Below are 144179 nucleotides of genomic sequence, written 5' to 3'. Positions count from 1 at the left end.
AGCTGTGAATACGTCTGATGCTTGATGTTTACCTAGTGAACTTCATTCTGTGTTATTCATTTAAATATTCTTGTTGTTGAAAAAGATTCTGTAAACTTCCATTATGATTTAATCTCCTTTTAGTTTCTAAACTGTAATGGATACAATTTTCTAATCAATCTCACCCATTTATTTGATCTCTGAATCTCCTCCATCTGTTTTCATAGATATCATGTAACCTTAAATGGTAGTTCATTTGTGAAAAGTAACCTTATGCAATATGAGATTTTTGGTTTTTATTTTATTTTTTGTTATAGTATTTTAGTCATCTGTTATAATATCTATGTTGGCAGCATGATATCATGGTTTAGACCAGATGACCTCTTTGTGGTTGATCTAGTGAACTATTAACGAGTCCCTTTTGTAGGTTGGTGAATGGTCAGTCTCTGAAAACATTGTTCCAACTCAGATTTGCTTCTGATCTTCTTGTTAAGTGGATTTGCTACACCATTGTGAAATAGTAATGACTTTAGAAGTCTGATATAGTGTGTGTGTGTGTGTGTGTGTGTGTGTGTCTGTGTGTGAGAGAGAGAGAGAGAGGTTAACCTCCCACCCCAATAATTTATGACTCTTTTCTTTTCTTCTCTCTTTCTCTTGCTCCCTAATTAATAGGGCTAATTAAGAAATCCCTCTTCTATCAATTCCCTCTTTTCAGCATTCTGCAACTCTCTCTTCTCTCTCAATGTAAAGAAACCAAGGTATAAAAACGTCTGAAGTAAATATATATACATGTTATATATGTATATGTATATGTATGGTAGCGATCCATGTATAGTAGAAATCTACCTATATTCTTTCCTTTTAATACAAACCATTATTTCTAGTTTCTAAATTTAATATTTACCAATATCACTAATTGCAACAATAAAAAATAATTACCAAAAAAAAAAATAGAAACCTTTCATCCCTTGAATCACATATCTCTCTGACCAGAAAATTTTCTCCCCCCTCGTACAAACTGAATTTATAAGTTCTCTATCTCCTCGGTATACCTTTAAATCCTAAGCTCTGATTGTTACAAAAGTACACAAACCATTCACTAAGTTTAACAATATACATGTTTATTAATTTCATGACAAATTTTAGTCCTAATTATGCATTCATCAACATATTCACAACAGAAAAATTAAACTAATATACGTGTTTGGCAATTTCATGACAAATTATAGCCCTAATTATACATCCATCAACCTATTGACAGTAGGAAAATTGAACTAATGACATATCATGAAACATCGACTCAAAAAAATAAAAATAAAATTTCTTTTTTCTATATGCTTGATCAACTCAAGTAACTTGTGATTTGCACAACACTTTACCGGCATAAAATTTAATTGATTAATTTTTTTCTTTTTCTTTTATTTTTTCTGTCAAGTAACCTATGAGTTGACAACACCTCAACCGCATAAAATATTAAATTTAGGTGAGTAGATTTTTTTTTTTTTTTTTTTTTATTTAGGTAATTACCTTTTATCATTGTATTGGTAAATATTAAATTTAGAAATTAGAAATAGTAATAGTAATTTTGTATTAAAAGGAAAGAATATTAGTGGGTTTCTATTGTGATCTAATCTCAATAGAAAGTGCCAAAATTTTTCATACTCTACAAAAAAAAGAAGAGATCACTACTCTGTATATATATTCAAAAGAAAATAACTATTTAAGAAAAAAAATGCTACAAACTTTGGGGCCACAAATAATATATGTTATATAACACATGGTATGGTCAATAATTTTCTTTTACTTTTAATTTGTATTATATTTTTTATTTGCTTTTCTTTTTTCACATGTCATACATGTAGTATGAATTTTCAGTTATTTATGCTTAAATCTATCCAAGCATAATTATTAATTATTTATAATTATGACAGCGATTTAGAATTAATGAATAAATCATGTTAAATGGTCTTAAAAAATCAATTGAAATTATTAAAATTGACTACAAATTCATCTTTATTGAATTATATTGTATAGAGTTACAATGCATTTTGGACCCTGTGTAAGGTTTTAAAAAATTCACCGATAATTGATTTCATTATGTATCGCCTAAAACAGACCTCAAGCCTGATTCCATGACATCGTTGTGCACAATGTATGAGCACTTTATGCTTATATAGTTTCCTTAGCCCGGAAGATTCAAATATTACAAGTTTTGTTGATTCAAGCAAACCCCGGGGGGATGAAAAATTATGGTGAGTATGTGCCCGCTTTTGAACTGAAAAATAAATAAATAAATAAAAATTCATAGAAAATTTCGTGACACAAAGTGTAATTTTGACATTTTTCACTTCTTATTCAAATTCGATGTTTCATCGGAATTTGCATGCTGCTCGGGTCACCCTTTGTATTTGAGATGTTCACCAAAACTCCTTTAAGCTGTCGTTTAGAGTGATATGGAATCAGGTGTTGAGTTCTAGATTCTCGCGATGTGACCCAAATTTGAAAACTATAAAGTGATATGGTGATACTAATAGCTTAATTAATAATGTCATATACACTTATTTTATGTCCGGATGTGACGTGACAAGTCACAAAACCACCTCAGCTACCAACACAAAGCCACCTAAGCTACCATAACTTGGCATTACTCCTCCGTCCCAAAAATGTCCTTTCTGAAAATTGATTGTACAAATACTTATCTGCCTGAATTATCTTACACTATCCTTTGAATAAATAACTCGACAAGAGACATTAATTTGGGGACGATGAGGTATTTATTGTTGTCCAACTGATTTAGATGGTTGTGACTGGAAACAGATGAATTAAATCTCACATGAGCTGAGACTCATATCATGCTTCTAAATCTGGTTTTGGATGCATATCGGAGCTATAGAGATGTTGGATACAAAAAACTATCTTCGAAAGGATGAGAGTTTAGGTTCCCATAGAATCTACATGTATTATTTACTCAAAATATATTAAATAAAATAAATCCAATACCAAAAAATGAAATAGCATTAACTTTTTCCCAAAGAAAAGAATTTACTTATAAAATCCAATTCCCAAAAATTGGCAATCTTGTGCTTTTGCTTTTGTTTTGACCCAAAATAAAAACAGCATTTCTATTTTGGAGTGTATTCAATAGTAAGCATGTTTGGCAGCTAGTATTTGTCACAAAAATTTTGGAAGCAAAAACATATTTGGTAAAAAAATATTACAACTTTGAAAAATAAAATAATTAGTCAAATAGGTCATTTTTTTTTTTTTTTTTTTAACCTATACCATTGATCGGTGTGGTAACAACAATTCGGTGCTTCCAATTTTGGCCTAATTTTCGGATACACTTTGATAATATTCAAATCGCAACAATAGTTACCAAACAAGGTTCGTGCTTTTATTTCATTAGAGTACACTGTCCGAAGTAAAAAAAATATGAAACAAAAGCGGTTGCTGAGCCGGCCTTAGGAGGTCCCTACAGTCTATTCCTGTTCTTGAAAGCATTAAAGGCGAAAATAACCTGTGGATACGTACACATTGAATTCGTCTCTCATCTAAATTCTCTCCAAGGAAATGAAATAGTAAGTTTATACTATTGGTTGGAAAGTTTACCAAATTATACAAAATATAATAATAATAATAATAATAATAATAATAATATTTATTTTTTCTTTTTAAGCCCCACTTCTTTATGCCTTGTGGAGTTTATTTTTGAAACAGACCTGCCTTGGGTTCCATTAATAACTTAAAAAATAAAAAAATAAAAAGTACCATATCACCACACAAATGCGTCTAACAGGCTCCAGTGACACACAGGATAAAGAAGACTTCGTGAAGTAAAAAAAATTTCACTCAGTTGGGAACTAAAAACGTACTCATGCTCACTCAACTTTCACAAGAAGTCACAAAATTAAAAATAAAATTAATAGTAAATAATAAATAATTTTAAAAAAAAATGCAAGGCATCCTACTTCATTCTAGCTTATGAAAGATAACCAACCTCCTGACAAAAGGGCACGAATCGTCTCATATTTCTGAGCACCCTGCAGCTTGCACGCCTTACTCAAAACGCGGGCACTATGTTGAATAGTTGCCAATTGCATATGTTCATTAGTTCCCTCACTCACGTTAGCACAAACCAAATGGAACATAAGGAGTAATATTTAAACTAAAACCAAAAATCGTGCAGTCTGTGCACCATAGACTGTATGGAGTAAAACAAAGTCTATCTCACTGGGGATGTTTAGGCTTGTGTTACAGTTTCCAAATCAAAATGTATCAACATAATATTAGAATAATTTAGATCAAAAAAATATGTTATAATACAAAAGATTCCAACAGGGGAAGTATCAAGTGTGCTGGATAAGATATAACCTTGTTTGCCCAACTTCCCTTAATCCACAATTACCTTTTCCCTCGAAAAGGCACTTGCATGATGACGACTCCATTAATCTCCACGAAATGCAAAAAGCTCAGAAATTCAAAATTTTATGAAATGCACCTGCATATGTATCACACCCATGAACATAAATTTTATGTGAGTGCCTCTAATAATTGTTTACAACAAAAGAACTGTTATTTTTTCCTAATTTACCTATCAAGTTAAAGATGCAATATATTCAGACAAGGTAAATCCCAAGTGTTCAGGAGGATACAAAATCTTTTTTGCCCAATTGTTCAGTGATCTAACAAATCTGAAATGAACCTGCATCTGTATCAAATTCATAAACATGCATCCTACTGAATTGTCTTTAATTGTATATCAACAAAAATATATAAATAAAGAACTGTATTTTCTCAATTTATCTACTAATTGGAGATGCAATATATATAGAAAAGGTAAAATCCTGAGTGCTTGGGAGACTACTAACCTTATTTCCCCACTTTCCTTCTGAACTAACAAATGCTACTTCCTCCGAGAAAGATGGTGTCTGGGACTCAAATTTATCCAAGGACCGAGCTTAGCTGTTCAATGTTTTATGAAATGCAACCTGCATAGCATGAAATCACAAATTATGATATAAATATATGTGTGCTTCTCATAAAAATAAACACTGACAATTTCCTTTGTGACAAATGAGAACATGTAATTTAATTTGTCCAACCCTGGCGGATTCATTTAGGATTTCTACAATCAGGTTCATCTAGGGGTTTCAAAGAACTTGAATCAAGTTTGGGGTGACATAGGCTGCTGGTTTTTGTGCAAATATGCATATATCCCTTAGCTATATATGGAAAACATATTATATTTAGCATCCAGCATCAATCCACCTACTGGGATGGTGTTGGAACATATAGCGTCAGGCTTTGGTGGGTTTGCAAGAAGATTCTCAAATTGGTTAATCCCATCTTAAACCCATCCATTGCCATTCCCAAAAAAATAATGGCACTAGTGCATTAGTGCTCCATATTGGATACACATGCTTTCATGTGGACAGAAGATCCATTTTAGCAAAGCTTTTGGCATAGATCATCTTCCATGCGACTTTGGAAATAGACCCTTCTGTATTAAGTAGATTCTATAAAGTCCCTTCTATTATTTTTTGGCCGGCGCAATTGGAAAAGGATTTTTTTACATGAGTTAGGTTTTATCATGTTACATACAGAAGTTGATGTCTTCAGCAGCTCCCTTACGGCCATTGTTGCATAGCAAGAAGCTGGGAGAATAAAGCTTAATTTGAGAGCCATCTGGTCTTCCTGGGCATCTTTGTCTTCATTTCCATCTTTATCTTCATTTCCATTGGCCGAATCCTTTTCTCTGATCATATTTGCAGGTCTTGACTTGGAAATAATGTCCAAATCTGTCTCTGCCAGTGATACAGTTCCATCCGTATATTTGTGTAGTTCCCTGCAGCAAGAGAAAACACTTCTACAATTTATTTGAAATTTTACACTAACAGTGCCAAGTGGAGATTGTTAAAAAAGAAGTGCAGACATACCATTTAAAGTCCTTCAGTTTTTGAAATACTCGCCTATAACCTCCAGTCATATCAGTTATTGAGAACTCCCTGGCAAAAATCACATTTCAGTACCATTCAATTCTTCTGCTGTGTGGAGAAGCATGATTGCTGTTAGAGATTATATCAAGGTTAATTGCAGATATAAAATTGGTGATGGGCACATTATTAAAGTATTTTTGGATCCATGGTGTGAAGGAAAAATTTTAAAAGAAATTTTTAATTATATCTGAGTAGAGATAAGCTGATTTGTATGAAGGAATTCATTACAGGTGGGCAATGGGATGAAGACAAATTGAGTAATACTCTACAGGAACTGATGCAATTGTTTAAAAATCAAGTGATACAGGGTGGGGAAGACAAGTTACAGTGGAGTTCTACCTTCTGTTTTAAAGCAGCATGCGAAGCTGCTAGAGTGAAAATTGGAGAAGTGGATTGGGCTGGTTTATGTTGGAGTGGGGGGAGACCTAGGTGGTCAGTCCACTCAGTCTTAGTAATGCAGAAAGCAATTATTTCTCAGGTATTTTTGCAGAAGCGAGGTTTTGCATTGGCAGCAAGATGTTATTTATGTTATACAGAAATTGAAACTTTGGATCACCTGTTCTCTAGCTGTGTATACACTTGGAAAGTGTGGAGCTCCCTTTCAGATACCTGTGGTTGGAATTTACATACGTCCTTAGGAGTTCAAGATTTGGCAGATCAGTTTAATCAGAATTCTCTAAGAGATATCAAGAAGATGGCCAGAATCAGTTTCACTGCTACACTATATTTTCTATGGTGGGAGAGGAATAACAGATTGCATGATAACATTGCAAGAGAGGCAAAGGATCTAGCTAAATGTATTCTATGGGAGGTTTTAGATGTGTTAGGAGTTAATCTCCAAGACATTTTGTAACTTTCTATTGTGAGCTACTTAGGTTTTTTGAGTGTCCTTTTCTAGGGCTTGGTCTGTGTTGATGAGGGTATGCCCTCATTTGTTTCTTTGTACTATCTTGTTTGTATTCAATATACCCCTTTCATTTAGGAAAAAAAAAAAAGAACCCACCTCTGAGCCGATAGAGAGAGAAGAAGGGGAAGGGGGGAAGGGGCATGTCGTGTCCACTGCAGAAATATGTCTGATGTAAACCATGTTACAGAGAGAAGCCACACGAGGTGAACTGGCATGTTTTCTTTTTCTTTTTCACAAGGTCCCAACCATGACTTGTACAGCTGAACTCTACAATTGTTATCTAGAAGTGACAGGAGATACCACTCTAGCTAGCATCTACTGTTCTAGAGTGAGATGACTCTTGTACCCAAAAAAAAAAAGAAGATATCACCTGGGCCAGCTTCTCTATACAACACAGCTTATTTCATAATGATTACTACAAAAAATCCAGTCTAACAGAGAAGGGAAATGATTTAGTAAGAATTCAAGGAAATAACTCACTTGACACCATGTACACTCTCCGTCAAGCAGATAGAATCCTGGTGAGTTAAAAAGTAACATACTTTAGAGAGAGACTGAAAGATAAGAACATCAGAGACTATAGATAAAAATTAAAATATATATAGACACATATATTGCCCTCTGCCCAAGCTTAATATTCTTTTGAATAACAAATAACAGGCAAGTGGTTCATATTTCACAGTAGTCAGCAAGATGGACTAAAGCAGTGGCGTACAGTAGCATGCCAACAATATAAAAAGGTAAACTCGCATAAAATTTCAAAGACGACAAGAATTCATCAGATATTCCATGTTCTAAACGTCACCACAAAAGTGCTAACTTACCTTTCTCCCTAAAACTCAATAATTAACTGGAGGAATGGACTCGAAGTGTAGCATGAATCACTGAACTAAACCACTTCTGGGATATCGTATCAGTCTGCTTAAAACTATTATTCAGGTATAACATCTCATTGGATGTGATAATAGACCAGATATTACTTGTAAAAGTAGGACTACCGTAATGTTGCAGGAAGAGTTTCATAAATCATATTCCAGAAATGGATTTTTATTATTATTATTATTATTATTATTATTTTTTTTTTTTTTGGGGGGGGGGGGGTGGTTGGGGGAATTGTTCTCTGTTGACTGCCGAACATATTTTAACACAGAGGATGGTGTTATATTACTTGAGTAGACAAACATTCACGGATAGTCCAACCTACAAGCCCTCCACTTCAGTGCCCCACTCCAATATAAATGGGCAATTTCAATGTATCCCTCAGGCATGCTTATCCAATGTCAAGAAAAGGCTCACTCGTGGGTAAGTTTTGTGCGTCAAGATTTACAATTTATTCTAATCATACTTTTGTTACATCATGTTCGCGTAAAATTAATATTGTCAAACTTTATTTGCTCCTAAACCATCTTTCTACAGTTCTAATTTATAATGTACCCCTCTAACAAGCATCCAATTCATATTCAGGTTTGATCCTAGTCTAGATGCCAGAAATCAGGAGTCAGGACAAGCCAAACCTGAAATGCACAGCTAATATCCAGCATATTATCATGATTGAGCGTAATTAGTAATTGCATTCTCCCACGTCTAACCTATGTGGTGTTGAGAGCCAGCAAAATCTATAAATAAATGAGAACTAATTGGTATTGTTACATCAAATATCTCAGGACACAGAATTCAGTTTGCTTTATTTGTGACATCATTAGGGTCTGCTTCCTAAAATAGGAAGGTATTCTAGGAAATTGGGCTTTGTAAGAGTACCTTGCATACACTTTCTGAAGAAAACAAAATTTGATGAATGCATATTTCGAATGCACTTATGAAGATGATTGGAAAATTTTGGCATGCATGTGATAATTTGCAAAATTTCTCTCCCAAGTAACAACTATACAGTGAAAAACAGAAGATCATGACCCGACTGTAATGTTTTTCTTGTTGTTCAATAGCTGAGAGAGCGTAGAGAGCGTTCAAACAATTCAAATTTATAAGACTGGAGGACATGAAACAAAAAAAATACATTCCACGTAAGCAATTATCGACCAAATAAAGCAAACTCCAAAAATATTGAAGAACAAAAGAGTGAAGAGGGGAGGATGAGAAGAAAAGGGAGCAACTACTCATGAAGAAGGTTGCTTAGAGAAGAGGAAAAAAGGAAAGAAATACCGGACAGAGCAAGGGATGAGAAGAGAACCCGAGTAAATGTAAACAAGGGGAAGACAAGGAGGATGAGGATGAGGAACAACTGTCCTTTTTACCTTCTTGCTTTTTTTAAAAAAGAAATGGATTATGCCTTGTAGTTACAATATAGGACAGGTACAATGTGGTATTGACTATTGTTTCAGAGGGTATAATATGATTATGACTCTCTCACATTCTGCCTCCTTGGAAAACCACCTCTCTCATACTTCTACAGCATTAGCTTTTGTACAAACGGGCTTCTCCCAAAGCCCATCTGAGCAAGTTCACCAAACATCCTTCGTGCAAGTACATTGGATCCAGGACATACATCTCACCCTCAAATGTTATGAAAATTATTTGATATGGTTCTTGTATATCATCAGGGGCACACAAGGTGGGACTTGAGTCCTTATGAAAATTACACAGCCTGGCCCGCCTGGCCCACATCTTGCTTAAGTCACTTAGATTTCTAATACGCATGGTAATCCATTTCCAGGTTACATTGGGCCCATTTTAACATATTCTACATCTCCTCATGACGAGCAATGAAGAGGGAAAAAGTGACATGATAATACTAAGAGCTCAGTAATTTCATTTAGAAACAGCTTGCCTTCTTCGCCAGATCATGATAAACTTTGCCAATATCATTCAATGGATAAATTGCCCTCGAACTGCCATAACAACAGTGTTAGATATAAAAGCAAAACAAACTAGATCTCATAAATGATTAATCTAAATGATCAAAATCACAGAAATTGTTCTGGCTTCTCCCTTACCCAGGCAAAGGAAGAATAACATCATCAATTGTATAATCTCCAGAAACCAAATCTTCTTCGCTTACAGCCTGCCCAGAAGGTAAAATAAAAATAAAAAACGTTCAAAAATAAAAAATAATCAGACTAACAGAAAATCAAAATGAGCAGATGGCACTATAATCAAAGATGTCTCCTCAAACTAAAATTCTCAGAGTTAAACAGAAATATGAATATGTATGTATACAAACATATTGGATTCAGATGGAATGGGATGGGTCAGATGTGAATCTGATTCATAAAAATTATCTAAAACCTACCCAATTTGATACCTAGATTCAGTTAACCATATTCACTCAAAAATACATAAAATAGGAAGGAAATTGCCTATACAGCTTAGAATTTGCTAGGTATATTGTGTTCATTCTTTTATATGTGTAACCAGACCCCTTGGGACATCTGTGAGATCATTTTCATTGATGGTTCGGCGACTAATAAATTTATTTTTCTTAACTTGTGCAAGAAATGACAATGCATGGTTCATTAATTGTTTTAGATTTCTCCAGTAAAATCTTGATGCAGAATTGTAGCTTGAAATAGTTTTGTTGTATTCCTAGATAAGGAAGACGTGGATCAATTCAAATATGATGAACTTACAAAACCATACATCTAATATGAATGCAACATAGGCTGCTTAAAGAATTTCACCCAACATAATCCAAATGTAATGCTCTAGAAGGTGCACACTGTTTTTTTTTTTTTTTTCAGGTGCACACTGTTAGAAATTACCAATGATAAAGGGCTATTTATGTTAGTATTATTGGAAACTTTACCCAATTTAATAAGAATTTCACCCAATATTTTATGTTAGTATTATTGGAAATTTTAAATGAGATAATTCAAGCACCTGACCTTCACTGAATCACTTCTTTCTTCAGGAAGATCTGTTTCTGAAATTTCATCAAGTTGGACATCATTACAGTTACTGTCTTCACATTCAGAATTCGAGACCACTGTTACTTTTTCTGAACATGTTCTTTTACAGTATACCAAATCTCCCAACACAACTTGGTCAATTCCTGCCAGATGGTCAAAAAGAATACATTATAGCATTGTCTATCTTATATAGCTTAAGTAAGGATCAGATGATGACAACAGTGTACGCACTTTATGCATCATATAATATGAGCCAAAGAATGACTAATTAAAACCCTGAATACCACATACCATATTTTTTCACTCTCATACTTGCCGCATGGTTCCACAAGTAGCTTTGGTAACCATGTACATACCTGCAGATAAGAGAAGTGGCATCATAAAAATTGAAAACCAAAACCTTATCAAAGTTGCAAAGTCACATAATTCCTTTAGGGTCAAATCCAAGGTACGCTTTGATACAGAGGGAAACATTTGCAAGTATCTATTATATTTACTATGGAGATAGTGCTGATTTCAAACTCCTCCACTATTTAGATCGATTCAATTAGGTTCACAAGTAACGAGTAGTTGATGATCATTATAATCTTTTCATTCACCATAAAAACAAAAAGAAAATGAGAACTATTATTTATTTCTTTTGGTTGGGTTTGGAGGGGCGTGGGTAACATGATGTGGCAGATTCGAAGGAAAGTAAATTAGTTGAACTTGGAGCATCTTATTTATGTTTCATGATAAAGTTGAATTTTTGTCCACATAAAGCTAAGCATAATTTGTGAATAAAGGACTGATGCAGTTTCCACTATTCCACTCTCTAATAACATCCTAAAAATCACAATTAATGTGGTGACAAGCAACCTGGTGGATTAAGCAAATAAGGGATTGCTGACAGGACAAAAATCCAGATGAATCAAGACAATAATATGCAACAACGACCATAGTATGTAACAATATCAGAGAACTAGCACCAATGTACTTTTAACAGATGGCAAATCAAAATGGATTGCTAACTCCTAGCTGGGTAGAGACTGTTGGAATACAGAGTCATTTGGCAAGAGCCGCTGTCAACAAGGAGGGGGCATTAATTTGATTGTGAATGGTCCGTGTCTAGCTTACAGTCCAACCACAATTTTTTATTTTAACTTTTCTAATAAGAAATCTACAAGAGACAGTCCATGTGAAAATCAACATCTTCATGGAAATCCTATTATAGTGACTTCATTTATGGGTGAAATCCTCCGACAGGAAAATTATTCTCATTGCCCTTTTTTGGTTTGTCTGCACCTCTTTTTTATGTAGTATAATGGTTGGATGATGGGACCAAACAAAAGATACCACCAATGCCAAACCATAAATACAGAGAGAACAAAAAAGGCGAAAAAGTATATCGTCTGTGGTAAGTACAGTGCAAATAATTCAAGAGAAGAAAGAGCTAAAACTTTTATTTTAATTATTATTAAACAGCATAAAATGCAAATAAAACCACTAGTTAGGGGAAAAAAAAAACTATGCAGCCTCAACTAGAGAGAGAGACAGAGACAGAAAGCAATGCCATCGGACCTGTTCTCAATAAACCAGGTGATTATTGATTTCGCTGAAGATGATTCTCATATTCAAACAATAAAAATGTCACATTTGTCAAACTTCACACACTAGTTGGCAGAACCTAAGATGAATACCAGAAGACTATAGATAGCATAGTATTTACTGGTGAGATGGTTGAGGTCATTAAGAAAGATAAAAATGTGGCAGAGTTTAACTTAAAACAATTCCTAAATAAAACGGAATGACAAATCAAGATTCATGTCGCTGACTCCAAATACTTCAGCTCAATACACATTTCATATACATCACCATCCAGAACTTACGAGTGAAATATAAGGGGGCTCTTAGAGTTGCAACCTATTCATAAGTTAACGAGAACTGACTCATGGTAATGATGAAAAATTATATGCAACAGAGCCGCAATTCAATAACTATATTTTTAATTAATTTGATTATTTCTGCAGTGAATACTTACATCATTCTAAGAGTCCTAGGTATAGCTTTCAGAGCCTGTAAGTAATTCCCAGGACATTTCTTCAAACACTGGAGCTGGATAAGATCAAAAAGTCAACATAGTCGACAGTCACATTACCAATGTAAAACAAGAAAAAAATCTCATTTTATAAACTTTAAAAAGTATATATGAGCACTCAAATTAAAATGTAAAATTCTAACCAAACAAGGCCACAAAAGCATATAGTAGCAAACATTGAAGAGGACATTCTTCTCCAGAGACATCAGTAAGCATAAGACTGGGATGCTGATCTAGTAATCCCACTCCAGGAAATGTATATAGTCTAGAGAACAAACAAATTGAATGGGATATTTTTTTCGAGTCAAAATGTAGATAATGACCCTAAGGTGGCTATTACATTAGTTCTCCATAAAGTGGCTTTCTCATTGTGAAATGGTCTTAGAGACCTGCTAACCAGATCAAAGAGATTCAATATATTGTGACACGGGGTACAAAGGACTCCTGCATCATTACAAGATATCAAACTATTAGGCCAAAAGTGGGTGTGTGAATATTACCATAAGACAAAAAAATACGGTAACCTTTAAAAAAAATTATTTCCTCCGTTGTTGTTTTAGAGTTGTTTGCAAGTCCTATTGAAGTATCACCGGTTGTAAACTCACAATTAAGTAGAAGCCATGATCCAGTTGTCACTTGACAATTGCATAACTAATAATGTGAATATGCAATGGCGACTGTATTAGTGGAGTACATATTTATTTGTAGCAATGAGGTAATAGATAATGACAAATTACTTAGTTGAAAGCTTTGAAAATGTAGTCTTTTATGATAAACTCACAAGCATCAATGATCAAAAGGAGCCAAAAAAGAAAAATACATATATACAGAAAGTCCATATTTAGAGACTTACTATTGCCCTTTCAGCAACCAAATGGTAAGGCAACTGCCTCAGGGTCCCTTCAATATCATCACTTTCCTTGTAATATTCCCGTACCCTCCTAATGGCATCCTTTTGTGTTCCAAGCTCAATGTTAAGAAAAACAATAATTCATATTCTGATACATCAGAACTGCATGCAACAGCCTGTTCAAACTAGAAGTATAAAATATCAAAACAAATTCTCTTTGCAGATTGAATCAAAGGATATCTCCTTCTCTTGGATCCAAAATCATGCTCACAGCCGTTTTCCATTCTCCTCGAAGTAATGAAGCTCCAATTGAATGTGTTGGTACGGAACCGCTTCCAAATCGCTGATTCCATTTACATAAAATGAACAAGCTTATTTAGCAAATATAGAAAAACAGAGCTAATTGTATATCAATAGGCAGTTAATTTTCATTACCCATGAAAATAAATTCACATGATATTTAATTTAGTAACCACAATTACTCAGGAAAACAAACTTTTTTGTTTCAATTAAACATGGAAATTCTTTTGCGGCCTCAAAACCAACATCAAACCTTGTTGGATTGCAGAAAACAAAAGAGTTTCAATGTGTTTCAGAGAGAGAGGGTTATAAACAGGGTGTCAGAAATCAAACATGTAGTATTTTCCGTTGTCAAAAATTCAGGTTCTACATTCAACATGACAAGTGAAGTATTCAGACCAACAACATTCTCTAGCCTAGTTGGTATCAGTAGCCTATCTGCTCGAGGAATTCCAGTAATCAACTCCTCATAAAGATAGCCCACAGGTGGAGTGGGGTTTAACAGAAAATTGAACAAACCAAAAAGAAGATAATATTGACCAAGAAAGTACTTGTAAACCAAAGTAGTTGATAAATCCACGTCTTCCTAAGGCATCTGCAGATGCTTTTATTGTCTCTTCAGAATCTGCAATAACTCCTCTGCAAATATATGCTAGTCCAGTAAATACAAAGTACAAACCAATACCATGAGATATAAACAATGAAAGAAAAAAAATCATGAAGGTTGCATTAAGCAAGTATTGTTATCTTACCTTAGTGTAACAGTAAAACGATTTCCATAGAGTTGTCCAAGAAGAAGTCCTTCTTTGACATGGCTGAACAACAATGCAGAAATTACATTAACATGCATCATAATATTTGATGGCAGGTAAACTAATAAGTGCTATTCCATCTATCTTACCAAAAGTCACCAACTTTGATACCAATCAATCTTTCATTAAGAGCAGCTAATCTACTTGCATGCTGCTTAAAAACAGTTACCTGTAAAGTAAACAAAGAAAAAGTATACCCGAAGTCACCAACTTTGACACCAATCAATCTTTCCTGAAGAGCAGGAAATATAAATGCGTGCTGCTTGAGAAGAGTTACCAACAATGTGAACGTAAAAAAGACGTACTCTTCTGTGTAGTTCAAGGAAAATCAAGTATACCTACTATACCCGTTAACCAAACATTTCCTGACTTCATCAAGTGACCACTTGTAGTAAATATCCATACTAAAATCTAAATGCAACAATTTAAGTAACAAATCAACTTCTTGATGAATTAAACATCCTTCTCATTTGGAGAATGTATGTGGAGAGTCCCATCTTCCTTATTTAAAATTCTGATGATAATTTGTTTTAACCGAATGCCTAAAATCTGGCTTTTCCACCACCGCCTCAAATCTCTCCTCCAAACTGCACTGGACAGGTCGTTTATTTATTTATTTTTAAATTATTAGAGTAGCTCAATTGTTTAATATAGTTTATATTCATCACATCAACACAATTGTTTTACAAATTAATCAATTATGGCACAGTTTGGTGGAAAATAAAAGGTTAAATTATTATAAAAAGAAAAAATAGCCTTTTACAGGGATAAGCCATCATAAAAGTATCATTATTATGATACAATTGCTATGACTATTTTCAAATAGAGCAACTAGTTCAACTTTCAGTTTTAACTACAAGAACATCCGCTAATAAGGTGGCCCTTCATTATCTTGACAACAGTATGAAGAAAGGTTCCGCATCTTTTGGTTTAAGATAGCTCATACTGAAAACCATAAAGAAGATTTCAAACTTCCTAGAAGAGCAACTAATAATACGAAATTGAAGGATATAATCAGTGAAAAAGGCAAGAAGAATTTACCCTTTGAGTAGATACAGAGCGCTTATCTTTTGTACCCGCAAATCCAAATGACCTTGTCTGTCAGACATATATTATCAAAATAGTTTAACAACAACATGGTGCACAAGTACAACTTTGAAATATGGTTACAAACTATTCAATACTTTAATTCTACATATAATTAAAGCTGTCAAACAAAATAATAATAATAATAATAATAAAATAACTGTTATTATCAGTTTCAAGAAAGCAAGCAAAAAAAAAGAGAGAAATATAAGAACAAAAAGAGAAGGAAAAACTGAATCTTTCTTTCCATTCATTTGTCACATGAGGCAAAAGAACAAACCTAATATGTTCCTGGAAGGGGAAAATAAAAATAAAAATACCTGTAGGCCAAGCATCTTTCCAATCAGCCCTAATGCCTCCTGTGTATCCTTGTTCTCCTTGTAAAGATGAAACCTGAAATAAAATCGACAATGCCTTTACAGATGTATTACAATAGCAACTAACACCACTTTTTTTTTTTTTTTGATAAGTAATAGCAACTAACACCACTTGCACCAAAAAATAAGATTTGGAGGTCAGAGATATGAAAGCCTTTATGACCATATAAGAATTAGACCACCAGTTCCACAATTTCTACCAAAACTGTTTATATTGCATATCCTAGTTCTTTTGAGAGGTAGCAAGGACAAATTGAGCTTCTTTTAGCCCTATCCTAAGTGTGAGTGAATCTATTTATCTTTATCAAGGAGTAAGCTCCATAAAAAACTTCTGATCCTCGGTCCAGAACTTGGGACATTTTATTCGATTGGAATCCTCCACCTTTTTGGTAGTGTTTCATGTCCCACATATGATCTCTGTGCACCCATTTCTATTATGTATTTATCCCACATTGATCACTGAAGTGCATTTGATCATAAAAGTAGTGAGAGATAACCTTTAATGTTATCGGCTACTTAAAATTAAATACAACTTTCAGTATTAACATCAAAGCATTGGTATAAGTTCAAGAAATTTTTAAAATTCATTAAAAATACAATTTATGGGATTTTTGGACTAAAACGTGTATATTAGGATATTTAGCAGGAGATGAGAAGGAAATTATAATGGCTCTAGTAGTCGAATTTGTTACAATACATCTATTACACCCCATGTCCACAACACCACAACCATTACTGTTATGACTTAAAACCTTGCTTGATTCAACCTAAGCAAGATGCTCCGAGACATGCAAAGAATCCTCAAAAGAGAACTAAATAATTTAAGGGTTCGCTCCCCTTTGAGCGCCTTTGTTAATATATGCCTACTTATCAAAAAAAAAAGAGAGAGAGAGAGAACTAAATAATTTTAAACTCTAGTGCACATCTTTAGTTACCTCAATTTTATTTTTCTCCTAAACAGCCTTCTTCTTGTTGATCTAATGATACTCAATACAGGTGATACATGTATGTATATTATTGTAAATAAAATTCATTGGTTTCTTGATATCTTAAAGGCGTCAAGCCTATCTAAACTTTAGAAGTCCTTCATCAGTAATTGGACAAAATAAATCACAGAACAACCTTCCGTCGGCATAAAGGTGGTTAAAATAACACAATAAAAAAAATACCCTTCAACATAGAGAAAGATTGGCAAAAGACAGACAATGCAACCATTACCTAAGGAACTTGCCAAGATGCTCCGGCCAATTATCCCCTCTATTATCGTAAGGCTTATCACCCCTGTCTTTACGTTTCTTGGAGTTTCTTCCACTGCCACTATTCCCTCCTGAAGAATTTAGCCACACCCGGATGCATTTGGATGAGGCATCAGGTCCATCTACAGTGTCGGTAACAAGAAATTTTAATTTTTCCTTGAAAAAATTATGCATGGCCTGAAAAACATAAAAATAAAAAACAAATGAGCAACAGCACAGAGACCACACTTTAAAAAAGAAAATAAAAATAAAAAAAATTGAACAATTAGGTTAAACTCAAACTAACCGTCCGATGGGATTTATTAGAATTTGGGGAAAGAACGAGCGGTGAGACGCTATCTTTAACATCGGAACTAATTTGATCTATAAAAGCTTTGAGATGGTCAGCATCAGTGTCACCAGCAAGAGATCTAAATAATTCAAGTTCAGTATCATAACTCTTATTCAATTGATCAGATAAATCTGTTTTCTTTTCCTCCAAAACCTGAAAGGTAAAAATAAGAGTTACACTATCAATAAACATGCACAAACGTAAATAAAAAGTAAATAACATATTAATCACAGCACAAACTCAAAGTGAAATAAAATACCTCAGGAGGTGCATCTAATGAGGTCAAGTGAACAACATTTCCATCCAAATCTACTTCATTTACAATGAAATCAGAATACCTACGCAAAATCAAACAACTAAAAGATTATCTACAGTGGAAAGATCCGTATAATAATCAGTTTACACGCTTTGAATACAAATCATTGATGCAAAAAAAATTCAAAATTTTTTCTTTTAGAAAGTTCAAGCAAACATGCCACACCCACAATATTGCCCATAGCAGGGCTCAAACTCTCAAACTCCCCAAATCAAAATACCATCCGTGCTAATAACCGTCGGTAAAAAAGATCGAAATTCCATGGCAGCAATATAACATTCAACTAAGAATGTGTAATCTAAAAATATGGGATGATGATGATGCAATCTAAGAATCTAATACAATATAATTAATGTGTACTTGGAAATGAAATGGTACTAATACTATGAATTTTTTTTTTTTTTTTTTTTTTTTTTATCACTACTATGAAGTTAATCATGAAAGAACACCAAAACAAGAATTAGAGTAACACCATGTTTGGTTGCATAGAATACTTGAGCTAAAAAGAAAACACACTAAGATTAAATTTTGTGAAATGCTGTTCGATCACCCAATAGTTATATTCGGTTTGCTATAGTAGACCCTCCCAACCAAAACTATCAAAAGTGTTAAATTCGCAATGAAAACTTCTCTTGTTAAAAAATTTCCTCGTTTCAGACTTATTCTCAGCAACCAAACGGAGAATTATAGAAATGAATTTTGCATGAATTGGAACTACTAATTGAGTCATAAACTGCATTGAATACTACAATTAAACCCACAGTCCACACACACTACATGTATACATATACACATGCACACTCGAACAGGGAGATACATATATGTGTGTGAATGTGTGTTGAAGACCTTTGTTTCAGAACACCGCGAAAGCCGGGAAGCTGAGAAATGTAGCAGAAGATTCCGACGTCTGATTCGTCTACGGAGTTCATGATTTCTAGGGTTTCTGGCTCGGTGGTGACGGAGAGGTAGGGTTTTAGTAAGAGCTTGTAGGGTTGTGTTCGTCGAGACAGGTCATGTAACGGGGCTGAGATGCGTGGTGTGACTATTGGTGACATATTGGAGCAAATTATAGACATGTTTGGACCTGACTCGAACGAGGTTGAACTCCAGCAAATTGTACGCACAATTTCGAATTGCTAAGGTTATGAAGGTAAATTACACTAATCTAACGTGAAGTTTAGACAAATTATATACAAATGCGTCGTTCAATGATTATTATTTTTACAATTAAACAAAAAAAAAATTATAATATTATAAAATGTATTATAATTTATAAGTTATAATTATAATATAAGAACATTATTAACTTTTTACATTTATTTATAGACTACAAACAAACAATTTTTTAAAATATTAAGATAATATACAACGAAATCGACCCCAAATAAAGTAATAATAATATAAATAAATAAAAAAGGACTCAACTCAATTGTTGTGTAATTTTACAAATGCCTCGATAGCTTAGTGGGTTAGTACCTCCGGTAGATTTTGAAGTGCCAAGATTTGAACCTCTGCGTCTACTGATCTCATTTATAACAATTATTGCCTTGTAAAAAAAATAAAAATAAAAATAAAAAATTTTATTGTGTAATCTTTAAATGCATGGGTTTAACCCATGAAAACAAGCTCCTATAAGATATAGGGTAAAAAAAAAGATAAATAAATAAATAAAACCCCTCATAAACTAAGATTTTGTTGCATTTTACCGAAAAAGATAAAAGATAATTTCGCCCTTATTATGAAACTACGTAGTTTTGAATTTTTATATATTAGGGAAAAGTGCAAAAAAAAACCCCTAAACTATTGGCGAATTTGCAACAAACCCTCTAAACTATGAAAATTACAAATAACCCCCTAAACTATATATTTTTATTGCAAATCACTCCATCCGGCAATACGCCAGTCAAATATTACCGTTAAACCTTATATTGCCCTTATACATTTGAAAAGACAATATTGCCCTTTTAACAGTTAAAACCCCCAAACGCCACCCATCCAATTTCCCAAATTCACAAGACTTTGTGAGAGACAAAGCTCGTCAACGAACGCTTCGCCTTTCTGGACCTCAACAACGATGGTGTTTTGTCCTGATCGGAGCTCTGCAAGGCCTTTAAGTCGTTACAGCAAGTTGAGATCCACTTCAGTTTAGACATGCGCGACACCATAGGAGGAATTCGGCTGAAAACCCCAATTCGTGAGCCTGAGCCTGTGTCATAAATTATACCAACCCAACCAGAGCATTATTCTGCAATAACCCAGTTGCTTGTTTTACAAAGTCCAAATCTTCTTTGATCATGACTGTAACGAGCATGGTACACCGGTGGCGGCACTAAAAGAGGAAAATTGTCAGATTCCGCCTGAAGTAGGGTGGTGACAGTGGATTTTTGGGGTTTCATGGTGTGTGATTTTACTATGAGTTGTTTAATTTTTAAAGATAATAGAGAGAATGCGGAGTTATGGTTGGTGAGGTGGGTGATAGTGGTGGCGGGAGTGGGGTGGTGACAGTGGGGTTGTGTATGTGGTTCGATTTGGTTTGATAGTGTAGTTGGGGACGCCATCACCGCCGTTGGTTATATATGTTGCAGCTTTGACCGGCGAGGTTAATAGAGATGGACAGCGGGCAAAAATCGGGCGGCTATGGAGTGTTTAGCTGTTGGCTCGGCCGTGGAGAGCTTAGAGCAATGAGCAGCGGGCTGTGATGGTGAACTCACTGCGGCTAGCACGGCTTTGATGGTGTTGGCTGTGATGGAGGCAGCGGCAAGCTTGGAACGGGGAGGTCGACGAATGAGACGATTTTCGACGGTGAGCTTGCGGCAGTACTGAGAACATGGACGGCAGCGAATCAGCGACTAAAGAAGTCACAATTCCGGTTAGGGATGGCAACGGGGGCGGGTTTGGGCGGGTGTGCCCTCCCCCGCCCCCACAACTGTTTAAAAATCCCGCCCCCGTCCCCGCCCAGAACCACAAAACGGGGGTACTTTCCACCCCATCCCCGTAACCATTTAATATTTTTACCCCCGCGGGTACCCGCCCCGCCCCGTTTAAGACCATAATTTATTTATCGTTGAAATAGATTTGCTCTTTTTTTTTCCCCCTCATCTTCAATTATTCACTATTGCAAATTTCTTTTTAATCAAATTCATTTTTTACGTTAATATTGTTATATAGGGTACTAAATATATAGTTAGAAATATATATACTAATGAAATATGGGAACTTAAGTAATTTGTCTATCTAAACGGGGCGGGGCGGTGCAGGGCGACCTCCCCCCGCCCCCGTACCAAATCCGTGCGGGTTTTTATTACATCAAACCATTTCTGCCTAAATAAGTAAAACGGTCTCCCAAAACTGTCAAAAACGGTGCGGGGTGGGGAGGGTAATCGCGGGGGCGGGTCAAATTGCCATCCCTAATTCCGGTGATGGGCTGTTATGTTGAAGCTCGGCCGTGATTAGGTTTGATGCATGCTGGCGGAACTAAACGGTTGCGAGCTTGGATTCGGATGCTGGCGGTCGACTGTGGAGAGAACGGTGAAGTGAACTCAGCCGCGATAGGGCTTGGCGGTGGAGAGGACAGTTCGCGGCAGATAAGCCGTGAGCAAGAGGCAGAATCTATAAATAGGTTCTATCTCTGTTTCCTTTTGGGGGAGTGTTAGTGAGTCAAAACTACGTAGTTTATGTTTAGGGCAATTTTGTCTTTTCCATTTTTCTGTCATCCACAGGTGACCCATGTCCCTAATTGCAACAAATTGTTAGTTCAAGGGTTTTTTTTTTTTGTAGTTTAGGGGGTTTTTTGTAAAAGGACAATAGTTTAGGGGTTTTTTTTGCACTTTTCCCTATACATTATATATGTGTGTGTGTGTGTGTGTGTGTATTCCCAACCAAATAGAGGGATTGAAACACACCACCACTTCCCACTTCCATGGCTGTCAGTCGCCGGCCATCACCTCTCCATTCCCACCAACAATACCGTCTCTGCCCCTCGGCGTGAAACTTACGCCACCACACAAACCCACTGCCACTACCATCACCCACCATCGCCGACACTTCTCTCTAGAAACTCAAATAATTCAGTATGAACCGGCGAATCCCACCACCCAACTTATGCCACAACCATTGCCTCTACCTTACACATACATACACACAAACACACACATATATATTATGTTGTTGAACCCCAACCACCCTACTGCCTGTCCTCATTCATTGTTGCTGCCAGTATGTCTTTTATGCAAGATACATTCTTGATTTGGGGATTTAATTTTGGGATTTTGTCAAAATAGGTTAGGGTTCTATAGTCATGTCCCAAACACCACATCTCATAACTAAGAATTATAAACACCATATCAGCTTTAAATTCAGAGACCCGGCACATCGGTGAGACCACGGCGAACGTGAATCTTAAATCTACGCCACCTAAATCATAAATCAGAGCAAAAATGCACTAAATTCCTTTAATCTTGCCTTAAATATCTTCACTTTAATGGGGATATACATATATATATATATCGATTGTACGTTCCATTCCATTCCTTGACCAAGATCGCCCTCATTTGATATACTTTAATGGGTTGGATAAACCCTAAGCATGTAACCTAAACTTTCTCTCTTTTCACTTTTTGGGGATTTATTTGTGTAATTTTTGTATAACTTTGAAATATAAATTAATTCTTTCATTTGATTATCTATGTCAACTTCATATTGTCTTATATGTTTTTGATTGATAATTAATCTCTACACTTGATTTTTTTGTGAATTGAATCTTGTGATGGCTATGCATTGTTTTAATTAGATGTAATTGTGTTTTGATTTAATGGAATTTGCTTCTACTAGATGGATTGTACTACACAGTTAATTTAATTTGGTTAAATTCTTGTTGAATTTAGTTAATTTCAGGCTTAATTAGTTTAATTGCACTTTCATTCATAGGTAAGTAAACAATCCATGCTTGTGTTTGAAATCCATGGTTATTGTCACAATTGCATTATCCTCTAGATTAATGTGTGTTGAAATTGCAACTTGAAATGATAAATCATACTTTGAATTGGTGAATTGCACTACACTTAGTTTAATTGTCATTAAGTAGTTGATTCATACTTGAAATTGATGGTTTACACTTTTCATTGCAGTTGTTAGCCACATTTAGATTACACATTATTATTTCCCCAATTAGTTGAAAGTGAGTGAGTTAGGGAATGTGCTTAGTGATGAATCCTATACCCTAAGTCTCTTTCCAATCTTTTAAACTCCATTATTTTATTGCAATCATTTAACTTAAAATTAGTCTAATCACAAAACAGTAATACCCCTAATTTTAAAAGGATAGTCTCGGCATATTAAATTTTCTTTTATTACATTTTATTGGTTTATTTGTTAATTTTGTTTGTTTAAATGATTATTTGCCTTTTTATTATATGATATTGAATTAAATTGATTAATTTTTTTTTTTTATGTGAATTATTTGAATTATTGATAATTGGTTATTTATTATGAGCTATTTTTCTTTACTTGTTAATTTTAGTATTTTTATTGTTATTTGTAATTCATTGTTTTATTATAATTCTTGTAATGGTAAAGTTAGGTTATTAAACTTAAGTTATGTTCATGCAGCCACGTTTATTATAACCTAGATTACACGGTTGGGCCTACTAAGGTTTACATTAGGGCTCTATCTCTAATATTACAAGGATTAAGATTTTAGCATTATGCCTATAAATACAACCATTATTCTGTAGCCTAGGGTTTTACGATCACAACTCATAGCACAAAAACGTGAAGTTAATTCTGAAAAAACTGAGAGATACAGAGTGAGGTTTTGAGAGAACAAAATACGTTCGGTGTGGGATTCGACTGAGGCTTCAAGGTCGGACCTAGGAGAAGGGAAGAGCAGAAGTAAAAGGAGGATAGACAGTAATTCAGTGTCGCCAGAACAGCGGACGTGACACCGAAATTTCAAAACTGAAATCACAGACAAGTTATTTTCTTCCTCTTTTCCTCTGGCTTGTGTTCTGTGCACCTAGATAGTCTATAGGGTTTAATTAATCATTGACTGAGTTTTACATGTATATTAGATGCTATATTTATGATATATATATATATATATATATGTGTGTGTGTGTGTGTGTGTCAAAATCTGTTAAATTATGGTTCGTGCATGCCTGATTTCAGTTGTATTCTTAAAGCATGCTTAGTCTGTAGAACTTATAGCTTTTGTATTTAATTTCAACTGCTGTAAACACTCCATAGGGATTATACTGGACACAATTAAGACCTTTAGGAACAATTTAAAACCAAATAGACATGTTGGGAGCGACCGGAGACGAAATAGAAGGTCATAGAAGTTGCAGCGGTTGAAGACGGCTCTCAGAGGAGGTGAGAGCCGGCTCCATAGAAGTGGGAGCCGGCTCCCACACATGTAGAGCCAACTCCAAGGTCATTGGAGCCGGCTCCAGGCTGATTGGAGCCTGCTCCCAAAGTCTTGGAGCAGGCTCCCTCTCAAATTGCTTCCCAAATGTGTTTTTAACGCATTTTTTTAAGCTGTTGAGTGTCTGAACTGTTTTGAAAAATTATGGGACGCTTTAGCGTGATTAAGAAGTTAATTTTGGGTGTTAATAAGACTTTTAATTGATTAAATTTTACCTCTAAATTAATGAAATAAACCGTATAAAATTATGCACATTGTATACGGCTAATGGGTGGATGAAGACTTAATTGCTTAAGCTTATTTTTGGGCATTCCAGTGGGATCTAATATGTTTATAAAATTGTTTTAAATGCATAATAGGGTCAGGTATTTATTAGTTTTAACCTATGTATGTTTTGAACTTTGGTTGCTAAGCTACTGTTCATAATCCTGTAGTTTACTTGGTTTTCTTTAAACTGGATTATACTTTGGATTTAATTGCTATAATGTTACACACTACTTTGCAATTAACGGGACTTCGGATTTGGACTGGATAATGGTTTTGAAATTTAATTGTTGAGATATTAAAACTTATTTTGCAATTAACTGGAGTATGTTTTTAACTGCACTTGCTGAAATATTATACCATATTCTGCAATTACTTGAGTTATGGTTGGTAACTGGATTATGAATTTGGATTTAAGTTGCTGAACTGTTATCTTGGTTTTGTAATTTATATGGATATGGAGGATTGTATGCACCGGTATGAGATGGTGGCATTCTAGAGATGGTTTAGCTCAAAACGCTAAGACCTAACCTGTCAGATTAAAGGAATGGATTGTAAAATATTGAATCCTAAATTGTGTTAAGTCATATCAACTAAATAAGTTGAGTGACTAATTGGACTGTGTTTTGTATGTCACCTCAATGAATAATTGAATGACATACTCTGAATTTGGACGGACTTTAGATATATGGTTATGGTACCATGAGATGAACTTGAGTCTCAGGCTCGTTGGTTAGGGTGTGTATATACAGTGGATGCGCAACTGGATATAGTAGGTAGGTGTACCATGTTAGGTCTAGGTACTCATGCCCACCTTTGGGTGTGTTTCTTCCAGTTGTTTTTAATTCAGTTTAGATTATTATTAGGGCCCACCAGAGATTGATTCCCGAGTTGTTTAATCTTTTGGAGGTTTTGGATTATTGGGGTTTAAGGATTTATTTTAAAGGATTTTATTTTAGTTTCTTTCAGCTTTTAATATTTATTCTTATTTCATTTTGTTATCTGTATTCGTTTTAAAATATTAATTGTTTGATATTTCCTCGGGTTTGGGCCTGAGCCTGATCAACCCGTGTCTCGGATCCGAAGGGTATCTTAAAAACCAAACTTTTTTTAGCTATCACATAAGCACTAAAGTATAATTCAATTATGGAAAGCCTATAATTGTTTAGATCTCTTAGGACGATCCCTGCTCACTTCATATTCCATAGTATAAGTGTTTAGTGGTTTTATAAATTTTAAAATATGGTGCCCACTTGACATTATTTATAAACCTAAAGTGTTGTGCATTATTTTGTGCACACGCTCGGTCGCACCAAGAGTCTCACGTGACAAACATGTGCTATATTAATTACCGGACAGTGGCCGAATGGGGCAATCTGTAACAAATTTTAATAGTTCAGGGAGTTAATTGCAACTTTTAAAGTTTAAGGGGTTTTTTATATATTTACCATTAGTTCAGGGGTTTATTGCATATTACCCGTATATTTTTAAATTAGGGTAATGTACAGCAACACTCCTTGAGGTTTGATAAAATGACACTCAGATGAAACTTGGCCTGTTTTAGGACAATGACACCCCCGAATGATATTTGCAAACCAAACAGAACCTTAAAACATGTGAAAAGTCAACATTGCCCTTCACTATTTTATTAATTTTAATTATAAAATATTAAAATAATTAAAGACCAAATTACCCTCGACAAAAAACGGACCGTGAAATGAGACCCAATACATAGTAAGCATCGAGAATTGAGATTCAACAAAAATGGCAGCAACAATAACTTCGGGGGGAAAAAAAAAATGGCAGCAGCAACAATGGGTACTCTGCTACCAAACTACCAACAAAACAAAGCCCTAACTGTTTTATCACCGCCCTTGACCCCAAGTCTCTGATTCTCCCACAATTTTTCGATTATGAAAAACCCAATCTTCTGTAACTCAAAATAGAGAGCTTCGTCATGGAGAGAGGACCCAGATACAAAAGCGTACGCCGATTTGAGAGAATCGAAGCTTAGAATGAAGAACTTAAGACAACAACAGCCTCAGGAACAGGAATTCAATCTTTCACCACCAAAGAAATAGGTGAGATTTCAGAAGAATTTTTTGGCGACCCCGATTGGGCGAAAAGGGTCATATATTCTCACGCAATCGGTGCCCTAATTATGGTGATTCCGACGACGAACTACCAAAAATGGACTGGCGAAGAGAGACCCAGTTCGGTGAGCTTAACCAATGCCGGAGTACACAAGTCACTCGTTGGGCTTAACGACGGTGGTGGCAATAGTTATTCGACGAGGGTGGCGGTGAGTGCTCTCGCTGCTCGGTTGATTCTCTCTGTTTCCGGCAACGACATCAAGACGGCGCTCAAAATTGGAGCCATCAGTCCGACGAAGCTTCAAACTACAAAACCTAATTCTGTCCAGCGAGCCCCAAATTTGGTGAAGCCCAGTTCAGATCGACGGACCTCAAGCATGAACAGTTGCCGCGACCCAGAAGCTTACCCATCATCTACGGCGAAACTCATCTGTGTATACATATATGCTCACCAAAAGTTGAAAATAACAGTGCCTGCATGTTCTTTTCTATTTTTTATTTTCATACATGGTTACCTAATTTTTTATTTTCAAAACTCATTGATATCATTGATATGAGTGACGCACTTGTTCTACTTTGGAGGGTATCACAAACAGTTCACCATCACGGCATCGTCGACCGTATATATACATATATGTACATATATGTATTTGTGGGGATGGGTTTCTGAAGATAGAAATGTCATTTCAAGGTCAATATAAAAGTTAAAGGGTAAAAATATCAATTCATTATTATTGTATCAAACTTGAGAGGGTCTATTTGTCGCAAAATAATCTATATAGATGTATATATAGATGAATATGACAATGGCTACAAGATTGATTCGTTTTTCAGATTCGAATATAATTCAGATTAAACTGACGGGTGTAGAAACTGTGTGACCGGTTAAATAATGGGACAATATTTACTATTTTTTATTTTTTATTTTTTAAAAAAGAATATTCTAAACCTATTAGTAATTTCACAAAACTGTACGTTATTAATAAAAATCATCTTATGATTTATATTGGAGTCTCCGCTGGATCGCAGTGATCAGCCGACGAGAAGTGCCTTGCTAAGTCGATATCCTCTATCTCCTCCACAGATCCATACACACAGGCCACTAGAGAGAGAAAGCAAATATACGTAGTATTTGTAGGGAGAGAGTGGAATACTGTGAATCATTGAGAAGATGGTGAGTGAAACAGAGGAAGCACAGGTGAACAGGCTCGAGAACCAGGTGGACAATGGAGGAGGAGGGGCTTGGGAGTACCTGTCCCTCGTTCGGAAGCTCAAGCTTCGACGCTCTGACAAGGTTTTGAAGCATGGTTTGTCGATCTTGAACGACCCCAAGAAGCGATCTAGTCTCGGCCCTGACGGTACTCACACGTTGTTAATCTTTTTGCTTAATTCTTATACCTAGAAGATTGATTCGAATTTAGCCTGAAAAAGCTCAAAACTTGGATTATCGAATTGAGTGTGTTAGATCTTTGATTGAATTGTTGGGTTTTGTTTGCTATGCCTGCAGTATTTGTTTACTCTTGAATTACACGCCCAATTCGAGAGCATGGGTGCACAAAACTTGTGTTGGCTTCATACTTCAGTTCATTTCATATATATATATATATATATATTTTGAATACATAGAAGCTTGGTCTGAATTTAGCTTGAAAAAGCGCAAAACATTGGATTTTCGAATTGGATGTTTAGATCTTTGATTGAATTGTTGGGTTTTGTTTTCCATGTCCGAAATATTTGTTTACTCTTGAATTACACACCCAATTCCAGAGCATGGGTACACAGAAGTTGCGTTGGCTTCATACTTTAGTTCATGTTTTTTGTTTTGATACCTAGGAGCTTGGTCTGATCCGGGCCTGAAAAAGTACAAAACTTTGGATTCACGTTTTGGATGCGTCAATAATTTGATTGATTTGTTGGGTTTTGTTTACTGTGGCTGTAATATTTGTCTGCTCTCTAATTGCACACTCAATTCCAGAATCAGTTACAAATCTTGTTTTGGCTTTTTCACTTCAATTTTTATCTTTTTTGCTTAATTCTTTCATACTTATAAGATAGCTTTTGAATTTTAATGCAAGGTAAAAAAGTTTTTGTGAAATTGTGTGGCATGTTCTCAGGACTTTGTTGGTGAATGTTTTAGTTATCTGATGCTCTAGTCCAACCTTCTTCCCCTCCCACAACTTTTTAGTTGGCAATAATGATATAATATTTGACTAATGATCATGACATTAAAACCAACTACATTTCTTACATCATTGCATTAAATGGGCGAAGTTTAATGATGTTTTATTTAATTTAAAGTGTTTGGAAATATTATTGAGAAAAAAAAAGTGTCTAGGAATATCTAGACGGTCCATATTTTTAATGACGTTCTATAACTTTGTTTGAGGTGGTTTATGATGCACCATATTTTTCTCATTTTCCACGTGATTATAATTATAATAAAGTAGAATTCTAAGTGAACGATTGAAATTATAGTGCAGCAATTAGTGATCAATCCCTTGGCCTTCACCATTTCACACAATACTTTTTTTGGAAGTCACATATTTTCTTAATATATGACGATTGACGAACATTATTGTACAATTTAGGGCTGCCGTCCAGCCGGAGAAAGAAGTTTCTCCAAAGGTGACTAAGGTGATCTTATTTATTCTCACCCCTTGCAGTTAGGAAGCCTGCCAGACCAAATACAGTTCCGTAACTAGTTTGTCACTGAAAAAAGAAACTACTCTTTATCTATATAGTATGATTAAATGAGAAACCGTATAACAAGTCATCTTCTCGAAGGTTGCTTTTGAAGGTTTCATTTCAGAAGATCGTTTGATGACTTATTCAGCCATCTGGTTCTTGTCATGGGTTACCGTGTGCAATTCATGATACAAGTTGGAAAAACCCATTACCACTAGGGGCATACATAACATTGCCCAACTCAAAATGTAATATCTAGCGGCTCTAGCCCCACATTTGAGTTTACACCTCATAGTTGATACATTTCTAAGCAAGAAGCTTCTCTCAGAAGAACTTCCTCTAGATTGTGAGCCCATACTTGTTCATCTCACACTTGTAAGGTATGGTAAATACGCATGGTCTGATTGTACAACATTAAGTGCTAAGATTTTTAAAAACATTTTCCTGTTATGCTTGATGGAATCGCTATACTGTTTTGGTAGACGGCGACTCCAACCTCAACACTTATATTAAATTCTCATAACTATGATTCTACTTATATAAATTATAAATGAAATTGTTTCTCTGTCTACCTTGGCATGCCCTTAATTACCTGTCAGGTTGTCAATCACGCTAATAAGAGAATGAATGGATCTTATAGGATTTCCAAGAAATTCTTTGATTTTTCCCGGAAGCAGATAATAATTGTTTGCTTATTACGTTCCATGAATAGGCAGGACATTGAGGAATATACGGAAAAGATTTTCGAGTATCACTCTGATTTTATCTCTATTTGTTTCATTTAGCAAGGAAGGATTCCAAAGAATTGATCTTTCTTTTAGTCGCTGAGAGTCTCCTTTTTCGACCCCTGGAGTACTGAACAGAGACGAAATAAGTACTATACTGTTCAACAAACTCTTTATTATAGTTAACTTCTGTGACGGCCCGAATTACTAGAACCCGGTGCGTCAACGAGTAACCCGAAACCTGACTTGTTATTGAGTCCGAAATGCGGAATCGAAAACAATAGAAGAGTTCACTAGAGGCAAATGCCGAATTACTACAATGCAATACAATGCACCAATGTATGTACTCGACACTCACGTAGCACATACTCATATAGCATAACACATGACCCAAATAATACTCCATAAGTATGTCATATAGCCCACATAAGGCAACCAAATAGACCACATATCCCATCGGGATCTAAACAAACGAAAACATGCTACACATCAACAATGATACTAACACGATAAACAAATACAACATGTGAGAAATGCATCATTTCTATCATCACATAAACTAATACATAGTCACATATCTTAAACATGTTTCTAAGGCTTGCTCAAAAATAATAAAGCATATACACATGCAAGGGCGACTACATAGAACGATGTCACAAAATTACAAATAAAATGGAATGCCTCTCAAAAGGACTATCTCACAGAGACCATGCCCCAAAACGCAAATGAGTCGTACCTCTCACTGCAGAGAGAGAAATTATCTCCCAAAACGACCACTAAGGTCTCCGAAACATAGGGTCAACAAGCCCTTCCCAAACTAGCTTTTACTGAAGGTGAAACCTCTGCACCCGCATAAAAACAAGGCAACGAATGTAATGGATAGTTCCACACTAACCATCACAAGACATCAACAAGGAGGACATATCTCAAGATGCTAATGAGTCCGATGGGGACTCTATAGGATTATATTGGAACCCTAACACACAACCCTAAGCCTCCAACGTCAAGGAAGAGTAATTAATCAAACATCCCAACCGTAGCTCACAAGAGCTGTCCAAAGCAAAGGCAAGAAGAACCCTAGGTCAACACACCTATCAAGTCCCTAAACTATCACTCCAAGAAGACAAGACATGAGGATCTCGGCGTTGAGGCTCACAAAAACAAATCTCTCACCTTCCCCAAGGAAGAACCTAAGCCAGTCCTGACTCATCGTCCCGTGACGCTAGAAACAAGACCTCAAATGATATCCCCACATCAAGGTCACCACAAAGCCCCAAGAGGTGATACCAACACCTCTAACACGCCCACGACCTACGAAAGAAAATGAGATGAAATGGTGCCTCTATGGCCCACTTGTCATTCCGCCAAACAAAGACTACAACCTTATGCTCACATGAGCCTCACTCAAATCAACCGTCAATCCAAAGTCTCGAAACTACTAAGCCGTCAAAATAGACAAAAAGGCTCCCACCGCGGAGACCTTGCAAAACAAACCCCTCCTACCCGAGGAAGAAATCCTAAGTGGCTAAAAACTTATCTAAGGATATTATGGACTCTTAAAGACAATGCTCTAGCATCAATCTCACCCAACCAAGCATGGACAATGCACAAGCCAAGATGACATATCAATAAACATTTAGTACTCCGAGGTCATATGCATCATATAACAAAATCTCATGTAGTAAGTACGAAAAAAAATCGAAACGAGTAACAAACGGTAGCAAGTATGTTCATCACATAGCACAAAGCCAACATAAACACTTAACACATAATCATGCTAAACACACAGCATACATACAAACATGGCAACTAGCATGCTCCAAAGAAAAAATGTGCACTTAACAATGCATGAAACCCGAAGTGAGAAGCTCCTTGTCCCCTCAAACATCCTATTAGCCGTCATAAGTCCAAAACACGATGTGTGACGAAGAAGGATGGTTAATCACTTCCAAGCACTCGCGACAACATGCAATTCATCTAATGAATGCATAGAATAAAACACATCGTAGGATACAATAATACATGTGTCACATAAGAGATACTTTTTAAACACATAAGCACATAAATGCTATGAAGATGTGAAACATGAAGGAAACCCAAATATCAAAGATATTATCACAAGTGGACCCCGCCACCACCATCCTTTCTTCCTTATCATTTCCTTTATCCTTATCTTCCATCATCACAATTCCCTTTTTCATTACCCACTTCGGCTGACAGCTCCCTTCTTATCTCTATCTTCTCTTTTTATTTTTATTTCCTTCTTATCTCTATCCTTCCACTACATGCATCAGCACCAATTAAACATTACATATATATATATATATATATATATATAATATGTAACAAAAAACCACTTCCAACCCATTCCTCTCCTCGTGGGTCTCGCCAAATATCATTACCATTTCATTCTTTCCCTTTTCTTTCTAATTTCGGTACCTGCTCTCGTTTTTCATCAGACATAAACCTCACAACAGCTCTCCATACAGACAAATATCAAGTCAATGACAAACTATCACTAGTGGACCCCACCACCACCTTCTTTACTTTATCTTTTCCTTATCTTCTTCCATCATCACTAACACTACAATATCTATCCACAATAGTAGACACGTACATAGCCAAACACAAGGACTTTGGCAATATAATCACCTAGTGGGCCCCGCCAACATCCTTACCATCTTTCTTTTTTTTTTTTTTCTTCTTCTTCGTTTCTTTCCACTAAATTCGTCCACCTGCCCACTTTCCCTTTATCTCCATCTCACATTGCATATATATATGCAACGTCTGAAGGTTATGAGAAGGTGGTCAGCCGAATTGGGAAGAGAAATGGAATAAAAATTGTGATGATGTTTTGGCAGGTCCCACTAGGAGATGTTTAGTTGGTTTGATTTAGTTTTGTTACATTTATATATATGATATATATATATATATATATATATATATATATATATATATATATATATATATATGCAACATCTGAAGGTTATAAGAAGGTGGTCAACCGAATTGGGAAGAGAAATGGAATAAAAATTGTGATGATGTTTCGGCTGGTCCCTCTAGAAGATGTTTAGTGGGTTTGATTTAGTTTTCCACTATGAGATGTTTTGATGATGTTTCGGCAAGTCCCACTAGGAGATGTTTAGTGGTTTTGATTTAGTTTTGTTGTATTTGTATATATGATATATATATATATATATATCATATATACAAATGCAACAAAACTAAATCAAACCCACTATGAGATGTTTTGATGATGTTTCGGCAAGTCCCACTAGGAGATATCATATATACAAATGCAACAAAACTAAATCAAACCCACTATGAGATGTTTTGATGATGTTTCGGCAAGTCCCACTAGGAGATGTTTAGTTGGTTTGATTTAGTTTTGTTGCATTTGTATATATGATATATATATATATATATATATATATATATATATATATATATATATGCAATGTCAGATGGAGTTAAAGGGAAGGGCAGGTGGACGAATTTAGTGGAAAGAAAAGAGGGGAAAAAAAAAAAAAGAGATGGTAAGGATGTTGGTTGGGCCCACTAGGTGATTATATTGCCAAAGTCTTTGTGTTTGGCTATGCACGTGGCTGTTATTGTGGATAGATATTGTGGTGTTAGGTGATGATGGAAGAAGATAAGGAAAAGATAAAGTAAGGAAGGTGGTGGCGGGGTCCACTAGTGATATTTTGTCATTGTCTTGATATTTGTTTGTATGGTGAGCTGTTGTGAGATTTGTGTCTGATGGAAAAAGAGAGTAGGTGCCGAAATTAGAAAGAAAAAGGAAGGAATGAAATGGTAATGATATTTGGCGGGACCCACGAGGAGAGTAATGGGTTGGAAGTGATTTTTTGTTACATATCATATATATATATATATATATATATATATATATATGTAATGGTTAATTGGTGCTGATGCATGTAGTGGAAAGATAGAAATAGAGATAAGAAGGAGATAAAAATAAAAAGAGAAGATAGAGATAAGAAGGGAGCTGTCAGCTGAAGCGGGTAATGAAAAAGGGAATTGTGATGATGGAAGATAAGGATAAAGGAAATGATAAGAAAGAAAGGATGGTGGTGGCGGGGTCCACTTGTGATAATTACTTTGGTATTTGATATTTGTTGGTGAGCTGTTGTGAGTTAGAGTGTTAGTGCATTTTCCTATATAAATATTTGTCTTATGAGTTTAGTAAGGAAACAAATAAGGGAAATAGAGGAAATACAATGAGGAGGCCGAGATTGTAGGACAGAGGGGGTCGGACTTGTGGCTTTGATGATTCAGTGAGGATAATAGTTTTACAGTGTAGGGTTCTTTATACCTTGAATTGCTTGGGGTGATTTTATCTCAAATATTTTGTGACTGTTATTTTGCTAAATTGCATATATGTATTTTTGTCAAAAGCATATCTATATTTTGTGAAGCTAATTTTCATGAAACCTCCTTGAAATTCTTGTTATGGTTTTTCCTACTGGGACCTCCCGTCTCACTACCCTCCAGTTTCAGGTACTGAGGATGAACGTGGATTGCTAGTTTCGGGCTTAGGTGGAAGAGTTGGTGTTGCGGATTTATTTTAATTATTTGGAGATTCTTGTATATATATTTGAGGAAATTTAATTTTTGTATCAATAAAGGGTATTTCTTTTTATGATCCTGGGTGAATACTGATGTATTTGTAATTTGAAAGAATTGAGGAATTTTATTAGAATTTTCGGGTCGTTACAACTTCCCCACTTTATAGGTTTCATTTTCCCTAGGTCCCAGCCTGCCCTAAGACCCATTTCATCAATAGGACCTATTGCTAATTGAACAAAGAAATGCTTACTAAGTCCGCCGGGGGGGGGGGGGGGGGGGGAGGGGGGGGGGGACTTTAATTTGTGAAAAAATTAAAGCACCAAAACAACTAAAAGAGAAGCGTGGATGTCCAACTCATATGGACGTTGGCAAGATCAACACCTCCATTTTCTTTTGTTAAGTAATGTGAATACCTCCAAAATGAGGTATGCAAGACAACTTGAAAGGCCATCAAATTCTCGATGCAAGTTTCTACACTCTCTAATTGTTGACAGTCTCCGAAAGGTCCTTACATGTCTTCCCTTTTGAAAGGATTCGAATTATTGACAAGGGATTTATCCGGGTTGTGCAGTTGATGATCCCTTTTCCATTGGAATTTCAAATATCTACTATGGGAAAATGAAATAGCCGTAACCCAGCATGGGAGAAATTTACGAGACTGAAAGGATGCAAAAGTGAATATTGAGTTGTCAACTGACTCAACTGTACTTCCATTCATTTACAAGCCTGTGAATGTTAACTTCTTCCACCTAGAATGGTGTTGTCAGTGGCTTATTTGTTATTACTTATTTAATGTAGGGTGCTTATTTAATTTCTGAGACTTCGTAGTATAATGTGGTGGAAGGATGAACGTATTCTTTCAGTCTCTCTCTCTTTCCCCATCTCTCTCCCTCTTTTCTCTCCTCGTCTTCCTTCTCTTCTTCTTCATTTTCTTCTACTTTACTCTTGTTTTGATAATCTCTTAATGTCAACAAATGGTTCCTTTATACTGAAGGTGATGGTTATTTTTATATTTTTGTTATTTTTTAGTCTGTACAAGGTACAATTTTGTGATTTTGTGAATGAGAATTAGTACAAGCACTCTTTGAAATTTTGAAAGTGGGCTTTTTTAGTAAAAAAAAAACACCAACTACATTAAGTTTCATTATGTATGATGCTTATTAAAAAAACGTTTTGTTCATGTTTGATATTTGACAATTATGAATGCTAAAGTCAGTTGTGCATTTACTCTGGTTCTCCTTTTGTATACATTTTTTTTTTCCCTAACTGAATTGTATACATTTTATCTTGCTCGTGGTAGTAACTACAAGAGCTAATATTGCAAGCACTCCTTTATTTAAGACAGCATTAATCTATCTGTATCTCACATGTTTACCTGTATAAATTTTTTTAGTAAATATGCAAGTGTACTATGATGTTTATATTTACAACACCATATCCCCATGGAGGCCAATTTCATCAGCACCAATTACACCGGCAGATGAACTTCAGTTAACTGTATAATGAATTATATTGCTCCCTGGGTCAGTTTCCATTATTTTCATTGTTACTGGATGTGTCGAATAGTATTTTTGATGTTAGAATTTATTGGTTAATTTTTACACGTCTGTCGTTATTATATTTAGATGCTAAAAATTACTTCCTTCAAGTTGCACAGTCTAGCCCCACTTCTTCTATTGGCAGAGATTTAGACTAACTAGTATTTTTTTACTTAATTAATGTAGAATGGACTCTATATGAGCAGGTCGCAGTTGCAGCGATGGACTGCCAATGCCTTGATGTTGCAAAGGTAGAATTCTTTTCTTCTTGGTTACATCTTCTGGAACATTTAATATGTTTAAAATTTGTCACTCTAATATAGTGCAAGGATATGAACATCTTCATGGTTCTCACTTCTCAGATACTTAATCATTTAGCCCTGCAAAATATGCGATAATTTTCTGCGAGTGAAATCGTTATGCTGAAAAACTGTTATATTTTTTTAGGCTTGTACTGACTTTGTAGAAAAATGAGTGTTTGCTAGGTTATGTTATGGTATGTCTCAGAGCATTCCTTACCTCAAATGTGAGTTAACTCATTTGGTTACCCAGATAATGTTTGCTAACATAGTGAAGATAGAGATCAATGTGGTTACAACATACATCACATCTTTAGTAGCATTCTATTTGCCCCTACTTTTTTTCCACCCGTCAAAAATTTGTAAGCAAAAAGAGTACACCATGGGCTGCTTCGTATCAAAGGGGTTGAACATCCTTTCCGCTCAACTAAAGCCAAGGTTGTTAGAATCAGGATTCTATGTAGGATCGTTGGGGGTTTCGTAGAACCACAATCGTAGAAATGGATCGAGAATCATAAGATTCTACCAAACTAGTAAAAAACAATTCAGACTAACTTCTTAAACAATAATATCTGTAAAATATAGCAAGAAGTCCAAAACACAAAAAAAAAAAAAAGTATGAATTATTGAATTATGAAGTATGAACATAAACATTATGCACGGAGCAAAATTAACAAATTTATATTAGGAGACCCCAAAGCACCCAAAAAGCAAAATTTAGGAAATAGGAATTGTGTAGTGTGTACCACTGTACCTATTATTCAAATCAAGAACATATTTAAAAGTTACAAAACAAGAAGTAACAACTGAACAAGCCCAGAAAATAAAAAATTTAAAACCAAGAACATAAACAAAACAATGAGGAATAACTGAACAAGAAACAACCGAACAAGCCCGAAAAATTAAAATAGAGAGCCAAAAAGCAAAATATAGGAGTATTAGGAGTCAAAAACCAAGAAAAAAATCAATTAATAAAATACCCATGCATGATGCATATCAAAACTCTAATAAATCAATTAATCAAATACCCAAAAAGAAAAAAAAAAGAAGAAAAAAAGTTAATTAAAAAAATAATAATAATAATAAGTTGAGTGATGTGAGAACTGAGGAGTGAAGGATGTCGTGAGGAGTTTGGAGACTGTAGAGAGAAGCTGTTCGAGAAGTAAAAGAGAAGCTATCGAAGAAGGATTGATATTCGTGACTGTAAATTAGGGCTATGAAGGTTGTTGTGAGAAGCTGTCGAAGAGCCTGTTGTCTAATATCGAAGCTATTAAGAATGTTCAAGAAGTTGTCGAAGAGTGTTTGTCTGAATTTGGAGTCTATCGAAGCGGCTTGATGTTCGCAACTATGAATTAGGGCTATTTATCGAAGAGAAGTGGTCTGAATTAGGGCTTTAAGTTTTTTTTGCCCCTATTTTTCCATCTTTATATTTATGCTATGTTTGGTTGGAGGGGAGGATTGAGGAGGGATGGATAAGAGGGGGGCATAAACAAACTTTTTCGTGTTGGTTGGAGGGAAGGGAAAAGAGGAAGGAAGCATCCCTCCTTGCTTTGTATTTTTCTATCCGCCCAAAATTGGGAGGAAGAGGAGAGAGAAAAAGTAATAACTAACACAAATATGGATTTTTCATTTCTAACCTTCCTTAAAATTTGGGATAGATATAGAACTTTTTAAATTTTAAAATAATGAGGGCGTATTAGTAAAAAGAATAAAAAACCCTCTTTTCCTTCCTTCCAACCAAACAAAAAAAATGTGTCACCTCATCCATCCTTTCTACTATCTATTCCATTCAACCAAACAAAGAGTGAGAGAGGCACCTTCCCTTCCCTAGGGATGCCTCATCTATCCCTTCTCCTATCCATTCCATCTATTTTTCGATCCCTCCAACCAAACGGAGCATTAGTGTTTTGCGGCCCAAGACTGTTGGTCATTCTTATTAGGCCAACCCCTCAAAATTGTGTATCAGCCAAAAAAAAAAAAAAAAAAATAGAGTCAAACAAGGTGTACAATAGAATCGGTAGAATAAGTCACCAATTTTATCGATTCTACCCCGATTCCACCCAAAGGAACAATTTTCATGCGTTTCAATTCGTTTTGGGGGTTTAGGATCGTAGAATCGTGCAATTCTAAGAACTAGAATCCTGATTTTTACCTTGACTAAAGCATAATTAATCTGCCTTAGAAGAATACATAGACTCCTTGGATGACTATGCCCAGAAAGATTCTAGCCAATTGATGATAAATGAGAAATAAAACTTGGTAAATAAACCGAAATAGAGTAGATGAGAAGAATGAGAAATCCTTCTAGTTCAAGAAAGAGTGCTGAATAAGAGGCACTCAAACAAAAAGGAAGAGAGAATGTGCAGAGAGACAAAGTACATTTTAATTAAAGCTAGGGGGAAAAAAGGCAAATGTCTGTTCTCATAAAAATAAGGTTGAAAAAGGCAATGATCTGACAAACATTTTCCTGAAGCTACCCACCTACTTTATAGGGATATATACGTGTGTGCGTGTGCGTGCGCGCCTACACATGATTGGCCTTTTAAATGGAAAGAGATCACGTGTCTATAACTTTTTCATTTAATACGGTGACATGGCATGAGACAGACACACATTTATATATATTATTATCAAAAGTTGCCTCACTTCATCTTCACTAAAAAGATAAAAATAACTAAAAAGAGGAACCTATGCTACCCTTGGCCTCTTTGTATGCTATGAGTGTCCAGAAAAGGGTGTAAACAATGGCGCCCTCCGAGCTCTTTGAAAATGAACACTTCGAATTTTAAAGAGCTAGAATTAAATTTACCTGCTAATTAAATTAAACTTTTAACGACAGTGAACCACTTGACTGAGGTAAATGTAGTGACTGAAATTGTTTAACCTTAGTCATGTGTTAAAAAAAGTACATCAAACCATATATATATATGGAAAATGATTGAATGACTGACAACCGACATCCCAACTGTGAGAGGGAGAGGGTTGTGGGGTCCATTATACAATTAAAGTGAGTGGACCCCACAGCCCCTCCCTCTCACAGTCGGAGTGTCAGTTGTCGGGGTTTCTATCACTACTCTCTCTCTCTATATATATATATTATGTATATGGGTTTGGGTCTACCATGATTCGAAACACTGAAACACTGTTGACTTCAGACTACTGATGCAGTCACGTAGATCCAAAACCAAAGGCTAATGGCAGCAAGTGTTACCATCATTAGCAGCAAGTGTTCTCAACATTGGCATGGAGACCAAGGAGTGAGAAAACTTGAAAGGGACTGCCACTTCTCATATAACGTGTGGTTTCCTTTGGACCGATCAAACTAATTTACTAGGGATGCCAATAAGTTACGAGATGCTCACTATTGCATGTAACATATTGTGGTTGAAGTTGAGATATGTCCACACAGATTGACGCTCACCCCCCATTTTTTTACAAATTGGCGATTTGAAAATCTTGCTGCAGGTGATGGTGTTGGCCATCATTGGCGGTTGATCTCGAGGCAGGAGCAAAACATGAAAAGAAGGTCAATAAAGAGGTTGTCGATGGTCATTAGAAGTTTTGATCTACAAGAGATCGAGGATGGAGGCAACAATGACTAGAGTGCAAGGCACGATTCTAGGTCGTAGAATGACACGATTCTACGATCTTAGACCCTCGAAAGTAGAATCGATATAATCAGTGTCAGAATTATAAAATAGTACGGTTCTACCGATTCTATGCGATTCTACTGCATTTTTTGACCTTATTTTTTTTGTGCTGATACCTATGTTATATGGACTTGGGTACGGGTGTCGGACACGGGTATGTATCCATGTGTCGGGCATGTCAAATCTCCCAAAAGAAGGACACACGGACACGGCTAAATATTCATTTTATTAATTATTTTATTTTATTTTCTAGAGTAAAGTAATGTTTTTATCTAATATAATGTTCAATATAGGCATTTAACTCTTTTTAAAGTAATAATATAATGTAATTGAATGATTGGATATATTTTTTAAGTACATGTCTAACCAAAAGTGTCAGACACATATCCCATACCCATGTCCAAGGGATATGTGTCCGACACGGGTACTTCGCTACTTTTGAACAGAGACTGATACACCATTTTGAGGGGTTGGGCTCCTATAATAATAAAGCCCAAAGATTTGGGGCCCAAAACACTAAATATAAAGATGGGAAAAAAAGTCACAAAACACTTAAAGCCCTAATTTAGAGAACTTTTCTCCCTAATTCTTAGTCTCGACATCAAGCCTGCTCACGAACAACTTCCATAGACTCCAAATTGAGATAAACACTCTTCGACAACTACTTGGAAAGCGACGATGTTGTTTGCTTGACATCGGGTGAGTTCAACCTTGAGTTATCCAAGTCAACTTGCCTAGAATCGGGCGAGTCCCAAATCTTCTAGTCTTCTCGACTTGTGAAGGTGACAAGGGTTGTCTGAGCATTGCGCAATCACCTAGATTTTGACTCGTGAACTCTTAGCCTAACTACGGCTTTTATTTTGTGGGGGACTTTAGCTTTCCAAGTTATTTTAGGCACACAGAAGGGAGTAGACTCATCAGTATTCAAAAGAAAGGTGAGGAAAGATTTAGATAAGAAAGAGGAGAATAGAGGACAAATGTGAGCGTAAGAAGAAGAGAAACCAAATCTTCCTTCTCCTTATTCTTCTTCTAAAGAAATGGAATTGTATTAGGTTTGTTGGTCCAGTAGTCTAATTTCATTTGTACATGTTTCCTCAAAACAAGCGTGTTGAACCTTGAAAATATGTTCATTATTGTTGGATATGGTGCTGCAAAATCAACAGCTGAACTCTTGTTCTGGCCATAATTTTCTGCCATTGTTGAATCTGTTGTATGAATACTTGGCTTTTTTTCTTCGTTCCTTGAAATCTGAATGTCTGTTGCATCTGCTTGTGTATTTTGTGAATTTCTCATAAATAATTTGTTGAATTTGAATCAGTTTACTACGTTATCTTTTGCAGGACTGCACAAAGGTTTTACAAAAGAGATTTCCTGAGAGCAAAAGAGTTGGTGAGATTATACATGATTGTCTAAATTTGCATGTGTGTGTTTGTTTGTTTGTTTTTGTTTTTGTTTTTTCATGGGAAAAAGTAGTTTTCAAGCTTACTTGGGTTTGTTGTTGCTGAGTGACACCTGTAAATTAATGGCCCACCTTTAGAATGAAGGTACTGTAGCCATTGGAATCTCAGGCAAACAGTAAATAAATAAATTTCTGGCATTACTGCTACAAATCTGGCACTAACCCCACCCTCTGCACCCCCAATTCCTCTACTACCACTGCTGATGCTCCAGTGACCCCTGCAATGAACCAGCCACAGAAGGGCCATATCTGCGAAATTAATGGTTGGATCTTGGAGCTGAATATCTTGCTTGAAAGGTTGGAACAAATATGAGACGTGTCACTACACGTATCGCAGGGATGAATGGGACCAATATATTCATTTGAGATTTTTCAAATTTAGGATATCATAAAACCACTTGACATTCTTAAAACTGAGAGAGACAATTTATGACATCAATGCATGAACTGATATATAGGTGATGCATATTACACCCTATTTATAGGACTTCTGTATCTTAAGATTGATTTTAGTTTGCCCAGTACTGGAATTCAGATATCTTAGATAAACTTTTCATGTTAATATTTGGTTAAAGAAGATTGATAACTACTTCAGAAAAAGCCCATGTGTTTACCTTTATATGTATTTTATTAAGTTAACAAATTGAGTTTCTATCTTAGATATAGAGCATTTCCCATATCTAGAATTGAAGAATTCTAAATTTGAAACCTTATTTTATTGTAAATTTAAATGATGTTTTTCCCCTTGTTTTGGCTTGCATTGCAGGCAGACTAGAAGCCATGTTGCTTGAAGCAAAGGGATCGTGGGAAGAGGCAGAAAAAGCTTACTCAAGCCTTCTAGAGGATAATCAATTTGATCAAGTAAGTTCTGTAAAGGGTTCTTCATGAATTAAAGTAATCATGTTTTATTAGAATGAATCATGCTTCTCCTGCAACAAAATATAATTTGGAATAGAGAAAAAAAGGAGATTCAGAGGTCTTGACTTTTCTGTTCTTCTTCTTTTATTTTTGTCCCCCATTCAGGTAATACATAAAAGGAGAGCTGCTATGGCAAAGGCACAAGGCAATATTTCTGAGGCCATTGATAGGCTAAATAAATATCTTGAAACGTGAGGAAGATCTCAAACATTTGTAATATTCTTTATAATGTTCTGCAAAACTGACATGGTTGTTTCCTTTTTTCCCCAGATTTATGGCAGATCATGATGCCTGGAGAGAACTTGCTGAAATATACGTCTCCTTGCAAATGTGAGATATTAATAATTATTTTTTCTTCCAGAAAATATATATTAGATATTAAATTGTCTCTACTTGTTTTAAAAATTATACCCATAGCTTAAGGTACATGCCTTTGATTTTCCTTTTCAATTTCTGGTTTTAATTAGGTATAAGCAAGCGGCTTTTTGCTATGAGGAGCTAATCTTATCTCAACCAATGAATCCTCTGTTTCACCTAGCCTATGCTGATGTAAGTGGCTTTTTTACTTCTGATTGTTTTTTCTTTCAAATTTGTTTCACTTAGAAACAAATATATTGTGTGTATGCGCACGTATCTTATGGATATTGAGTTCTTGTCTGAGGGGAGGTAAAGCGTGGAAGTTCTCGATAAAAAACTCTTAGGACAGTGACTCCCGTGACATCAGTATACATAAAGTGTCCTTCACGCCGGGGGGGGGGGGGGGGGTCTGAATTTTCTTCAGCGATGAAAAAGGTGTTGAAGCGAATTTGTCACGTCAATGAGTGGTTGTGTGATCAAATTGTGATCACTAATCAAAACCAACGATGCAGCTTCGGAGTGTGATTCTACACAACCTGCCTGGGGGGGTCTGAATTTTCTTCAGCGATGAAAAAGGTGTTGAAGCGAATTTGTCACGTCAATGAGTGGTTGTGTGATCAAATTGTGATCACTAATCAAAACCAACGATGCAGCTTCGGAGTGTGATTCTACACAACCTGCCTGTAGGCCTTCCCTAAAAATGATATTGAACAGTTACCTGGCCTAGTAGGGTAGTCACAAATGTGGTTGGGAAAGTCCCCCAACCAGTCTATAAATGCTCCCCTGATTATGGTGGCCGCTCCCTCCATTCCTGAACTGTCCTATAAACTCATGTCATTATTAGTTTGATCCAATCTTCAGGCAAAAAAAGTCCGATTAATATACTTCTTTTTTGTTGGACTTAGACCTCTGCTTTCACATCCAAAAAGTCAAGATATTCACGGGGTTGTTTTGTCATTAGAAGAACTTGCTTTGAATTGGGGATATAAAGTGCATTTATTTTTCATAGCTACCTACCATAATACATGAAAATTTGGTGGACAATGTTCTGATTTAAACAATGCATCCTTGAGAATGTAATGATAATCTGTTCCAATCTAGTGGCAAAATGCTTGTACACTGGAAATATGCAGCTTGGATTACACAACCAGAATGAGGTGAACTTCCTGTCGAGAAGATTAGATTTGGTGATGTAAGTTATGTATTTTGAAAAAAATAGAAATCCTTTTCTTTTTATTGTTTGGTCAAAATTGGAACATGTAATTGAGAGAGAATAAATATTGTTTCAATTAATAGGAAAGGATGTAGAACACTGGGACCACATTAATAGGAGAATTGCCATGCCAAATCTATTGTAGTGTAACGTGTTTAGTGCTAGCATGGTTTTCAAGAGTGAGTGGTGCAATTGCCTTGATTTGAAAAATAATTATAATAGGGAACAGTGTTGTCAAAGGCGCGCCTACGTGCGCACCTGGGCTCCAGGCTCATACAGGCACAACACTTGCGCCTATTTTGGGCCCAGGTGCGCCTTTAATATGGAATATGAATATGCTTTAATAGTAATTTAATTTTTCAATTGTGCGCCTAGGCTGCAAAGGACCTCTAGACCTTGATAGGGCAATGTCATGATACAACCCGGGATCAACCCAAATTGGACATAGGTAACATTTTGATAATTCATAGTAAATTTGTATTCAAGAAGTTACAAAGATTTTGTGAAAACTAGTCCGTTTTAAAAAAATGATTGCTGGTTTTCTATATTGTTTTTTCAACTAATTTATCATGGTTAATTTAAATGGTCAAAGAAAGGTTTGTTGAATTCTTCTTCTCCTTATTCTTGTTTTCTTTGTTTTTTTTTTTTTTGTTTTTTTTTTTTTTTTGTTTTAAATTTTTTTTACTCTTCATGGGAAGTTCCGTAACTTTTGATTCTTTATGGATTTTTAGGACTTATATTGGCTTGTGCAAGTCAGCTAGGATTTCTTTTCATACTTTTGTATACCATGCTTATTTTTGTTGTGCACAATTGAGTTTCTTATAGGTAGTAACCTATCAAAGGGGGTAAAAAAAGAAAAAGAAAAGAGGGTGCATTAGTAAAAGCTAGAACACCTGAATAAGGCTGTCTTGATTGATTTGGTCCAAAATTCAGTTGTTCTTTCAGCCTTGAAGATATCAGTAACAGAAAGGGGAACAGTTAGTGTTTTCTTTAGGCATTCTCTTGGTAGTATTTCATTCAATGGCCCAAAATTCATTTGTTTATTCAGCTTTGAAGATGTCAGTAACAGGTTAGTAAGTTGGGGATATGGGAGAGCATATGGAATGGGAAAATTTGATTCGTGCCCCACCCTGAGGGGAAAAAAAAATAGCTTAGCAAGTTAGAATGATTGCTGATATGGCTGATTTAATAGTCTTAACCTAGTGAGCCTGAGATGTCATGCTATCCTGCTCTAAGGCCAGGGTTTGTTATTTCCTTGGGCTTCATACTACGTGAGATTAAAAAGGCAATTATGTGGAAAAGAAGCTGCCCTTCCCTCTTTCTATTTGGTTGAGGAGGAAGAAAATGGATTAATTAAAGGAGATTTGCTTGCTTTTATTGCTATACCCTCACGTATTAAAAGACTGATATTTTTATGGGCAAATCATAACAAAGAGGCTCCTTTACCTCTTCTGTTTGTGCACTTATGGTTGGAAAGAATTGGGGCAGGTTCACAGCTGTGCAATGTTGAGAAGGTCTACTGGGGGTTTCTTTGAATTGGTGCTTCGTTGCATCCATGCCTGCAAAGATCTACTCCTTGCTTCCTCTTTTTATTAATAAAAGATAGATTCTGGATTGAAGGACTATGATCTGATGTACAATCTTCTTGATATTTGAATATCCTCCTGGCTGTTTGGGGTGGATTGGGAAAAAATTGCTTACCATCTAATACCAAAAAAACGTAAAAGATTGGACAATGGGGGCCAGCTTTAGCTCTGCCCAATATTTCCGTTTTTGCATTTTATCTTTTAAAGCTATCATGAATAGAACTTTGTTATGGCATAATTTAAATATTAAAGCCATTGCAGTCTTTGTAAAACTAATTTGCGGGTACTGCTAACATACTAAATCCTTTTTTTATTTTTTTATTTTTATGGTGCCCGAACAGGTGCTTTACACACTTGGTGGACTAGAAAACCTTCAGATAGCTAAGAAATATTATGCATCTACCATAGGCTTGACTGGTGGCAAGAACACCAGAGCACTTTTTGGCGTTTGCTTGGTGAGTCTCTCTCTCTCTCTCTCTCTGTGTATGTGTGCGCGCGCGATGATTATTCTTATAAAATTTACATTTCTGCCATTCCGTTTGCACCACTATCTTTAAGTACAACTAAAAGAAAATTTAACTCTTCTTACTTGTCCATGGTTACCGAGTTGTACAACTAAAAGAAAATCTTATTACTGTTGTTCAGTGTACGTCGGCCATTGGGCAGCTGACAAAAGGGCGGAATAAGGAGGACAAAGAGAGCTCGGAGTTGCAATCTCTGGCAGCAACAGCCTTGGAGAAAGACTACAAGCAGAGAGCAGCCACCAAGCTCTCTCTTCTTAGTTCCACCTTAAAGAGCTTGAAACTTTAATCGCAACTGCTTTATTGTTGACTGAATTTAAAATTATTTCCTTCGTATCCCTAAATAGGAAAAGTAATTTAGTCATATGTTCACTTCAACTTCCTTGTTTTTTCTTGAGCTCTTAATAGGTGGATGTGACAAATTCTTCTTTGAATGATGAATTATGATGGTCATGTACTTGAAATTTTTTCCTCTTAACAGAATTCCAGATAAACCTTATTTGATATTGTGGGATTTATTTTTAAATAGCCATCTTATTCAAAGATTATTGCTTTCTTTGAATGTACTCTTCATCTTTGGATTTGTGATTTTTTGAAATAAAAATAAATGATATTTCTCTCCACCTTATTTAACCTCTATTGTATTATATACAAACAATGGCCTTGCCGGGACGTATAATGGAATTCTGTTCAAAGTGGATGTTCTACGTGCCCGAGTAATTATATTCTAACCGATTATCCAAATTGATAGTCCCTTCAATGTGGTGAATGGGATCTACACTTGAATTTATTTACTGCATCAAATGGAAAAAATAGGTGGTTTTTAGGATTTTTCTCAACTGAGGCCCATCTGAGTCTGACTGATGACTCAGTATTTTGGAATATGACTTTATAATCCAAATTCTCTTTTTTCTATTGCTCTTTTCCTTTCCTTTGAGGTGTAACAGACTGCAGATCACAGGGTAAACTTAAAAGCTAGACCATGTTACAGCTGACTTTAAGAAAGTTAAATATAATTAATTTATAGTGACATTAAAGTAACCAAAAAAAAAAAAAAAAAAATTGGACAACCATCAATCTTAAAACTTAGTTGCTCAATAATGACTATTCGAAAATAATTTTGTCTAATACAATACTTGTAAAAAAAAAAAAAAAAAATGGGTAAATTAATTTATTGGACCATCTTTTGCTTCATAGTAAAAGCTACTCCAATAATCTCTGTGGAAACTGACATTTATTCTTCTCCCACTCTTCTCCCAAGTAGGTAGGATGGCAGGGGGAATGGACACTTTTTGTTTGGTTAAATGAAATTGGGATTAAAATCTTCTCGTGTGTTAAAGTCTATTGTCTCGGTCAGTGAGGAAAATTAGTGATACACTGACATTTGGTATTGCATCCCAACATTTTTCGAACATGCTCGTCACCGGCTGGGATAGATACTGTAACACAAGCGGATTTTGTTTTCGACCAATATATCCTAATTATACAAACTAATGCAAAGTGGGCTTTATGCAATTGCTTAATTTAGTAAATAATTGTAGGGAAAAAATGGTCTTCCATATTCATGGAATGGTTTTTATTTCGTTCCCTCCTCTCTTCCGCCAATTTTGAAGGAACGAAAAAACATTGGCGAGGAAAAGGATGGAAGCTGTTTCTATCCTTTTAGGTCCACGATGATATAGTGGTATGTATATATATATATATTATAATTAATATAGTGGTATGTATTATTTGAATATATTATAATTGATGATTCAATTTTGGAATGTGAAGAGGTATTACTGGACTACAGCCTTTAGTATTTTATTTATTATTTTGTACCTTTTGATTTATGATGAATGTTTTTAGTTTTGTACGTATTGGTTTATGATGAGTTTTTTTTAGTAAAGATCAATTTTATTTTCGTTGGGGAATTATTTTATTTAAGTTTTAGATTTTTACCCGTTTGCAATGCTCGTGCACATAAATTACAAATTCAATATGAATGTTTGTTGCTTACCATAGTTAGTAAAATATGGTAGGAAAATACTATTTTATTTTGCTTTTCTTGTTTGAAAACCAATGAAAAAATCGGCATAAGAAATAAAAATAGAAAAATACGAATAATGTTCAAGTATAATATATATTTTTTGTATTAAAAATTCAATCACACATATACCATTTTTTTTTCTCTTACACTAGAAATAACAAAGAATATTCTTGAGAATTGTAGAATTCTATAACATTCTAAAGTTTATAGAAATTAATAAATGGGGGAAGATTCAAGAATAGTATAAAATTTATAAATATGTATATATATATTTAGGTAAATAGTTCTAGTAACTGAATCTTAACCATACAATCTAATGCATCTTAAACGCACATCAATGTATATATAGGTATTAAAGAGTGTGAGAGATTTCACGGGTGGGTAAGATGTGTAAATTTGTACCTGAATAATTCAATATATATATATATATATAATCCATCATATATGCGTAACTGAAACTCATGACATATATATATATATATATATATATAATCCATCCTATCCAAAAATAAAATAAATATCCAGTCATCATTCAGTTGAAGTTAGTGTAGGACTGTCAATGATAAATTCATCGTCAAATGTTGCAGTGGTTTCAAGCACTTGAACGTTGGAGTTATGACCAAGTAAAAGAATTAATTACACGACGTCTTCTATGGTTTGCAGTGGTTTCAAGCACTTGAACGTTGGAGTTATGACCAAGTAAAAGAATTAATTACACGACGTCTTCTATGGTTTGTTATAATTAAAGGGACTTTTCTTCTGATTTGAGAAATTACTCCGAGTTTGAAGTCCTATTTTCTATTTTTTTTTTTTCCTAACAAAAGTAATTTTGAATTCATATTAAACTTTTATTACTCACTCTCTATAATCGATTGTACAACAGTAACTATGCATATGGAAGAACATTACAAAAATTGGCCTTAAAAAAAAAAAAAAAAAATTCAACAATACAAAAATTAATACAAGAGTCGTTGTTTCATAATTTCCAGTAATGAAAAAAGACTGGAATAAATTGGGAAAAAATTTGGATGATAAAACTATTGGAATAATACAATTGTCAATTATTTCGAACATATTTACGTACTAGTTTGACAATGTATAGTATAAGAAGCAAAATCTATTCCAAAGCTTTCTTTTCTAAAGTTGGTACATACAATTTTTACGTGCACGAACCCTCTCATCTTCAGCTTGGCTAGAGGACCGTGGGTAATTTCAAAGTTCTTTTCTTTTTCTTTCAGTTTAAGTCATTGAACGTGTCAATTATATAAATTATGGAATAACTGCTAAGGTAGTTTAGCGGCAAGGCCTGTATTGTTTGGGACCTCTTGCTAAGCACGGACCTAGCATAGGACCAGTGGGGTGGATGTTCCTATTGAATTTTTTATATTTCTATTGAATTCTTTTTTATATATATTTTATAATTTAAATTTTTGAAAATTTATGAAAATGCCTCCATTAAAATTACAATTTGCCCTATTGAATTATTATTTTTTTTTTGCATTTTATACTTTTAAAAAATTTATGAAGAAAACCTCATTGAAATTACAAAAAATGAACCCACTATATAAGTTTACCCCACAAATTAAAAGGCCGCGACCCCCTCACAAAATTTTATGGGTCCGTCACTGCCTTTGGCCCTTGTAGGAAAAAAAAATAAAAAATTTCCACTAAGCTCCTTATCCCAAATAAATCCAATAAATTTTTTTATAAACCAATAACTCTTACTTTTAAATTTATTTTCCATTTAAGCTCTAAATCACTCAACTTTTCATTCATACACTTATCAAATTAAATTTAAAATTATATAATTATAATTTAAATACTATTTAAACATGTCTAAAAATTTTATATTTGCAATTGAATCTCTTTTATTTTTATATTTTCAATTTCAAAATATTTACTCTATTTTTCAAAAGGATATATTTTATTCAAATTGTTTCAATAAAAAAATTATAATGTTTTATTTACTTCTTTTAGTAGGATTATATTTCTGTATATAGAAATGATTGTCATAAAATCTACAAAAGATTTTTGCTATTGAATATAAATTCAATAATTAAATAAAACATAGGGAAAAAAGTATTAGTGTATTACGTATCAATTTTAATATAAATTGAAATTGTAAAATTTTACTTTTATTTAGTAAGGGTATAAATAAAAAATTAAGTGGTGCATGAATTAAATGAAAAAGAATTTTAAAAGTAGAACTTATTAGTCCTATGAAAAAATCATGGGAGTTATTTGTTTTTTAGAGAAAAATGTAAGACTTATTAAAATGGTAATTTATTATTATTATTATTATTTTTATATATATTTTTTGGAAGGTCGTATTGGTCATTTACTACTAGGCATTTTCGAATTAGAATAGGTCATATTGGTCATTTCGTTCCAGGCATATGTTGCGCATCTAACTATATATATGCAACTAGGGTTTTTATCGCCCCCACTGTCGAGAGCTCTGCTTCTGAAGGAAACCGTCAGCAGCCTCTTCACCAGCAACAATGGCCGTAGGGTATTTTTCTTCTCTCTCTACATTCTCTATATACTCTCTCTCTCTACAGCTTAATCGATAATCGTATCCTTTGCTTTTCCTGTTTTTCGCAGAAAAAATAAGCGGATTTCAAAGGGGAAGAAGGGTGGAAAGAAGAAGGCGTGAGTGACTTTCAAACCCTAATTTTAGTTCTTATATATACACATATATGTATTATATCTTCGTATTGTATAGACATATACACATCATATGATTCGAGTGGTTAAGATTTGATATTGTTGCAGGGCTGATCCGTTTGCCAAGAAGGATTGGTATGACATCAAGGCACCTTCACTCTTCAATATCAGAAATGTTGGCAAAACCCTAGTTAGTAGAACTCAGGGGACTAAGGTTTGTCTCTGCTTCTCTCTCTAATTGTAGTTTTCTGTGTCTTGCTGCTATAATTTGATGGTTTTTTGCGTAATGATTACTACCTATAGATCGATTACCCAGATTCATGCGATGGTATAATGGATCTGTTTCAATTGATTGTAATTTGTATAGTTGAATGGTCAGATTATATATAGACAATATTCTGTGTTGTTGAGTGGTTGGATTATTTACAAGTGCTATTGTTTTTGCATTTTTGCCATGGGTTATTGCTGAGAATTCAGGTATCAAAATTGTTAAGTTTTCACTTCGAGAGGCACGTATCACTAGTTTCTTTGAAGGATTTAGCTAGCTGCTAGTAAATGAGCGTTCAAGCTCTGCTTTTGGTTTCGGTTAGCTGTTATGCTGATTTGGATTGAAAGCCTGTAGCCGCTTTGAGCACACTTGATGTCTAATTCTGCTAGCTTCACTAAATTGAAGAACAATCAAAATTTGGCCTCCAGTGTAGAGGAATTTATATTGTGTTTAGTTGCTGTAAGAATGCATGAAAATGGAAGGAAAATGATATGTTGAATTCAAAATGCTTTGTAAGCCTAGCGTAGAAAAGTTAAACCTCCATGAGCATGATGGCTTTATTTGGCTTTGAGGCAAGTTTGTTGTTATTTGTTGTTAAGTATGGCATGAACTGTAAGAAAAAACTTCATCCTTTTATTTTTTTCACTATTATTGGTCTCCTTTGCGAGTAAATTGCTCTACTTTAGGAGTGCTTATGAGAACAAAGGAATGGAATTTGTTTTGGGTAGTAGGAGAAAATAGGAACCAGAATGGAGGATTGGTTAAGAGTTGTATTTTACAGAAGATGAATTTTGATCTAGAACCTGTATTATATCTTTTATTCACCCTGATTTATTGATGAATAAAGCATTAATTGGTTTTCATGCCCTGTACAATACTATAATGATTTTTTTTAACTGAAAAGTTCTTATTATGTGCATTTGAACCGTGTGATGTCTCACAAAGTCCACAACAGGACATGATATCAATTTTTTTGTCTATTGAGATTTGAGTCGGAACATTTTTTATTATTTATTTTTCAACCCGTGGATCGTATTATTTTGAATGACTTGTTTTTTATATTGTACCATCCACACTAATGGTTGTACATTGTACCAAATATATTATATGAGATTGCTGTATACAGTGTTTGATATGACCTTTTGTACTTCCTATTTTGGATAGACGCCACTTTTTTGATTTCATGTGTTAATTGTATAGTTGTTGTTCCTCCTTAGTTGAGATTGAACTCTTCGAGTATTGATTGTTTCTTGCAATTGTATAACCACATTATTCATAGTACATTTTTTATCTTCCATGGACCATGTTTTTTTTATGATCTTTGCTACATCTGTTATATGGTGAGAAAGGGATATTTTGTTGATATGCAGTTGTGTGTTTAATCATGACAAGTGGATGGTGATTTCTGTAGTATCACTTATTGATATGTAATTATGACGCAATTACCATGAAACTAGGTGTTCGTAACTCTCTGATCATGATCTTGCAGATTGCTTCTGAAGGACTCAAACATCGTGTTTTTGAGGTTAGTCTTGCTGATCTTCAGAAGGATGAGGATCAGGCCTATAGGAAGATCCGACTGAGGGCAGAGGATGTGCAGGGGAAGAATGTGCTCACAAACTTCTGGGTATGATGGACATTTTAATCAATCTTTTTAAAGGAACTTTAAGAGATCAAATAAAGCTTTTTTTGGCCAATAATGCATTAATTAAATGTAAATTTGAAACTAAGATTTGTCACGGGATAATTTCAGGGAATGGATTTTACTACAGACAAGTTGAGGTCCCTTGCTCGCAAGTGGCAGACATTGATTGAGGCTCATGTGGATGTGAAGACAACAGACAACTACACCCTTAGGATGTTCTGCATTGCATTCACAAAGAAGCGTCAGAATCAGCAGAAGCGAACTTGTTATGCTCAGTCCAGCCAGATCCGTCAGGTTTGGTTAAAATATCTTCTCTTGTGGTCACTTTGTTGTTTTATTATGTTGGTTGCAAAATTTAAGTTAAAGTTGTTTTTTATTTTCTTACTTTTGAATTTGTTCCCTTTTTTGTTAGATTCGCCGTAAGATGGTAGAGATTATGAGAAACCAGGCAAGCTCCTGCGATCTGAAGGAGTTGGTGGCGAAGTTCATCCCAGAGTCGATCGGAAGAGAGATTGAGAAGTCAACTTCAAGCATCTTTCCATTGCAGAATGTTTTCATTCGAAAAGTCAAGATCCTGAAGGCTCCTAAATTTGATCTTGGCAAGTTGATGGAGGCAAGTTTCTCGCCCTTTTTAACTAACATTTTCTCACTTGTATTAGGACTAAGAAAACCACATTAAATCTGTTATTTTCACACTACGTATAATTACTTTTGAAGTATCATATAATTTGTTGAAGGTGGAACTTGGTAAGTGTATTTTTGTTTTGATAATGCTAGATGATGTCTCAACTTGTTTTTTCTTTTTACTTTGTGTAGGTTCACGGTGACTATTCGGAAGATGTTGGTGTGAAGGTGGACAGACCAGTTGAGGAAACACCGGTAGAGGAGACTCCTCTTGTTGGAGCTTGAAAAGATAGATTTGCTTTATCAGTTCAAGACCACATGCATTAATCTTTAGACTTTTGAGTTTGGATGATCTGATTAGAAGTTCATCTAGATAAGACATTGCTTTCTTGAGGACGTGTTCAGGACAATGACCTCTATAAATTTTGAATGTTGTTTTATGCTTTAATTCGGTATATCTGTGTTTTCGTCGACTCCATTTATGTTCTCTTTTTTAATGATCATTATGAATTATTTGGCTAGTAAAGTTGTCCTATCATTTGTTTTCTTGGCGAACGTTTCACCATGAATTGTCATTTATTAGACTAGAATTGAGTCGAGTAGGACTTGAAGATTGCTTTGTTAGAAAAATCACACAGTAGAGACTATGAATATGAACCTGGATCCTCTCCTGTGCTGGGAGGGGAGAAATCACCTCATATGAGGTGGTGATTGACGCTATTTATATGGAATGATCCACCATTGCTGTCTTCATAGAGTGTAGAACTCGAGTCACACTGGTCATCCTATTGGTGACGAGATAGTCCCATATGACTTGTACTCCGAGGACTTGCACGCCTCCTTGAGTCTTTCGCTACTGCTTTGAGTTTTTCGTGACTCACTACACTGCACTACACTTACCTGTGCACAAGAAGACCATGTTTGCTATCTGAAACCTGTCTTCTCAAAAGCTAAGTTTAACATGGAACAAAAAACCCTAGTTTTTAAAGATAACTAACAAAAGTTGGAAGCCTTATTTCCTAACAATGGAGGTAATTTTGAATTCCTAATAAGCTTTTCTTTTCACAAATGTAAAGATTGAATCTTTGAATGGTATTTATTAAGTCACTAGACATTTTTAATAAGTTGTTATGTGACCTTTTTAATCAGTTGTCATAGCTTAGAGAGTTGTTTTTAAAATTCCTTTACACCATTCTCTCAGTTATTTATTTGATCTTCATGAGTTATTTTATAATTGGGTAGTAAAATTTTACCCTCGTATTTTTCCACATAATACAACAAGGGTGAGGTGTAGAACATATTGGAATGATCTTCATTTTCATTAATAAAAAAGGGAGTAGAACAGATTGGAATAAATTTTGGACAATAAAAACAGTCTGAATAAAACAATTCACAACTCTTTTTGTGTTATTTTCACAAAATATAGTTTATGAATTACTCCGTATAACACAATTTCTAGACTCCAAAGTCCAAACTCATTTCATTTCACCACAGACGGACATTTTGTTTAGTTTCTGTTGTGAGGATTTAGCTCGATTTGAGAACGTTCAAACTTTGCTTTTGCTTTTGCTTTATGTTCCATTTTTTATTTATTTATTTATTTATTTATTCCTGGAGATGATTTTCTTCGTGATTGTTGTAGAACGATGACAAACAGAATTCATTTGCAACCTCATCTAAACCTCTCGATTAGTGATAGTGTTTTGCTTGTTAGATTTTGAGCTTTATTTGATTTAAGTAATTCCTCTTAAGTTTTGAGTGAAATTTTTCTATCTTCCTTTATCAGGTGTTATCAAAAGTTAAAAACGTTAACATTCATGTATTTTTACATGTTGATATCATGTACTCCTTGTCTAGGTGGGTTGATTACAGCACAAATGTATACTGACTGAGCTCTATGATGAAACATCATGTCTCAGGCTAGAAAGCACCGACACTTTATCTAGGGTTGTTGCAGCGTTGTCGGATACTTGGACACACGGAGACAGCTCAAACACATATCGAATATGGCTAGAGGTTGACGTTTGGGCATGGATAAAAAAAGTACGTGAGTAATTATCTGATAAAGAAAGATAGCAAAATTTAAGAAATAACTTTTCAAGAAAATGCTTTTAATACCCAAGACAAAGATTTAAGAAATGACTACTAGTTGTGAGGAATTTGCATTACTAGTTATCATTCTCTCCCAACCTTTTTCAAAGGGCTTCTAGCCCAATGGAATATAATCTTCCATTCTCAAAGAGAAGGGCAGGGTTTAAGTCTAAGCATAGACAAAAAAATACGACACTTCTGGTACATTTGTCAGACACTTATTGTACGTGTCTCATAATTGAAATTTAAAATTTATTATTTGGATACTTAACTGATACTTTGAGAGACTTCTCCAATATTTTCCAAACACTTGGCCGATACTTTCCAATATTTCTAGCACAAATATTATATACACAAACACACGTAAAGTAGTCATACTCGATAATCTTTAAAATAATATGAACCAATTTTTTTCTTTTAAAAAAATTGACATTATATATTTAGTCACAAGCAAACCATAAAATGATACTTGCTCATTTAAAACAAAAACTTATAATGACAAAGTAGTGGAATAACGTTATATATGTGTGTATATATATATATGAATATAAAAATTATTACAACATTGACATAACTTCATTTTCTAAATCAGGTCAAAACAACTCTTCATATAAAAATTAGAAATGAATTAAAATTCTATAATACTTATACTCAATGTTGTACTTGTGTCTTACTTCTGTAGAATTTAGCGTATTAACTCATTCGTGTGTCTTTACCTTGACCTAATGAAAGTAAATAAATAACAGCTGTAAAATGCAAATATTGCTATCGTGGCTTTAATAACGGTCGAAGCGTGGAATTACTGGAGCTTGGCTTCTTTAGGCTAGTATAAAAATGGAATGAAGTGAGCTTATTGTCACGGGCCTAGAGATTTGGCGCAGCGGCACGGCCCGTGTGGCACCAAAGCGTTACTTCAGCTTGCGCAAGCGCCCTGATCAGCCACCACGACCTGCCCTCCGAATGATACATGCTGACTGATTTCAGCCTGCCTTGGCCTCGTCAGGGGAACGACTCCAGCTCCCGACCAGTTTGTGCAGGGATGGCCAACTCCCTTCTTCATAGTCAAGTCCATGACTAGCGACAAGTACCTCGAACTGAACCGAGTCGACCTACCTGAACTCTGAAGAGGTACCATCCTGTGGTCCTGCACGCCCCTTCCCTGGAACCATTCCCAGTCAATGAATGTTCTTAGCCAACCAGCATGTGTGTCTTCTATGCTCATGGCGTCGTTAGAAATCGGAACATGACATTCTCCCCCACCCAAATCCTGCGACGCCCTCGTCGCAGTGCGGCGCTGATTCCGCTGCGTCCAACATTCCAAAGTCTCTCTCCTCCAAGTGGAATGCTCGCCTGCCCACCATCACTTCCTTGTACAACCCCTGGCTACACTCGCCCAATGATAGGGTTTCGGGCTAAAGGGACGCCTACTTCTTCGGGATGCAACCCCACGTTATGCCGCCTCCGTGACACCCCGAGCAAACAAGGTCCCTCCAGCTGACTTGATACTCGCCCTTCACAACGGTTTGCATGCCTCTTGAATTTGCAAGAACTTTGGTGTGCGCGGCCCTCCGGCTTCAAAGGACGCCTCTTCATGGGGAGATGGAGGCTCTCCTCCAACGGCATTGATTGCCCATCGACGCTTTAGTGCACCCACTTCACTCTCAAGACCATCCTGTGGTCCTGCACGCCCTTTCCCTGGAACCATTCCCAGTCAATGAATGTTCTTAGCCAACCAGTATGCGTGTCTTCTATGCTCATGGCGTCGTTAGGAATTGGAACGTGACATTACTGAGTGACTTCATTCCTTTTTACTAGATGAATAGTTAACTTTCAAGCAGTTAATTATAAGGAAAAATAAAACAAAAATTAAATTATTCTTTCAATTCACCATTAGAATTGTTGGTGACAAAGGAATTTCACTTAGCATTTTTCATTAGCTAGAACATGACAAATGTAAGAATATTATTAGAATTTCTTCAATAACTGTATTCGTATTTTTATATCTTTCTTAAAATCCTAGTAATAAATAATAAAGTAAATTTTTTCAAATACTATTTGATAAAAATAAAAATTAAGTATTCAAAATTTAAATAGCACAATTTTAAGTACTGAAATTTAAGCGGCAATTGTAAATTGAGATTTTTCTAAATGTTATTTTTTAAATTTTAAATGTCTTGCATTCATTGATAAGTTAAGTACAAGTAATTTCTGCCAAGCCTTTATCTTCTTTTTCTTTTTCTTTTTTTAAATCCCTTTTTTAGGTTCATTATGATTCTTATTTGTTGGAATTTCCAATTATCTTGTAGAAATTTTATATCTTTATTTTGTCACTTAGAATTTTACCTCATTTTAAGTTATGTTTATTTTTTTATGTTGTTAAATCCACTTGATTTCTCAACATCATTAATTGAGGATGAAAACTATGCAATAGAAGAAGATGCAAAATGATGAAAAGTTTTATACAATGTTACGATGCTACTCTTGGTGTACATCTTTGAAAGAAATAAGTTTGTGTTTGAAAGCACCAAATCAATACTTTAGATTTAAAATTTTGAAATTAAAAATTTAGTTTAATTTCAAAATTTAACTCCCCTCCAAAAATAAATGTATTACATTTGTATTGCATCCTTGATTTGGAAGTCCACTAAGCCATCTAGGGCACCATGGTTCACATCTTCTGTCGTTCCACCTGCCCTTGGGGACTCATTTTCGCCACAAGAGGTGATGCTACGCATATTTTGTCTCATCTAGAAATAACTCATTTTCGCCACATCAGTTCACATTGGTATAGTCACCCAATAAAATGTATGTGAATTTAGTCACATTTATTTATAAATGACTTTCAATAAACTAATATGATGCATTTTCTTTGAACGGAAATACCAATATGTAGTACGCCGGTTCACCCTAATGGTTTTTAAAAAAAATTCTGAATTTTTCATTAGGGTGTATTTTGTTGCATAAATTTGGAGCCTTAAAACTGAAATCGGTAGAATTAGAGAAAATTTTAGTTCAATTTTCTAAATTGTTTTTTACAACACCAATTTTAATTCCAATTCCAATTCTAATTTTAAGACTCCAATTTCATACAACCGAACACACCATTAGTATGAATTTCTCTCTCCCAAAGCTACCTACATTCACTATCACATTTATGTCACCTTATCTCCAGCAGCAAATCTAGACACCCACACCACTCACCAACCATGTGCAGTTCATTTCATGAGATACAGAAATAAGCATAACATTATTTGTATTACGGTTATTTGTTTTAGGGTTTTTAATGTAATATAGTTAGCACATAGAACATTCATATCATCCATGCCCAAGAGAATAGTCCTAGAGGCATCAAGTGTACTTCGGATGTGAAGACATGGCTGTTTCAGAGTTGCATCATCATGGGAATATAAAAATAAGAAATAGTATTAAATTAAAGACTTGAAAATATAATAAAACTATTAATTGCACAGAGAGAGTTTCCAAGTACATGCTATGAAAAAAAATACAACACTACTACACAAATTTCTCAAACTTAAGCTACTTGTACAACAACAGAACAAATGTAAAAGATCTAATAGATGTTCTAAGAAAACTGGGAATGCTTTAACTATAAAATTTACACTGGCACATAGGCAATGAACTAATTATACAACTAGATAACATACCTTAACAGCTTGATGAAAATCTGGGAGCACTTCAACCGGGTGGCTTTCCGGATGAATCACTGTTTCCATGGTGGGGGACCAGAGATGGGAATGACGGGATAGATCTCAAAATCAACTTCCGGCCACTTCTCCAAGCAGGAGATGATCCCAACTTGCGATGAGGAGGTGACACCCTCTTACAATTTGGAGAGGCAGACTTGACACCCCTAGTAGGAGAGTAGTTTCCTTGCAGAATCTCGGGGGTTTCATCTTCCGGGATCATCTGAAGACGCTTTTCAAACTTGGGCAGATGGCCGAAAGAATCTGATTTTTCATGATTTTGGGTGGTGCACAACTGAGGACATGGACCAGCAGCAATTCGAGAAGATTGCTGGCGCTTGTGACTAAAGGAAAATGGCAATTGAACCAGAGATCTGAGAAACAAAATAGCATTTATTTAGAAACATGCCGGGATTAGTAGGATCACTTTATTTTACCAACAGCTGGTCAAAGAAAAAAACCTGGCAGTCTCAGATGAAGGGGTTATTGGAAGAACATGATCTAAATGCTCTTCTTCACCTTCCAGGACTACATTATTCTGTGAACTTGTTTCTAATGCATTCTCATGGGCTTCTGTTTCTTCCCCTTCGAGTTCAATTTCTTCCGTCCCTGAAAGAGCAGAAGAAAGCAACATAACTAGAAGAATAACTGAATGCACTAATAAATTAGATAGACAGAAAAAGAACTTGGAACAAGAAAGTTCTGTTCTGAAAGATGTTGGAAAAGTTTGTCCATTTAAGCACTGAAAAAATAAATAAATAAATAAGAGACTCACATAGGACGAGAAAATTATAGTATTTTGCATGTTTAAGACCCAAAATTATAGATTCTATTTTCTCATTATGGCTTAAAAGAACAACTAATCATGACAAGGTAAATGAAATGTTGGCAGTACTGTCAAGAGAGCATAATTTGAAACAGCTACAGAGCAACCAACGAAAAAAAGATCCATAGTTGATGATGAGAATATATATTGCAGAATGCACAAAATCTCCAAAGATCACTAACACCCAGTAAACACTCACCATCCTTTCGACCAAAAGTATTTTTACATCCTTCACATCTGCAGCTGATAGAGCATCCAACTCCACCCTTTATACACAAATGACCATTTCCATATCAGTTAATAAAAACCATAAATTAATACAGAAGGAGACAAGGGGGAAAAAAAACCTGAAAGCATTCACAGTATTTCTTTTGGCAACTTGACTTTTTGCAGTTGCATCCTCTTTTATGCCGGGCAGAAGCTGGAGTATTGTTAGAATCATCCTGCACGAAAAACAATTTGAGCATGACTATTTTTTTTGGGCAGAAATGTGATACCATAAGGGTAATAAAAATTCTCTAGTCTTGGATCAGGATAAGTTCTTACCCTAGATTCGGGAACAGTTATGGAACTCCTAATCACTTTAGGAGCAAATGCAAGTGGATTGCGAGATTCAATCTGTTTGCGGGTTTCCAGAACAGTGTCTTCGTGAATTGGCTTGTTAAAGCAATCTTGGCATGAACAAGGCTCAACGCAGTAGAGACCCGCAGCAAAGCATTCACAGTAACTGTACTAGAAAATGTGACTAGTTAAAAAACCAAAAGGGAAACAAAAAATGAAGCATAATACTGAAAAGGAAATGAACCAAACTACCAGGAATACAGTTGTAATCCACAAAATTGAAAATCAGCCCACAAAAATAGAAAATCAACATTACAACTCCAACTATAACCTGATGAAGAACTGACAACAGAAAATCAAATGATTAATTAATGTATGGGCCAGGACGGTGTGTGACACCTTAGTCTAACAGGGATTCGAATACTTGTCAATTTTCATTATGCAAATTTGAATTATGGCACATCATTAATCTGTGTCTAATCACTGAGAATAAAAGAAACCACAAATGGGTGACACCTTAGTCTATCTGTACAAAAAAATATGAATCAAAGCTTAAATGTATATATAACTTGTACTACAAAAAAAAATGTAATATTTGCTTTTGAAAAGAAATAAAAGAATGTAATATTTAAAAGAATAACCATATTGATTGATGCAATAGATAAATATATATGTGTGTGTGTGTTAACTGTCCAAATCTAATATGCATTATTCAGTTCAACAAACAAATGGAGCTAACTATTTAACTGTAAGTGATACACTGGAACTGGTAATGGTAACGTAACGAAACGATCCCAGCTTGTTATTTATCATTTCTCCCGATGAAGTCCCAACAAAATTCAACTGTTTTCCATGCTCATGAAAATTCGACCATAATTATTGATCCAGACTGTCCTAACTAGAGAAGTAAGATAAATTTTTGACTCTGCCATAAGCATAAGGTGTATTCTACGCATCAGCTTGAGCTTATATATCTCCAAACTTCCAGGAAAAAATAATAATAAAGTAACTAAAAAACATTTATTTGGAAACCCAATCCAAAAAACATTGCAATATTTTAGCAAACTGTGGAGAAATGCAAACATAATGGATGAAATAAATGTCCTTTGCCATTGAATGTGACAAGAAGCTGAGGAGTTAATACATGCATGCATTCACACACACACACACACACACACACACACATATATCACAAGTCAATCTCTCTGATATCCTTGAGGAACTCAAAAAAGTACTATTTTCCTCAGTTTTTGTGTGTGCGTGTGTATGTGTTTCTGAATCTGTATGTGTATACCCTTGGGCATTATATCGTCACGTCTGGTAAACACTGGGGGGAACTTTTTTAGGCCTTTTCCAATGCCCTGCAAATTTAGAGTGTTTTCATCTACTATGTCAGCTATAACAATTTTCCAAATAAGATTCTCTGACCTACGAACATTCACAGTATAAACTGTAGCTAGCCTTAGACATCCTCATACAGGATGTTTCAAAACTATACAATACCTCGGCAAATGTTGAAGGGATCTGAGACTGTGTGTCCAATATGTAGATTCTTCTATGATTTCTACTTGTACTTTTGGTGGAATAGAAGTCCATCATTTCATGCTACTGTCATGTGCATGAGGGATCCGATATTTGAGCCCCAAGCCTAAAATTCTACAAACTTACACTTCACACATAAGGTACATAATTTCTAAGCCGGATGCCTCTTGCTTTATAATTTAAAACACCATGAACATATTCAATTCTAAGGAATAAAGTGATTTGCTGATTATAGACCAAGATTTAGAATCATTTAATACGAAATTTGAGAACATATGCTTGTATTAGAAATGCAACATCAAGTACACCCGTGGATTGGTGGACCACCTCAGTAAATATTCTAAAATTATTTATAATTTTTATTGTTTTTTTTCAATAAATCCGAATTCCAATTCAAGAAACATAAAGAACAATTTTATATCTTATCCATTAGCATTTGCAAAATAAAATGTAGTTAGTACCTGAGATCCTGAACATTAATAAAACATAAATTTGAAATATAAATTGAGCAAGTGAAATTAACTTACAGCTTCAAGCATTTTGACTTCTTGCAGTTACAGCGCTTGCAAAACTCACTTTCTCTACCAGACCTGCGCCTGCACATTATGACAAGTCAAAATTATAGTGGGAAATATAAATGGATTTAGCTGAAAAGAAGCAATTTACCAACAACAGCGGGAATACATGCCTCTTCTTCTCGGGACTATTCTGGTTAAACTCTTCACCAACTCCAAAAGAGAACGAAGCATCTTCCATCACCTGAACTTCATTGTCACAGGACCCCGAATCTCGTTCTACAGAGTTCCCAATCAAGCTTATATTTAGAGGTTTCTGACCAGATACTAAAGGATCAAAAGAGGAGTCGGACCTTGGCATACTCAGTTGCTTATTAGAGGCTTGCCTATCATTCTTAAATTGACTAACAGTATTTGAAGTAGATGCAAGTGCATTCAAGTGCAAACCAATTCCAGGTAGCACAGAAGATGAACAACCATTTTCAGGCTTAATTGAGACCACCGGCTTTTTGTTAAGCACAGCGTCACACTCAGATTGTAATGGATTTGAAGATCCACCACTGTTATCGTATATTGATCTCTTTTTATGCACTCCCGACATCTCAAAAACTAGTCTTCGTATGCTACGTTGCTGCTTGAAACCAGCCTAAACACAATAAATTTAAGGAGAGAAACGTTAATAAAGGTGTAAATTTCAATATGCTCTAGAAGAAAAAAAAAATAAAAAAAAAAACTCATATATTACTTGAATAATTAAATAATATCTTCAACAATAGCATGCGCATAAACATCCATGTGAATGTGCACATATGCAGGCATACAGGAGAAAAATAACAATAAACTTGCAAATAACTGTTGATTAATATAGTAAAAACCAAAAATAAAAAATTGCAACACACTAATAGAAAGCTCCCTGTCCATGGTAAATTGAGTAGAAACCGCATAATTTCAAGTAAGATGTAGCAAAAATTATTATAGTTAAGAAGCATCAATACTTTGAGCTCTAAAATCATCATAAGTATCAGGAAGAATTGTTAGTTGCAATCAAAATCAGGAAATCATGCAAAAGGTGACTAACGATTTGCTTCCCTACTTGATCTGAACTACAGTTGTACATTATGAAGCAGTCATTCAAAGTTTCAAACTTTACACAATTCATGGTGTCAAAAATCTGTTCCAGATCTAAATAAACTCAACTGAATGTTATACAAAGTGCAAGCATTGATCCATTTACTGTTCCAGGTACTGGAAGTTTTATGGTGATGTTGACCTAATAAAAAATTCAAATAAGCACACTGGAGCATACAGATTGCAATGTGCTGAAGCAAAATCAATTGTGTAGCTTTCCTATAGGCAAAGTTCTTTGGTAGTCAAACAAGAATAGGATAGGTAGAAGATTAATGTTTTGGAGTGTGACTATGAAATGTGTTTTCTCTTTCCAATTTAGGTTCACAGTATGCCTCCATCTAATGCCACTGTTAATACTACTATTTGTTTTCTTCAAAATCGCCATCCTCATTTTAAGGGATGGCACCAAGGTGGGTTTGGGGCAGACCACCCCAATCCCTAATAACCTATATCCAAACTCGCAGACAATCCTGTCTTGTGTATTTTTTTAAAAATGACTTAACCGAAATAAATTCGTTTTTTTAATCAAACAAGCACTTTATACTTATTTGGATAAGTTTCTGAATTTTGGAAATAGAAATCTAAAAGATCATAAAAGAGAATGAAAAAGAAAAAAAAAAAAAAAAAAAAAAAGTTGATTGATGATTGAAATATATTTTTAACTAATTGAAGTGGGTCCAGGGCAGGGCAATAATAAACCCTCCTCTCCAAACCTGCCCTTAGCCTGATTAGAACACACTCAAAACCAAATTAGTAGGGCTGGTGCATGTGTAATGCCCGTCAGGACAGGTAAAATTGTCGTCCAACTCATTTGGCATGTAACAAAGTTGTTTTGTTTTCTTTTAGTTATTTCTTCTCTTAATCTTAAAACAAAACAACTTTGTTACATGTCAAATGAATGTGCAGGCCATGTATCCAATATTAAGTCTATGGAAGCATCTCAACTCTCAAGTATGTTTGACTAATATCCTGGCATGTTGGAGGATTATATTGTCTGAAACAATGTACACTGTCAAAAGTTCTTCTTTAGAAGTACATATGCTAGACATATATCATCTACCTGGACCATTATAACTGACTACTTAGAATAAATGCAAAATGAACCTTCCGAGCAGAAACAAAATTTTGAGGTAATAGTAAAAAAATCTAGACAAAGAAGCACCATCTTATATAACTAACATAACGGGGTCCAAGTAATTACTACCGCAAAATACATTGGGAAAGCTTCCTATATATTACAAACAAATTAATACTAAGAAGTTTTACCTTGCTGTTAGAGTGAATGCACTTCGCTTCCCTCTCATCCACTTCAGCAATTGATTTGCCATCAACTTCCACAATTTCATCACTGGTGATTTGCTCTTCCAGAAGAGTGCTAGAAAGAATTTCTGGTGCTTGATCTGTTTTCCTCGGCTTTGCAACTCTTCCTGATTGTGTTCTGTGCACTTCATCATGTTGTTCAAGTGAACTAGCAGGATCAACAAATTCTGTTCTTTGCAAGTCATTGATAGTATTACGCGAGTGTTGCAATATAGTTGAAATACAATTGGTCGTATGCGTATCTACTGATATGTAATCTTGCCCCTCGGAGCTCTCTTGAAGAATTGTTAAATCAAATATTAACAGATCAGAAGCATCTGAAAAATGCTCCCAGTCGCATCCTGCTGCTTCTTCAGTTTGCTCCACCTGAAAATTTTGACCCAATTCTGTATCACTTTGTAATGAACAGTGTCTCTCTTGTGAGCAATCCCTATCAATTTGAACAAGTGATGCCGGTGTTCCTGCCGTTTCACATGCAGTATCTGTTTTAATAACATCACAAGGCAATGATATACTGTCAGTATCTGTTTCAATACCATTGTGAGACGTGAAATTGTCATGGTGACCACAACCATATTTCAGCGGTTTTGGAAATTCTAGAGCTAATTCCGAGTGCTCATTACATGTCTCCAAGGTAATTTCTCTAGTTGGATTCCCAGGACTAAGACATCCCAGTTGCTCGGTGCACAATTCAGATGGTTGAACAGCATCTGGAATGCCTTCACTTGTACTGCCTTCAGTTCCAAAGTCAGAGAACTCAGGTTTGGACAGATCTGTAAAGTGATTCCTGACAACAGAAAATTCAAAGATGAAACATTTGATAATTGAAAAACTGGTACAGTTTTCATCTTGATTCAACACAGCAAATTGAGACGAATAACTTTACCTTTTGAAGAATCTAGTTTCCTTGTGAGAATTGATACATGGTGAAGTAAACACCGATGGAGGGGATGCAAAACTGAGGGAGTTGAAAGTCTGGGTGGTGGGTATGGACTTGACTGGCTTAATAGGAGAAAGACTGTTGAGATAATTAAAGACTGGCGAATCCTGCATATGAAAATTGTTTACACGGAATCAAACTAAATAAATAAATAATTGTTGTGACATAAGACACAAGCACAAGAAGGGATCTCAATTACAAAAGCAAAACCCTAGTGAGAAATTCAGGAAAATTAAAGCATGCCGAAAGGGTAAATATCAAAAGAGTTTCAGAAATTGAAAGTTTGTCATAAAATTGAGTGGAAGATAAGGAAATTGAGACGATTAAGGTTCGAGACAAGTAGGCATTTGGGGAAATTTGTAGAAGAAGATAAGAGAGGAGCACAATCCGGTACCTCAATTACAAAAGAAAAGCCCTAGTGTGAAATTCATGAAATTGAAACATAGTGAAAGGGTGAATATAAAAAATGGCTTCAAAAAATGGAAATTTGGGATAGAATTGTGTGAAAGATAAGTAATTGAGACAATTCAGGTTAGAGACAAGTAAGAATTTAGGAAAATTTGTACAAGAAGATAAGGGACAAGCACAATAAGGTACTTCAATCACATAAACAAACCCTAATGACAAATTCTGGAGAATTGAAGCACATCGAAAGAGTAAAGATAAAATAAATAAAAAAAGCTTCAGAAAATGGAAAATTGTGAAATATTGTGTGAAAGATAAGGAAATTGATACTACAGTTAAGGTCAGAGAGATCAAATCACCTCGAAATTAGAAATTGGAGTGCCTATAGTGGTCTTCACTGGTGTATCCATCTCGGCCAGAGAAGCTCGAACGAGAAGAGCTCAGAGAGCTCTTCCACATCTCTCTCTCTCCCCCTCTCTCTCAGTTTCAGGGTACTACATACAAGTGCTCTCTCTCTCTCTCTCTCTCTCTCTCTCTCTCTCTCTTATTTTCTCTCTCTAGGATTTCAATCTGTACAACATTCACCTACTGTCTTCACTCTCTCTCTCTCTTCTTTTCTCTCTCTAGGATTTCAATTGAGGAGGCGGGAGGGCGGGAAGTGAGAAAATTTTGGTGTGGTGTGGTGTGGTGTGGTAAACGATACTCTGCAAAAAGCCAAAAAAGTCCATTTGTCCGAAGAGTCTCGCTATCGTCACCTTCGAGCATGAAACGAATGGTCACAGTTATTGTGGACCGTCGGAGTTTTGGGTCCCAGTTAATCCGACGGTGATTACGCGAGTTGGAGTGGTGACTTGGATCAATTACAAAAGGGGTGTCATGGCAACAGCTAATCAACTTTAATGAAAGTTAAATGATATTTTACGAAATAAGGAGCGTTAGGTAATGTTCGGACAACGACATTATTATGTACACAGAATAAAATGGTTCAGTTACCTGTAATTCAATTAAATGTTTTTCCATGTTTATTTAGGTGTTAAATACTTAAATGTCAATTTGTTATTGCACGGAATGAAAAATGTTTCAGTTACATGTAATCCAATTAAATGTTTTTTCATGTTTATTTAGGTGTTAAAATACTTAAATATCAATTTGTGATTGATTTGAAATTATAATTTGAGACCATACAATAATTTTTTCTTTATAAGCTTTTTTTCTGGACTCAATCAGAAATGATAATGAAATATGGTTTGAACACGTCTTAAATATTATTATAATAATATTATGTTTGGTATCCTGAAATAAAATAAAATGTCTATTCTAACGATTCTTTTGTTTAGTATGTAATTTAAAGTGAAAATGGCCATAGAATGAAAATATATTTCATAACTAAACCACCATTCCATTCCCAAGTAATTTTTTTTAAAAAAATCTAACTTCCCAAAAAACTTGCAAGTCCAAAAACCACCACTATCTTCCATCATAACCACATCTGCCTTTCCACCACTACCACCCACCACTACCACCGCCTTCCAACACCACCGACTTTCATTACTGCCCACCGCTTTCCATCACCTTCAACCACCACCGCCGCCACCGCTATCAGCTTCCATTACCATCATCGCCACCGCCTTCCACCACCACAGTCACCTTCATTGACTTTCGTCACCACTACCTACACCACTATATCCTTCTACCACCACCACAACACTATTGCCACAGCCTTCCAACACCACCACCTACACACCACTACCGCTTTTCACCTTCACCACCATCCACCACTGCCACGACCACCATTTATTTTTGAAAAATTATACAATAATATCATTTTGTTAATTTAATTTATTTGTTACTAAGAGGGATATTTTGAAAATTTTAATTTGAAATTTATTTCGTTCTAAATTTTAAGACCAAACACTATAATGATTATTATCATTCCATTCCTACACATTTCATATCTACAATCAAACAATAGAATAAAAATGGTCATTCAATTCCATTCCATTTCAGCACTCCAAACGCAACATAAGTGTTCTAAATATATTTTAATTTTAAAGAGATATGTTTGAGACAGTTGACACGATGGAGTGGTTTTGTAATATATATATATATATATATATATATATATATATATATATATATATATATAATAGAGTAAATGAAATTTAATGCAATTTAAAATAGAGTAGTAATGTTTGACTTACAATTTTGGATGGGTCTAACGAATCACTTTAATTGCTTGAAATTATGTTAGAGCATCTCCACGGTTCTCCAAAGTTGCCACATCATCATTTTTTAATAGTTACGTCAATGTTTAGGGCTCTTCAAATTTTGGCTAGCGAGTGTGCCACTGTATGCTTTTGCTCTCCAAAAATAATATTTTTTATTTTTTAATGTTTATTTTTTTACTCCATATTTTTTTGTTTTTTACTTTTTTCCAACATCTATGTCTGCAGCGGTTATATTTTTCATCTTATATAAACACTCATTTGCTTACCTAATAATATCACTACATTTAGCAAATTATCATTTTTCAACTCATTCAATCTCAAAATTCCAATGGCATTATAATCATGATCTTTTTCTTTGTTCTTCATCTTTTTTGTCATCCTCCTCATCAGATGACCTATTACCGCGTTGATTCAAACAAAATTAAGACGCTTACAATTTGGTTTTGAATTCAATGAGTCAGAGATAGTAGAGCAAGTCTTTCAACCGTGCAAGAGGTGGTACATTCATCTGACCAAGAAGGAAGCCACCCTCAGCTAATGAAAGACTATTTTGACGAGAATTGTACATATCCACCAAAGTACTTTCAAAGGTGATTCAGGATGCGACGAGAATTATTTCTTCGTATCATAGATAATGTTAAAGCTTATGATGACTACGTAGTCCAAAAATGGATGCGATAAGTAATTTGGGGTTATATTTTACATGACAATTGTAATACGTATACTCGCATATGGTTGTATAGTCGATCACTATAACAAATATATTAAAATTGGCAAGGGCACTGCTGTTGAAATCATGGTGGCATTTTGTAATGTTGTTGTTTTGGGTGGGGAGGAGTACGTGCACCCACCTAATGAAGCCAACATAGCACCTTCAAGAAGGGGAGGAGAAAAGATTCTCGGGCATGCTTGGTTTTATAGACTGCATGCATTGGGAGGAAGAATTGCCCAGTGGCATGTCATGGCATGCACAATGGACTCCCATAAACCTACTTTTATATTGGAGGCAATAACCTCACAATATTTATGGATTTGGTATGAATTCTTTAGAAAGTCAGGTTCACACAATAATGTGAATGTGTTAGATCATTCCCCGATATTCAACAATATCGTCATTGTTCGACTGCTTTCGGTTAATTTTTTTGGTGAATGAGAATCACCATAAAATGGGGTATTACCTATCTGATGGTATATACTCTAAGTGAATGACTTTGATGCAGACCATCCCACACCCAACTACTGAAAAATAATAAAAAAATTTGCTCAAGACAAGATGCCTACAGGAAAGATGTGGAACCAACTTTGGGATCATGTAGATAAGTGGACAATAAATCAGTGACCAATACGCTTTTGGGAGAAAGGGAACTTGTGTCTCGTAATGAAAACGTCCTTCACAACATGATAATTGAAGATGAGCACCACGCCAATATTGGAAGATAGATACCACCATTGGAGGAGACAATCCTAATTCACACTTTATGTCAAGACCCATCAGTTTTAGCAGCACATGTATACTCTTGTCAAGTCCAGATTCACAATATAAAGACAAATACATGGTTGATAAAAGATTTGATAAAAAAAAATTGTGAAACCGCTTTGGTGATGAAAACGTTTAATTTATGTTGCATTTTTATGCTTTTAATATGTTATTAAATTTTACGTAATAGAATCTTTACTATGTTATGGTTTTTTTTTGGATTATAAATGATGAAATTATTTTTTTGTACTATTTCCTAACAACAATATTCTTCAACCAAACCGATATATTTGCAAATAATTCAAATTTGTAAATTAATTTTAAAATGAAATTAAACAATATAATATTCATTATGGATTAAGAAATTAAATATCCTAATGATTAAAAATCCTATGAAAAGCTTGAGCTATAATGTTAATGCATACATTCTAATAATTCCTTTTGTCATTCCATAAGCTATGTTTTCCCTGCTAGTGTTGGCATCGATTGTGGATCTCTCTGTACAATCTCCATCTTTTCAACTATATATTTATTTTTAAGTTCCATTCGTCTGGTCTTCTATTTCTCTGCCAAGCGTGTTTCTCGTGTTATTTGACCGGCCGCAAGATTTTGAGATTGAGACTAATAAGGAGATTTTGCATAATCAAAACTACTAATGAATAAATTTTATAATTGGCCCATATATTTATTTCTATTTCGGCTTTGCTATGCCACTTTTCGTCCGTGTGGTCGCTGTAATGGTTGAGATTCTTCAACACTGGGTAAATCATCTTCGCCGATGTGTACCAATTCTTCAATTGAAGTTCATGCCGTCACTGTATTACTTGATGGAGTAGGATGAGTTTGAGTAACCAAAAGGCTCATTAACATAAATGTCGATACCACTCATCTTCTTGAGTTGTTGTTTCTTTTTGTTTCTCCGTTGTTGATCGACACAATGTGAATGCCATTTGTTGTGCCTCAAAATTTCCAACAGCTATGTAACTTAAATTCCATGTTTGCTTGCCTAGCGTAGAGATGCTTAGTTGTTATCATCTAAACGAAAAAAATAACAATAATTATAAGTTGAATTTTTTAAATATTTACGATTTAAATTTAATAGAGTAAAGAACTTACTGTATTATCATTGTTGTAGTCACTGGTCGGGTTCATTTCAATCTGGGCCACACATCCAAAAAAATTGATAATTTTTTGTTAGATGATAAACTAACAATTCAACAAAGCGTTGCTATTTTGGGTAAAATGGAATACCAAGATGTTGTGCATTTTTGTGTGAATTCAGTTTATAACTTCGACATCTGTTGGTCCGAACCGATTACCAAATTAAAGCTAAAGATCAAACATGCAGAACATAAAGGCTCATCTTTGGCCATGGACTAATTAGAATTTCCGGTAACCTTTGACTTTCTGGAAGGTTGGGAGTATCAATGTTGAAAAATTGGGGATGGTTGGGAGTTATTGGGGCAAACACACCCTTAAGTCTGTTGCCTAGTTTAAAATTTTGGACCTTTGAAAAAAAAAAGGCTTGCGCGATCGCGACCCTACTCTTTAAAAACCAAGATCCATCTCATGACCCTAATTTTCGGGACTACTTTTTGCAAACCCAATGAAAATGCTCTTACGAGTTACTTAAAAAATTAAGGGTAAAGTACACTAACACTCCTTCAGGTTTGCCAAAAGGACACACATATGAAACTTAGCTTATTTTAGGACAAAGACACCCCCTTGTCATATTTGACAGCCAAACAGAGCCTAAAAATGTGTGAAAAGTCTAATTTACCCTACATTATTTGATTAATTTTAATAGTAAAATATCAAAAATAATTAAATGACCTAATTGCCCTTCTCCTTTCTCTCTCTATACACCGATATAGCAAATATATATATATACTCGTAATCGTGAAATTGTCCGGCAGGGCTCTACTAAGCGGTGATGAACCCACCCATGGTGGAGCCGTGGAGGTGATCTGCTTGGCAGTGATGAACCCACCCACGGTAGAGATGCTCTGCTCGGCGGCGGCGGCAAAAATTATTGTGTGTGTGTATATATATATAATATATACATAAATTTGTTGCAATGTCCAAATACCAAGTATTGTCTCGATCCACAACCAGAGAGCAGAAAGTTCACGGCAACTCAAGGATTAAGTCGGTGAGGAACGGTGGTGAATAGCTCGGCCTTGGATGGTTCCGTTATGGAGATGGCGGCATGGGCCGGCGAGCAAGGAGGCTTTGGACGGTGGTGTGAACTCAGCCGCGATGGGTGGTTCACGGCGTGATGGCAGCTGCAAGATCGGCCGGTGGAGGGCTCAGTCGTGATGGTCTGACAGGCGATGGAGGGGTCGGCTGTGGAGAGGTCGGCTGGTGAGGGGAACAGCCGGCAAGCTTGGAATTGAATCGGCAGTGTTTATAATGGTTATTCCCGGTGGTAAAGTGACGGCAACAGCGATAAGCTGCGGCGGTGGACAGGTTCGGCTGTGAGCTTGCGGCTTCGAATGATGGCAACCGGCGGGACGGTGATGGGCTCGGTACAGCTGTGGAGAAGTTGGCTGACTCGGCCGTGAATGACTCATGGCGGTGAGGTTGTGGCTTCGCTCGGAACGGTGAGGTCGGCTGAGATGGAGCGACGACAACGGTGGGCGACGGGCTGTGGAGAGGAGTTTGATATATATATAAAGCTGCAAAAATTATTATATTACTTTTAAAAAATCATGGGTTTAAGACGACGATTGGAGAAGGAAGAAAAAGGATTGGTTTGTGAGTAAAGGTTAGAAATGTAATTTCAACCTTCAAATTGGTCAATATAAAGTTCAAAGGGCAAAAATGTCAATTCATTACCATTGGGGTGTCTTTGATATCTGTATGAAACTTGAGGGGGTGCCTTTGTCTCAAAATAGGCTAAGTTTCATCTGAGTGTCCTTTTGGCAAACCTCAGGGGGTGTTAATGTACTTTACCCAAAAATTAATATAAAATTTTAGAAAATAAACTAGTAGGGTAAAGTACAGACACACCTCTTGAGGTTTGGCAAAAGGACACTTAGAAGAAATTTACCTGTTTTTTGGACAAAGACACCCCTTGAAGGTTTAAAAATGAACAAAGACACCCCTTTACACGAGAAAGTGACCAAATTACCCTTTAACCGTTTAGGAGACTTTTTTAACTTTACATTTTAATAAATTGAACCAATCTACCCTCATGAACAATTTATGCATAAAAAAAAAAGTAAAAAAAAAAAAAAAAACTTTATATTGTTCACTTTTTTTTTTATTTTTTTTATTTATAAATGTTCCAACTTCTTACAAATGTAGACGTCTAAAATGATTTTTTGATCCAATACATATATTTCAAATAAATTATATTTTGTTATTACTTCTTTTCTTTTTCTTTTTTATTTTTAAATTAAGATGCTTAATTCTTTCATCTAAAAAAATTAAACCAATCTCTTTTCCTTAAAAATAAAAAAATATGGTACCAGTATAACTTTTTGTATCTTAAATTATATATCAAATATTATGCATTTCTCAATATAAAGGAAAAAAAATAGTAAAACAAAGGGAAAAAAAATAGTAAAACAAAGGGGAAAAATAATAATAAAACAAAGGAGAAAAAAAAAAAAAAAACACAAAACAAAGGCATGCATAAAGTTATACTGGTATCTATTTTATTTTATGTTGGGAAATGCATAATATTTGAAATATAATTTAAGATACATAAAATTAAACTGGTACCATATTTTTTATTTTTAAGGAAAAGAGATTGGTTTAATTTCTTTAGATGAAAGAATTAAGCATCTTAATTTTTAAAAAAAAAAGAAAAAGAAAATAAGTAATAATAAAATATAATTTATTTGAAATATATGTATTGAATCAAAAAATTATTTTAGACGTTTACATTTTTAAGAAGTTGAGACATTTATAAAATAAATAACAAAAAAAAAAGTGAACTATATAAAGTTTTTTTTTTTACTTTTTTTTTATGCATAAATTATTCATGAGGGTAGATTGGTCCAATTTATTAAATTGTAAAGTTAAAAAAGTCTCATAAACAGTCAAAGGGTAATTTGGTCAACTTTTCATGTAAATGGGTGTCTTTGTCCATTTTTGAACATTCAGGGGGTGTCTTTGTCCAAAAAACAAGTAAGTTTCCTCTGAGTATCCTTTTGCCAAACCTGAGTGGGTATGACTGTACTTTACCCAAACTAGTAACACTACCAAGAGAATTCTCTCGTGACAAAACACGAGCTCTTTCTATTTATTAACCATTGAATTAAAATAGTTTTTGAGATTCGTGAAAAGTGAAACAAGTTGTTTAATTAGTATTTCAATCACATGGTTAATAAAACAATACTTATCTTGAAAGAGCTATTTTGATACTATTACTCAAAACAAATACGACCAACATATAGTTCCAAGCTACATCAAGTTAGTCATTTCATTTATGATTACACCGATAAAATGAGATAAAAATATTTTATATGTATATAATAATAATAATAATAATAATAATAATAATATATTATATTATTAATTTTTGACATATTCATTAAATTTTTATTTTTTATTTTTTATTTTTATTCATATTATGGTATCTTTGTATCATGTCATACATGTGTTTTATCCGTATGTCTTAAACCATAGGTCACTTGGGTACAAACACAATCAAATCTCTATGTAACATATTTCTAAACTCTTATAGATTTATTACTATTATTATTTTACTATGTCATTAAATACACTCACACATATTCACTTGCCCAGTAGGGATTTGATTCTTTGAACTTTAACCTTCTACTTTGAAAAACAAAAAAATATCACTAGACTACAATCTTTAAAGTTTTGATTAAGTTTGAGCAAAACATATCACCAGTTCACCACTGAACCTACTATCTTTATAGACAAACATCATTTTAGGAGTGAGGATAAAAAAAAAAAAAAAAAGTTACTGCATTGTGAATGCTTAAAAAGATTTGGATAGATTAGGCTAGAAGGATTTTTATTTTTTTTATAGTGAAACTATTTTTGCAATGCACTGGTTAGATATGTCTTGTTGACTCTTTGAGCGCATGAGTTCAAGATTTTGCATTTAACGTTTATTGGAGAAATTTCTTTTTGTTTGTTTTGGTATTTTAATGAAACAATAAAGGAGAATAATGATAGGGAAAAATAACCCTAACCTATCTTGACCTAATGACAAAGGTAATTAAGTACTGACTAGCCGCCAAACCTCTTCAACTTTCAAGCGATAAATATGGATAACCATTTCTATTGGATGAGAATGATGACGAATCGTATCAAGGATAAGATTTGTCATGGGGTAAGTTCAAATTTTATCAAGGATAAGATTTCTACGGGATAAACTCCATGGGCTAAGGACGATGAAATTCCCTTATCAAGAATAAGGGAAGTGACTATAAATACGAAGATGACTCGGGAATAAGGTACACCAAAAAAGATCTCCTACTACGGAAATTACGATAAAAATTTATTTCTCTCCTATTAACTTGATCGTCGGAGGGTCAACGGCCGACACCACACCGGTGTTTGACTTTACCGTTTTGGTTTTGCAGGAAACGGTGTCATACCAGGTCGCGGCGAATTTCAACCTCAACAGTTGGCGCCGTCTGTGGGAACGACAATTCCCTTATATTAATACTCAGTTGGGTAGATACGTTTGCGATCCGGTATGGTCACCGAAGGAACATCGTTACACGGATCTGGTCAAAGGGAAGAGTCGGGTGAAAACCTAGACATCCCAAATGACCAGGAGCGGCTTGCAGCGTTGGAACAACAGGTCCAAACTCTAAATCAGGGTATGGACCAGTTGATCCAGCAAAATGTAGCAATCTTGCAACACCTTGTTCCACCGGTTCAACAGAACTTGCCACGACAAGATCTCTCGAACCCGAATAGAGGTAATGGGAATCCTGAAGGGTAGGATAATCATCCTTCTCGACATAAGACCAAAGTAGAACAAAGCCAGGTAGGGAACCGACATAGAGAAGTGATCCACCCATCTCTTCCACAGAGTTCCCGACCTCATGAAAACACAACTGTCGTTGAAAAGACAAAGGAGATTTCCCACGTTGACACAGAGATACAAGATCTCAAGGCAAAGATAGAGGATGTGATGCAGGTCATAAAGGGAAAAGGTATTGCAGCCATAGATAGTTTGGTGCAGAAGACCAACTTGCCGTTCAGTCCCTCGGTTATGAAATGCCCCTTGCCGAGCAAATTTAGAATGCCCTCAATTGAGAATTTCGACGGAACTAAAGATCCCATCGACCACTTGGAGACTTTTCAAGCACTAATGCATTTGCACGCGATGCCAGATAAGATCATGTGCAGGGCTTTCCCAACAACTCTCAAAGGATCAGCACGAGTGTGGTTTAACAAGCTGAAGTCAAGGACCATCGAAACCTTTGAAGAATTGAGTAAGCGTTTCGTGGGACACTTCATTGCTGGCCAGAAGCATAGAAGGTCGGCTACCTACCTTCTTATTGTAAAGCAGCAGAAAGGAGAGTCACTGCGAGACTACATTGGTCGTTTTAATACGGAAATGTTGCAGGTGAATGAAGCGGATGACAAGGTGGCTTTAGCCGCCTTTATGGGAGGACTCTAAACCTCGAGATTTCTCTTCTCTTTATCAGAAGAACCCCCTACCAGCATGGCCGAGTTATTGGTTCGAGCTAAAAAACATATGAATGATGAAAATGCAATGATGGCAAGAAAGGGGAAAGAAGGGGATAATAAGAAGGCAGGCAAGAAAAGGCTGGCTCTGATAACCAAAGATGAAAAGGAAACCAAGTATAAGAAACCTATGATCAACCAGAATGAAAGGGCATCTCGCTATAAGAGCGCGGAGAGATATACAAATTACACTCCTTTAAATATGCCAATAGATCAAGTTTTTCTGTAGATCCAGGATGAACCATATCTGAAGTGGCCACCAAAATTGAAGTCAGACCCGGCGAGGAGACCTCGTGATAAGTATTGTAGGATCCATAAAGACTATGGGCACGCCACAGAGGATTGCTTCGACCTCAAGGATCAGATTGAGACTTTAATCCGAAGGGGGCACTTGTGAAAATTTATGGTGGGGAATGACAGAACCTACTTTAATCTACCAAGAGCAGGCCGAGATAACCGCCTCCCTGATCAACAACCAATGGGAGAAATCAGGGTCATAGCTGGGGGATGTGCAGGTGGTGGAGAATCAAGCTCAGCCTATAAGGCCTATGCCAGGAGAATGCGAAACTCATCTGAAGTTTGCAAAGTTGGAATACAGAATCCACACCGATAAATGCCACGTCTAGGTGATCCTGTTATCACATTCTTAGATGAAGATATTAAGGATGTGCAACAACCCCATGACGACCCTCTCGTTGTCACCATGATGATCGCTAACTATACTACTCGACGGATCTTGGTGGATAATGGAAGTTTGGCTGATGTCATTTTCCTTGATGCATTCAGCAAAATGAATATTGGTAAGGAGAAACTCAGACCTACTAGATCACCATTGGTGGGATTCACGGGAGATAAGGTCTACCCTCTGGGAGCGGTCATTCTTCATGTCACTACAGAAACCAGCCCGAAACAAGTTACTGTTATGGTAGACTTCCTGGTGGTGGATTGCCCATCTGCTTACAATGTTATCCTAGGAAGAACTACCTTAAGCTCGATAAGGGCAATCACTTCGACTTATCACCTCTTGATGCGTTTCCCTACAGAGCAGGGCGTAGGCGAACTAAGAGGAGATCAGACCACTGCCAGAGAATGCTATGTTGCATCTCTGAGAGAAAAGAAGCAGTAAAAGGCTTTGGTTGTCGAAGAAATTGAAGAACATGAGCGAGATCGAGCCAAGTCAATTGAGGACCTGGTGGAGATATGCTTAAATGACCATGACGTAACAAAAAAGGTGAAGATAGGGTCTCTACTCCCCTTAGACTTCATGAATACTCTTGTACAGTTCCTCAGACAGAATCAAGATGTGTTTGCATGGTCACATGAAGACATGCCTGGTATTGATCCAGCTACAATCGAGCATCGATTAAACACGGATCCCACAGTCAAACTTATCAGGCAAAAACGAAGAACATTTGCCGCGGAGAGGAACATGGCTATATCAGAAGAGGTGAACAAGCTTCTGAAAGCTGATTTCATCCAAGAGGTCAATTATCCCGACTGGTTGGCCAATGTTGTTTTGGTAAAAAAGGCCAATGAAAAATGGAGGTTGTGCGTAGACTTTACCGATTTAAATAAGGCGTGCCGCAAAGATAGCTTCCCTCTGCCAAGAATCGACATGTTAGTAGAAGGAACGACTGGCCATGAGTTCCTCAGTTTCATGGATGCATATTCGGGATATAACCAAATCTTAATGCATCCACCAGATAGAGAAAAGACCTCTTTTGTCACGGACATAGGTTTGTATTGCTACAAGGTGATCCCTTTTGGGCTTAAAAATGCTGGTGCAACATACCAGCGGCTAGTCAACTTGATGTTCAAGAATCAAATCGGAAGGAATATGGAGGTAAATGTAGATGACATGCTGGTAAAAAGCTTAAAAGCTCAAGATCACCTAGTTGATCTACAGGAGACATTCCAAGTCCTCAGGAAATACCAAATGAAACTCAACCCAGACAAATGTGCCTTTGGTGTCTCCTCAGGGAAATTCCTTAGTTACATGGTAAGCAGGAGAGGGATAGAGGCCAACCCCGAGAAAATCCAAGCAATTCTCAACATGCGGTCTCCAACATCAACTAAGGAACTTCAAAGATTGACAGGAAGAATCGCCGCTCTGAATAGGTTGATTTCCAAGGCAACGGATAAATGCCTGCCTTTTTTTCGTGTGCTCAGGAAAGCTTTTTGATGGACACCTGAGTGTGAGCAAGCTTTTACAGAACTGAATGAGTATCTCACTTCACCACCGTTACTATCACGGGTAATGCAAATAGAGCAGTTGTATTTGTACTTGGCGGTTTCTCCATCGGCAGTAAGTTCAGCCTTAGTCCGCGAAGAGGATGGAATCCAAAAGCCAGTATATTATACTAGCCGTGCATTCAGAGGGGCAGAAGAGAGGTACCCAAGGATAGAAAAGTTGGCCCTTGCCCTAGTTATCTCTGCAAGGAAACTCGGGCCTTACTTCCAAGCACATACCATAATAGTATTGACAGACCAACCACTTAGGCAAGTCCTCCGCAAACCTGATACTTCGGGGCGACTCATGAAGTGGTCAGTAGAACTTGGAGAGTTTGATATCCAATACAAACCCAGAACGGCCTTAAAAGCTCAAGTACTGGCAGATGTTATAGTAGAATTCACATCAGAAGATAGGCACGAGCACGGCGTAGATGAACAAGAAGAAACTGAATCTACTTGGACATTGTATGTGGATGGATCGGTCAACGCCCGTGCAAGTGGGGCGGGGCTAGTACTTGTTTCCCCAGAGGGGGAATGCATTAAATACGCTATCAGGTTTGGGTTTAAAGCAACCAACAATGAGGCGGAATATGAAGCCCTCCTGGCAGGCCTCATGATGGCTAAAGCCCTAGAAGTTGAGCAACTAATAGCGTATACTGATTTTCAACTAATAACTGGACAAGTCCAGGGGGAATATGAAGCAAAGGATGAGAAGATGAAGACCTATCTGCATAAGATAGAAGATATCAAAGGCTTCTTTAAAAAGTTTTCCATTCATCAGATTCCCCGAGAAGATAATGGTCAAGCAGACGCTTTAGCCAGACTAGCAACCGCAGCAGAGGAGGATAAAGCTATACCTGTGGAACATTTGGATGAGCCTAGCATAGTTTGGGATTGGCCACAGAAAATACACCAAGTGATCCAAGGTATGGAATGGGCAAAACCCATTATCAGGTACATAGAGAATGAAGAGCTACCCCAGGATCGCATGGAAGCACGAAAGATCAGGATGTGTGCAGCAAAATATTGCCTCATTGAAGGGGTTCTCTACAAGAAGGGATTTTCTCTACCCTACTTGCATTGTGTCTCCATAGATGAGGCGAATTACATTCTAAAGGATATACATGAAAGCCTTTGTGGAAACCATGCTGGGGCAGATCACTAGCGCATAAAGCTATCCGACAAGGATACTTTTAGCCTACTATGAGGAAAGATTCGCTTGAGTTTGTGAGGAAATGTGACAAGTGCCAGAGATTCGCCAATGTCCCGAAATGACCAGCAGAAGAGTTAACCCCTCTTACAGGGCCATGGCCTTTTGCCTAATGGGGGACGGACCTCATTGGCCCCTTACCCCAAGGGAAGGGACAAACTAAATACGCAATTGTGGCTATCGATTATTTCACCAAATGGGTGGAGGCTGAGCCGTTAGCTTATATTGGAGCGAATGAAGTAAAAAAGTTTTTCTGGAAGACAATAATCTGTAGGTTCGGAGCACCAAGGGTAATTATGACCGATAATGGGAAGCAGTTTAAAAGTGAGCAGTTCCTTGATTTTTGTAATGAACTTGGGGTCAAAGTTCATTTCTCTTCTCCTGCTCATCCCCAAGCCAATGGGCAAGTTGAGGTCACGAATAGGACAATACTAAAGATGATCAAGACACGCCTAGAAAAGGCCAAGGGCTTGTGGCCTGAACAACTACCCGGAGTTTTATGGGCCTATCGCACTACCGTAAGAACCCCCACTAGGGAGACCCCTTTTGGTTTAGCTTTTGGAAGTGAAGCTGTGATCCCGGTAGAAACAAAGGTTGTTACTTTCAGAACCAAGTATTTTGAACCTCAACAGAACGAGATGGAACTACGGTTAAACTTGGACTTGTTAGAAGAAAAAAAAGAGCAGACCCAAATCAAGGTTGCAGCTTACCAACGGATGGTATCCAAGTACTACAACGCCCAGGTCAAGCTAAGGAGGTTCGAGCTAGAGGGCCTGGTGCTTCGCGAGGTTACCCCGGCTACTATGGTGAAAGGGGAAGGAAAGTTAGCTCCCAACTGGGAGGGCCCCTATCGAGTAATCCAGTGCAACAGACCGGGGGCATATTGGTTAGAGACACTTGGTGGGAGCCAACTTCTCCACCCATGGAATGCAGAACATTTAAAGAAATATTACCAGTAGGTACAGGCTATGTCTTATTGTCGCACTTTTAAAAGTGATAGTATGTTTTTAGCTTCAATAAAGCAGACCAATGTTTAATGGATGCTAATGCTCGACTATCAAATATTGTTTTCGATAAGTCTTTAATAAAATTCGTATTTATTTCACGTGTTTCTACTGCTGATTACGTTATTACTGAATTTAATAAATCACGAGAGGTCTAGTAAAGCATTAAGTCAATTTCTTTATTAAAAGAAATATTCCCTTACTAAAGGGACGAGCTAGGCGAAGCTCGTAAAAAGACATTCCTTCAGAAGAAGGACAGGCTGAGTAAAGCCTGAAAAAGTAAAAGAAATTCTGCATATGGAAGTAACGAGTATGAAGCAATATCATGAAAGACAAAATGTCAAAAGAAAAACAACTATTCTCTAAGTTGAGAGATGTCAAAAGAAGAGCAACTATTCTCTGAGTTGAGAGATATTTTGAACAGTTCTAAGGGATCGACATGCTAAAAAAAAAAAAAAAAAACCCTAATATATATATATATATGACTGTTACTATGGAGTTCAATCTTCCTCTTCACTCTCCGCCAGAATATCATACATAAAAAAATCTATGTCTGGACGATCTTTGTTGGCAAAAGCTTTGAACTGGTCAAAACCATCACAATAAGCCTTGGCTATGAGCACCTTGAACTCGTTAGAATTCTTAAAGCTCTCCACGGCAGCTAACTTCTCAAATTCCAGCTTATCGAAGTATTCTTTGGTAAGTCTCACTTTCTCATCTTGAAAGTTTAATTTCGCATTAGCCAAGTCATCTTCTTTTAAGCATAGAAGTAACATCTTCGTATTTAGCCTTGAGGGAAGCCATCTCTAGGAAAAGTTTTTCATATTCTTTTGTAATAACAACAGAGTATGTTGTGCCCTATAAATCAATACATAAATAAATAAATAGTGGCAAATAGTTGAAAAAGAAAAAGATGCACATGATAAGGGCAAAATCTCACTTGGCTAATTAGATGAAGAAATTTCCTTGAAAGCTCAGATGATGGCAGGTTCTGCAATCTGGCAGCGTCGTCTTTTACTACCATTTTATGTAGCCTATTATACACGACATTAGCGTTATCGAGAATTGACTCCCCTTGGGAAAATGCTTAGTTGGTTGATACCGAACTAAAACTCTCGAAACTCATAGGAACCTCGCCAAATCCACTGAAACCTAGAGATATAAGAGTGGGACCCGGTAACACACCAGGGTTTGAAGATCTACCATGATTTTGCTCTCCTACCCTTCGTAATTGCTTGGAAGCAAGAGTAGAGGGAAGATTACTTGACCGGACTTGGGCTAGGAGCCTTTTACTGAGTTTCTGGCTTACATAAAGAGTAGTAAAGAAAATATTTAATAAAATATTAACTAAAATTAGTAAGTTTACGTATAAGTACCTTTGTTTTTCTTACCTTTCTCTGAATGGGTGGGATTCAGTTGAGCTAGTAGCTCGTACATACAATTCTAGAGCTTCCTCTGTCATAAGATCACTAAAGGTCTTCACTGGGTGTGCAAGGGCGTTATCAACATTTTCTTTTTCTTGGGCTGAGAGAGCTGGTTTCGCCTTAAAGTCTGGGAAACAGAATTGTAAATCGCAATTCTCTTAAATATATATATATATATATATATATATATATATATATATATATATATTTTGTGAGTACTATTTACATGAATAGTACCCGCGGGTACTGTTCACAGGTTTAAAAAAAAAAAAAAAAAATTTAATTTTGTGAGTACTATTCACATGAATAGTACCCGCGGGTACTGTTCACAGTTTTAAAAAAATAATAATAATTTTGTGAGTACTATTCCCGTGGGGACTGTTCACAGTTTTTTTTTTTTTAAATTTAATTTTGTGAGTAATAGTACCCGCAGGTACTGTTCACAGTTTAAATAAATAAATAAATTTTGTGAGTACTATTCACATGAATAGTACCCGCGGGTACTGTTCACAGTTTAAAAAAAAATAAAAATTTGTGAGTACTATTCACATGAATAGTACCCACGAGTACTGTTTACAGTAAAAATAAAAAATAAAAATTTGTGCGTACTATTCACATGAATAGTACCCACGGGAATAGCACCCACGGGTACTGTTCACAAAAAAAAAAAAAAACATATATATACATTGTTATATATCATACCTACAGGGTTTGAATTACTCCAAACACTGGGAAATTTCCCGTATGCACCGGAAATAAAAAAGAAACGACTCTTCTAGCCGTTATTATTTTCAGGAGCTGCAACAATGAGGAATATCTTCCTTGATCGACACTGAAAGTACCAAAAGTTATCATTTTTCTTCTTGGGATAATAAAAATTCAAGAATTGATTTACGGTTAGACGACCATTACCACACCTTCCCCAAACAATCAAACAGCCTATAATAATTCTCCAAGAATTAAGGGCAATTTGAGAGGGAGCTATCTTCAGATAAGAAAGAATTTCTTCTACAAATGGATGAATCGAAAAACGCAAGCCCGCAGCAAAAGTCAACTCGAAAAAGTATACCTCGCCCAAACGAATAGAAGAACATTTATCGTCTGGCTTGGGTTTGTAAAGGTGAATAGATGAAGGAATGGAATATTTGAATCTACAATTCTGTAAATTCTCATCCTTAATTAAAGATTCTCCGTCACGTGGAGGTTGCTTGGAAAAAGCAGTCCTTGGTCTTGAGGAATAATCAACACCAGATTCGTCAGCATAATCAGGATCAAGTTCTTCGACACTTTCAGAGGTTGAATCTTCAGATTGGGATTCAATATTCAAGTTATTTTCCTGCACGGACATGATGAGATATTGGATATCGCGAAAATAGCGAAACCACTGTGGAATTACACCGATAACCCGGTAGAGACGATTGACCCAATTACGTGTCTACAACGATCCACAAAAAACTCACAGTTAGGATCCAGTTTAAAGGATTTCAGACCCAAAAAAAAAAATGGAGGTAAATAAATATATATATTTATTTATAGAAAAATTCTTTTTCAAGTAACAGTGAAGTTCTTGTAAAGGAGCCCTACTACAATATGGAAGGAGCTTGTAGTAAAAAGGAAAAATAAAATATATAAAGTATTTTCTTGGTCCAAAACGTACTTAGAAATAGGGGGCAACTGATAGGAAAAAATAACCCTAACCTATCTTGACCTAATGACAGAGGTAATTAAGTATTGACTAGTCGCCAGACCCTCTTCAACTTTCAAGCGATAATATGGATAACCATTTCTATTGGATGAGAATGATGACGAATTGTATCAAGGATAAGATTTGTCATGGGGTAAGTTCAAATTTTATCAAGGATAAGATTTCTACGGGATAAACTCCATGGGCTAAGGACGATGAAATTCCCTTATCAAGAATAAGGGAACTAACTATAAATACGAAGACGACTCGGGAATAAGGTACACAAAAAAAGATCTCCTACTACGGAAATTACTATAAAAAATTATTTCTCTCCTACTAACTTGATCGTCGGAGGGTCAACGGCCGGCACCACACCGGTGTTTGACTTTACCGTTTTGGTTTTGCAGGAAACGGTGTCGTACCAGGTCGCGGCGAATTTCAACCTCAACAAATAATATTACCTTTTTTCATTTAAGATTACATATTGTCACATAATCCGAACAAGATGATTTAACAGTTCATAATTCAGACCCTTATATTTGAAATTTCTAAGTTAGAGGGCCAATTTGACAATCAATATACGGTGCATTAGTGCATGGTTTGCACTTTGCAGTGACTTAAACTTTTCAATGCACAGCTAAATCTTGAGAAAATACCAACAGTGATGTATATTTTTATTTATTTAAATTTTTTTTTTCCCGAAAGTTCAAGCGATATCACACAAGCAAGATTGATTTTTTTTTTTCCTTTTCTTCTTTTAGTTGAAATTTAATTAAAATATGATAAATTTTACGAGAAGATGAAAGAAACAGAATCATTGAGGAATTTATTTTTAACAAAATTAAATTTCCTCTATTTTGCAAGGCACCATCAATGAAAAAATACACCATATCTTTCAATTCTTCATTTTCAGACCCAAGTACCACCAGATGCATATCTAGACCATATATTGATGTCTTTGACGATAAAATTAGGCTCACACAAATTTTGTACAAAAACAATATTGTTTTATGAATAACATATATCATACATAAACGACATTCCATGTATACAATGACGGGTTTGTTAAAAATAAAATGATCTACCATTCTAAACCAGTTGCTCTGGTTCAAATGCTGGGACTTGATCTGTGGGAGCAAAAGCTGCACGATATACGGTTCTTTCAATGATACCCCTATAAGGGTCTTCTTCCCTCTTCTTAATCAAATAAGCCATACTGCGTTCAACCTCGGATTTTATCTGCATGTACAATTCTTTTGCATTTCGTCGGTCTTTCAGCATCTCTTTCTTTCCCTTTGTTTGTATTGGCTTTCCAAAAAGATAGTAAAAGCGACCGGGAACCTTGGGCAAAACGCCCGGAAAAAACAGATGTTGGTTGGCAATCTCCCCATCCATTTCAGCCCTATTACCAAAGCATATCCCATGACAACAAAGGTAGCTTCAATATTTTGATCATAAAAATTAGACAGCACTATAGTGATCTATAAATATAGGCTTGTAACAAAATATCGGGAAAAGAGTATAATTTGTCCAAGTAAGAGTAGTTACCTCAATCTTATACCGTCTTGATTAGCTTTTCTAATGTGGTCATTAAGTACAGGGATTCTCATCACGTCGTTGTAATCAAGTACTAGCTGTGGCATCAAAAGGTGATCATATAGCCAAACTGAAGGTCATCAAGATTATAGATAACAGAGTGTTGATGCAAGCGGTGAGAGAGAGAGAATTAAATAATCATACATCCAAAAGTTCAAATAATTCAAATTTCAAACCAAAAAGCTAAGTTGTGGATCATACAGATCCGTCGAAGATAAATGAAAAAAAATAAATTAATAAAATGAAGGAATAAAACAAAAATAAGTGGTAAGAAGAGAGCGGACTTAATCCTTAGTCATGCAAGAAGACATATATGCATAAAGCTGAAACAAAGAAGAAAGAGCAGCAATGAGAAAAAAAATATATACATGCACTGGAAACAAGATGGATGCATCAGCAGATGAAATCAAAGAAAAATCAGAAAGAAAAAAAATAATAATAATAATATTCAAAACGTAGTAGAATATAATTTTGACCTTGCATAATCACCTCGTCCATAAAAGGTTACACATAGATACAACACATTGCACACTCTTTCATCAAGGAAAGAAAATAAGGTGCAATTTGATAACCAAATTCAGCACTTAATTCTGAATGGATTAAGTGATTATCTAAGTATGTGTGTTTGTTGAAGCATTTTGAATATCACTTAAAAAATAAGTGCCACTTAAAATGAGATAAAATTTTTAAGTAACAGTATCTTCACTTATTATTGAATGTGAATACTCAAAATTCAAAATATATATATATATATATATATATATATATATATATATATATATTCAATTTACAATTATTGCCTAAAACTTTAAGACTTAATGCTCTGTTCGACAGGAAAGAAAAAAATTGGATGGAAGGGAGAGAAGAAGGGTTGAATGAGACATCCCTAGGGAAGAGATTGTTTATTTCCTTCTTTTTGTTCGATTGGATAGAAGAGAAGAGAATAAACTCATAATTTACTATGTTCGTTAAGAGAGAAGGAAAGAGAGAGTTTTAATTGTTTTTACCATTATATCCAAAAATATTTATAATACTGTAATTTATAGAAAATAGTATTGTAATTTAAAACTCGTATAATTTAGGATAGTATTTAATTTAAAATTTCTATAATAGTCCACTCGTTTTCCCTCATTTCTTCCGCCTACTTTTAGGCGGACGAAAATTTGTAAAGGAGATCCTTCCTATTTTTCTTTTTTTTTCTTGTATCATCTCTACCGAACAAAGGAAGTTCGTTTCTTCCTTCCTATTTTCTCTCCACCCCTCTTCCTTCCTACCGAACACATCATAAAATTCAGCTCTTAAAATTGTCAATTTTATCAAATAGCACCTAAGACTTCATACAACGAACAAAAAGTTCACATTTTGTATCATACCATGAGAGGGACATCACACGGTCTGATGAATAAGAAACCAGAATCTGTATGATTATGTTTTAAAACATACTTGCCAGAAAAATATCGCAACTTTTGGGCAGCCAGGGGGCAAAAAACGAACATTTGGAATCAAATCCCCCCTTCATCAGGCTAGGCAGAGGAAAGGTAGAGTGAAGGGCTTACTCAACTGAACAAATCATCTATTTTGGGGTTAGCTAAATGAATTCCTTTATGCAATTCTCCTCTATCTGAGACCATAGCATCAATTAAACCACATGTCATCGTATATTTCCTAAATATCTCAACCCACATTAGTTTTGGTGTTACCCTTTCCCAAGCATCACCCTGATCACATCACTTTTACATATTAGTGCAGTAATTGGCCGTCGCTGCACGCGGCCAAACCATTGAAACTGGTTCTCTCGTTTCTATCTCCAATCGTGCTACTTGAACCATCAAAAAGAAGTGTTCATTTCTATTTTATATCTTTATTTATTTTTGCCATAAATCCATCTCGAGATTGGCATTTCTTCCACACTCATTTTAGAGTGTGTTATTTTTTAGCCACCCAACATTATTGTCCCGTAAAGTGTAACTGGTCTATTAGTTGTTTTGTAAACTTTACCTTTCAAACTTAGCGGTATACGCTGATATTTTTTTTTTTTATAAGTAAAATTTTTATAAAAGGCACTCAAAAGGGGGAGTGAATCCCAAAGAAACACATAAGGCAAAAACAAAAAAAACAAAAAAAAAACGCCTCAAGCCTTCAAAGAGGCCAAAAAAACAACAATTTCCTCAACAGATCTATAATCTCTCCCTGAATCCCAATAAAAAAGAGTGGAAATAATAGAGAACTTAAGCATAGAAATAGGCTTCTCCTTTCCCTTAAAATATCTTCAATTTCTCTCAAGCCAAATGCACCACCAAATACAAAGAGTCAAAGAGGCGTAGTCCTCCAAGCATCCCGAATGAGAGCCCCCACAGAAAGACCTCTCCAAGCCTCAATCAACCCTCTAAAGGATCTAGGCATGACCCAGGGGATCCCAAATAACCCAAGCATCCAATCCCAACAGTCCATATATGCTGATATTGGCAGAAGCAATAATCCATTTTAACCACCCTGCTTTAATTGTACGATTACCATTGTCTTCAATTTCCCTCTCTTTGTGCATAATCGAGCAGTGAGGCTTACTGTAACCTTTTAACCAAAAATAAAAATAAACAACAAACAATGCTTCCAGCCAAGAAGCCACACATGGATGCTAAAGGAGTTCTTGAGACTCTTCTAACTGTATAGATACTATGATGGCCCTAAAAATTTCTTAATAGTTAGTGTTTTTTTTTTATTTTTTATTTTTTTTAATATGAAAAGTAGGCTAAATTAATGTTCAGCATCTGTTATAAGAAAAATGAGACGATCCTTGGCTGTTTCACATAATTATCTTCCCATGATGGGCTTTAGGGTTTTAGATGTGTTTCTAGACTCCTTTAGGCCAGGGGTTCCTATGAATATCCTGCACTATTATGACTCCTTAAAAAGAGGGCATCACCTAGAATTGATTTTCTCAGTCTACTGTGTTAGGAACTTAGGAGGGCTGGCTGTTACCCAGAGAAACCTAAAAAAACATTTTAAAATTTTGTTCACACGCAATAATGGGAGTGGATCACTTGGCAGTTTTTAAGGACGGACAAATATGGCTTGATTGCACGGGTAGCCACCACAACCAAAACCACCGCACCAACCAACAATCATCACCACTTCCCCAACTGCCTCAACTACCACCATAACACCCTCATCACCACCATTTACACTGCAACAGCACACCACCATCCCCTCAGCTTCCACAACCACAGCCACCATCCCCATCTGCCAACACGATCAGAATATTACTGCTCTACCATTATTACTGCCACAACAACAATGGTAAGGATGACAGCTCTCTCCCAACCACCACTAACATTGCAACTCCCACACCACTTCAAATAATGCCACCACCATCACCATTGCTGCTGCCATCACCACTGCAATTGCCTGCTCACCACCAGACCACTACCAACCTACTAACATTACCACCACTTATTATCCTTGCCACTCTTTTAATCCCCTCATCATTGCAACAGTAGCATCCACTACTCTAGGTCAGATTACTGTCAGAGTGATTGTCATTCACCACACCTCTCTCATTACTATCAGTCTATCACCATAAGCATTCTCTGTTATTTTATGAAATTAAACAAACCTAAGATGCACGGAACCTTCTATGAAGGTTCCATGTCCGTGTTGGACCCATGTCAGACATTGACACTTCACAACCTAGACACGTGTCCACTAACTCATAGGCGTTTCCGTAATTATAAAATTAGTTCTATCATTTTAGATACTTGGCCGATATAAACCAGACACTCCCCATGCCCAATTATCTTGGGAACAATGTGAACACATTCCAAATTGTCCAATCTATTTTTTAGGAAAGACTAAAATTATACACATGGTCATCTTAAGTCACACATGTAAAAGATACTTCTTAAGATAGCACAAGAATATAATCATAATGAAAAAAAAATATAATAGCAAAGCACTCGTAGTAGTATATTAAAAACAAAAAAATTTATAACATCTCATAGCTTCATCCTTCACATTACGCAATTCATAATATGAAATTAGAAAATTAATCAAAATTCTAATAGTTGTCTTCCATAGGTATGTGAAAAATCTAATTTTCTGTTACTTATACATAGTCGTGTCCATGTCTTACATTTCAATAATTTGACATGTTAGCGTATCTGTGTTGTACTGTATCGGTTTGTCGTGTCTGTGTCTGTGCTACTCAGATTATACTAATCCGTTCTAATTGAAACTTTCATTTTTAAAATACAAAACCACCCTGACTACCAAACATCTCACAGCTCCATTGATATAGTGAGGAATAAGATATGAGTTGTTACATATTTCTAGTTGGCCCTTAAAATTAGCAACTTCCAAAAACAGGGAAAAAAGAAAACAATGGCTAAAATACAGCTTTAGAAAAATGCATACGTCAAAAAAATTTAGTTTAACTATCAAAAACGTTGTTTCTATTAAATTCCTTCTTTAAAAGAAAAGGAAAAAAGAGAAAAGAAAAGAGCATGCTTACTTCTGCCATGTCATCTTCTCCAATAACTCCAAATGGTAAAATGGTGGCCCCAAACCTTGCTGCCATCCTAACGAACTCAGGTTGTTCAGGCCAAAATAACTTATACATTTCACCCTGGGAGTCATAGAAGCACCATCAATGTCCAGAACCAAAATTTTTTGTGAATATTAAATATACATTTATCAATAAAACCAATGTGCATTGCATTAAGCAACTAGAATGGAAGTGCCTTACTCATTATATGCAACATGACAATGGCCTCTCTCAGCAGCCTCCCAATTTTCTCTCTTGGTATATATATAGCGTGTGATAGTATCACCACTACATATAAATGGATAGTGAAGGATTTACTAGCTGAACAGTCGCACGTCAAAATTTCATCTCAGTAAAATGTCCATCTTTTTCCAATGTAGCTCCATATTTTTAATGGTTAAGACACCATTAAACTTTAAATATGAGGTGGAACTCCTCTACTCATCTCATTTTTTAGATATTCAGATTTTTTGTAGTTCAAGTAATCTTAACAGATTTATATTGCATAAACTCCAGCAACTATTTCCTACAATTCTAATGACATATTAGTTAAAGAAACATTGGCAATCTACAACCCTAATGTCTATTTCCTCTCCATAAATCAAATGTAACAAGCTGTCCAACTCCATTCTATGCCTTGAAACATCAACCAGGTTAAAACACAATACTAATGGAAATTGTACATCTAAATCTTTAATCATAAATTAGTGAAAACAATATATTGGTAAAGACAACATGTAAAATCAAGTAATTGAAGGAGAAGCAAAAATTTTAACAAAGAAAAATAATAATAAATTAATAAATAATAAATAAAAGAGTGAAAAGAACCATATTGGCTCTTGTAGTTTCACCTTAGACCATACTATCAATCACACTAATGATTTAATTTCATGAGAATGTGGTTTGCCCCCTGGCTTCTCACTTACACTAATGATTTTTCCATCTTTGTTATCCATTTTGGAATGGACAAAACTATATCATTTCGGTCAGCTTGAAAATGATAACTTTCCATAAAGATTTGGAGAACATAATAGAAAATGGGTTTTTTTTTTTTTTTTTTTTTTTGGGGGGGGGGGGGGGGGGGGGGAAGAGAGAGGTGGAGACACTATGATACATATAACAAGATCTATTAATGACTGAATATAAACCACGTAGTTGATTAAATGAATACCGTTCAAGCGTATGCATCTTTTACAAAAGAGGTCACTAGGATGAAATTAAAGAGTAATTTCCAATGTGAATAAACTCATCAAATTGTCAACATGTAATACTGCATCATCTTAATAAAGAAAGGCATATAGCATGATAATATGATAGGCATAAACTAAAATATATATACATGATGCAGACATTTTAACACACTTTACAAGTAACATAAAAAAACTTAGCAAAACAATTAGCAAGTTAAGCTATAATAATTTGCAACCTACTATTATGTTAAAATCTTCTCCCATCTCCTCTCTCACTCCTCTTCTTCTATTTCTTATATACTATGTTTTTTTGGAGAATCTGGAGATACTCTGTGTCATTTTTGGATTACAATCCTTCAATCTTAACATTTCTTTTCCTTGAAGAAAAATAGATATTGCCTTCTGATAATAACATCAGTCTTTCACTGAGTATTGTTAAGAAAGACAAGATTGACAATTTGGTATGTTTAGATAGAAAAAACTTCATTTTGATGTGTTAAAAAATATTAAATTGAAGGGAGAAATTAACCATGAACAACACAAGAATATAATGTAGTTCGGCAAGTACGCCCTACATCCACGCACACACCCAAAGGGTTACATCTCTTTCATTATATTCTCTGTTAATTTTGATTACAATGACCACCTCTATTTATAGGTGATAGAATACAAACATGTGATAAATACAAAAAACATATTGATGGAGAATTCCTAAAATCAATCCCAAGAATCACTCCTATCAATATTCTATCAAGGGATTAAATAGCTCCACAAATGATATTTTCTAACACTCCCCCTCAAGTTGGTACATGGAGATTTTAACTCAAGTGTCCAACTTGAAATTAAATATGAAGTTGTGGAGAGAAATTGTTATTGAATGAACTAAGTAAGGTCCGCAAGGGTGAAGAACATACATGATCCCAAACACGAGAAAACGTGGCATATAACCACCTATGTGTATTAGCGTATGAAAATAACCTACAGCAACAATGAGATGACAACAGATGATGATATTTGGTGTAGAGGCTCCCCTTGAATAATATGGTCACAAAGACATTCCTTTGATGATTCCACAATTGATGTGACAAAAATTCGCAGCCATAAGTTAGGGTACAAGGAAAAAAAAAAAGCACGAAATGATGTCAATGTGCAAAATGATGGCAAAGAAACCAACAATACTTTGCCTAACAAATTGAGAGTGAAGGGAAAAGCAATCAACATGAAACAAGGGGAAAACCGAATTGGAGTAGGGTATGATCAACTTGCTCTGATACCATGTTAAAAAAATATAAAATTGAAGACAGAAATTAAGCATGAACAACACAACAACATATCGTGGTTCGACCACTATGGTCTACATCCAAGGAACACAAATCCTAAAGGGTTACATCTCTTTCATTATATTCTTTGTTAATTTTGATTACAATGACGGAATGACCACCTCTATTTATAGGTGAAATAATACAAACATGCGATAAATATGAAAAATATATTGAACAGGGATTCCTAAAATCAATCCCATGAATTGCTCCTATCAATATTCTACCAAGGGATTAAATAACTCTAATAATGATATTTTCTAACATGATGGAAACGTTTGAAATTGAGATTTTCAACCAAAACTTCGTTGCGAAACTAGGAAGCAGAAATGTTTCAGAAATTTCACTAGAAAAATAAATGGAGTTGAGAGAGTAATATATAAAATAACTAACAACTTTCCGTGTTTACAACTTTCCAGACTTCAATTACAATTAAAAGAAAAAATCATCAACAAAGCAGTTACCACTATGTAAAGATAAGTTTGACCCAAAACAAAATTTATATAAAAAGTAAAAATCATAAACAAAGCACATACCACATTTTAAAGATAAGTTTGCCCCAAAACAAAATTTACATAAAATGGTTCTCTAACCCATGTGATATTATCCGTCTAAAAATTACTTCGACTCTAAGAAATTCAGACAAAGGCAAAAAAAGATATCAAATGTGCATTTCCTGTTGCCAACAATTTTTTATATCACAGGTATTACCATGCATTAATGCTTCTTCAGTGTTCTAACAAATTTATATGATGACTTTAAATTTCATTCTACACATTTATATTCCTTAAGCATTCACTTCAAGAGTGAACAAATTAAATAACACATTTTACTACAGGCCTCCAGACCCAGTCATAAGCATTGTGCTTTAGCGGAGTTTCATATTCAAGGTCAGAAAATCAAGCCAACGAATTTTAAGAAAGGAAAAGGATTTTAAGGGCAAATTTAGGTGTTTTTACTTGACCTCAGAGAAAAAAAGAAAATGAAGAAAGAAAGAAAGAAAGAAAATAATATTAAATATTAAAATGGGAAACCTAGTTTGCTATTATATATAACTAACATGATAAGAACAACAAGAGTGAACAGATATGGAAGCAGCCAAGCATGCAAATATAAATAGCATTACTCACGTCATAACCATATAACGTCATATTTGCAGGCAACTTTAGAATATCAACCAACTTTCATAAATATCACCCAACACAAACTTGTAATTGTTTCATTTCCAGGGTAAAAAAAAAGGTTCAAAATTTGTAGTTCCTTTTTTAATTCTAACAAGCAACAGAACAAGCAGAAATACTAAAGTGATTTTGTTCATAATATTTAAATTGCCTTTTAAGTTTCCTGGCATCTTCTTTATTATTTATGAAACTGAGTGATAAACAAGGACACTCAAATTTTAGGGAGACAAAGGAGGAACACACGAACAATCCTACAATTTATCAAAGATAACATGTACAAATCTAGCATAGATGGTTCTCTCAATTGTAAAAGAGAACTAGCTAAATAAAACAGAAGGAATTTTGACATGCCTTGTGATGGAGAGCCTCACGTGCCCCACCGGGATAAAGCAGCACATGTGATTTTGTAGATAGCAATTTGAAAAGGTTGCTTGGTGAGACAGGTGTTCCACCAAACAGTCTAATCGAATCAAAGAAAGAAAGAAAATCGGAGTGACCTTCAGCTTGCTGCGTAAATAACTGCGGATGTGCGATGCCACGAACCAATATGTTCTTCTCTCTCAAGAATTCTTCAATAAGTGGAACAAGCTCAAATCCCATCAACATGTGATAACCAACTAATAAGACAGGTCCTTCATTTGGAACCCCTGCAAGACTTCTTACTATCTTTCCATCTTCCAAAGTTGAAAACATAACTGGACTAGTAGCTAAGCGAAATAATCTGCATTTATTGTATTATAATAACAGCTTCAGCCACACATGCCACAATTATGCATTTGGGAGCAACTCAGGCGAGCTGTTCCAGTAATGATTTAACATTGATTTAAGAATATTTGATGTCAAATCACTATGCTCGGGACAATTTTTATGCCAATTTTGATGCAAAATAATGAATACATTTGACCTTAGAATGTTCGTGTGGCCATTATATGTGAATGTTTTATCTGCTGTGCAGATTACATCGAACAACATTTCTGCAAGACTTTATGATGGAAATCAGATTGGACCCAAACCTATGTGGCATGCATGATTCACACCCATGCCAGGCGTAGGTGCAACCATGCAAGAGATAGAGTAGGGGTTTTCTATTAATTTTAGGACTTACATTATTTAATATGAAAGGCAAACCCAGTGCACGAGGCTCCCACCATTGCAGGCTTACCTCCGCATGCGATTTAGATGTATCCAGCCTTACCTCCGCATGCGGAGAGGCTGTTTCCTTGTTTCAAACCAGTGACCTCCAAGTCACAATGGAGCAACCTTACCGTTGTGCCAAGACTCGCTCGCCTCACTTACATTATTTAATGTTCATTTCTATAATTGTTATTTATCTTTTTGGCAATAACTATTTTAAAATATTTAGCAACTAGGTTTTGGTAAGGGTTTGCTCACATACAAGGCCATATCTAACTGGATTATTATGCTATATGATTGAATATCGAGTTGGTGCAATAATGCAAAATCTCTTCCTCCTTTGTTTTCCTCTTTCCCTGTTCTTACTTTTTTCTCTTCTTTTTCCCTTCTTTATCTTCTACATCAATTGTGTCATACAAGGAGCGTTACTGAATTGATCTTGATGCTGTGGAGCTCTCAGACGGATGGAACTGATGGAGATCAGGATGGGAACCAAACCTATGGGCCTGTCACATGTGATTCAGAACTAGGCCAGGCATAGGCAACAGAGGTAGATCTTAGAGTTCTTTTCTTCTAATTGATAGATTAGACTATAAAATATTTATTTTTTATATTTTCTGTGTATATTTTGGACAGATTTACTCTTAGAAAATTCAGTAAGTAGGGTTGTTTATAAAGTCTTTGTGTAATGTGTTTATTAGACTCTATGTTTGAATATCAGGTCACCATAATAATTCAGGATTTTCTTCCTCCCTGTGTGTGATCTCTTCCTTTTGTTTTCTTCATTGCCCACTCTTCTCTTCTTTATGTTCTCCTTCTTATTATTATTTTTTTTTCTCTCCTGCATCACTTTATGTTGCCCTTTTGAACAATAGCATTTAATCTCCTTTGAAAATAAACCCTAGGATTGAAATTTGAGAAATTAGACCAAGGGCAAATAATTTTGTTCCTTAAGTGGAGATATGACTTTCTAATTTTGTGAAGCTTCATTTTTCCACTGCTTTTAGTGAATTCAAATGAGGGATATTTCCTTATTCACAAATAACTTGTTAAGTAAAAGATGAGGAAAATGAATGAGGGCACAGTATCATTCTACCTGGCTAGAGTTATACTCAAATAAAGGGTAAATAACATTGACCTCCCCTGAGGTTTGGGCAAATTAAACACGAGTAAACTACAAGCGTTACTTTGACCTAACCTGAGATTTGGCGCGTGCTCAACAACACCCCTAGTGTTTTCTTTTTAGTAGACCTGTTGACCAAATTTTATAAAATGCCAATTTTGCCCTTCCATCATATAAAATGCAATATAATATAATATTATTATTATATAAGGGCATTATTGACTTTTCACACTTAGTCGCTTTCCGGCCGCCGACAAACGGGATTAGGGGAGGTCAAAGTAATAAACGTTGAACAGTCTACCCGTGTGTAATTTGACCAAACCTCAGGGAGGTCAGTGTAATTCACCCTAAAATAAACTAGGAGAACCAAGTAGAGCAAATTACCAAGTCAGTTCCCAAAACAGTTTGAAAGAGTAGTAAGTTTCTTGAATAGGCCTCGGTTTCTCTAGGTTATTGAAGATAGAAAACAAGTGAGAGACTGAGGAACTAAGAAGAAAAAGAACAGAAGAAAAGATTGATAATTGGATGCATTTCCCTTTAGCTCATACATCATACTCTTTAATGTGATTCAAGATTCACTGTTTTTAAGATATTGAATTCAGTACCTTCTTTAGTTTCATGTTTTACTTGATGCTTCCAATCTTGAGTATTGTAATATATCTCATGCTTTTAGCTAAGATTTGTTCTTGAATCTCATTATATATTAATTATTTAAATTTGTGTACTTCAATATAAAGTATAACATGTCTTTTGAATATTAATTTTGAAATTATGGAATATACATTCGAAGTTTATACTTTCATTCATTTTAAGCTTTCTTTCAATTCAATTCTATAATTTTGAATTAGTGACCATGCGTACATCTCTATGGAGTTGATTTTTACTCTCATTTCTTGGAAGCTACATGGTAGCCATATGGTCTCTTTTTTCTGATCTAAACACTCCATTAATAGATGTGATTCTTTTAGTTATAGTCACCTCTATTACATTGCAAATGATATTATGGATTATTTTTTAATGTCTTTTCAAATTTGTGAAAACTAAATGGAACTTTTCACACATTTGGTTGAGGTTTTGGTTATGTGACATTTGAAATGAACAACATTTTCCATCATAGGAAGATTTATTTTTCTGAAAAAAAAAACAGGTATTATCAAATAAGGTATATAGGACCTTCAGCAAAAAGGTATAAGTGGACCCATCTGAGACTGGCGGAAAAGTTGACCTCATTTTACTTGTGGGGATTTCTGGACCTCTGCCATGTTCAAATGTCCATTCATTTGAATTATAAATGGAATATATGAGCCACTAGCTAGGGATGTACATCAACCTATTTGAAAATTATCAATACGAAATAGTAGATCCTAATTCAGTCGGCCATTATTAGTTGCTTACTGTGCTGTGAAGCTCACTCTATTGTTAAAGTGTTTCGGAGTGACATCAGAGCTTATGGACTTTTAACCGAAGTAGATCCAAGGAGTGGAGTCGCTTTTGTTTGTTCAGAGCTAGAATAGTTATGTATAAATTGGAGTTTGATGTGAAGTGGTTTTGTATCTTTGAAAGGATTCTATTTAAGTAATGGGCTGTAATTTGTATTATAAGTTTAAATCTGGGTTTACTTGAGCTTTGGGATTTGTACCTTGAATTAGTTAAGATTTGAGGCTTTGTAATAAATTTTAACTATGCTCCGTATGACCATGTCGGTTGCCAAAGAATTAATAAGCAGGTTTGTGTTATTTTACATATTGAATTATCAGTGCTAGTGTGCTACAAATTCACACCATAATAAGAGGTCAAGCCCAGATCTTAAATGATAATTTCAGCCAGGACACAACTGCAGCCTAACCAGCTGGATCTTCAAACTAGGAGCATGTTAACCAGCTAAACCTATTTGGGTGATCAAGTTAGGTTGGTTTAGAGATAAAATGTTGTTCCATATTACAACATTGTTAAAAATAACAATTAAAATCATGCATTTTAGATTGGACTTACAATTTTAAATTAAAGATGACTTCAGAGAACATGAACAATTACATATTATTTCACTTTCATAGTGCACCATTACAAATATAAACCATAAGATATTAGACTTGAACATCTCTCCCACTCTTTAATTTCCATTCCTTCCCTTCCCCTCTAGTTTTGTCTGTGTCATTAGAAAATTACTTCTTGATAGAAAAGTAGCACCAAAAGATCATTTGCATAAAACATTAACCTCCCAAAAAATTCCAATCATTAAAGAAAATGTGTTCAAAAGAAACATAATGGAATATATATATATATATATTATATACCTAGTTCGACCCTCCCTCTCCTAGCCAACCCGTTTTTTATGAACCCCATTTTTTTTGTAAATTCTTCTCTGCCTTTTCTTTATCATTATCCCCCATAAATACAATTTAAATAGACAAATTTATTAGGCCAAATCACATTGCATAGAATATCATTATTTGATTGATAACAGAAGAGTAAATAATCTAAAAGAACATGAAAAATGCCTTGCAGTTTCAAATCGTTAGCATGCAAGATGTATATTTGCATAATCAGGTTCAGGTAGGAATAGGTCCCTGAAGGCCTCATCTAAGAGCATCTTTTTTCTTTTCTTTTTTTTATGTAGAAGTATCTTATTTGTAGAATCTCAATACTGGATCAGTTCAGCTTGATCAAGTTGCACCCTCATTGCATTCCATAAAAAAAGTAACGTAATACTGCACATTGTTTTGCTGAATTACCTGTTTCTTTCAAGTGTCTCTTTGAATTCTGAGGCGCTAGGAGGCAGAAAATCCATGACATAATCCCGTCTGCTTGAACGACGATATTTGCAAGTACCTTTAATAATAGTCAACAGATTAACGCCTTCTTCCTGCAAACATCACAGTCAGTCAAGTATTGCTGTGCTTCCACAATTAGGTCCAAGGAAATGTAACTTTCATTGCACAATAGAACAATTTTGTAGTACTTATGAGACCTTAAAGTGGTACAGTTTATTCTTTAGTTAAATACAATGGCCTGACATTTTATAGTAGGCAGTCAACACAAATCTGATTTCCAACAACTACACTAAGACAATAGGGAGGAACGAAAGAAAACCAAAATAGCTGTAGCATATTATATTTCAATGAACCATATAATAAGGAGATTTACTTCTCCTTTTATATCAGATAACAAACACAATACAGGACTATCCAACTTCTTCCAAAGTCAGTCAAAAAGTAGTTTTATGCTGACAAACAACATTTCGTGATACCAAACTATAACATCGTATATATCCATATGTACAGTACAATTTAGCGGTCATTTAACAATCCACACATGTTCAGGTTAAATCATCGAACTGCACTGAGATTAGGAGTAAATGTCAAAATGCTGCAGTATCAAAATAGAATCACAAAATTCAGGCAACTTTGATTTATATTAAAATTAAGAATAACTAATCATCAATGCCAGTGACAGCAATTTTGGCTCAAAAGAAAACAGGACAACTAGTGTTTCAGTGTGAATATCAAGGACATGGCCTAATGAAGGTGCAATTAGTTATAGTTTCAGGCCCAATGACACCGGTACCTAGAAAGTAAAAACACTTCGCGGACTTCAGACTGTTCACTGTCAGGTGCAAATGACTGCATATCTATACATTTATTATATCTTAAATTGGGTAGTAAATGAATACAAAATATTAATGTCCAATAACCATTCAAGGACATGCCACGAAGTTTGTATTGAGGACAAGACTTGATTAACCATGCTCATGGCATCAAGGTTAGAAGAAGGATTGTTCTGATAGATTCATAGTAGATATGTGTAATAACTTTTTAGGTGTAGGATCATTAAAGAATTGAGGATGGTTATATAACCTTCCAAGTTTAAGCAATTGACTAGTTGAAGAAATTGTAATGATTAGGAGCTGTATTGATCTAGAAGCTAATATCAAATTCCAAGAGCTTTGGAACATTCTACCAGTATCATAATATCAAAATAGAGACAAAAAATCCCTCACCTACCAATAAAATGGTATGCCCATTGTCCTTAAAATACCGAATTTTGCAGTTCTGTAGTGAACTTGAAAGCCTTTGAGCTTCATCTCCACTAGGAAGCATGTTATCCTTGCCACTAAAATTTAAATACACCATCAACCCTAAAATTCCATCAAGATATACCAATTTACGAGTAAATAATATAAAACAAGGGGATAGAATATTCAACTGAGGAAAAAATATATATATGTATTCAACAATACATGCTCAAATTACTTAAAAGAAAGGCCATTACCTAGTATAAACATGTTAATCTAGGGTGTTGGGAAGAGTAGAATGTGTACAGACCTAATCTTTTGTCAGTATTTACTGAAAGTGGCTGCCTTAAGACTCAACCCGATATTCAACTTTTACTATTGCACCAATACACTCAAACTGCTAGATTATCAATTATTTTACTCAGCAAGAACAGATTGTTTTGCAAACAACATACGTGTTCCAATTGTTTTTCTTTTCTTTTCTTTTTTTTCTTTTTTTTGATAAGAATATCCTAATTGTTATTCTTATTGCACACGCAATGACAACTTTTATGCTTATGTATGGAGTTTAGACACAGTTATAATTAAGAAAGTAAAAAAATGGACTTCTTAAATGTAATAAATTGGTGCATGCATGCAGATGCCTATACACAAGGATAAATGTGATCCACAGCACCCTCAAAAGGCCTTGGAAATACAACTCAGATAATGTGTTCCATCAGTAGACCTCAATGAGACTGGTCAATGGCAAATACAATCAGATCAAGATTATGATGAAATGAAACACAAAAACATAGATTTGAAATTCTCCAAGAATCATGGAAGTTTCTAGAACATCGGAAAGAGCATCCTGGAATATCCATAAAGATAAACAAAGATGTCCATGCAAAAAATAAGGACTAAAAGTGCCAGACAAGTGCCATATTTTGTGAATCACATAATCAAGTCCAATGAATCTAACAATATAAATGACTATATATTTCCAGGGAACAAAGGAATGTACACATGTCATGAAAGCATAATTGTCATTAAGATTTATAGTTTAAATCTCCAAGCTTCTAAAAGTTACCTGCATTCTGCAAAATTCTCAAATTCCTTTAATTTTGACATTTGACAACTCATTTTGAAAAATAAATCATAAGGGCTTGGATCAGGAAAAAGAATAATAATGTTGAACTCTGTATATGTAACCAATGGCCAGTGGCCTAGAGGTATCAGTCTCGTACCTCCTAAAGGGAGATCAGGGGGTTTAAGTCTTAGAAGAGACATGTGTGTGAGAGTACCAACTAGGAAAAAAAAAAAAAAGAACTCTGTTTATGTAACAGCCCTCACCCTACCCGACACAATATTGTCCTCTTTTGCCTCCCTCGGACCATACTTCCCAAGAGGTCACCCATCCCCAACACAATACTGTCCGCTTTTGGCTACTTCAGACCAGACTTCCCATGAGGTCACCAATCCTGGTCCTACTCTTACATAAGCACACTTAACTACGGAGTTCTGATGGGTTCACGGTTATCACGGCTTTAAAACACGTTGTCTTGAACCTACATATAGCACTTCACCTTCCACGGGCGATGTGAGACCATGACACCCGTAGCCTACCAGTGTGGTAGCTCGCCCAGTGTCTCACACCCACCCACATCACACCTGCCCACAGAAGTCGTCAAAGTTTATAATCTGAAGGGCTTAGCCAAAAAGGACACCAGAGAATAAACAATAACCAAGCACTTCTTTCACTCGGGATACTTTTATCTGCTTACTGATGATTATATGGTTTACCCCTCATATAATAGATTTATCCTAATAAATGAACAGATAAAGACCAGAATTACACAATTTCAAAAGCTTTGCTTCGTTTCGGTGTGGATGAAATGACCAATACACTAAATAGTTACTCTAGGACATTTTTTGGCCATCAATGTTTGATAGTTCCCTTCACTCCACTTATATTTCACCAAATTTATTGATAAAATCCATGTAAGTAAAACACAAGTTACATAACATTTAAACCCTCAATAGTTTCTTTAATAAAACCTGTGAGTTGTGCTCAAACTCAGCTAATGTTCCAACCTAGTCTGATTATCGAACAAAACCTATGAGCACACAAAAAGAAAACCGATTCCATGGCCATTTACTTGACCTTTAACAAATGAGATAGCCCTATATAAGGGTGACCTATCTAGGCTTCAATCATTGTTTTAAGGATGATTCCTTTAATATAATAGCACCCCGTCGTCTACCGCCCTAAGATAGATGAATAGAGCAGGATTTGTTGTACCCAGGCTGTGGCAAAGAAGACCCTTTACTTTTAGGCGAGCAACAAATGAAGAGCCGATCTTGCTGCTTACTAAAACCTTTCTGACTCGGCCTGGCCCGGTCGCCCTTTTTTACTTGTTCATCAGCAACCTTTACAAAAGATTCAAAACAAAAGGAAGAAAGAGCAGTTCGTCTAAAAGGCTAATCTTGTACAATAGCCCATCTCTTTAAAGTCTTTGCTTTGAAATGATTAGTTGTGGAACGACTGAAAAAAGAGATACAAGATCTCCTTGGCCTGCAGTAGTAATTTGTATCCACGCAACAGCCAATAACATGCACAATATGATCTCCTGGACAGGTCTGGTTTTACATTTATACAAAGTGCAAAAAGATTAGGCTTGGTGGCCACTCTAGATGTAACTAACTAAGAATAGAAAACTCGGTCCCCACTTCGACAGAGATCTTGTTTCCTACAACTCTCCCTAAGATGGTCCTGCACAGTTATATACCCCCTTCCTTTTCCACCATAAAATCTCTTTGGGGACTCCATCGTATCATTTTCCAAGCCATATTAGCCAATAAAGGAATTCAAACAAGATTTTATCTGCCACCTCTATATGTGAATATGTGTAAGTAACCATAAAATCAAAACAGATGCAAGAAATAGGCTGTCAATAAAATAACTAAGTTGAAATACCTAGCACACAAGTTCTAAACCAAATTAAAAAGCTCAAAAAAAAGAAGATACTAAACAGAGGCAAAAAGAAATAGTCTATAAGAAAGATCCTCATTAGAGAGAGAGAACCTCGCAAGCACAAGTACTTCAGCTGTGATGGCATGGAGGCGGGAATTAGCATAAGCAGCAGCTGATTTAGTTAGCTTCAGCTTCCAAAGAAGAGTTTCCTTGGGTAAAATATCAGCCCAGCCCTGACAAGAATAGAGAGAATTATTCCAAAACAGCAGCCTAGTATATTTCCTAAAAAATTACAGAATAAATTCTGATTCTAAGGAAAGAAAATGGATCATTTTATACAGCACGTGACATCAATTTGTCCACCACCTCCCTCCTCCCCCTTTTCTTTTTTCATATCCCTTAGCAGTGGGGTGGGTGGGAGAAGAACAGAAAAGATAGAGAGTGACAGTGGGCTACTATCAGTACTACTTTGCAAGGAGATAACTGCAACCTTTTATTTCACTTTAACCACTGTGAAGGTCACTAAGTTGGATGGCAATGAATAGTCAGTTGGGTGCCGCGCCCTCCCTAGTGCGGCTTTTCCCCATGCAGCACCCTATATCTTACATGGACTTGAGTATATATTATTTATCACATGTTGGATTCACCTAATTCTTAAATGTGAGGATACATGGACTCAGCTAAAATGAGTGCAAAAACTAGGTATGAGTACGTAGACACATCAAACAAACCTACATACATATCACATCTTGTATGATACTATAAAAGGTAATTTAATTCCCACATGAGGGTATTCTTCAGTATATTCTAAATGTTTAAGGAAAAAAATTGGGGTGATGTAGAAAATTCAAATGTTTTATAAGGATCAAAGAAATATATAATGGCATTGTAGGTTAGTCTGAAATACAAAACAAGTTGGGGAGGAAAGTGGGTGTCAAGAACCTTTCTTTCCTTTTCTATCAGCACTTCCGGCTCAAACAACTATGAGGCAAATAGAGGTAGCCATCCTATCTTAATAGGTGTGGAGATTATTAACTACTGCCCACCACTTCCAAGCTCTTGTACACTCTGATTTGCATCACATTACATCCATGTCTTGGATTACTCATGTGTACCATTAGTTTGACCAAAGCAACAACAGGACATTATTGAACACGGCTGAGAAGGAAAAGTAAGCAGATGTGATAAACTGAAAACTCAGTTTTAGTATCACTGGACTGAAAATGTCTAATTGTAATATATAGTAGATTGAAGACCAGCACCCTTATAAAAGGTTTCTGACCACAAGATAATGAAAAATTACAGAAACTTCTCGTATAAAAAAATAAAGAAAGCACACAATTGGCCAAAAGAGATATGAACAAAAAAGATAATGCATCACCTTATATTATACAAAAGAGTTCTAGGAAGAAGTACAATAATCAGAAAAAAAATCTTGGTATGACAAGCAATTCTTACAGAAAGACGTGGAAGCATAGCAGTAAGGTTGCCAGACAATTGTTCAAGTACTAGAGCAGGATGAAGTGCACTCTCGACACTGACCGTTGCCATTTTCAATGGATCACCTGATGTATGAAAAGTAATCTATTCCAGAGTAAGAGTAAATAGAAACTGCAAAAGGTTGCACTTGCCAAAACTTGTAATGTTTAATGAACATGTTGAAAAACAAAAGATTGTAAGAGAAAAATAAAGCATGAACAACACAAGGATATAACGTGATTTGGCCACAACAACCTATATCCACGGCACACAAATCCCAAAGGGCTGCTTCTCTTTCTTTATATTCTCTCTTAATTTTGTTTACAATGATCACCTCTATTTATAGGTGAAAGAATACAAACATGTGAACTAGGAAAAAAAAAATGTGATAAAAATATATTGATGGAGGATCCCTAAAATCAATCCCATGAATCATTCCCATCAATATTCTATCAAAGGCTAATTCACTCCAATAATAATATTCCCTAACAGAACCAACTAGCAACAACCGAAAGTGTAGACATTTACTCACCCTATCCCAAAATTCTTGTCCCTTTTTTCATTTTTAGCTGTCCCAAAATGCATGTCCCATTTGAAAAGTTAATGTAGAAAGATTTTATATTTTCCAAAATGTCCTCAACTTTTGAAGACTTTTCCAAGCTAACAATGTGAATTTTAAACTTTAAAGGGGTAGTATTGGAATTTCAAAAGGGTAGCATTATCCTCTTAAAAAGTTGAAACCTCGAAAAGGGACAAAAATTTTGGGATGGAAGGACACTGATGTAATAAAATTCAATAAATAAATTTAAAGCCACAGTAAAGTTAAAAAAGTGATAAATCACATACCCATAACGAAGCTAAGAAGATAAGGGATGGTAATATGAAGTACATCAGGCAAAGCCTCTAATAGGGGGAACAAAGGTTGTAGCTGCGACCTGCTGAATGACGTTGCTGAAACAGATAGTTCACAGAATATTGGCCACCAATGGTCAGCCAGAAACATGTTGTGAAAATATGATGAAATTGTCAAATTGCACGTCCGAAAGCTGACCTGGATTAACTGATATTACTACTAGGTCAATGCTAGGATTACGAGAAGCAACGGCGAGTGCTAGGCATCCTCCAAAGGAATCTCCCACCAGATAAATTGGTTTATTTGGAGATGATGCATGCTCAAACCTCACAGCTGCTTCAACAAATCTCACCAAGTCTTCATACAATAAAACTTATCATACGTTAGTGTCCAACTAAATCTTTAGTATAGGTCATCATACATTACATCCAACTAAATCTTATTTATAGTGATAAGATGAGATCTCATTAATTGAAGAAGGAAAAAATAAAGCGTGCGCACAGGCATACAAGCATGCAAAATGACAAGCACAATGCTTACAGGCCAAAAGAAGTCAATTCACATTAAGCCTACAAATTTCAAACCTGGTTGATATAAAATAGTGCTATCAACTGCAAACCTAACCACATGTTTGAGAAAAGAATAGTTATTACAAGCCTACAACTGCAAGCTTGCAACATATAGATATCAAGTTCTTCCAAACTGTTTATGAAATTTGTACAGTAATTTGACACATCAGCAGCATGAATGAACCTTGGAAACAACACAATAAAATAATTAGAAATATATACCTTCAAATGGTGTTCGATCATAAACAGGAATGTGCATGCACCGAACCTCAAAAACTCTGCATCCAATACAATTCCATATTAAAAACTTATCATTACAAATGATAAAATTAAAGGACTAGACATGAATTCCCAGCATCATGGATTTCTAATCAAGAAAATCAATATAGAACAAATTAGTATTGCAATATAAGCATACACCTAATATCCATACCCATGTATACAGATATCATATAGCATTAATACAACAAAAATATAACACAAATAAATACGAATTGATTTTGCAAGCGAATGTCACATTTAGAATGAAACCTAAATTTTTAAATACTCAAGAATTTCAAGCATCTTTACAAATCAGGATATTGCTACCATAAATTGTGGAGCTCTTTTATCAATTTCAATTTCGTGACAATTGCAAGGAATACAAAAATAAGCGGTGAATTTTGATTGCAATAGAACAAGGGTTTTGAAGGAATACTGCAATAGGGGCATGGATGACAGGATTGAGGTATACGGTGCATTAACTTTATATCCATAAAAGAAATCAATACGCCAATACATCACATCAAATTGAAATGACTCATTTCTCCTCTGCTCATGTTTACAACAAACCTGGCTCCATTTGTACACAAGATAATACGGAGTATGATGAAAATTGTACTTCACAACCATAGCAAAGTGAGAGCAACAAGGATAGTAAAATAATTGAAAAACCCAACTAATCAGCCTGCTGTTTCTTGATTGGATAAAAATGTTCAAAACAAATTCCACATTGAATTTCAAAGGTGTAAAGTTAACTAAGAAAAAAGAGGTGAAAAGTTAAAGCACATGTACAAGCAGGCGTAGACATAAAGAAGCAAAGATTGTTGTTCAAACACGAGATTATTTACGAAATTAACAAAATAACAAGGATCTCCACAACCCCTCGATAGGCCTAAATGAGGGATGATCTCAAATCCAACGGAGGGGAATTAGAATACGTTCAAAAATGAATTGGAAATTTGGAATATCATTCAACACTGGGACTATTTTAGTTCGTTATGTAACTATGTTGGAGATACTTGTACACATTGCTACATACAACCTTCTATCTAACACCAAAATTGATTATTGGTTGATTTTTTTAATAAAAATACAGAAGTATTTACGAAAACTGTATTACCTAAAAAAATGGTTTTAAAATACAGATTTGTGTGCATTACATACAGATAATGATACTAAAACTCACTTCCCAAGAGCTTTATGGTGCAAAATGAGACCCAATCCAAGCCCATCCATTCCTGCATGCATCAATACCACAGACTTTAAATTTTGTAACTAAAATGCACAAGACATATATACACACACACACATATATATTATATACACACACATATATATTAGATATCTATTGAATTTTTATCAAAAAAATGAAACTGAAAATTGCATAACCAAAAATAAACATTATATAGTCTTGGTCCCTTTAATCAAGGATACTTGGAAGGACTGATCAGACACTGACCCAACCTTTAGCATTACTTGCATACAGTGATTAGCCCTCATTAAAAAAAAAATTACACTCTGGCTCTTGGCAATGCAAGCTTTATTGTTGCATTAAGCAATGGCCCCTTGTAAATTTGTATATCATGAAATGAACTCGTTTCTTAAGAATCAATAATATATTTACCAAAATCTAATCATTGTCATATGCAATTTATATATACAACACTCAGACAACAGAAACTATATTTAGACTTATAACTGATGCTCAAACATTGATTACCCGGCAAAAACAGAAGAACTGGTGAATCTTTTATCGGCCGCCCACATTCAACAGGGCAAAACCACCGAGGCGGCCCGCCATCGGGCTTAATTATCTCCTTGGCAGCATCAAGGCAATCTTTCACAGTCTGAGTCCCATATCCATCATCCCACAACATCTCCAATTTTTCTGGAGCAACATCCTGCCTCTTCTTGCTCCCTCCATTTAAACCCAATCTCACATTCCCCCTATCAGGCAATGACTCAATTCTCTCTTTCTCCCCAACAGAAGAAACTCCATTAACAGCAACCGGAGACACCAACGTCAAATCCTCACTATCTAAACTCTGAACCCGAATTTGAAACCGAGGCTTATACCTTGATTTCAAAGAAGAATTAGGTGACATCAAGAAAGTTTTCGCAATTGAAACCATGACTTCAATAAACAATGTCTTAAAACTTTGACCCCTTTTCAAGAATCAACACTCACAATGACCAACCAATAAGCTTACCACTACAAAACTATTCTATTTGAATGACCAAATTTCAGTAATAGAACCCACTAGACTAATCCAGCTAAAACCCAATACACTTTTTACTCGCACTATAACATTTAAGAACAAAACCTAGAATGAGTATGCAAATGGAAGTTAAAAGAAACCCACAAAGCTATGGAGTTCTGGTTTTTGGAAGTAATTTACATGTAATACTAAATGGGTAATGAGTCGATGGATCGGAAAATTAGCAGGAAATTAGTTATACGACAAAGAAAAAGGACAGATCACGTTTTCATATTTGTCTACTAGCTATTTAGCTTTACCTTAGTATTGGTGATGCTGGAGTTTGGCATTTTGGTGTGGTAATTGTCCATTGCCCCTTCTCTGGTTTCTCTTCAGCCAACACACCTCCGAAGCTTCCAGTTTTTAAGTGCTGGCTCTTATATGTGGCCGCGTTGGCTCTACGTAAACGGTAAAGTAGACCAGGAGACTGGAGTGTGCTTTACTTGGAGGAAGTCTACCATACCCTCGTACAGTACCAGGCCGTTCGGTCATTATATCGTCCATGAGGTGGTCCATCACTACATGCAACGGCTTAAAACCTCACCATCCCGATATCCATTATAGACTTTTGGTTAGGGTTGCGTGAATTTCCTTCTTTCGTTTCTTTTTTTATTAATTATTATTATTAGCACTCAAAGAACCTAAGTCACGTGATTATTCTATATGGATGTGAATCTTACACTGTGAACGTGCTCTTGCTTTCATACTCCGCACCCACTCTTACTCCTATTATCATTATGTGTGATTTAGATTTTACTATTTTTACGCTCCGATTTTCAAATTAACTCTTGTGACTTAGCTACCAACTAAACCATTATTCCGCACCCACTCTTACTCCTATTATCATTATGTGTGATTTAGATTTTACTGTTTTCATGGTCCGACTTCCAAATTCACTCTTGTTTCTGTTTTGACTCCGCTTTGCGTGACTTAGCTACCAACTAAACTATTACAGAATGTTTAACATTATTATACTTCTAACATTTGGGCTAAAAATTGGACCTATATAGCATAACTACTTTTTTTGTTATTATTTTTTCTATTATACACCTGTCTTCTCAAATATTTAATTTAAAAAATATATATTTTAAATATTAAATTTGGTCAGCCTCTCTCTGTAGCTTATATAAGTTACATTCTAAACATCCATTTCTACCTCCATTTCTACCTCTTGTAACTTATGCATTTCCGAATCTACAATTTATATAATTATATCACTTAAATTTACTTTCTCTAATTTAATTATGAGCAAGCACGAAATATCTTTTTAAAGTTAGTTTATATTACAAAAATGTTGCTATGAAGTCTCTTGAATAATATACATACATCCATATATATGAAAGGAAAATGATAAATACTATTTTTGTTTAAATGCATTTATTTTTCTTCTTAAATTAAATGATGTCAATGTTAGTTATATTTTATTTTCAATAATTAAATCATATACAGTAATATAATTTCATATCAAAAGTGAAGTGCATTTATCACCTTCTTACATAAAATATATCTTACAATATATAATTAATATATTTGAGAGAGAAAATTTCAAAATAAAGTGACCAAATTGCCCTTGTGCCACCCACTTGGTGTTAAGATGGTTTCAAATTTAATAACGGATGAGTCACTTTTAATGACAAGGGTAAAAGTTGTCTGTCAGATCTACTTCTTGTTTTGCATCGGTCGGCAATACAAAATTTTGATATGATTGAAGTTGCTCACTCGGTAAATTGTAATCAAACGAGTAGGTAAGCATATATAATTGGTTGAATTTTTAAATCTTAAGAAACAAAAATGCATAAAAATCCATACGTTGAAACTGAAAGGGTCACTACAAATTTTTTAATGTGTCCTGTAATTTATGATGGGTCTCTCCGATATTATTAAGGATCTATATGTTTAAAAATATCTGAAAATGATTGAATGTTTTCACTGAAAAACAAAAATAAAAATATTTTAAAAAATGAAAATAAAAATAAATATAGAAAGTGAAAGTTGCAGGTATTGTTTCTTATAGGTAAGTTGAGGTTAACACATTGAGGGTGAGGAAAAGGGCTGGATTCTCTCCCACAAAAATTCGGTTGTAATTCAATAATTATGTTATTTTTAACATTATTTTCTCCATAGCTTCAGGAAGCATTAGGTCTACAATTTGACCCTTTTTGGTGCTAATAATTCATTGAAAGGGGATGTGTGAGTATCAACTAAGAAATATTAACTTTCAACGAACACCGTCTCAACGCAAACCGTGTGACCCTAGTGGGTATCATTTGCATTAGATGAGGAGATTGGATTTAGTTCATTTCTGCAAGTGTAAAAGAATGAGTCATGTATGCCAAAACCCATTCATTCTCAAAACTAAAAACACATGGAGCATAATAGAAACCCTTAAAGGGTACAAGAATCCAATCACATGGTAAAACCTAAGTCACATAAAGTGAGTGCGAGAGCGGGAGCGTGAAAGCGGCAAAAATTTAAGTCAAGTGGGAGGGGACGACAACGGGAACGGTGCGAAGCGCGAAAGCGGCACCCGTTTAAAATAATTATGTGATTTAGGGTAAAACACACACTTCCTCACAATCGAACTCTCAAACTTCATTAAGAGAAAAGGTCATTACCAAGTGCGGATTTAGACTAAACATAGCACTTGGAGGGAAATACTGAAAACACCCGCTTCAGTATTATTTTCGATGTCTGAAAAAATTAGAACATGAAAAAAAAAAAAAAAAAAAAAGCCCTACTTTCTTCGAAAAAACTGCCACAGCCTGAAACACAACAGAATTTATCCTGATGCTCAGCTTTGTATTACAGAAAACAGTATCTACAGAACACTTTGATATTTCTATTAGACATTAAGGAGGGTCAAAGAGCCTACTAACCCTATCAGAACCAACCACAACATACCAATTTTACAGTGTCCATAATTATAAATGAAGCCATGCAACAGCAACTTTTCAATTTAGTTGAATCTCTGGAATATGGATATAAAAACGAAAGCATGAGAGAAATAAAAATAAAAAATTTGATGTGTAAATCAAATGACTAGTTTGACACATGGGAATTGTTTTATTTCCAGACAAAGAAAGTATCACCTTTAGAAAGCGTGATTTTTACTAGGTATCATGTCCCCACAATACAAATCTACAGAACTTTCATCGTAATATCACTAATTTGGCTCTTCACAGGAAGTCACTCCCTGCTAATCCTCCTTCAATATCAAAGCCCTTCTATTGTCAGATGGGAACTCAGTCCACAAATGTCTATAAAGATTGCATGTCGGCTATACAACGTTGAAAATTCGTCATACTGTTACCACGATTCTCAGCGGATTTGAAATGCTGCTCAATTCAGCAAAGCATTTAGTTTTCCAGATTAACAAGAAAGCAATAAATAATACTGGTCATGACAAGAATCCTCAGAAGATCAATTACTCCCAAGCACTTTACACAAGCATAGAATCTCCATTACCCAGGGTTTGACCCTACAAGCATCAAAAACGAAAAAGAATGTTGCTCAAATAGAAGTGAATTGTTTACTGCTTGTAATGGCTACTGACTGCTTACTCCGTAATTGGAGTTAATTTCTTGAAGAACTATATTTAGGTGCACAGACTCAAATGTTTCTGGACACTTGAGAACAAGTGAAATCAGATACTTCATACCCCTTAAGAGAAGATATCTAGGGGGAAAACATTGTTCACTAGTATGACATGACAAACTATGTTCTTTTACTTATTCCTGATAATGCACCAAATTTATTTATTGAAATATGCTTCAGAGCCACAAAATTGTTCGACGCATTAAACAACTGGACAACACACAAAGAAATAGCACATATATCAAACTAAGTCAGCACTCACCTCTTGCATGTCATGAAGTCACCTGCCCTGCATCACTCGGTAGTTAAGGACAAGGTCCTCGAATTTCTTCCATAATATGCCCGAACCGAGGCTAAACTCATCTCAGGGGATGAGATCTGAACAAGCACCAGAATGGTCAAGTCCACAAAGTAAAAAAGAATTTGAACTCACAAGAAACCTTCATTGAAAAAATGTACGACAAAGATGCATAACCACAAGGCAATGTTATTAATCTCAGTGCTCTAGACATTGTACCATGATAATGAATAATGATGACACACAAGGATAAGTATAAAGCCCACATAAAGAAAATTTACATGTTTCAAATATTCATTTACACTCTTCTACAACTTATTAGATCAGAAATAATATAAATGAGCAGACAACTTAATCGAGTTCTCAAGGCGCAACATGCAATTTGTACATAGAATGTAATTGCAATCGTAAAACATGGTATAACAAGGTACAGACTAGGCCAGTTTACAATGTCAATAGGGGGCATCAAACTAGTCAGAATGACAACATAATTATCACTGGCACGTGCTCTTTGCCCACAACTTCCTCCTTTCTTCAGTTTCTTTCAGTTACAGTGAGGCTTTAAAATGTCGTAACAGTTATCTAGTGCCAATGGTGGATTGTTTTGCAGAGTTTGAATTTTCTGAAAAGTAAATGCAGAACACTCCCCTGAACTATCACCTTTCTGCAAATAGCCCCCTAACCATGCAAGGAAAAATACTGAACTATCAAAAGTTTGCAAATTAGTCCACCATTAAGTTGCCATTACTAGTTATGCAAAAGTATTAATTAGCCCATTTAATAAGACAACGTAGTTTTGTTAAGTTTCCTTTTTTTGCATTCTAACCATCATGCGAAATTATGCCATGTGTTAATTTGAAAATGAGATATTTATTAAAAAATAAAAATAAAAACACCTGTTTTTGGAATGATCCACCACCTCAGTTCTTATTCTTCATCATTTAAAATCCCAAATATTTCTTTACGAGTGCATAAGTATTTATATATGTGCATGTTTACCAGAACCCCTGCCACAATCACCGTTCACCTCCACTATCCTTTGTTAGCGCTGACCGTCACAACAAAGAAATCACCATCTAACCACCCCACAACAATTGAGGAAATGTTATTTGTTTAGGAATATTTTGTCAGGACCATCAATAAAAAAATACATCATATCTTTTAATAATTAATTATCAAACCCAAGAATGCATCCAGATGCATATCAAACCATCATATATTGATGGCTTTGAGGACAAAATTAGACAAATGCAAATTTTGTACAACAAAAATATTCCTAAACAGAAATTATCAGTTCATATTTGATAAGAAAAAACAAAGCATTGGCACTCAGGGAATCGGGATGTAGCATGTGCATGTAAAAGATTTCAGACTAAAGAAATTCAATAGTCAATTACATTATCCGAATATAGTGTTTTACAAAAAAAAAATAAACCGAGCGAAGAAATAACAAAAGATTGATTTGCATAATTCTATGTTTTAAAAAGGAAGTGTAAAAATCATACAGATCAAAATCACAGACTAATATCATACCAGCATGTTGTACAAGCTAAAAATATCTACTAGTTAAGTTCTAATTCATTCTTCAACAACAGGCCAAAAGATAGAAGAACATGAAACCTAAAAGTTAATGGCCTAGATAATTTAAGCCGTACGAAACCCCAAGAAACAGAGTGAATAAAATTCCCATCCACTCTTTAAACACAAGGCACACAAATGGACACAACAAGAAGAATGGAAAGAACATGGAACTCGTATTATATTTACACAATTTACACACTACCATTTTCAGAACCAGAATAACCAGATATACAATGTTTTAAGGCTGTATCTTTCTGAGACCCTGAGGCTTAGACATTGAGGTCACCCAAATGTGAGGCTCAGCGAACCCTATTATGATTAGATGATGGTCAACATTACACCGAGGGTGTGAAGCTCCCCACAATTATTTATTTGTTAATTTTAGATTGGCCAATTAAATGATTGGAGGATAATGTGCAAATATAAGTCTAATAAGTTAACCTTTTATTAAACTAAAATGACATCTTGATATGATTAGTTTTTTAATAAAATATCTCTATTTCTTGTATTTAATTTTGTCTTTCTATATTTTGGAAATTATTTTAAAGTATGTTCTTTTTATCTTTTTGTAATGGAACAAATGCATTATACATTTTCAAGCTCAGATCCTAACCTCACTACTGCCCTCTGAAACCATATACTCATTTAAGGTCTACAATAACTAAGAGCAGATTATGCCAGCTCTGCAACCAAAAATTTGATACCAACATCCCAACTCCTTTCAATTCACAACCCATAAAATTATTTCTTCTACTTTAAACCCTAAGCCCCAAACCTTCTTTAACCTAAGCCAACTATAAATCAACTACAGGTTGCAGTACTATAAGTTCTCGAGTGTCAAGTCTCATATAATATATTGCAATTATTTCAGTTCTTTTGATTTTTTTTCCCCCTCTATCCAAGTTATAAATTTACTTGTAGACGCCCTTCAATTATCATAGAGTTCAACTGTCTTTTTGCTTGTGGACATCATAGAAAAGACTTAACCTATAGAACGATGGAATAATCCAGTCAATAAATCAATACGCATTGAATGACCTACTAATTCAACTTCACATCAAGATATTGAACTCTTGGTTCCAATATATGTCATTTTTTATAGATGACAAACCCCTTCATCAATTGCTCCAATTTTGAGTCAATCGTGAGCATTTTTGTAGGATTATGCAGTTCAAGCTAAATGGCTATGTCAGGAGTCCAGTCAATCATTACTTTTAGGAACTTTTAACCAAAAACCTCATCCAGCATATCTTTAAAAAAATAATAATAATCATCGGCAATAAAATCTAAAGCATCAGAACAAAAATTATCTGAACCAGCCTCTCACTTTTGGTGGAACTATAAATTCTGCAACATGTTCAGGAGTAGCGCAATACAAGTACACACACAATGCATGCTAAAGGAGAACACAAAACAAGGAGCAAACATGAAATCTTCCGAGTAATTCAAGGCAATTCCACTCCCTCAAATGTCCGCTTATCTTACTAATTTCACACACAGCACCAAACAAAAAAGTACTGAAAAAATGAAAACGAACTGTCAACACCTTCTCTACTGACCGAGGTAGCGTACCCATGGCACCCTGAACAGAGAAGAGACAAGACTGTAGCTCTCAGAAAACCAAATAATGCAACAAAACTTGTTCAAATGTCTGGCATGCTCCTTACACATATAACATCACTTATGGGCCTCTTCTCTCAACTTCTAAATTATTAAATATGTTCAGAATCTTCCCGAACCTTGATGTTGAAAGAATTTAAAATAAATAAAGAAGAAGAAGAAGAAGACCAACCTTGGATGAATCCCCTCTAAGGGAGAAGATAAGGCTCCATCACTCCATAACACCTTCTACAACCATTCCATGTCTTGAAGACCTCCACCTCAAACCACTAAAGCAAATAAAAGAATGCATTCACTTATTCCAGATCTCAGTCCTGCAAGGCCTACTAAACCAGGGATCTTAAATAACTTTATCTAGAACAGAACCGTACTTGCAACAGAAGCCTCCTGATCCAAATGCTTTAACGTCTCAACCCCACCCCAGGCAGTATTCCAAGACCTAGCCCTCTGACTTTACCCTACAGTTATATACTTCGTTAACTACTGGATTCCTATATGTCCTTCCAAAAGACTATCGCATAAGAGTTACTAACTTCACTCAAAATCCACCAATCCTTACACCACCATACTTTCGTTTTACCACCCTCCTCCACAAGCTACTGCTGGCCTCAACAAATGTACTTAACCATTTAGCAGTTAAGGCGGTTGAAATAACTGCCTAATACTTCCTCCCTCCTTCATAGGAAAAGAAATCACATCCCACTCCAAATGTTATTTAAACTCTATCTTCCAACCTTCCCAACAAGGATTCTCACTGGAGTTTTGTTATCCTTTTAGCCACGGAGGCTGGAATAATTAACCTGGACAAAAAATAAGTCGATATACTGGAGAGAGTACTACTGATTATAGCAAGTCCCCCCAATAGACAAGTGTTGCTTTTAGTCGAGCTGTGTCGCACACCATGTTGCCTCTAAAGCCCAAATGAGCCCAAACTCATTTAGATTTATAAGAATGGAAATTCACACTAAGACAATAAGAGAGATCGAGGGGGGGAACTAGAATTATGATATCTATATACACATATGGATAAATATAAAAATACACTTGCTCACCTGGTTAAGACTTGACTGAATTTGAATCTTGAACTCTGCAAAACATAAGTCAAGTGGTATATCTATTTCATTGAAACACACACACATGTGATATACTTACAAAGTTTAACTTTCTACATTTTATCTCAAATCTCAACTTTGATCTTATGTTAACTTGTTACATTATTTGGATTAATAAGAGAGTGAAAAATATATGTATACTAATATACATACATATATTTTAATTGTTTGTATATATTTGGACCTTTGCTCAGCTAGGCCCTAGGCCTGGACAATGAAACTCACAAACTCAATGCCAGGCTCAAATCTAAACTTAATCCAGCCCAACCTGATGAAACCATCGGCGCTTAATCTGGGGTGGGCTCAGCAGGCCTCAGGTCAGCCTGTCCAAAAGTGCATCCCTAGAAATAGACTCATTCCATACTCCTGAAATATAAACGTTACATGCTGTGTTGTGTCGATATATCTGTATGATGTTATTACAGAGATAGAAGGGATAATGGTCAACACCTGCCTTAGGTAAAGGAATTGAACAAGGCAAAGTCAAAAATTACGAATAGAAGCCGTGGAAGTTTATTTAAATAATATGCGGAGCTGCATCATATTTGCCCGAGTCAAGGCTTAAATAAGATTCCCAGGCCACAAGTACTGAACTTAGATAAAGCAAATTCAAAAAATAAGATTCATAGCAGTTGAAATAAACTCTTAACCAAGCAAAAAAAAAAAAAGCAACGGAAGTATATTTAAAAGATATAACAGAGTTGCTTCTCGTGTGCCTGAACTGAACCTCAAATTACATAATCACACCAATAATTCGTAGGCCACACTAAATTTAAACTAGGCATGTATGAGAAATAAATACACAGAATATCATGCTGAAATCATTAGATTGTATATGAGTCCAAAGCGATCTCACTTATTGAGAAGTATTCTTTCAGCAAACCCAATACTGTTGGAGGAAATAGCTAGTCGTCAGCACCTCTTAAGTAGATAAAGAACACGTAGAAATCTTAGTTCCATCATGCTTTCTGTCAGTCAGAATAACTTTGGCTCCTGCAGCATAAACAAGTTAAACTCAACCATGGTTGTTAAGCAAATACAAAGTGATGCTGGCAGTTGTCTCGAAGTTAATGCATCATATAACTTAGAAGAAGGGGAGTACTTACAGCCAGGGCAAGACCATTCTCAGACACGAGCTCAAAAGAATTATTATTTTGCAACAAGTTAGAGAGAAATGGCATGTTAATACTTCATATTGTGTAAATAAAAACCAAAGAGAAACCCAACAGAGCATTGCATAAACATCAAAAACTAAACTTAGTCTAGAATATAAATAGGAATAAAAATCTAATTATAAAACTTAATTGAAGGATTTACAAGCAATAACAAGAAAATTATCTATGATCGCTTAAACTTGCTTGAGTAATTTGAGAATATAGGGACCCGTTTATAATCAAGTATAATCCAATCACATAGTTAATAAGAATCACAGCTCACTAAAAGTATCTGTTAGTACACAATGAAGAATCCATAAATTCTCTATTCATTCTTCCAAGCATACAAAATCAATGAGAAACCAAGACATTGTGATTGGGAATCTTGGAATCTCTGTGACCAAGACCAAGGCAACATATGGGGATCGGAGAGGGGTTGACTGACCCACAACTTTTCAGCCGAAGGATTGGTCTTGAACATAAAGACTGCATTTCCAAGCGATGTACCAAAAAGCCAATTATGAACATCCCAAAATACTTCTACAGCAAGTCCATCAACCAAGATGGTGTTGTTACCCCGGAACTTCCACCGCAGCCTTTTCACCTGCATCACCGTCTGGCTGTCTACGCGGATCATGAGGCAAGGGTCACTGACGGCACTGGTGTCGCATTCAATCACAAGATCATGGAGCTGGCCATTATCACAGAACTGAACCTTGGTGCTGAATATCTTCTTACCAAAAATGTGCTCTCTCTTGGCAATGAAAATGGGATCGGAAGGAACAGGTGTAGCACTTGTTTTCTTGAAAGCTTCTTTCCTCATGTCCCCCAGAAGGAGAATCATCCGTCGCTCGAACACAATCCCCAGGTAGAATCCCTCCAATGGCTCAGGCCCGGATCCGAATTTAGCCGAGGAAAGGTCCCAAATAATATCAATTTTACTAGAATCTGCTTCTAAACTTTTTGATCCTTTCTTCTTAGAGAACAACCAAGGTTTTATATCAACCTTACAGAGGCATTGATTGGTGTTATCATCAATCCCCACACTAAAGCCTTGACCCATCAAATTCTTACTCCATGACACTGTAATCAAGCGTGACCTGCCGCGTAATCGACATTGATAGACACAAGAAACTAAATTCTGAGCAGTTCTACTGGTACTAGATGAGAAATCAGCAACTTGAACCCCACTTTCACCAAAACAAGAAGGAAAATCCTTCATTCTGACACCAAAAGAACTTGATTTCCCTTTTCTATTTCTCTATCTCGTTAATCCACAAGCAGTTGGTGTTCACTTCTAGTCTTCTACAAACAATATAAATAGAGCTCAGATAATGAGAAAACAGGACAAACATAGAGAGTTAACAAGGGAAGAGCCACATACCTCAGTTGATCAGAGATAAACTCAAAGACCCATCTCAGAAATGCTTCAAAATCTGTCTGGCAAGACTTGATTTGGTCTCCACATTTAGTTTGAGATGCATATTTTGCACAAACAAATAAATCTAAGTTCAGTAAAGCATGAGGGTCCCTCCAAGTTAGAGACAAAATTGGGGAATGTAGATAGTGAAATATAATTTTAGAGAGAGAAAGAGACAAAAAGAAGAATACTCAGGCTAATTTCACTGTCAATGCCCTCAGCCAAATACTCTAAACACTTGAATAAATACAGATGTTTAAAAGCCCATAATTTAAAATTTATAAATAAAAAAAAAAAAAAAAAAAAAGTAAGTGTAGAGAGAGAATGAAGAAGATTGTAGGAGTATGGAATTGCTTGAAAGGCTGGTTTATGATTCTCAACAGTACTTTACACTGAGCAAAGAAAAAAAAAGAATCTCTCTCTCTTCACTCTCTCTCTCTGTCTATTCTTTATGACTTTCCTTCAGCTGACAGACATACCCACATGTAACATATAGCTGAGATTTGAGAATCAAAAGCTGTGATGCCCATTTTACAGGCAGGAAATTTTTTGACAGATTCTCTAAATTGAAACTTGCCAAACTATATATATATATATATATATATATAGTCAGTTTTTATTTTTAGATAAGGAAGAATCCCTCACCCCTAGTCATTTTGAACTCTTGTAATAATACTAATAATTAAATTCAGTATTTTGCCAAACTATACATACACGTAATTATACTATATAGATATACATTTAGTAAAAAAAATTATTTTTCAGTCACCAGACTCACCACCACTAATCATTTCATACTCTTATAATAATCAAATTTAGTATATTCGGATGTATAATTCATCTCAAAAAACTTCTTATCCACTATGTTATCCATGCGATTAATTGAGGAGATAAGTTGGTGAAGCCTTGAAAGTTGAATTGAAACCTCCAATTTCTTGGAAAGTAAATATATTAGGCTTTGATGTAAAATGCTTTTTTCAGATTTTTTTTTTTTTAGGTAAAATATTTTCTTTTATTTTTATTTTTCGGTGATTAGCAAAAGTTCAGATTGAGATTGAGTCGAGTCCATTCAGAGGCGAAGCCAGAAATTAATTTCCAGGGGACATAATTTAAAACAAAATATATTCGATAAATATGATAACAAATATAGATTCTTCAAATCAAGAGGCAAAGAAAAAAAATATATTGCAAAAAGATAAATTAGTTGACAAAAATTTTTAAAATGAAAAAAAAAAAATTTATTAAAGTTTGATTCAAAAAGGAAAATTCAACTTTTATTAGGGAAATTAAAAGATTTAAAAGAGTAAAAGAAGAAAGAAATACAAATTTAAGAGACAATTTTTAAAAATAAAAATTTTAGGGGACAATATATGAAATGTTCCTTTAAAAAAAAAAAAAAAACTTAACTTAATTATAATAGGGGGCAGGCTCCGATCCTGAGTTCATTTGGTGGAATGTGTAAAATAACTTATCAAAAATTAATGAATAAGTTATTTTTGTTAAATTTTAATAATTTTTTTCTCTATAAATATTTCCAATAATCAATTATCAAAAAACACATAAAATAATTTTTTGAAAGATATTCTATGCTAGCCTAATGTTAGTGTATATTACTCAGTATTTTTGGTTTTTTAAGTACTTATTGGCTTATTTTTGCATGTATTAAAAAGGGAAAGAGATACGGAGTAGTAAAAGAAAACGGTTTCTGAAAGTTGGTCCACACATATGTTATTAATGCAATTTGGATGTCACATTTTGATTCGTTGAAAAATGCACATTTATAATCCCACCACGACAAGAGAAGTGTGTCTGAACAAACAGACCATTTTCAGGATGCCCACCCCACCAAAAGCATCATCTAACATACTGCCAACCCATCACCATTCCTCTCCTCTCTCTCTCTCTCTCTCTCTCTCTCTCTCTCTCTCTCTCTCGTCTAGGTCAATTTCTCTCTCTAGAAATATAAGATCTCTTCTCTCTCTAGGTTCTCCATTTCTCTATCTAGAAATATAAGAGTTGGTTTCTCTCTCTCTCTCTAGGGTTCTCTCTAGGGTTCTTTATTTCTCTCTCTAGAAATATAGGAGTTGGTTGATGAGTTGGATTGATTCTGAGAGAGTAGTTGGCCAAACGTTTGGACAAAGGTTTTTGCTTTAATTATTTGGCTTTATTATTTATAGATATTTACTTTTTCCATCCTCTATAATTCATCCTTCTTCCCTTTTGTTTTTGGGTAAAGTAGTGCTAAAATATTTGTTTTAGTCAGCGATAAATGCAAAACATGATAAGTAATTTTTTAAAATAAATTTGTTTAATAAAATTTTAGAATATCATTTAATATAATAAATTCAATTTAAAAGATTTAAAATAAGCCAAAATTTTAAGTATGAAAAAGATTACTTATCGCAGAAGAACGGTAAATGGTTGGGTTTAAAAAATAACTTTTTAATGACTACTCTACCCTCGTATAATTGTGTTCTCTTTTTAAGGTTTCTCTATCTAATATATTTTAAACACGTATGTATCATTTTAGCTACCATTTATATTGATTTACTATATAAAAAATAATTATTTATATAACAGGACGTACTTTCTTTAATATTTTTAACATCATTTTTATACCCTATATAAATATTATATAATTATTTATATACTAGAATTATATTCTTAGAGAAGAATTGTGTTTCTAGATAATAATTCTTTTTCACTTTCCTTAATTTTTGTAACACATTGTTTTTGCAATTATGTTCCTATATATATAAATTCACTCACAGTTTTTTTTTTTGGCAATTAAATTTTTTTTTTTTTCCTAGTTGGGTACTCACACACATGCTTCCACAGAGGCTCGAACCCCTGACCTCTCTTTGAGATGTAGGGACTTGATACCGTTAGACCACTGGTATGTTGGTGCAATTAATCTTTTAATAATTCTAAGTACCAAATTTTCAAAGGATTAAATTGGTTTATGAAAGTTAGTATTTTAAATTCTATTTTCGTAATAGTTTTAAAGGTAACGAAAATCCTCATATAAAATTTAATCAGCATACACATGTCCTGCTATCATTTTTCAATATTAAGGCTCCATCAATTTCGGGAAAAAATTTCTTAAAATATTTTTTAATTTTTATTTTTTCCAATATTTGACAAAATTCTAAATCAAAGTTGATGTCGAATCCTATATAAAATAATTTAATAAAATTTGATGAGTAAATTATTTTTATTAAATTTTTAATAATTTTTTTATTAATAAATATTTTACGACAATTAAACATCAAAATAATAAAATATTTTATACGGCGCCTAATAATCAAAGTTTCACATATTATATTTCGTTTCAACTAATGGCTTGATGGTGTTTATTTTTATTTTATTTTATTTTTGTCTCTTTCAGCAAAAACAAATACAGTAATATATTAAAATAATAAATAAATATATGCTGTTCGAAATAAAATTACTGTACTAGTCAAGAACAGATGTGTCGTGTATCTTACTTTTTGGGATAAGACGTGGCCTTCACGTGTGTAATTAGTTTGGTCGGCATGCAATGCAATGGACTCGAATAATACATACATGGGTCCCACTCTTTTCAAATGGCCATGTTGGCCCATTTCTCAAAAAACCAATCAAAATCTTGTGCTTCCATTTATTAATTTTTTAGCTGGCAATGTTAGTAGGGGATGGGAAAAGATGGAAGTGGGATTCGAACTCAGGTCAAAGGCTCCAAACTACCACTGTCTTGTCTCTGGACTATCACAGCAGCACTCTTTTGTGCTTCTATTTCTGTGGTGTTAAAAATATATTTAGATTTAATATTTTGGAGTGGAACACGATGACTTTATTTTCGTCTAGTTCAGCATATACTCTAATTTTTTGTAAAGTATATATTTTAATTTTTAAACTACTGAAACTTGTGCATGAAACCATTTTCACCCGACTTGGGACATGTACAAAATACAATAGGAAACCATGTCACTCTATTTGGATTATTGGGTTGTTTTACTTTTTACCTTCATTAGGAAGACATTTGACATGTGGCACTCCATAGGAAATCCAATGGTTGAACGATATAAATTCACTCACAATGTGTGGGGTTCCGAATTAATATCGGTCTTTAATAATAGATGAGTTAGCAAACTAGTAAATTTCTTTGGAGTCCGTATTAAAATCCATGTACTAAACTAATACGAAGTATTTATAAATAAATAAAAAAAACTAATATGTAGTAACTCATATTTTCATTTTATTTATAAATCACAAACAATTTTTATTTAATTATGATTAATGTGAATAATTTGACGAAGCCGGCGTATGCCAACGGCACCTGGCCTGGTCCCGCTTACTATAATATATATACTCAATTTAAGTTTTTTTTCATGAATATATAAAAAAAAAATTCATATAATGCCCCCTTAAAATTTCTATTTTCTCAAATTATCTATTAAGTTTTTATTTATTTTTTCAATACACTTTATTTTTGTTTAATTTCCTTAAATCCATTGAGTGTTAGTTTAACTATCAATGTTTCAACAAAATTAGTTTTCACCAATGAAAATATTTTCTCAAACTCAATTTGGATGCATTTTGTTTATAAAAAATAATTAAAACTTAAACAAATTTAAGATAAATTTTGTATTTCTTTTATTTTATTTTATTTTTGTATAGTGAAATATTTAATTATTATAATAACAAAAATGTTGTTAAAATGTTATATTATCATAAGAAATAAGGATCAATTATAACTAATAAAAGAATATTTATTTTTATATTAGTTATTAATCGGGTAGTTTGGAGCTTTGCGAGTTTTTAACTCTCTTCCTAAACTCACTGTAAGAGCATCCACGACGCAAGCTAATTTGGCCAATGGCTTAAGCTATGGCGAATTAAACCGCTTGGTGTGAGCTTCTCCACTTTGTGGAGTTCACACCAGATTATAAGCTAAATTCTACATTAGTGTTGTGCGAAGTAGCTGATGGATATGCTAAATGTGGGTAGGGATGGCAATGGAGGGGATTTGGCTAAACCCTACTCTGTTCCGCTAGAAAATCTATCATACCAACTACGTCCCTACTCTATAACGGGTTTGTAATTGTAATACCATCTCCACTCCTACTTCGGTAGACAAAATACCAACTCCGCCCCATATGCTCCTTTTAAATGCGGGGCAGGCCGAGTTATTTCACTTTTATTATATAGTAAAAAAATAAAAAAACCAATGTGCTCAATTTGGGCTAATAAATAAGCTGGCCCAACTTTAAAATTACCAAGTAGTGAACATTAATATATTAACGGATACTTCCAACAAAGTAATAACAGTCTTAAAAAAAAAAAAGTGTATAGTCATACAACATTCGATCTTGCATATCGATTGCTCTAACCCTAGTAGCGTGATCCCAAACTCATCCTAATAAAACGATGGTAAGACAGTTAAATTGATATCCTATTTGTATAAAGTACCACAGATAAGATACAAATTTTACAAAAACCACACCAAATAATAATTATGCAGCCATCATAATGTAATACATGTGCATTTAGCAACATGGTTAAGTTGCTCTTCAAAACACAATATCATTCCAAATCCATTCATGTTTAAAAACAAACTTAAAATACTCATTATCCTAATTTATAGTGATCAAGAAGGATTAATTTCATCATTCTACACTGCCGATGTACATTAATATTTATTTGTTACTTTTATTTAGACAACAATAAATAATTAAATTTTATGAGATACGAATAAATGTCAATTAAATAGAGCAAGATTTTTAAGTAAGAATGTTTTGAGAATCTTTGTGTTGAATATAAAATATTGTTTCTTAACAAATCACGGATCAAAATCAATTATAATTTCAATAATGTGATACCCCTCGAATCCGAGATACAGGTTGATCAGGCCCAGACCCAAACCCGAGGGAATATCAAACAATTAATATTCAATGCGAACATAGAATACAAAATTTAAAGAATAAGAAATAAATAATAATAGCTGAAATGAATTCTAATTGAAAATCCTCAAATAAATTTATAAAAATCCAAACTCCAAAACCTCCAATTAATTAACAATTCGGGAATCTATCTAGTGAACCCCTAATAAAATCCCAACTGTAAAATGAAATAACTAAAGTACGTTCCACAGCTAAAAAGTAAGCAGTCCTACATAGTCGGTAGAATGGAAGTATGTATCTGTTCTGCACGATCAAACTCTAACCCTGAAACTGACGAGCACCTGAAAAATAAAAGAGTGGGTCAGGCCCACATGCAAGTCCTGATCTACTACGATCCAAACAGGAATCCAATACGCAGATACATCCTAGATAGACTCAACAGTATCTAGAGTAGTCCATAAATGTATAAGAACACATTATGGGGCACTCACCAGTCCAATAGGTCTGTCTCAGCCTGAGTATAAATACCATGCAAATCGCATATAATGTGGTCATGTGTACCTAGACCTACCAAGGAACAGTAACTATTGTCCAGCTATCCATCCTAAGCGATATACGCACCCTAACCATAGTCAGGAGACTCAACCTCATACCATGGCATCATAACATAAATATATAAGGTCCATTCCAAGTGTGTCATTCAAAAAGTTTATTGACCTGATACTTAGTTATAAATAGACTTAACTTTTGTAGTTAATCCATCTTATTTCAATATAGGTAGGACTTAGTATTTGAACTAATCCATCCCCAATATAGGTAGGTCTCAGTGTTTTGAACTGAGCGGTCCCTATTATGCCACCGTCCCATACCGGTGCATAGACATCCATATAAGTAGGACTTAACTTTTTATAGTTAATCCAACTCATTCCACAATAAGTAGGATTTAGTATTTTACTAATCCATCCCTAGTATGCCACCGTCCCATACCGGTGCATACAGTCCTCTAATCCACATAGTTGATAAAAATAACTTTAATTAATTTATCAACCATTCTTCGAAATATGCATCAGTATAGTTTAATACATACTAATGACATTAGGTATTCACTACAGAACCTAAAAATCATGCTCCAATAATTTAAACTGCTAAAATAAACCATAGCGTTCAAACCCTCCAAAACAGCCGATAAATCGATACAATTATAACAATTTGAGTATCAATTAATTCCGAACTAAGTATAGTTATATATAATTAATTCACCATACTTATAACACTGTAAAAATACATAATTATATATAATTAGATTATATATAAAAACCGTGCCAAGTTCCAATAAGTAAAACTAACAAGACAGTGTGCAAGCTACCAGTTTTCTCTTAGGTTTTTCTTGCACTGTTCTTCAATCCAATTATGATTTTATATTTTTCCTTCATAATACCAATCTTATACAGTCCCATACATCACTTAAAACAATTTAAACGAAGTGCAAACACCCTGTAGCTCAAACAAGCCCCTAAACCAATTCTGTAACGTATAAGGAGAGAGCAGGCTCTTTAAAAATTTAGAGCCTGCTCTAAATCACTTAGAGCTCCAACTCTTTGAGAGCCGGCTCTAAGGGTTTTGGGAGCCTGTTCTCCCTCCCTTAGCAGCCGTTGTCCGTTTTCCCTTTATCTTCTTCGACTCCGGTGATTAACAGAGCCTCTGTATTGTGTTTTAATTATCATTCTAGGTTCAATATTAGTCCTAGATAAATTTTAAACAACTAACATCCAATCAGAACATGTATGGAATACAAGTTTTGAAACAAGATTACAGAAACTTCGTTAGAAATGTTAAGCAACTAACCACAGATTAATTCACAGTGAATTTTTATATATTATTCTAAATACTTGTTCTTGAGTTCAAACTTAATCCTAGATTAGTTACAAGACATCCAATCGCATTACTAATCTCAACTAAAACAAAGCTTAATCATAAACCACAGAAGAAACAAATAACAGAACATAAAAGGTAATGCAAAACAGTTATTTCAACAAGTCTAAACAAAAATTCATGCATGCATAAAAGACTTGTTATAATGTTTATTTAATTCCGTTTTATCCTTGATTTAATCACTAGAGTCTAACTAGGCATGCACAGAACACGAATTAAAGGGAAAGAGAAAAACAGAGACTTGCCTTGAGTTTCAGTTTTGAAACTCTAATCCATCGTCTCTGAGTTTTCCATCAATGTCATAAACTGTCGTTCCACTCCTCCGGTGCTCTTGGTTCAACCCAGAACTCCCCCTTGAACCCTTCTCTTAATCTATAAGGTTCACTCTCCGTTTTCTTAAAATCTCTCTATGTTGCTCTCTGTAGTTTCTCTCTGTTTCTTAGGTATGTGAGAAGAGTTTTGTGTATATCCCCAAAACCCTAAACCCACATTATGATATATATATACATGTAGAATCAAACCTTAAACCTAATTCCAATTCTTTTACAAAGAGGAAAATAAAACCCTAAAAATCCATTCACTAACGATGTCGGCAACAGCCGTGTAAAATAAAACCCTAATATTACTAACACAGTTAATTCACATAAGCACGTAATTAATTAACATACTTAAGAATACAATTAAGTTAATGAAACAAAACAAAATACAATTTAAATAACCAATTAAAATAAAATAATTAATTCAACAAAATGAGCAAATAAACACGTAAAAACAAATAAACAGGCAATAAAACAAATAATTTAGTAAAAATGCAATTAAATAAAACAATTAAATTCTAGGACTGCCCTTTTAAAATTAGGATATTACAAATAACATAAAATGTCACTCCTACCTTTTAATCTAATTGTAGCAATCTTTAATGAACAAATTTGAACTCATCATAATAAATAAGGGTAACAGTAAGAACCATTGCTAAAATGCCTCCAACGAGAACCATATTTGAGGAAAATATATTGGGTGAGCTGCGAATGCTGTGATACTCCCGAATTTCTGAATGCGGGTTGGCAGGGCAACGCCTGAATACCCGAGGACATAAAAAACAAATCGGTAATTATCGAACACATAATACAAGAGGATAAATAAGAATAAATAAAGATGCTGAAATGAACACTAAAATAATAATCCAATAAATCTTCAGAATAAATTTTCATTAAATAATAAAATATTCTGATACCACAAATCTTTCAATACAACTCGGGAATCCATAATGTGTGGACCCTTAGAAAATTCAAAATTTAATAAGTAACAGTAATGACAGTCTACATCTAATAGATGAAACATAAATGAATCTCCTAAGCAGACTCGGAAGAGTGAAGTGGACTGATCCCTGCTCAGCACGAACAATTCTCTACACCTGAAGAGCACCTGAAAAATAATGGTGGGTCAGGCCCACAAACAAGTTATACTCTAATACAATCCAAGTAGAGATCCAATACACGTATACATTCTAGTCAACTCACAATAACTAGTAGTCCGTATATATATATAAATACACACTAAAGAAACCTCACTAGATTATAGGGTTACCTCAACCTGAATAGTAGGCAACATGCAAAACGCAGATATAGTGGGCATGAGTACTTAGACTGTGACACCCCCAACATTTTCTACGCATAAGTTGATCAGGCTTATACACAAAAAACGAGGGATATCAAAAACAATTGGCAATATACAAGCATGGAATACAAAATGATGATAATAAAAGAATTTAGACAGGAAAGGAACACTAAATAATACAACATCCATCCATCCTTTATTTAAATACAGTACTTCATTACAACTTGGAAATCCTATGTCAAGGATCCCTAAATATAAACCTGAGAGTTCAACGTCAAAAGTAAATAAAAACTGAAACTGAAGTAATACGTAAAACTTCTACCCTGAACTGGATCGTAAGAGTAGATGAGTTCGGATGGTGGTCCCACACTGCTAACCTCAACCTTGGAATGGGTACTGACCGTATCCTGAAATAACAACAATGGTGGGTCAACCCCACGAGCAAGTCCTCTCTATTGTGACCCAAATCAGAGAATCAAATAAATTAATCATTTATATCCGGATGAGTACTATATCTGTATACATCCTAAGGGAACTATCCAATGTATGACATGACCTCAACCAGAATAGACGGTGATCACTTAGGCTCACACTAGGTGGTTAAGTGTCGCCTTTCCCTACCCGGGAAATCAGCTATTATACATGGTGCACGGTACTGACAACACAGACTATAACGAACTACATAGTGATAACACCTCTCAAAGTACTAATGAATATACTGAGCATATAAATTATGCAACACATGCCAACAATATCAATAAATATACTGAGTATGTCAATTAGGCAACACATGCCAATAATATTAAACCACATACCCCGACAGCCACACATCTGTCTATAGCAACGAATGCATAAGGCATGAATGAGTCTAAATTTATTAGCCAGCTCACATGGTTCTATATGGCAACACATCCATATAATATAAATACGACATAATAAACAGTCCATTTATTCCCTGAAATGCACACAGCATAATAATCATGGTTGATATATGATTAACAGTATAAATATCCCATAATATAATGGATAATTTATATGACGATAACCGTGACATTATTATATTTGAACAGCAATAATGAATACCATTTAATAACATAATAATACCATCTATAGTAATGTGGTCAAATGAGTCACATTCATATCCGTACGGTAAACGGGCCAATTAAGGTTTAGAAATATTAATCGGCCATAATAATACTTAACAGGTATTAAAATAATAATTTCGTGGCCCGTTAAACCCGTAAATACCAACACAGTACCTAAAAATCCAAGTTTAAGGTTCTGGAATTTACAAAACAGTCCCTAGGGGTATTCTGGACTTTTCCAGTAGCTGTAGAGACCCCACACGCGCCCTCACGCGCCTCCCAGAGCTTCCCACACGCGCCGCCACTTTTCTCACACGCGCACGCGCTTACACGCGCCTTCACACGCGTCTAGAACCTCCCACGCGCGCGCACGTGCTGCCACGCGCGCATTAATGCATCCTGATGACGCGGCACTTGCTGATTCGTTGGTTGCATGGTCTTGCTATGGGCACGCTACACTGGATGAATCTACCTAATCCAAAGGTTCTTGATCCGGGTGTACTGCAGTAACATGGACTGCGATGCACCGGATTAATCAGACTCTACCAATGGCCAGGATGCACGCGCGCACTAACCTACCATGCGCTGTATCACACCGGATCACTCCGGTCATCTTCTTCACTGCCGGTGGCCGGAAACCTCGCCGGAGGCTCGCCGGAAATTGCAGAAAAGCCCCGGAAAAATCTAGAAAATTCTAGAAAAATCCCTAAAGCCTTATTTAATTATTTTCAGCCATTATTAATTTCATAGGATATTAAATAAATATATACCATCCTATATAATTAAAATTTTATTAATTTAATAAACTAAAATTAATAATTCATTAACCTCATAACCTGGTCTCTATGCATGAAAATAAACTAAACAATTAATTTATTAATTCAAAGGGGAAAAGTAGATAATAACTTGCCTTTTTTGGATTATATTATTATTATTATTATATTATTAAACTATTATAATTATTATTATTATTATTACATAAGAATACATTATATCATCATAATACTTTATAACACAAATATAATACTTTAATTAACTAATAATGCTTATTATAAACATAACCAACAAATAAAAATTATTAATAATAATACATGCACAATTAAATGAATAAATTTACTATATTAACATACACAATTAATTTACATGCACCATTAAATGAACTTAATATAATAATGTAGCATGCACAATAATAGGTAAAGAAATCCACACATAAATGAATTTAAATAAACTAAACTCTTTAATAAAATACGGGGCATTACATAGACCTACCAGGGTACACAACTACATTATATTTAGCTACATATCCCTGTCAATATACGCACCCTAACCATAATCCTGAGACTCAAGCCATAGTATGGCATATAACTATATATATATAATTCGTCCTATCCAAAGCATAAAAAAAAAATAGGTATGACTTAACTTATTAGCTAATCCGTTCCTAATAAACACAAGTAGGCAGGACTTAACTTCTTTGGTTGGTTTGTCCCTAGAATAATAGACATAGGTAAGACTTAACTTTCCAGTTAATTCGTCCCTAGAATGCCACCATCCCATACTGGTGCATTACATTCACACAATCTAATAATTGATGTAACAGACATAACAATTCATCAATTAATTCAAAAATAAGCAAAATAACAAAATATCATGTTATCATATCATAGGATTGACTTATAATTTATTTAAACTCCTTACATCATGTATTTTACATAAACTGAATCTTAGGCATGCTGATAATTTATTTTACAAACAAGTAAGCATTCTCCAAACACATCTCATGCTAAACATTTAATCTCGAATGTTAAAACAAATTACAAGATCAAATTAATCAATTTTTAAAATAATCCAAATAGCATGCATTGTTATGATCAAGTCTATTTAAAATTCATTTAAAACCATCCCCAATCCTTGTCTAATGTTTAGGACCTTCCATAACCAATTTGGGATCAACTTAAATACTATTTATAAAAATAAGGCTCAAGTTTTTATCCTATGGCTTGTAACGACCCATTCCACCACATGGTATGATATTATCCGCTTTGGGCCTGAGCCCGCACGGTTTTGTTCTTGGGCTTCACCCCAAAAGGCCTCATACCAATTGGAGGTGACACACTTACATATGAGCACTTCACCTTTCCTCTACCTAGGCGATGTGGGACTTTGCACCCGTAGCTCGCCAGTGTGGTAGCCTGACAGTGTCTCTCGCACCCGCCCACGGCACACCCGCCCACAAGGTCATCACAATCCACCCACCTTGGAGGCCCGACGTCCTCGTCGGCACACTTCCGGCTGGGTCAGGCTCTGATACCATTTGTAACGACCCACCCCACCACATGGTATGATATTGTCCATTTTAGGCCTGAGCCAGCACAGTTTTGCTCTTGGGCTTTACCCCAAAAGGCCTCATACCAATTGGAGATGATGCACTTACATATAAGCATTTCACCTTTTCTCTACCCAGGCGATGTGGGACTTGTGCACCCGTAGCTCGCCAGTGTGGTAGCATGACAGTGTCTCTTGCACCCCCCCACGGCACACCCGCCCACAAGGTTATCACAATCCACCCCCCTTAGAGGCCCGACGTCCCCGTCGGCACACTTCCGGCTGGGTCAGGCTCTGATACCAATTGTAACGACCCATTCAACCACATGGTATGATATTGTCCGCTTTGGGCCTGAGCCCGCACGGTTTTGCTCTTGGGCTTTACCCCAAAAGGCCTCATATCAATTGGAGGTGACACACTTACATATAAGCACTTCACCTTTCCTCTACCCAGGCGATGTGGGACTGTGCACCCGTAGCTCGCCAGTGTGGTAGCCTGACAGTGTCTCTCGCACCCGCCCACGGCACACCCGCCCACAAGGTCATCACAATCCACCCCCCTTGGAGGCCCGACATCCTCGTCGGCACACTTCCGACTGGGTCAGGCTCTGATACCATTTGTAACGATCCACTCCACCACATGGTATGATATTGTCCGCTTTGGGTCTGAGCCAGCACAGTTTTGCTCTTGGGCTTTACCCCAAAAGGCCTCATACCAATTGGAGATGATGCACTTACATATAAGCACTTCACCTTTCCTCTACCCAGGCGATGTGGGATTTGTGCACCCGTAGCTCGCCAGTGTGGTAGCATGACAGTGTCTCTTGCACCCGCCCACGGCACACCAGCCCACAAAGTCATCACAATCCACCCCCCTTAGAGGCCCGACGTCCTTGTCGGCACACTTCCGGCTGGGTCAGGCTCTGATACCATTTGTAATGGCCCACTCCACCACATGATATGATATTGTTTGCTTTGGGCCTGAGCCCGCACGGTTTTGCTCTTTGGTTTCACCCCAAAAGGCCTCATACCAATTGGAGGTGACACACTTACATATAAGCACTTCATCTTTCCTCTACCCAGACAATGTGGGACTTGTGTACCCGTAGCTCGCCAATGTGATGACCTTGTGGGCGGATGTGCTGTGGGCGGGTGCGAGAGACACTATCAGACTATCACACTGGCGAGCTACGGGTGCACAGTCCCACATCGCCTGGGTAGAGGAAAGGTGAAGTGCTTATATGTAAGTGTGTCACCTCGAATTGGTATGAGGCATTTTGGGGTGAAGCTCATGAACAAAACCGTGCGGGCTCAGGCCCAAAGCGGACAATATCATACCATGTGGTGGAATGGGTCGTTACAAATGGTATCAGAGCCTGACCCAACCGGAAGTGTGTCGACGGGGACGTCGGGCCTCCAAGGGGGGTGGATTGTGATGAACTTGTGGGCAGGTGTGCTGTGGGCGGGTGCGAGAGACACTGACAGGCTACCACATTGGCTTGTTATAGGTGCACAGTCCCACATCGCTTGGGTAGAGGGAATGTGAAGTGCTTATATGTAAGTGTGTCATCTCCAATTGGTATGAGGCCTTTTGGGGTGAAACCCAAGAGCAAAACCGTGTGGGCTCAGGCCCAAAGCGGACAATATCATACCATGTGGTGGAGCGGGTCGTTACAAATGGTATCAGACCCTGACCCAGCCGGAAGTGTGCCGACGGGGACGTCGGGCCTCCAAGGGGGTGGATTGTGATGACCTTGTGGGCGGGTATGCCGTGGGCGGGTGTGGAGACACTGCCAGGCTACCACACTGGCGAGCTATAGGTGCACAAGTCCCACATCGCCTGGGTAGAGGAAAGGTGAAGTGCTTATATGTAAGTGTGTCATCTCCAATTGTATGAGACCTTTTGGGGTGAAACCCAAGAGCAAAACTGTGCGGGCTCAGGCCCAAAGCGGATAATATCATACCATGTGGTGGAGTGGGTCGTTATAAATGGTATCAAAGCCTGACCCAGCTGGAAGTGTGCCGACGGGGACGTCGGGCCTCTAAGGGGGGTGGATTGTGATGACCTTGTGGGCGGGTGTGCTGTGGGCGAGTGCGAGAGACACTGACAGGCTACCACATTGGCGAGTTACAGGTGCACAGTCCCACATCGCTTGGGTAGAGGGAATGTGAAGTGCTTATATGTAAGTGTGTCATCTCCAATTGGTATGAGGCCTTTTGGGGTAAAGCCCAAGAGCAAAACCGTGCTGGCTCAGGCCCAAAGCTGACAATATCATACCATGTGGTGGAGTGGGTCGTTACATGGCTCGAGTTTTCTATCCATGACTCGAGCTTTTTATCCATGGCTCGAGCTTTCTATCCATGGTTCGAGCTTGGCATCCAAGGCTCGAGCTTTTACCCATGGCTCGAGCTTTTATTTCAAAGCTCGAGCTTTTACCCATGGCTCGAGCTTTTATTTCAAAGCTCGAGCTTTTACCCATGGCTCGAGCTTTTCGTCAATGGCTCGAGATTTTTACCTATGGCTCAAGTTTTACATCCAAGGCTTGAGCACTGTAACAACGAATCGAGCACTGTTTCAACGAATCAACCCAGAAATTCTACTGTAAACTTGTTATTCATTGTTAAGGGTCCTGAGCTCTAATCTAAGATCCATACAATTCATATTAATTTATTTTAGATGATTTAACATGTAAATATCCAACTTAAACACCAAATCACACATTAAAATTCAAGAATCATTTAAATCAATAATATATATGTAAACACATAAAACCCTCTGTTCTAAACAATTCAAGCATGCAAAATTATTCAGTTTTAGTGTTTAAGAATCCTAGAATTTTCTAGGCATGTATAGAAACATAAATCAAATGAAAAGAGATAGAAGAAGAACTTGCATTAAACTTTCGGATCGAAAGTTAAATTTCTTCTTCCTTGATCTTCTTCTCTAAAGGTTCTTCTCCTCATTCATTCTTTTTCATCATTTTCTCTCTAACTCTCTCTCTCTAAAATATATTACGTGATATATTTCTAACCCCCTTTTACAAACTATAGTTATATATTTATAGGCTAAATAATAACCTACTCATTTTTCCAATCTAAGTCAACTTAATAAAGAAAATAATAAAATTAAAATATGTTATGTATATAATCTATGTATATCATTATAAAATAAATAAAAAATATACATAAGATTATTTATTAATACTAAAGTTACCATAATATTAATTAATAAATTACTTTTCTTATATATATATATATATATATGTATATATAAATACAACTATCAATGGATAATTATTCATACCCATTAAATCTCCTATCCAAGTAGTCTATGAGACCTAATTGGTTGGTCCATTACTACTAACCATAAATATAAAATAAAATAAAATATTTAATCATTTATTCTACAATTAATTACAATTAATGAAATACATCATTCAAGTACACAATCTAATAAACAAATAATACAAATAGCACCTAGACAAATAACCAATTAATCAAGTAACACTTAATTCAATTAAACATATAAACAATTAGTCAAATAATCAATTAAAAAATTACAAAATGTTATTAAAACAAATAAATAATTACCGAGACTATCATTTTAAAATTAGGGGTATTACACATGCCAAATTATTGGTACCACCCAATTAACAAATTTTATTCATATAAAGTGGGCTCACTAGCTTGCATAAATAAACTGTTCTCGCCAAATAAAAATGATGAATGTTGATTGGTTGAATATACCAATGACATGATATGCTGAATGTCTGTGCTTGTGTATGTTTGAAGCTGATGAGATGGTGAGTAAGCTTGTTTATGAACAGAGGATGTGAGATGAATCGTCTGGAGGGAGAGAAGTAAGAGAAATAGAGTGTGATATTGATCGGAGAGTAATTGATAAAGATATTTTAGTCCTTTTAGTTTTTCGATATTGTGAATTAAAAGGTAGGCATGTAGGCAAAAGAGCAAAAAAAACCCCTAAACTACACCGTTGTTGCATAATGCCTCCTTTAACTATTTTTTTGAGTAACTTGTGATACCCCCCCGGATTTCCGAATGCGGGTTGGTCAGGCCCACGCCCGAATACCCGAGGATATCAAAACAAATTGATAATAAACGAACACAGAGTACAAAAGAATAAAAAAGAATAAATAAAATGCTGACAAGAAACTAAAATAATAATCTAATAATAAACCTCATAATATATTTCCATTAATTAATAAACTCTTCTGACACAACTGATCCTCCAAAATACAACTCGGGAATCCATACTGTGTGGACCCCTAGAAAATCCAAACTAAACAAATGACAGTAATCTAAAACAGGAAACTGAATCATAAAGGAACTCCTATGTAGCATCGGAAGAATGAAGTAGACTGATCCCTACTCAGCACGAACAACCTCTACTCGTGACGAACACCTGAAAAATAATGGTGGGTCAGGCCCACAAACAAATTCTACTCTACTACAGTCCAAGCAGAGATCCGATACACGTATACATCCTAGTCAATCCAACAGTAACTAGTAGTCCGTATATATATATATACACACTAAAGGAACCTCATTAGACTATAGGGTTGTCTCAACCTGAATAGTAAGCAACATGTAAAATGCACATATAGTGGGCATGAGTATCTAGACCTACCAGGGTACACAACTACATTATATCTAACTACATATCCCTGGCGATATACGCGCCCTAACCATTGATCCTGAGACTCGAGCTCATATCATAGCACCATACTTATATATATATAATCTAGTAACCATCCTATCCAATATAAATTAATCCTCCACAAGTCATTCAACTTGTTCAGCTGACCTGACTTGAATATAAGTAGGACTTAACATTTTAGTTAATCTATTCCCTTATATAATAAATTAATCATCCATAAGTCATTCAACTTGTTCAGCTGACCTGACTTAAATATAAGTAGGACTTAACATTTTAGTTAATCCATTCCCTTATATAAAATAGGTAGGACTTAACTAATAAGTTAATCCATACCTAGAATGCCACCGTCCCATACCGGTGCATTAAACCACACAATCTAACAATTGATGTAACAATTAAGGAAATACATCAAACATTCCATAAATAACTATGATATCAAGTTATCACATAATAGGAATGACTTATTATTTCTTTAAACTTCCTATATCATATGTCCTACACAAACTGAATCTTATATACATGATGATATTTTATTATATTGTTAAATAAGGATTCTCCATATCCAATTCATCCTACACATGTAATCTCAATTGCTAAAATATTTTAAAAGATTAAATCTATTCGTTTGTTTAAAACATTCAAATAGCAAGCATCATTATGATTGAGTCTATTTAAATTTATTAAAGCCCAAACCTAATCCCTATTTAATGTTCTGGAATCTTAGGCATGTTTCTACGTTCCATCATTCCACATATATGAAAAATACATAATTTAAACATGTAAAAATTCACATAAGAAATCAAATCAAAATCATGCATTTTATCAATTCATAACACAAGCACAGATATGAACCAATTTCATAAAACCTATGTTCTAACCCAATTAAACATGTGTAATTATTTAATTTTATGTGTTTAATAAATTCTGGAATTTCCTAGGCATGTACAAAAACACAAATCAAAGGGAAAGAGATAGAAGAAGAACTTGCCTTAAACTTTCGGATCGAAAGTTAAACTTCTTCTTCCTTGATCTTCTCTATATAGGATTTTTCTCCTCATTCCTTCCTTTTCCTCATTCCCTCTCTAACACTATCTCTCCATTATATATCACGTGAATATTACTAACCCCCTTTTACAACCTATAGCTATATATTTATAGGCTAAATAAAATAACCCTAACCCTTTTCCCAATCCAAGTCAACTAGAAAAAATGAAAATAAAAATATTAAAAAGGTAAGCAAAATATGTTACGTATATAATTTATGTATATGTTTATTAAATAAATAAATTATACACATTCCATTATTTATTAATGGATTATCCAATAATATTTAAGTTACCATAATATTATAAAGTAACTTAAAACATAACACGTATCAAATCTATGTGTATTTTTATTATTTAAATAAACATATACATCAGATTAAATATTACTACCCAAATTACCATAAAAGTAATTAATAAATTACTTTCTCTTTTATATATATATATTAAAAAGGCAAGTAAAATATGTTACGTATATAATTTATGTATATGTTTATTAAATAAATAAATTATATACATTCCATTATTTATTAATGGATTATCCAATAATACTTAAGTTACCATAATATTATAAAGTAACTTAAAACATAACACGTATCAAATCTATGTATATTTTTATTATTTAAATATAAAACATATACATCAGATTAAATATTACTACCCAAGTTACCATAAAAATAATTAATAAATTACTTTCCTTTTTATATATGTATATAATATATATCTATATATATATATACATTATCCATGGGTAATAATCCATACACATCCAACCTCCTATCCAAGTAGTCCATGGGACCCAATTGGTTGGCCCATTACTACTAACCATAACCATAAAAGAAAAATAAAATAAAATAATAAAAGAAAAGAAAACATTTAATTTACAATTAAAACAAATAAATAAATACCGAGACTATCCTTTTAAAATTAGGGGTATTACATTCTTCCCCCCTAATAAAAGGAATTCCGTCCTCGGAATTCGCCCTTACTTTCTTCCATTATGCTTGAAAACTGTGAGCAAAAAACATCCTCATATTCCCAAATAGACGCAACCTCACTATAAGGGTTCCACTTAACTCCAATATACCAAGTGGTATACAGAGTTCCTATATTTTAAGAAACACAGTAATCATACAATGCGTAGGTTGTATCAAATAACAACGTAATCCTCCTATGTCGACAAGGGAATGATCTACATACCTCCAAGTGCCATAGAATATACGCACAAACTCCTATGCACCCAGCGCTAATAATTTGGTAACGCTAATTCAGAGGTGACTGTCTCAATTGCGAAACACAATCTTCTAAAAGTCAATGTAATAAGTAAAATTGACCTTTCTCCAAAAATCACCTTTCTTCTTACATAGAAAACAGAACAAGCAAACTACTCCCTGATAGAAAAACTCTAGTATACGAGTTCAATTATTTACAGCATCCTACTGTTGCCTCCCAACCGCGCGCAGTTCATTATAAAGGGAAGTATCTATTTCCGACATATTTTTAAATGAAGTCGAGATCTGATTGTACAACCCTTACTTCCATTTCCAACCAACAAATGAGAGGTATGCATTGTGAAAGATACAAAACCTCAAAAGTTGTCACACTAACCTCCTTGTGCCAACAATATCACAGACAAAATTTCGACAAGTGAAGTAAACACTTCCAACAGTCTATGAAAATCTAGGATATACGCCTCAAACATATCCTTTATGGTCTAATTTAATCTCTCGATTAATTCCTCCGTCTATATATATGAAGTAGAGTTGCTGCTCCAAAATCTTCATAAAGCTCTTTCGAAATGGCAGTTTGCATCCACTAATATGGACATCCACATGCTATAACACCACTATCACTGAACTATATAACTACTATGAAGTTCTAAAATAAGCATCACTCAAATTTATGTCCTCAAGCGATCTTTCTCAATCCACCACTCGGATTCCATATGAAAAATTGAAATTCCAAATCAATGTCGATCCTTCCCACCAACTATCACTCCTATTTAGTTCAACTTCCATATTTGTTATAGGAAATGACTAAAGATTCCTATGATATCTAATGATCAACTTTCCACCTTTGTAGCAGGTTTTACACTTAGGGCAATTATATACATGTCCCTATCCGTACATGTTCACCAAAACTGACATTTGATGTCGTGGTGTACCTTCTAACCGTCTGGGTGTACCAAGAAAAATTATAAATTTCCATCTCAGTCGCCCGACAGTCATATCACTATTTATAGAAACTACTAACTCCTCCTCCAGTACCTTAAACTCCATCTGAGTAAGGTAACACCTTCTCTAGGGTCAGCTTCGATATTCGAAATTGACCTCCTGAACTACCTTGGTAATAACAAGTGTTATTATTCACACTTTACATCCATCTAAGCCGTCTCGTGATCCGTTATATTCGTATGAACTGATATCTTACCAGCTCGATCAAAATAGACAAAATGAAACTGATTTAATTTTATCAGTCAACTAATATCCCATCTAGAATCCTGACCCTTGCATCAAATCAGCAATCCCTCAACTAAATCCGTGAAAATGCTCTGTCATTTCCACTTCAGTATAGAAAATAGCTGCAAAAATTCAGTGATATCTGATGGTCCATCTCTACTATTTAATAAATATTAGACTTAGAGAAAAAACACTATATTCCTCTTCCTGCCTGTCCTCCAAACATCTGTTTCATACTGTGAAGCATCATATTTCTACTAAGGTGAATAAAGAACTAAGAGTTGTGAAACTCAATCCTTGTATCCTCCATCAAATTTGTTTACAGAAAGTACCGTTAGTCCGGTACCACCAGCTTTTGTCTGTACTCATTGTTTAAATTGGAGCATCTTCAAAAGCAAATTATGTAACTAAATCTATCCACCACTGATCCGTGATAAATTTGCCGATATTAAAAATCAATCGGTAATTCAATTTATTAATAGTTAACTATGACTTTAACTCAACAAAAGTCAACAAACTACGACCTTCCCATACATACCATGCACCTCATCTTTATATAAGTATTTGGTCTCACCATCTTGTCTTTGACACACCTTGCTTCTTTAAGACAAGTTAATGACAATCCGACTTCTTTATCTAACTTCAAAAGAATATGAAATCTTCCCATCCTCTACATAAGTCATCAATTTTCTTGCAACAGCTAATTGTTGCAAATTGTGACTAAAAAAATAATTCCATTTTATTTATGGAAATGAAGAGACTTAGTTTCCTCCTCCATGTGCAACACCGGCAAATTCCTCCCAATGACACACCCTCTTGAATAAATTCTTAATTAAGAATTTACTGATGAATATTTATTCAGTCTCCTATCCTCACTCGGTGTCATTCCAATAAGTACTTAATCCAGTACTAAATCCTCCTTCTGACTTGGTAACAACTTCTGAAATTTTCAAGAAGATGTCCAGCAAATCCAGTACCTCTGATATATCATCATGGCATTTTAGTGATCTTTATTTACCACTACCTCACGCATACCGAAACATTAACAATCACCAATATCATGACGTTGTAATATGATACGAATCCATACCTAACGTAAAGTATATCAAATTAATCATCCAGATTGTTTGACTCGTAATAATGGTTTAATTATCCCATCCCAAAACACACCGTAATGACACATGTCCAGGTCCAATAGATTGGCTAGATTTATGAGTATCTACCAAATCCTTCGATCGTATGCTCACAAATCTAGCGTAAATAGCGATATTACACCATGTTATTAAAACAATAATTGATTGATCACACACTTATGTCCCCAACTAAACTACATACCAAAACCCGAGTAATTAACAAAAATAAAAATAAAACACATATGATAAACACAATAAAACAAAATATACTCCTACTTAGGACATCGTTCGTTCTAGAAAAGAAAGTCTCATGTGAAATCAACCTTACTAGATTGTTTTAAAATTTCCTTTTATAGTTTCGTAAATAATCATCCAACCTCAAAACATATCCTTTAAAATATAGCTTAAAAACACAAATGTTTCCCTAAGCAAATACCAAGGAATTAACCCTCATCTTTCTTATATGTGGAATGTAAACTGTCTAACTTGACTTTTTAAAGTGAATTAGAACGTCAAGACATAATACCAATGCCCTCTTGTATGTGATTTAAAAATTATGTATTTCATTATGATAAGAACACATTCGATCCCCAAACTCCTGAACAATACTTCTTATATACCTCTTTTAGAGATGATAAGAAAGATTTAATTATTTGTAGATTGATCAACCCCAATTCTACTAATAACATTTGCTATACTACTAGCAATTCAGATCACCTCGCGCAATCATCCCTCTTCAAGATTTAGTACCCTCTCTATTGGATACACATAAATCTCCTCCATTAGGATCCTCTTCGGCTCCTACTCCTTGCTTGTCTCCTTTTTGAGATCAATTGAAGTCGTGTTGGTCCCGATATGTGGTGACCTATCACGTACACCTAAATCCTTCATTGGCTTATACTTTTAAAGTAACGCCAAACGAACCTAAACCGTCAATCCTTAACTCTGCCTTCTGGCAACGAAATCGATAACATACTCCTCTACTCCTTTGGGTCTTTATTGCTTTCGCCTTGAACTCATTCTTTTCCTAGTGCCAACCATTCTATGACTATAGAATATAATTGACATCAGCTCCTCCTAACAAACCGTAAATAGAGTACAATGAATCCTAATACGGGCTCTAAGTTTTAAGAGACGCAACGCGGAAGTCACATAAAGAAAGACACTCCTAAGGACACTTAAACCTGGAGTGCTCTGATACCATTTGTAACAACCCGCTCCACCACATGGTATGATATTGTCCGCTTTGGGCCTGAGCCCGCACGGTTTTGCTCTTGGGCTTCACCCAAAAAGGCCTCATACCAATTGGAGGTGACACACATACATATAAGCACTCACCTTTCCTCTACCCAGGCGATGTGGGACTGTGCACCCGTAGCTCGCCAGTGTGGTAGCCTGACAGTGTCTCTCGCACCCGCCCACGGCACACCCACCCACAAGGTCATCACAATCCACCCCCCTTGGAGGCCCGACGTCCCCGTCGGCACACTTCCAGCTGGGTCAGGCTCTGATACCAACTGTGACACCCCCCCGGATTTCCGAATGCGGGTTGGCTAGGCCCACGCCCGAATACCCGAGGATATCAAAACAAATTGATAATAAACGAACACAGAGTACAAAAGAATAAAGAAGAATAAATAAAATGCTGACAAGAAACTAAAATGATAATCTAATAATAAACCTCATAATATATTTCCTTTAATTAATAAACTCTTCTGACACAACTGATCCTCCAAAATACAACTCGGGAATCCATACTGTGTGGACCCCTAGAAAATCCAAACTAAACAAATGACAGTAATCTAAAACAGGAAACTGAATCATAAAGGAACTCCTATGTAGCATCGGAAGAATGAAGTAGACTGATTCCCGCTCAGCATGAGCAACCTCTACTCGTGACGAACACCTGAAAAATAATGGCGGGTCAGGCCCACAAATAAGTTCTACTCTACTACAGTCCAAGCAGAGATCCGATACATGTATACATCCTAGTCAATCCAACAGTAACTAGTAGTCCATATATATATATATACACACTAAAGGAACCTCATTAGACTATAGGGTTGTCTCAACCTGAATAGTAGGCAACATGTAAAAC

The 144179-nt window shown here is 35.3% G+C and overlaps 7 protein-coding genes across 15 annotated transcripts; 3 read left to right on the top strand and 4 right to left on the bottom strand.

Moving 5' to 3' along the window:
- Positions 1-4138: 4138 nt before the first annotated feature.
- LOC132299865 (multisubstrate pseudouridine synthase 7) lies at positions 4139-19260 on the bottom strand. Of its 4 annotated transcripts, none has more exons than XM_059796735.1 (22): positions 18997-19257; positions 18094-18172; positions 17790-17987; positions 17466-17680; positions 16191-16263; positions 15826-15882; positions 14874-14953; positions 14725-14787; positions 14524-14611; positions 13913-14015; positions 13676-13779; positions 12766-12839; positions 11037-11101; positions 10722-10888; positions 9834-9901; positions 9668-9728; positions 7363-7400; positions 5916-5984; positions 5581-5824; positions 4848-4967; positions 4571-4687; positions 4139-4477 (listed from the first exon to the last, which is right to left on the bottom strand). In XM_059796735.1, the coding sequence occupies exons 1-20, from the start codon at positions 19224-19226 to the stop codon at positions 4938-4940; spliced, it is 2106 nt and encodes a 701-aa protein (XP_059652718.1). In that variant the 5' UTR covers positions 19227-19257; the 3' UTR covers positions 4139-4477; positions 4571-4687; positions 4848-4937. The 4 variants fall into 4 exon arrangements, with proteins under 4 accessions (XP_059652718.1, XP_059652719.1, XP_059652717.1 ...); XM_059796736.1 differs by having other exon boundaries at positions 4571-4670; XM_059796734.1 differs by lacking the exon at positions 4571-4687.
- An 8664-nt stretch (positions 19261-27924) lies between these two features.
- Positions 27925-46973, top strand: LOC132299864 (uncharacterized). The gene is made up of 9 exons (XM_059796733.1): positions 27925-28286; positions 36653-36717; positions 41756-41804; positions 42641-42735; positions 42898-42983; positions 43063-43122; positions 43260-43341; positions 46290-46403; positions 46594-46973. The coding sequence occupies exons 1-9, from the start codon at positions 28100-28102 to the stop codon at positions 46756-46758; spliced, it is 903 nt and encodes a 300-aa protein (XP_059652716.1). The 5' UTR covers positions 27925-28099; the 3' UTR covers positions 46759-46973.
- Positions 46974-50910: 3937 nt separating this feature from the next.
- Positions 50911-54228, top strand: LOC132299863 (small ribosomal subunit protein eS1). The gene is made up of 7 exons (XM_059796732.1): positions 50911-51010; positions 51103-51150; positions 51274-51379; positions 52923-53060; positions 53187-53372; positions 53491-53691; positions 53895-54228. The coding sequence occupies exons 1-7, from the start codon at positions 51000-51002 to the stop codon at positions 53985-53987; spliced, it is 783 nt and encodes a 260-aa protein (XP_059652715.1). The 5' UTR covers positions 50911-50999; the 3' UTR covers positions 53988-54228.
- Positions 54229-59192: 4964 nt separating this feature from the next.
- LOC132299862 (protein tesmin/TSO1-like CXC 2) lies at positions 59193-67408 on the bottom strand. Of its 2 annotated transcripts, XM_059796731.1 has the most exons (11): positions 67094-67408; positions 66276-66436; positions 66013-66176; positions 65336-65871; positions 63115-63587; positions 62954-63022; positions 60870-61050; positions 60671-60766; positions 60523-60589; positions 59959-60106; positions 59193-59871 (listed from the first exon to the last, which is right to left on the bottom strand). In XM_059796731.1, exons 1-11 carry the CDS (start codon positions 67142-67144, stop codon positions 59490-59492), a joined length of 2328 nt encoding a protein of 775 aa, XP_059652714.1. In that variant the 5' UTR covers positions 67145-67408; the 3' UTR covers positions 59193-59489. The 2 variants fall into 2 exon arrangements, with proteins under 2 accessions (XP_059652714.1, XP_059652713.1); XM_059796730.1 differs by having other exon boundaries at positions 65336-66176.
- Positions 67409-79383: 11975 nt separating this feature from the next.
- On the top strand, positions 79384-80523 carry LOC132301242 (uncharacterized). The gene has a single exon (XM_059798514.1). It carries the CDS (start codon positions 79384-79386, stop codon positions 80521-80523), a length of 1140 nt encoding a protein of 379 aa, XP_059654497.1.
- A 5077-nt stretch (positions 80524-85600) lies between these two features.
- LOC132299861 (phytyl ester synthase 1, chloroplastic-like) lies at positions 85601-109689 on the bottom strand. Of its 2 annotated transcripts, none has more exons than XM_059796729.1 (13): positions 109409-109689; positions 108077-108128; positions 106852-106907; positions 106259-106417; positions 106054-106158; positions 105187-105293; positions 103840-103961; positions 100765-100873; positions 99496-99626; positions 94858-95227; positions 90784-90897; positions 86229-86314; positions 85601-86082 (listed from the first exon to the last, which is right to left on the bottom strand). In XM_059796729.1, the coding sequence occupies exons 2-13, from the start codon at positions 108124-108126 to the stop codon at positions 85770-85772; spliced, it is 1722 nt and encodes a 573-aa protein (XP_059652712.1). In that variant the 5' UTR covers positions 108127-108128; positions 109409-109689; the 3' UTR covers positions 85601-85769. The 2 variants fall into 2 exon arrangements, with proteins under 2 accessions (XP_059652712.1, XP_059652711.1); XM_059796728.1 differs by lacking the exon at positions 109409-109689 and adding an exon at positions 108611-109359.
- A 2380-nt stretch (positions 109690-112069) lies between these two features.
- On the bottom strand, positions 112070-120175 carry LOC132299860 (uncharacterized). 4 transcript variants are annotated; one of them, XR_009480212.1, is made up of 5 exons: positions 119892-120175; positions 118953-119812; positions 118210-118346; positions 113005-113120; positions 112070-112626 (listed from the first exon to the last, which is right to left on the bottom strand). XR_009480212.1 is itself a non-coding variant. In XM_059796727.1 (2 exons), exon 2 carries the CDS (start codon positions 119727-119729, stop codon positions 118833-118835), a length of 897 nt encoding a protein of 298 aa, XP_059652710.1. In that variant the 5' UTR covers positions 119730-119809; positions 119892-120172; the 3' UTR covers positions 118624-118832. The 4 variants fall into 4 exon arrangements, 2 of the variants coding, with proteins under 2 accessions (XP_059652710.1, XP_059652709.1); XR_009480211.1 differs by having other exon boundaries at positions 113005-118346; XM_059796727.1 differs by lacking the exons at positions 112070-112626; positions 113005-113120; positions 118210-118346 and having other exon boundaries at positions 118624-119809; positions 119892-120172.
- Positions 120176-144179: the final 24004 nt, after the last annotated feature.

Source organism: Cornus florida, unplaced genomic scaffold, assembly GCF_030987335.1.
Source record: "Cornus florida cultivar Cherokee Brave unplaced genomic scaffold, ASM3098733v1 CherokeeBrave_3.0.0_Hap2_Chr03, whole genome shotgun sequence".
Taxonomy (NCBI): Eukaryota; Viridiplantae; Streptophyta; class Magnoliopsida; order Cornales; family Cornaceae; genus Cornus; species Cornus florida.
Note: the sequence above shows the minus strand (reverse complement) of the source record. Positions and strands in the feature narration are given on the sequence as shown.

Coding starts and splice junctions, on each gene's coding strand:
- LOC132299860 (XM_059796727.1), bottom strand. CDS start 119,729: ATGAAGGATTTTCCTTCTTGTTTTGGTGAAAGTGGGGTTCAAGTTGCT.
- LOC132299865 (XM_059796735.1), bottom strand. CDS start 19,226: ATGTCTATAATTTGCTCCAATATGTCACCAATAGTCACACCACGCATC. Junction 14,788..14,873: donor ATCAAAGTTGGTGACTTTTG/GTAAGATAGATG, acceptor ATTGTTGTTCAG/CCATGTCAAAGAAGGACTTC. Junction 12,840..13,675: donor TGGTTGCTGAAAGGGCAATA/GTAAGTCTCTAA, acceptor GATCTTATCCAG/CTCCAGTGTTTGAAGAAATG.
- LOC132299864 (XM_059796733.1), top strand. CDS start 28,100: ATGGTGAGTGAAACAGAGGAAGCACAGGTGAACAGGCTCGAGAACCAG. Junction 28,287..36,652: donor ATCTAGTCTCGGCCCTGACG/GTACTCACACGT, acceptor TAATTAATGTAG/AATGGACTCTATATGAGCAG. Junction 42,736..42,897: donor AGGATAATCAATTTGATCAA/GTAAGTTCTGTA, acceptor TCCCCCATTCAG/GTAATACATAAAAGGAGAGC.
- LOC132301242 (XM_059798514.1), top strand. CDS start 79,384: ATGCAAATAGAGCAGTTGTATTTGTACTTGGCGGTTTCTCCATCGGCA.
- LOC132299863 (XM_059796732.1), top strand. Junction 51,151..51,273: donor AAGGGTGGAAAGAAGAAGGC/GTGAGTGACTTT, acceptor ATATTGTTGCAG/GGCTGATCCGTTTGCCAAGA. Junction 53,692..53,894: donor ATCTTGGCAAGTTGATGGAG/GCAAGTTTCTCG, acceptor TACTTTGTGTAG/GTTCACGGTGACTATTCGGA.
- LOC132299861 (XM_059796728.1), bottom strand. CDS start 109,022: ATGGTTTCAATTGCGAAAACTTTCTTGATGTCACCTAATTCTTCTTTG. Junction 99,627..100,764: donor ATGGGCATACCATTTTATTG/GTAGGTGAGGGA, acceptor TGATGTTTGCAG/GAAGAAGGCGTTAATCTGTT. Junction 86,315..90,783: donor GAGAAGATGACATGGCAGAA/GTAAGCATGCTC, acceptor TTGATGCCACAG/CTAGTACTTGATTACAACGA.
- LOC132299862 (XM_059796730.1), bottom strand. CDS start 67,144: ATGGATACACCAGTGAAGACCACTATAGGCACTCCAATTTCTAATTTC. Junction 66,177..66,275: donor GAAACTAGATTCTTCAAAAG/GTAAAGTTATTC, acceptor TTCTGTTGTCAG/GAATCACTTTACAGATCTGT. Junction 63,023..63,114: donor AATAGTCCCGAGAAGAAGAG/GCATGTATTCCC, acceptor CATAATGTGCAG/GCGCAGGTCTGGTAGAGAAA.